We start from the raw sequence: 101,386 nt of genomic DNA on the forward strand, positions 1-101,386 counted from the left end.
AACAGCTTTCCCTGAGAGCTGGTAGCTGATCCAACCCTGAATATCAGGTTGGATGGCGCTCTGAGCAACCTGATCTAGTTGCAGATGTGCCAGCTCATTGCAGTGGGTTTGGACAAGATGACATTTAAAGGTCTCTTAAAACCCAAACTATTCTGATTCTATGATTTTACCAGTAGCTCATAATGTACTCATCAATTTTATATAGAACATCACTACTTTATACTAGATCATGTATGTACAAATATACATGTATATAGTTGGTTATTGCACTCTTCCCTCTATTATAAACCATAAATATATTCTCCAAATATGTAACTATTTTAAATCTTTTTGAAAAAGAAATGAGTATTTTTCTCATTTTCTGAGAAAATGAGAAAAATACTGCACTATATACTCATTTATCATGTCAGACTCTGGAATAGAGAACATGACTAATCAAAAGCTTTAATCACAGTGTTTGAAACCCATATTTTTATTTACATTAAAAGGAAAAACAAGGATGATCTAGTTATCTGCATCTTCTAAAATTAGATCTTCTTAAATAAGCACATACAGTTTAATCACATCCAAGAATTTTAAATGAGCCAGCAAAGAGTGTTATAGACTGTTAATATTCATTCTCAGACAGTTTTCAAACACTGGAGAAGTTCCAGAGCAATGAAAGAAAGGAAAGGTTCTGCCAATATTGAAAAGAGATATATAGGTATTATAGCCCTTTCAACTTAATATTGATCCGAAGTATATGGCAGAATAACTAAGAGGAGATTCCACTAAGAAAAAAATAAGGAAAAACAATTTAATTAATGCAAATCAATAGGAATGTATGGAGAAGTAGACATATTTTCAGGACAACTCAATATCCTTTGGTGTGAGAATACAAATTGAATAGATAAATATGTTATAGAAATGTATTTACATTCTGTAAAATATCCAACTTAAGAAAACTTTGAGAAACCACAATTAAAAAATAAAAAATAAATAATTGTTTTAATAGAAAATCATTATGGTGCATATTAAATAAAAAATAATGCTGATAGACTTCAAAAGTGGTCACAAAGGGTATTTTGATCTTGACTTCTTGTTGGTTAATTTATTTTAATTAGCCTCCAAGAAAACAATAAAATCATTGCTGATAAAATTCTCACAGAGACAAATAATTAAAAGAACAGACTGGCATGATCGATACTTTCATGAACAGCAAAAGTGACTGCAACCCAATCTTGTTCCCACCACTCTGAACAAAAGCTTTAAGAGCTCACACTTATAACAGGGGTCCTCAACTACAAGTACAGTGAGAAGATCCTGTGCTTTGAGGCCTTCACCCACCTCTATATCAAAAAGGGCCAATGAATTCTGGATGTAAGAGTGAGAATATTGAGTTTGGAGAGGGCAATGTTTCAGTCTTCTATTGCCTCTGACATTAATACAAGTACCTAGTAGTAGGATCAATGATTCACAAAGGATGTTAAAATATTGGAAAGACATAGCAATGAAAGAATTAATTCACTGGAGTGAAAATATTTTTAAATTCAATTCTAAATAAAAGAAATCCAGGAGCTGCTTGATTTCTATTTATACAGGTTCCTGGAATTGTTGGAGAGCCCTTCAGGAGGATAATAAGGAGCTTAGTAATCTAGTAGACATGGCTGCATAAGGATTAAAAACTGATATTTTTAGTATTTTGTATGGCATTTTAATATTATGCAGGGCATATTTTACTGTTCTGTTTCTTTTGCATGGCAAAATGTAGTATTAATATTTGATTTCAGGATGTGTTAAAGTAATCTCTATGACACTGAAGACTTGGGCTCTTAATGGGTACATCTTTGGTTGGAGACTTGTAATGCCTGCCAAAACTGCCCTCTGCCCTCTGTTAGGTAACTCAGTGTGACAGATTCCAATGTAATTGTTGTCACAGTGAAGTGGCCACCCAGTTCCCCTCTTACTTTACGGCTGCATTTGTGTCTTTTTCTGCAGCAGACCTTTAAACACCTCTCTTTAGGTGCATTGAAAGACTTCTGTGGATTCAGAGATAATTTTCTTTCTGAGTAGCTAAATTGTCCCTATTTCCTGGGTTATTTTTTAAAACCAACAATAATTTACTTGGAAATCTATTCAGCAAGTTCTTTGATTTTTTTCTAGTTTTTCAGAAACAAAAACTGACAGCTATCTTTCATCGTTAACCTATCATTTACAGAAGCTTTGATATTAAGTTTCTCATGCTGAACATATTTTATAGTGATTAGAATGCTTTAGTGCAAAGAAAATTAAAAAAACATTTAAGACACTTGATTTCCTCACTTTTCCCCATCTAAGTGAACTGGGCAGGCCTTATCATCCCAAAACTGTGAGCCAAAGACAATCATTTCAGTTGAGCAGAAATGATCTAACAGTATAAACTCAAATGGCTCCTGAATGTCAAACTTCATTCTCAATAAAGCTTCCCAGATAAATATTGGAAATGTCTTGCTGCCAACATGATCTGAATATGAGAGTGAAAAATCCGTGGTTCATAACTGGGACTAGCTGGCATTGATTTCTGTAGAAGTCTGATCTTTACTATGACTGGTACAGCAGAAGAGCTGGGTGCTTATGGGGCTTGCAATGAAGTGGGGGTCCTGTGCTGAGACACCCAATTAAACTCAGTCTTAAATCCTTCTGAGAGCTTGTTGGAGGGCTCATTCCAGTAATTCACCTATCTGTTGAATTAGGTTGTTGAAAGCCATTGACCAAAACCACAGTGGTATATTTTCTGCTGGATAAATATCCACAACGATAAAAACAGGCCTGAAAGTACTTGAGATGTTTGCCAGTTACATTCCAGTCTCTGTATACTGATAATTATTTGTGTTCCATGAAAAATGTCATTAAAATCATCAAATTTTCACAAATTCATTTTTCAGACTTGCTAGAAAGAATAATAAAATTATTTTGCTAGAATTTTAAAAGAACATGCATAAAGTAAGGGTGTTTTTTTTTTTTTTTTCCCCTTTCCAGATACTGAAAAGAAAATATCACAAGGGCTGTCTGGCTATAAATATGCCATTGCATAAGCACATTATTATGATACAGTCACAGTATTTTGTTTGCAATTCCCAAGAGGCAAATTGCACAGGGATAGGCTGCTAAAACTTCAGCAACAGTAGCTGAGAAGACAAGAAGCACAAATGTCAAAACAGGAAAAATATACCAGACACAGTTTGATTTTTCAGAGTCAAATTCTTACTCATTTACATTATGAAAATGTGTAACACCATAAATATTCCCAAATCAATCAAGTAATTCCAAATTTATATCACTGTAAATGACAGCACAATTCGACCTCCAGAAATTCTGTATTTTACTGAAGGGAAAGGATTAAGTATTTATTATAAGCTGTCTTCTGATGTTTATAATAAGACACAGTTTGTCATTGCTGCAAGATGAAACTCATATTTTTCAAAGTTCAGCTTATGGCCCTGTAAGGGAATGGGATTTTTAGAATGTTCTTTCTAGAATATGCAAAATCTGAACAATTCTCTTATAACTATCTGCTGCCTTTACAAGAACATTACCTTGAGGCAGTAAGGAAAACTGAACTTTATTAAAAATTTCATCAAAAAGATGAATAGTAGCCTTGGAAAAAAAAAAAGAAGGGCTTAAGACATATGGCACTGCATTATGCTTTAGAACCTACAATGATATAAATCTGTAAAGGGTTTTGACTTCATAAGTGCTGTACACTTCAATGCAAAGTCAAATGCTGCTGAATGTCTTTGGAAGTACGATCATATTTTTTTCTTCAAAGAGCATTTTATGAAACAGATCTAAGCTTATACTCTTGTTACTGCATCTACTTTTTTGAAACATGTGTGAAGTGGGGGAACATGGAGGAAAACAAAAACACAGGTTGAAATACTGACCACTGAAAGACCTGAGATACCTGAATTGAATAGCTCAAAAGAGATTTGAAATGGAATCTGTTACCTAATCCTTACTCTGAGAAGCTGCCGTTAATAATAGTTAAAAATAATTCCATTACTTAATCCCCAACTGTGAAATGAATGGGTATTTCTAGTTGAGTTATTAAGGGGTGTAACTGAACCTCACAAGGAACTTCTATGCCTAAAAGCATTCTTGTTTGTGTCAAACTAGTTCTTTGCCCAAAGGGCTTTTGCTGAGGAACAGGGATGTCCTACGTAAAAGAACAAATTTCAGCCACTGTTTTTGCCATATTCCTGGTAAGTGAATAATTCTCTTTCTCCGGAGCTGTTGATTTTGACACAAATATCCTTCATGATTTCATTAAAAAATCCTCTACGTAAATGTTATTTGAAACATTAGCCTTTCTACTGTAAACAGTGTAGAAAGTTGCTCCTCGCAAAAAACTCTTCCCTTCTTAGACGACATCTTTCCATTCTTCATCAGCATGTAGATTTGACTGAGAAATTGTAATGCTAATTTCGTTCTTCATAATTATGACTATTAGGTTTTAAATAATTCATTTTTCCTCCCTGCTGGATTACATACTTCAAAAAGTAAGCCTTGCTAAAATTACATGCTCTTGGATCTGGTAGCTTACAGAACTTGCTCATAATGCATATGAGACTATGGTCCACTTTCTTGAGAACCATTTCTAAAGTATTCTGTAAAATACACTGCTGTGATTCAGACCCTTGAGGGAGCAATAGGCATAATTGGTTCCAGTTTCAGCTTCTCACTTGCATAATTTAACTGACTCCTTTGTCCCTCAAGTAAAATGAAGGTGCTCTTCAAGCTGGGCTGGGGTTTAGCTCAGCACTGGAAGCAACTGCTAGAAAACTAATGCAGTAGGATACAAATGAAAATGGTGAAAAGGGACAGTGGCAGCTCACAAATAGCACAAAATGAGGATTGTAAGGTAGATCCACATATTAGATTTTGATATACAATCCTGTGGTATAGCAGCACTGAACTCGATAGCCATCCCTAAGGTACTTGTGAAGGATATGTCCCAGGTTACACTCAAAATCATGCTTGTCTGCCTTTTTTCAGAGATCCCCTAAATGTATTCCTTCAGCAGCTACAACAGCATGCTTCCATACGAGATTTTACGTGTCTCAATGCTGCCAGGAATGCCTCACATTAGTGATTCACAGGCTCTCCATAAGAAGTTTGTGAAAGACCAAGTGAAGAGGAGCGTGAGGACTGCAAATCACTCAGACACGTCAAGTGTCACACATTGCACTTGCTGCCAAATCACACTGGTAGGAGAGCCAGCCATCGTCTGTCCTCTCTCACATCCCAGCTGATGGGCATCATTGGTCACTCTTTCTGTCACAGTTCCCAAAGTTTGGCTTCTCATACACTGGATCATAAAAAAATAAGAGCAAGTCATACTACCATTACTTTGGACACTGCTGTTGTGGAACAATAGAAACACAGCCCAGTGTAACACATACATCATAATTAGGTTTTGCAAGCATGTAATATAATTGTGTTCCCTAAAGAATGGAGCCTAGGTCCTTCTTGAAATAAAGCTGCAGATACATTCCTGTCTGTCTGTGAGAGATGAGAGGGTCTCCTTTATTACGTGTACTCCACATTTAATTGTTAACTCTTCATGGAAGTCACAGCACTGAGGATGCAAAATATACATAAAGACATCTATTAACAATGCTAATTTGTATTAAATATGATCATTAAAATTAACTGGTCATTTGTGATATGTTCTCACAAAATGTTTGTCACTGCTCAAAATTTGCCTCTCATTTACTATTTCATGCTTGGGTCAGAGCATGATGATACTGATTATTTTGGGTTACTTCAATTACCTCATTCTGGATCTGCAGATCTTACACCCTCACATATTTTCAGTTCAAAGAGGGCAGCTTCTGTTTCTGCACACAGCCATTAAATAGGTTGTCATTTGCATCTCTTCTAAAGCTTATTTCCAGTGAAAGTCTGGGAACATTCATTATAAAAATGCAGACTGCGTTTCTTTTAAATCAATTAAAAGGCAAACATCATTATAGATTGTCTCGGATAAACAGAATTTACACATCAGCTGGCTTCACAAAAGGCTCCTAATTTTTGTATTACTTTTGAAATTAACTCCTTGCATGCTCAAAGAATACAGAGACCCATTTATCTTCAAAAAGCGCTTCCCTTTGATCTGAGTTTCTGTCATTCCTACCTTCATGGATAAAAAAGATGATAGATCTTAGTATGAAACTCACAAGTGCTTTGGAAATCTAGCACTCAAAATGAAAAATGCAGAGAAATAATTCTGTGGCATTCAGGAGTGGAGCAGTGCTCATAACAAGGGTTCATCATTTGCCCAGTGTGGGGAATCCTATCTGAACACCTCTGGAAGTGTCAGCTTCTCTCCAGCAAAGCTCTCCCCAGGCCAGCTGGCTGCTGACCTTGTAGAATGTACTAGCTCAGCAGAGCTGGGGCTCATCTGCTCTAATTCCCTCTCTCTGGAGCTTTTCTTTCCCACCAGAGGGCATACACTGCGAGCACACAACTGCCTTCAGAGGAATTTAAAATATATATTGTGTACTAGATAAATGAACTGACTGGAATGCCAAGTTTTTGGACTCAATTCCATTCAGTGGGGCTGTTAATTCATCCTGTGGCTCACTGGGTAAATTATTCCATTTGCTACAAAAGCAGTTGGTTTAGCATACTTTTGTTTGACTTTGCAGAGTGCTGGATGCGCAGCGCTTTTGAATAAGGCCATTCATTTATTTAGCTACCGAGCTAACTGGTACTACTGTGCTGGTATTCACCCACATCTCTGGATACCATGGAAATAGTTGTTCCCTGGGTTCTAGGCATGCCTAAAATTTTAATGGAAATAGGAATCATTAAAGCTATTTCAAAAAATGTGTCTACAGCGGTAATTTAAGTGAATTGTGTGTGACTAGGTGTGGGTACGAGGACGGCTGTGAGGAGGGGAGGCAGCAGCACAGCAGGCTGTGAGGTGATAGGTGTCCTGGAGATAACTGAGGTCTGTAAAACGGGTGGAATATGGCAATGGCACGTTTTGAAATTTTCCCGTATTGCAGCAATACAAGCAGAGGGGAGGAAGAGGAAGGAGAGACAAAGAAACTACGTTTCCCGGCGTGCCCCCGCGGCCTCGGGGCGGTGCGGGAGGAGGGAAGGGCAGGGAGCCGCTGTGGGAGACGTAACATGGGCGCCTGAGGCCGGGGCGGAGGTCGGGGTGGGCTGAGCGCGGGGCCGGGCGGGGTTGCGGGGCGAGGCCGGTGCGAGGTGCTGGGCGGGCTGTCCCGGCCCCGCCGGAGGGGAGGGCGCGGGGGCGGGGGCCGGGGCCGAGGCCGGGAACGGGGCTGGGGCTGGGGCTGGGTACGGCCCGGCTCCTCCCGGCACCGCTCCCGTGCAGGCGGCTGCGGCTGGGGCGCCGAGCTGAGCCGAGCCTGCCCCGCCGGACGTGGCCCGGCAGCCGAGCAGGAGGCGGTGAGGGGCCGGGGCCATGGCCGAGACCGGCTCTCTGCACGCCACCAGGTTCGAGGCGGCCGTGAAGGTGATCCAGAGCCTGCCCAAAAATGGTGAGTGCGGCAGGGGGGTCCGGCGGCAGCGGCGCCATCGGTGCCGGGCGGGCACCGGCAGCGGGCAGGGCCCGGCGGGCGAGGCCGCGGCGGGGCCGGGGCTGCAGAACCGCTGGAGAGCTCGGCACTGGTGCTGCTCCCCGCCTCCCGGGGGGAACGCCGGCTCCGGGGCCTTCTGAGCCCTGCCGGGAGCTCCTCAGTCGGGAGCCTGGAGCGGGGGATCTGTCAGCTCCCCGCGGTTTCAGCCTCCCTGAAATCCTCAAGCTGCTTTAACAAAGCTGTTACTGTGAGTTCCTCTCTGCTGAAAGAGTTAACAAAATGGAAAAGTAAAAAAAACCCCAGGACTTATCTTTTTTATAAGAGTTATGATAATTTTTAAAACATTTGTTTATTACATGCATCATTAATTCTGGTGTAAAGTAAAATCTGATGGTTTTGAGGTTCTGAGGTAAACGTCACTGTAAATTCTAATTATTAGAATCCAGCCTTAAGCTACTTGATTTAATGGATTGGTTATGAATCTTCTATGCTAGCTGTTAGAGTTTTATATTTACATTTTTTACCTGTACAAAAGTGTGTTCCACGAAGGAAGATGAGAAAATCAAATCGGGAGGTAGGGTGAAACTGTTACTGAAAGTAACAAATCACATATCTAAGGTAAACAAAAACACTGCAGAAGGCTGTGTTTTGGGTTAATTGTGTTTGTTTGGATTGGTGTTTGGGGTTTTTTTTTGAGTTCTGGAAACTTGCAGTAAGTTAACATTTGTTAACAGTAAGGTGAATTGCAAGATACTTCTACTGAAAGCTAAACCTGTCCCTTTAAACTGAGTGAAAGGACATCGGCTTGATGTTACTTATTACCTTTTTTTTTATTCTAATTGTGGAGTTTGACCTTAGCAGTAGGAAAGGTTATAGTCCTTTAAACTGCATCTGAAACTTGTTGTTTGTACAGTAAATATTTTCAGTGGTGCTGGTTCTTGGTAGATGAGGTGAAGATGTTCTCTGTTGGCTAATATTGTACTGCTGTGAATCAGGCTGTAACAGGCTGCAGGCTATTTTCTCACAGAACCATTAAGCTTGTCAAATACTCCCTAATATTCTTGATGACAATTTAATTGTATTTTAAAATGTTTTCACTAGGTTCATTCCAGCCAACGAATGAAATGATGCTCAAGTTCTATAGCTTTTATAAGCAAGCAACCCAAGGACCCTGTAACATTCCTCGGCCTGGATTTTGGGATCCAATTGGTAGATACAAATGGTAACTTTTCATGAGTTGTTGTTTTGGGGAATTTTTTTTATGTTTGGAGTGGAGATGTTTAGAGGAGTAGAAGGCAGAAAGAAAGAGTTTAGAGAGTTTCTTTCTTCTTTAAATAAAAAGAACATTTACAACCTTTGATGCTTGAATTAATTTTCTGTTATATTCTGACATTCTAACTCAGATAATTGATCACTTCTCAGAGTTGCAGGTGGAAACATTCCCTTGGATTATGCAGGTGGGCAGGTTTTTCTTGGGCCACCACCATCATGGTACCTCTGCAGTGTTTATCCCATGTTGTAAAATGAAGTCTTAGGTGCTCTGAAGAATGAGTGATATGGAGGAGTGTCTGGAGCTCTTCCTTCTCGAGTTTTCCTGTGTGATGTGAGCCTGGAGTAAATAAGTGCTCACTGGCAACCACTAATACAGCTTTGAGCTCTTGGTGGGGAGGTTGGGTTTATGTCTTTCTGGTTTGTCTGCTCAGTGGCAGGTCTTCCCACTATCTGTGTTTGCCTTGGCCTGGGAAGACTTCTGATTCACCAAATTGCCAAGTTCTGTTTGAAAAGCCAATGTGACTGCTTTGCTTATAGTATTTTAATGATGATTTGTCCTGAAGAATAAATATTATTGCTGTCTTTGTGGTCATGGTGGTCTTGGGAATCTTGATGCAGGGGATAGACTGCATCACGCTGGGGGCTTTCATCCACCTGGCTGGTTGTAGCTGGAATGTGAGCCACCAACCTTGGTGGTTTTCTGTGAGTGGGACAAATACCCTGGAATGTCAAATAATCTGCAAGAGGAATTGTTTTATTGCAGTCTGTGTTCTGACAGATGCCTTGTGCAATACTGATAAATTTGGTTAGAGTTTGCTGTCTTCCAGAGTTGTAGAGGGAGAGATTTTATTTAGGTCATAAGTAGCTGCTGTGGTAACTATTTGCCTACTAGGCTGTTGTGTCTTTCCCTGGTTGCTAAACTCAGAAATGACAGATTTTTTTGTAGCTTGTTCTACCTCAGTGACAGCTGTTTGTAAGTGCTGGCTGAAGTGTCTGGGCCTGTTTGTTTTATACAGCAGAGGATCTTAAACTCAACTTAGTCAAAAGGGTAATGTGTGTGTCTTTTATCTGAGCTTATTTACAGCTTACTGGGTACATAATCGTAGGTAGTCAAGTGAGGAATTCTTCAGTCCTAGTCTGTTCAGTTTGTTGCTGCTTCTTCCACTGTGTGATTATCCTAGCAAATTATATATTTGTACTTAAAAAATGATGTGAATCATTCTTGAATTTTACTCGTATCAGAGAAACTTTGGACATTACATAACTGACCTACTTAAGGCCAAGTTGAAAAAAATCCAGTATGCCCTGAAGATACTGAAGGTGTATGTGTCTTTCTTTCCTAGGGATGCTTGGAGTGCCTTGGGAAACATGTCCAAAGAAGAAGCCATGATAGCCTATGTTGATGAAATGAAGAAGGTATGTTTACTAATGAAGGAATTTTCTAGAAAAAATGTTCCAGAAATAGAGGAATGTGAGGAGGCTCTTGCTGACTACTGCTGCCAAGCTCCAAATGAGTTATCCCGTGTGTGAACTGTTACATTTCAGTACTGGTCTGTTTGGCCTGCAGGGAAAAGAAGATTACAAAGTTCCTTCAAAACACAGAATTTGTGTTCTTTTCAGAGAAACATGAGAGCTCTAGCTGATACAAAGCTTAAATGACAGAGCTAAAGAAAGTCCAGTGTTGAAATCATGGTAAAGGGGGCATTAAGGAAAAAAACCTGTACTGCACACTGCCTCAGTTCTTAGAGCTGAGAGAGGTAAATGATCTTTATCCTGGAAGAGAGACTAAAACAACTATCCAGAAGGACTTCAGGAGAAAAGATCTTACTCTCATGATTGGAGACCTGAATATAATCCAAGATGTGAACTTAATAATTTTCTGTTTTTCAGGAAGAATTCAACAACCTGAATTTTCTGTACTTGCTATGAAAATATTCCATGAATATTATAGTTACAGTGAAACTATTAACATTGAGTAGTGTGCTCTGTTTTCAAATAGATGTGTGTAAGCAGTCAGTTACCATATTAAGCAGGAATTGCAGCATTAACTAAAGTAAACAGAGCTAAGTTTCATGTAATTTCTTAACTAACCCTCTTCACTGAAACTTTTAGAGATTACTTTTCCAGTTTAAAGATTATTTGCTATCAATCTGAACAAAAGTATAATTGTAATCTATTATTATAATGAGGTTTGAGTCAAAGGGAAAAAGTTCTACTCCAAATACACTTGCTTTTTTCCAAGGCCACTATCTTGACATCAAACCCTGAATCTGTTTAATGGGTGATACAACAAAAATTTTTATTAGGCAAGGAGCTGGAGTCTGATTTACTGTTCTTTTTCCTGTCTGTAGTTCTGGTAATTTAGTTCCTGCTGCTATTACTGTATCTGCTCTAAACTGGAAAATAAGCAGCTGCAGAAAACACAGAAGGCCAAATACTGTTTGTTTGATTACAAATCCCACTACATTTTAATAATTCCTTTGAATGTGTGCCACAAGGTTTTAGTGCTTCATTTCAAATTCTGAATTCAGTATGTGTCAGTATTTCAGTAGATTGCCTTACGGGTTTTTTTCAGTGCAGTAACTAGTTTGGTCAGGACACTAAAACCAAGTGAAACTGCAATGTTTGTTCTAAAAAACTCTAGTAAGCCTCCTGTAAGGAAGTCTACTTCCTTCACCCTAATGAACCACAAATATTCCTCTTCTCTGCGGATTATGTGTAGGGATTGGAGAGCAGATGACTTCCTGCCTTGCTTAGCTTTGAAACTGGGGAATCTGTTTACCCTGTTTTGGTGCTGTTTCAGCTCTCACATTTGGAATACTAGCTTCAGCTTTTCCATCCCAATTGACTCTACTTGCAATGTCAATGGAAGTGCATTTCAGATAGATCCACTGCGTTGTTCTATCAGCACATACTTCACTAATCCTCATGGACTCACTGTGGTCTGCTGTTGCTGTGTGGGTATCCATGTCTGAGGAGCAAAAACCCACTTGTATGCTGATATCCCAGGACTGTGTTTAAGGGTGTATAAGCCTGCCATATTCCCCCAGCCCTGGGGTATTCCCTGGCATTTGCACATTATGTTTGGGCTATACACACATCAGATGACCTTGTCACAAAATTCCAAATTTGTTTTAGGTTTTTTTTCACTCCTTAGTGTGATAACCTTGAAAATCACAGTTGAGGAATGTGTCTGGGTGAGGTTTTGATATGCTGGTGAGAGATGACCAAATGTATTCTTTTTAGTTAAAATAAACAAAATGCACCTGAGCTCAGTTTAGTTAGTTTGTTTCAGGTAGTGTTTCTGAAATTTATTTTGCAATGTTGTTTAAACTAATTTGTTTACATTTCAGATATATTGTTTTGTTATGTATTACAAATAAGTGATATCTTAGCATGAAGTGTTAACACTGTGTGGTGTTTCTAATTTAAAACATGACTCTATATGAATTGTGTGGTACCCAAGGAAAACAGTAAATCAAGATACCTAATAACTTATTTTTCATTTTGAGATTGCTTATTAAGCCTAGCTATAATAAGCAAGCAGTTACTTTTGCTGGTAAAAGTATTTTCTCTTTTTGTGCTCACCTGAAAGCTAGCAGTTAGAAAAAATTCTAAGAATTGCTATAAGTAGCACAGACTATATTGAGGTCCATTTAGAATACATGGAGAGCAGTAATGTGCAGACATCACAGGAATGCATGTATGGAACAGTTTACAAAGCTGACTATAGAAAAAAATACATAACAAATGCAAGCCTTATTCTAGAAAAGCCTTCTTGTTTCTTTCGACATTATTGAAGTGAAAAACTCGGCAGTCACAAAACTGTTCAATCTGTGTTTCATATCCAGCTCTGTGTGTCTGAGTATTTCTCCCTAACAAAGAGAGAATGAATTAGGTACACTGAGCAGATCAGAGAAGTGGCAGTGAAACTGCAGGTCGATAGAATTGTTGTCTCTTGGTATCCTTGACTGGTTTGCAAGTGTTGACTCTAGGTGCTAGCCAGCCTGGAGCTCCTGCTCTGTGCAATAACACTGCAGCTTTTGCTCCTACTGCACACTGGTGTGCTTGGTGCCTTTGAGCAGCATGTTCTGTGGCAGCATGTACCTTCATCTGTTGCCTTCTTGATACCCTTCTGGAGGAAGAGGTGCACTGTAGCTGTTAGTTTGCTTCAGCCTGTGTTTTTACCTCTAGCTATTGCCACTTTTAAAATATGGTAACTGAAAATGTGAAGGATGAAAGAGGAACAAAGCTGTTGGCAAAAAGCTTGTTTGAAAGGACTTAAACTAGAACGGGACAATAATACCAGATGCTTTAAAAATAGTATCCAACTATTGAATTTCTTCTGTTTAATTTATTTTAGATTTGAGATTTTGCATTCCTGTCATATGTTCAAAGGTAGTGTTTTTGTAACTTAAAATGAAGAAATGCTCTAAATGACTTCAAGAGCAGAACTTGGTTCTAGTTTGTTCTTCTTCTAAGTGGGTCTTTGTCCTGTCTCAGTTTTGCAGTATTGTGTCCATTTTTTTGTTTGGGCTTAGAAAGGACCTAGTAGAGCACTTCTGATCTGCTCATTACGTTCCATTGAAGGTGACAGGGTTTGAAAAGGTATCCTCTAGGACAAAAAAAGAATTTTGTTTTATTTTTTCTGTGGAAAGACTTGTCTATAAAACAATTATACTGGCTAACAGCAGGCTGTCAAACTTTGAGATGGTTTAGTTCAAAATTGTAGAAATAATGGATTCCAAAGTCTACTAATAAATACTGTGTCAAGGCTTAGTTTTAGTGTTGGCATATGCATCAGCTCTCTCATTTCATCTTCACCTGAAAAAAATTAATATAAGATTCTTATTCAATTACTTAGTTTTATGTTTTTTCTTGTAATTAAAAAAATGTAAAAAAAAAATCAGAACAAAAAGTTTAATGACTTAATGAAATGAGTTCTACAATAACCAGCAGTTTCTAAAATCAGTTGAAATGAATGAATGAATCATTGAAATGCTGTTTCATAAGATGCTTCATGTCTTGTACTTGTGCAGATTCTTGAGAGTATGCCAATGACGGACAAAGTTGAAGAGTTACTACAAGTAATAGGCCCATTCTATGAAATAGTAGAAGATAAAAAGAACAGAGGATCTGACCTAACATCAGGTTCGGACAAATAACTTTCTTTGTACTTCTAATAATCATAACTCAATGATTTTGGGGGCTTGTTTTCTGTAAATGATTTAAAAGCTAAATGTTGCATCTCTTTGTTCATTCTCTTTACCATATGGCAGTTCGAATGGATAAAGTCTCTAAGTATTTGGAAGGTAGGAATAATAAATTATGTGTAAAACCATCATTTCCATTGTTTTGGTGCTGTAGGAACTTCCTGCTTACACTTGGGACTTCTGGGCTTGCCACCTCATTAGGCTGGGTTTTGTTTTATTTTACTTTTGAGGTCATTATGTCCAGGAAGCTGCACATAGTCCTTGTTGACAGGCTTTTTGAGCTGCTGAAGGATGCCTGAAGAAAGGAGAGTATTTAAAACAAAACAACTCTCCCAACTAAATCTAGTTTGTGCCTTTCCATTAAGAAAATGAACAACTAATGTGTATTGATACGTTCTGATGTACATGTGGATTGTCAAAATGAATACAGTTCTGGTAATCCAGCTCTGTCATCTAATCTAATTTTTTTTTTAATTGACAATCAAACATCATGCTTTTTAAATCATGCCTTCTCAAGTTTTCTGAGGCTCAATTTCATGAAGGGAATATTTAAACATTTTAAATTACTGACAGGTGGCAAACCTAGTGGTCTCACAGCTGCATCAAAATCAGTGTTGATTTTTATTTAGCAATACCATTGTGAGAATGTTTTGATCATACCAATTATTATGTTACAGGTAATGTGTTCATAAGGCTGTTGTATAAGTCTTACAGTTGTTTAAATCTGGCTTAAAATGACATTTAAAAACTGAAATGCAGCAGGGCAAAACTTGAAACTGTTTTTCAAAACTAAATCCATTGCACGTGTAAATTGGTTAATGTCTTTAAGAAGCATGAGTCAGCTGGTTAAATTGCCTTTTGTGTGTGGCTTTTTTCCCCCTACCTTAAAGGAATGTGGTTTTATTATCAAGCCTCAGAGAAACAGAAATATTTTTTCATTGTTGTGGGGGACAAGTAGTGGTAGAAGTTTTTACATGGCAATTTTGAAAGTGGGTGTGACTTTTTTCTCAACTGAAGTTGTGTATACCTCATGTGTGGGATGCAATAGGTTTGCCTGACAGCTGGATTGATGGGTGGGTAAGAGTATCAGTAGATTCAGGTCAGTGATCTATGTAATAAGGATTTACTTGGACTTGTGTCTGTGGCACAGTGCCAGAAGCCACACTTCTTTAAAAAATGACACAGAGAACCATGGAAGTCGAACTGCTCCTGTTTCCATAACAAATCTAGCATACTTGTTTTTTAAAGAGGCAGTTTAAGGGTAAGGCAGTGTAAGTTAAACAGAACAGCAGATTTCAGCTTTACCTTGTTCTGTCATTATTGCAATAATTCTGGTGATATGTCATCATTCATACTGCTTACAGGTGCAACATCTGATTATGCCACAATAAATTAGGACAGATTTTCACAAAGTCTGTATGTTACAACTTTACCATTGCATTTAAGGTGTTGAAGCCCTTTCTTTGGTGCTCTTACCACTTCCCTGATTAAAAGTGAAGCTGGAAATAATTATTGTTGTTTACAGTACAGATACCAAAATATTCCATAGAAGTATAGAAGCATGATTACCTTCAGTCTTTCAGATACACGCCAATGAATAGAACCTATGGGCCCAAGTCTGTCTGACGTCATGTAAACACTGGTGACAATACTGTTAAAAATTGACATATGGTTATGTTTTGATTTTGTGAGTTTATCCAGTCTTGTTTCTTTCCTCATCCCCAAACCCCTACAGTTTGTAAATTCTGCTGTGGAAGGTATGTTTTTCAGGGGCTGGCAGTTGGTATGTTCTGAAAACTGAGACCCTTCTCTTGACTACCTTGCTTCATATTGTACCCCCATCTTCTGGTCCATTCTGTTTTGAATTTGCCTTTTATTCTTCCATAAACTTTAATCTGTATGCAGATCATTATCTGATTGTTTAGGAATTGTATGCCACTGCCTCAAAATCAACAGTTTCTTGAATTAGTGAAAGAGAATTGTCTGTAAGCTCAGCATACATCAGTTACGGCTTGTCTAATGTCTCTAGCAGATTGGCCTCAACAGAAATGTATAGCCTTTTATAATTGCATTTCTAGTCTTTGTGATTTCTTTGAAAATGTTAAATACAAACCATTGAAATACTGCCTTTCTGAATCAATAGAGCCTGTGGGTCCTTAATAAAGAGCACAGAAGTCTGACATGCCACCATTGAAGTAAATGACTTGTAACATCTACTAGAAAATGAGGACGAACTTACTGGATCCATGGTTTACAAATATCCTGACTTGAATGTGTTGGTAAAGAAAGAAAAATAGAGAATTCACTCCAATAGGCTGAGCAAATCTAAGAGTTATTTTGAATGCATGTAACTTGGGTAGTGTTTGGAAAGGTCACCCTGCAGCTGTGTGAGAAGCTTGACTTCTCTGGAAAGCTGTGTCAGTAGTGTCTTTCTGACAGGTATGAAGTGCTTCTTCATAGACTAAGTCATTGATAAATTATTTTTGGGTACATGATAGACTGGATATCAAAGAAGAAAGTAGGCTTTTAGCTGACATAGCACTGCAGAAGGGAAGATGTAACTCTTGCAGAATTATGGAAAGACTTGTTTGTAGCTGCTGGAATAGTAGAGTGACACATAAGGTGGATGGGTGCTTTAGAAGAGTAGCAATTTAACTTCTTTGCACTTGCTAGTAAATGCACAAGAAATCTGATAGAAATCTAAGTCAATGTTAAAAAGGCAAAGAAGCTTCAAAACACTACTGCTCAGTAAATGTGATTTTTTTTTTAGAATGGGCATTCAAGTTTTCTTGTTTTGTAATAGCTGAAGAAGCCAAAGGTGGGCTAGGATTGGCACCTAGTGATCTGATACGGGGTGGAAAATACTGAGAGTTTCAGAACCAATTCATCCTTCAGAATGTTTCCCAGAGAATGTTTGTGGATATTTTCTTTTTTCAGAATGAGAGTAAATCCAAAAGTGGGGCGAGGAAATCCCTATCTGACAGGCACCCACACTAAGTTAAGGTGTCTGAACAACTAAGCAAAGTATCTGGAAATTGTTTACAAGGTGTTCAGTAGAATTTTTCTGTATAATCTTTCTGCTTTGTGAAAAGGCATTTAATCTGTTCTAAAATTCTACCAAATAAAGATGACCCTTTGCCTGCATGCTGACTAGTAGTGGTGTTAGTAAACCTTTGTGAAAACCAAATGTTGCCTCCAGTAACAAGAAGTTAGGTACTGCAGAGGCTGTAGGAAGTTTCATCATTATTATACTTGTATACCTTGGCTTCCTGAGAACTGTTTCTCTCCTGAAAGCTTTTCTCCCAGCTGTGTTGCAGTTGCACTGGGTGATGTCTGCTGAAGCAAGGTGTGTGTCATATGCTGATGGCAGCACAGGCTGTGAAGGAGGAACCCGTGCAGAGCCCTGCTTGTGTGAATGGCAGAGGCTGGCCCAGCTCACAGGCAGACACAGCTGTTTAACAATTTGCTTGGTGTCTTTTTGCATTTGATATGGGAGCTAGGTTTAAAAGGCAATACTCACTGAGGTCTGTGTGCTTTTAGAGCAAGCAAATACATGTAAACATTTGTATTTCAAAGACAGTAGTTAGTACAGGATCAGCTTTGAAAAAAGTGAGTCTGTTCCTAATTACTATTTTTCAGGTAGAAATACTTTTCTTACTCATAAAATACAATATATTTTCCAACTGTGTTTCTTTAGATTGCATATGAGTAGTTTGTCTGTTCAAATAGTTTTATATTCTCAAAGACCTCCTCAGGTTGTTTTCAGTGTCTTTGCTTCCTAGTGGGGTATTTGGTGGCTCTTTCTGTGTGTGTGAGCCTTTGCTCTGAAACACCCTCATAAGCTCACTTTTTCATGGCTCTTTGACTTCAAAGATACTTGCTTAACAGATTTCCTTCCTTTTCCTTCCACCTTTCTTCACCAAGATTTTTACAGAACTCTGTCAGTGAATCTTCTTAGTCATTCATAAAAAGAGGGAAAAGAGCTAAAATCTGTGTTGCTCTGAACTGCAGTCCTTTATTAGGTTCTGTTAATGGCTGCACCACAATGAGGAGTTGCATTGTGGCAGGAGGAGCTGCTGGGTGTGTGGGGGAGTGAGGTTTTTATAACCCTATCCTTCAAACTTTTCTCCCCTTCTAGTTTCCAATTATAAATTAACAGGTATAATCAAGGTTACAAAATGATGCTGAGAAAGGCTACTGTGAAACTTACTATACAAATACTTTTTGTTAAAATCTCAGTATCTTAGCCTTCAGAAGTGTCCAGAACATTCTCTACAGCACTTGCTGCAGGATGGGATTATTATAGAAGATTAAGGGCTGGGCCAGCAAGTGCCAGTCAGTGGAGAATCTCAGTGAGATGTGGAATCAGTAACTCAACAAGCCATGGCTTGTCCTATTGCAATCTATACCTGCTTTGCACTTTATGCACCAAATCTCAGCCTCCTTTGTGAACTCGGCTTCAAGCTGATGGCTTTATGTCAGTGCTGTCTAACAGTGCTGGAAATCAGGGCACAGCATCAGTGTAGCTCTAAGCCTGAGTATTTCAACAGCTCCCCTCTCATACAGAGTGATCAGAAAACATATTGCCACAGGGTGAGCAGCAAAGTATCCAAATGGTAAAATGTAAGATTAAAAATTGTTTCTTTGTAAATGGAGGGAGCTATGAGACATTCTCTTCCATGGAAAGAAAAGCCTGTCTGTGTTGTGATTCATGCTGGGTTGAGTCAACAGTAACAGTTTTAGTGCATAATCGGTTGTTGAACTTGGATTTTTTCCTTCCAGCCAGACAAGATTTCCCTACAAAATGGAAAGTAAATGTCAAAAGCTCTTCAGGTTTCATAATTTAGAAGATATACCCACTTGCCAGATAATTCTGGTGTCTTATATTTTAGCTGCCCTGTTCTAGTTAACATCTTGTGATGAAAGAATTGGAATCTGTATTTCTCAGAGCTCTGTTCTACAAAGACATGCTACAAAGGAGCAGTGGATGGAGGTGTGGGAGGCTGGGGAAGGTCAGATATAGGTAGTCCTGTCTTGATTGCTGTCAGAAAAGTATCCAGTGGATACAGAGTGGTGTTCCATGTTTGTGTAGCAAAAATAATTAATTATAGCCTTTAAGATGCATAGAAAAGCCATTTGTTTTACATCTGAGGCTGTGTTTGATACAGCCTTTGTAAAAAGCAGTTCAGATGGTAGGCTTGGTGCAGATGGCAGGAGAATATGACCTTAATGTTATTTCATTTTTGTTTTTTTCTGGTACAGGGCAAAACAATTTTTGATTGCTACAATGTGTGACTCAGCTACATGGCCTTGTGTTGTTTTCCAGCATAATTCAGTTTTCTTTATAGGGTTCTGAGTTCACTGTTCTCATGTTTTGTATTTTCTGGGACAAAACTCAAGAGTGTAATAATGTTCCTTCCTAGCTGCCGTGCAAAGTGAAAGTTCCAAAAGATGACTTTATCTCTTCTGCACAGAAAAGAGCTTAGCAAATTTTGCTCCTCCCAGAGGGAAGCAGTACCAGGCTTGGGGACATCCTGGATCCTGGAATGATGTTACTGTGCTTTCAAGTTACAACATCTAAGAAGCAGCTGTTCTTCATGCTCGTTCTCGCAGTTGGCTGAGGTGCTGACAGAAAGCTGGCCCAGCCTGGATCCTTGTCCTGCTGCACACGTGCTGTGTAACCCAGCTGTGTGTGCTGGGGGCCCTGCACATCCAGGGCCTTTGTGGGGAACCTGCCAGGGCTGGCACTGCCTGTGGAGCAGCTGCTCTTCTGTCTGGGCTTCTCTCTGCCACGAAATCCCAGGCACGTTGTCTCTACTGCAGAAGGCTGAGGAGCATCAGGGAGGAGGGAAATGTATCCAAGTCAACTCCAAAACTTGGTGTCCTTATTTATATGGCACATATTCTGAAAATCCTTGGGAAAAGGTACTGAAAAGTGTAAAGGTCTGGGCTGACTAGTCAGTAATCCTAAATACTGTACTCACAAGTTAATATGAATGTCTGAGAAGTTGCTGTTTTCTGTGTTTGTTCTTATCCACAGACTATTGTTTTAATGTTTATTAGTGGTAAATAAAGATGTGAGTATTGTTGATTAATTTTGTTTTATTAAATACAGAGTCATCTCTTGGAGTGTAACAGCTTGAAAAGCACATAAGCAGAGAGAGGAATGCTGACAAAACAAGGCTGTAGTCTTTTGGAGTATATTAAAAGAAAAATAAAAATGAGGAGAGGCTGTTATATTAGAGTTTAGGAAGACTAAACCACAAAAAAAAAAAAAGGCAAATTATACAGAAGAAGATGTGGCTGTCCCAGTATGTGTAGGGTGTACATTTGTCAGAGAACTTGCCCCTAATGCACTTAAATTTAAGAGAAATAAAACTGTGGTAGTTAAAGTAGTGATTATTAGGTTTTTCAGTCTGTATTTCTGATAGACTCTTCTAAAATCTCTTTATTTGTGATGGCTGCTTGTTTGAGTCGTGTAGAACAGATGTTACAGAGCAGGCTGGGCCCTTGCAAATTTTCTTTGTAGTGTCCTATATTAAAAAGAATGCAAGGAAATGAGGGAATAGAAACTCTTCTTCTAACTGAAGAGCTTATTGCTCCCAGATGCTTGCATGTACCCCTCATGTCTCATGCAATCACCACTCCTTGCAGTATTTGGTGCATCAGTTTCAAAATGAGGTGGGGATTTGTGTAACCAAGTGTATTGGAAACAGCAGAACATGGTTGCACAAACTTGGAACTGAAGTAGGGAGCCTACTTGGATCAGTAACAAGCATGAAACATCAAGGGGTGATGGCTAAAAATAATTACAGTTACCTGATGTTGAAAACAACTTTGTACAGTGTGTAGGCTCCTTGAGACTTAACATAAACACAGGTGTGCAGGGAGATTCTACACAAGGTAATACAAGTGTAGGTCTTGGAAATAATCTTCTAGTGGTTAAGATTTTGCTGCTATTGAGCAGATAATAAAGTTGTGGTATTTCATGAAAATACATAATTTTTATTAAACAGTGAGCGTGTACACAGCTAGCTGAATGTTTTATCATGTCTTTCATGTGCTGTTGCAGACTGGCTCCTGATCACTGGTATCCTCAAAGCATCTGAGGGGCTGTGGAACTTGTGTGGGGATGATAGTGTGGTGCACTGGGCTAACCATCAGTACTGCTCCAGCAGTGCATGTTAATTTTGTGTAAGAATTACATGCCTGTTCATAAAACAAAAATACAAAGCATTTGGGGAAAACCTGCTAGGCAAGGTTCTCTTTGTCAAATGACCTTCAAGCTGGGGCAGATCTGCAGAGGCATTTAAGTTCTGAACTCCCATCTGGGTAACAAAAAAGCCTCAGAATATGTGATGAGTTAAAAATCACATACTTTTGAGAAACTTAGCCCCATTATACAGGCCATTGAGGAGAATTGTAGTGATGCCTTTAAAGAAATATACTTAGAATGGCTTGTAGGAAATCCATTAATAGAGCTGATACTAGAAAATAAATATGTGGTGAAAGCTTGTAGAGGAGCTGCATGTTTGTTCTTGACATCCTTTCCATCTTGCTTTTTTTTTTTTTTTTCTATTTAGCATTAAAAATCCTAAACCCACACCCCAGCCCTTTACAGAATAGAATTCCTTCTATGGCTAAAAAGCAGTAAAGCTTTGATTTAAAAAATTGTCACAAATTTCACAATTTGATGTTGTGTGTAGTGAGATGAAAATAATAAACCAAGAGGAATTCTACAGTATCTAAAGTAGGGCAACAGAAAAACCTTCTAACATTTTGTATGCAGTTGAAGTGAGTAGATGAAGTAAAGGGTTGAGGATGGATGGGATTAGCACGAACCAAGTAAGGTTTTAAAAGCTTGCTTGACTTCTGTCATTCACATTGAGAATATACATTGCTCAGGGAACAGCCATTAACCTACTGGCAGGGGATGTAGAAGTCACTGCTAGTTGGCTCTGCTTAGTCTTTAAACCTGTCACCCCCAGGACTAAATTGATATTGACCATCATGTCTGGTTCCTTAGCAGACACTCAGAGCAAGAAGAATGGCAGCCAGCCATGGGTATCCCATGTAGTAAAAACAACTGGGGATGGACTCTATTTCAAGTTGTTACCGTTATACAGCTCCTACTATTTAGCATTAAAAATCCTAAACCCACACCCCTGCCCTCTACAGAATAGAATTCCTTCTATGGCTAAAAAGCAGTAAAGCTTTGATTTAAAAAATTGTCACAAATTTCACAATTTGATGTTGTGTGTAGTGAGATGAAAATAATAAACCAAGAGGAATTCTACAGTATCTAAAGTAGGGCAACAGAAAAACCTTCTAACATTTTGTATGCAGTTGAAGTGAGTAGATGAAGTAAAGGGTTGAGGATGGATGGGATTAGCACGAACCAAGTAAGGTTTTAAAAGCTTGCTTGACTTCTGTCATTCACATTGAGAATATACATTGCTCAGGGAACAGCCATTAACCTACTGGCAGGGGATGTAGAAGTCACTGCTAGTTGGCTCTGCTTAGTCTTTAAACCTGTCACCCCCAGGACTAAATTGATATTGACCATCATGTCTGGTTCCTTAGCAGACACTCAGAGCAAGAAGAATGGCAGCCAGCCATGGGTATCCCATGTAGTAAAAACAACTGGGGATGGACCTGGTGAGGATAGCAGTGTAAAGGTTCTGAGGAAAAGCACACAATTAGGCCTGGCATTTGAGGTGGCCAAACTCTGTACAGGGTTGTGTTCTTGGAGTCTGCATCAAAGCAGTGCCTCTTCATGGTCTTTGGGAGCACTGTTGATAAGAATGACTTAGTGGAAGAAATATGATTCTGGTGGATTTCAGTTATTCAGGTGTCCTGTGATGTGATACCATAAATCTGTAACTGTTGATACACTCTCTCAGTTCCTCCTCTTAATTTAAATGTATGTAATAGATCACTTAGAAATTTCCCCAAATGAATAATCTCTTTACTGCAACTAAGGAGAACAGAAAGAACATGCTTGAATGTTGAAAAACATTCCTTTCAAAAAGAAAATAAGTAAATCTTAGGAAAAGCCTTATGGTGTAGCTGGGGTTTTTTGCAGTATCTTTGGTAGGGTGAGGAGCTTTACAGTTTTAATTCCCCTTCACAGCTCCATGTTCCTCCTGGTCTTGTCTTTCCTGTTTACTCCCACGGCTGGGTAGGACACATGGATGATTGTGTCCCCACCCCCATGTTGTTAAAGGGAAGGGGTGACGTGTGCCTTACGGTGCCAAGGGGGCTGTGTCTGTGCCTAATGCTCATGCTGTGAGGACATAACTGCTGCCTTATCCTTCTTATGCTGCTGCTTCTCAGAAAAACATCTTGAGAACTGGATTCGCAATTCATGAAACACATCTGTGAAAAAAAATGGAATATGTTGGGATTTCTCTTTTGTGAAGCAAATTTCTGTGCAAATAAGTGGTGACCTATGAGAAGAAAATGAGCAGATGCTTATATTCTTGTGGTGTACAAGATAGACAATTGCTTTTCCAATTCTCATTTTACAATGAAGTAAAAGTTTTTAAATAAAAAAATTTTAATCTTCAGATAAAGAGATGGATTAAATCAATCCAAAGCAGTGATGCAGGGTGCCCACAGAAACATTACCTTGCAATAAAACTAAGGTGAACTTAATATTTAACATATTCATTGTTACTATACAATAAGTTACTTTGCCCTTTTTTCTTTTTTTTAAAGTGCTGTGGATAAGCTGGAAACTAGAGAAATGTGGGAAGGCTCTTCATTGGAAGGTTAAAGTAGAAAAAAGCCTTAGCTTTAAATTACCATGCAGCAGAGAAAGTAGTGAAGCTGGTTTGGCAACTCCAGTGTAATTGGATATTATTTTGCACCTTAATGTTAATCCTAAATGTGAGAATAAATCTTTCAAGGTTCTGACAAGGGAACGTGGAAATTACACAAGTGAAATGCTGTGGTGACAAAACAGTCAGATTTCAGCCTTGGAGCCAACATGTAATCTGTGCAAGTGTCTCACAGAAACTGTCCCCTCTTTGTACCTTTGTGCTCTATCCTAACACAGGAGGCTTAAATGATCATCAGGATGTATTTGACCATAACTTTTTTTACAGAAGATGGTACAATTGTTCTTTATATACTTCATCTTTTTAATGAATCTTTACCTTTTAGTTTTTTGTACAGTTACAGTAAATTGTGATCCTTGGAGTGATCAAAGATGTGGAAAAAAAAAAGGATTTGGTAGTTACTTTGTATATTTCAATATTTCTTTCTTTAAATATTAATGAAAAAAATGCTCAGTGTATATATTAATTTCATCAACTTTTTCACTGAAATCAGGGAATTTATTTCCATGTGTCATTTGTTAGGTAAAGATCTGTATAAATGTGAATCATCATATTTTGCATCTGCCTAAATTACAGCAGAAGTTGTGTGGAATATTGTATTTACCTTATTCAGAATTCTGTTGTTCACATAATTGAATACAATGTTTCAAGATTTGCCTCTGAACTGTGAGCAGATTTGAAGCATTTCAGCCCAAAAGGGAAATTCTGTTAAAACAGTGATTGCTGGGTGTAAAAGAACATGGCCACATCAGTCCCAGCTGCAGCTGTAACCTAAATACAGTAATAGGCTTGGTCTGAGCTCTTTCTGAAAGTGGCTGCAGTCTCTTCCCTGGAGGCTGCCCAGAGTCATTGACACTATCTGCACCAGCAGTCAAGCATTCAGTGGTGGGCCACAAAAGAGAAACATTAAACTGATTAATAAAGAGCTTACAGAAATAAGTTGCCATTATTTGATACATCTTCTAATATGGACCTACTTCTGTAGAACTGTGACTGATAGTTTTGGGGGTGGTAGTGGTGGTGTATGTTTGTTTCCTTTAAAATACATCTTTTTTTTCCTTTGCTTTTTTTCTTAGACCTTAGTAATGTAATGAATTCCACTCCAAATATAAAAGCTGTAAATGGAAAAGCTGAAAGCAGCGATAGTGGGGCAGAATCAGAAGAAGAAGGGCTTCGTGAAGAGGAGGAAAAAGAAGTGCAGGTAAATGGAAAAGGTAAGTTTTCTGGACCAGTGTGTGTCCCAGAGTTGTTCTTAGCCACCTAAGTGGCAGAAAATACCAAAGTATCGTGAATGCTTTTTCAAGGGAATTAAATGGAAATACATGTGAATGCATAAGTGAAAGATGTCTGTGTTTCAACCTAGGCTGTAAGAATTAAAACTAGTACAAATTTGATAGCTACGCTGTATGATTTTTGACTTGCCTAGTAAGTTCTGTCAAAAGGTTGTCTAAATTTCTATCCCCTGCATTGTTTGGGTTTTGTTGCCAGCTTTTTTTTGTAAGAACTATGAATGACTACATGGCCTGTAAGAGTAGAATTGAAAATTAACTTTTTTTTCTGCAGAGACAATAAAAAAGAACTTTCAGTGAGATTAATTTAGAGGCATTTGGATGCTGAAATAACAGCATCTAGTGAAACCCAAATGAAATATCATATTTAGAATTCAATACAGATGTCCTCCAAGGACATCGGATTATTATTTAGTTTAGAAGAGACACCTACTTCAGATTTACTTCCCTATGTTTTAAGTATCTGCTCTTTGTGCTTTTTATAAAAGAACAGAACAATCCACACAAATGGGATATAGGGGCATTTACATGTTTTGTTCTGCAGATACATTATAGATACAGTCTATTAGTAAGCAGGCTCCTTGAAGAAATATGGTTGGAGATAATTAGGTGTAGAGCTTTCTCTTTGCAAAGTTTTCTTTTGTTTTACAGATTATAAGAATGTGAAACCCGAATCAGCGGCTGCTAAGGATTTGGAAGGTATTGTTAGTAATGGCTGCTACAAGGACAGCTTTATCCCAGATATGCAGAATGGCATCCAGACCAAATCTGCCTTGAATGGCTTGAACCCAGAGGAAGAAACAAATAAAACGGAGCCAAGCCTGGAAATAGCTCAGAACGCTGCTCACCAAGGTATTGTCCTTCCAAGAGCATGTTTTCACTTGCACATTTTTCATGAGAAATATTCTTTTTATGAAAGCTTAATCCTGGGATTCAGAGAATAGCAATGGTGTCTTTCAGTTGCAGAAATATGAAGACAGAATACTAAAACAAATTAATTAGCTCCAGTTAAAAATAAGGCTTTCTTTTAGTACCTGCTACAGAAAGAGAGGTGAATTCAGAGAAAGAGGCCTAAACCCACAAAAATAGAAGTGTTTTCTTGTAATATCATTATGCTACCTATGCAAATACTATTTGCCTTTGAAAGTGAATTTGTAGTACAACAAAAATCACTTACATCTGGTTTATCATTCTGGAAAGCTAAACATTTTATAAATGTCAGTTTGTTCAAACTAGCTAAGTAACTTTAGGCAAAACTGCTTTCTACTGAGCTTAAGAAGGAGAGGGTAATGAAAAAAGTGAAATTAAAATTTATAAAGCAGAAATGCCAATATGAAGTATAGTTTTCCCACTAGTAAACGTTTTCTATAATTCCTAAATTCATATAACATCTTTACTCAGAATCCAAGTTTAGAATGACAGTTGTAGATGGAAGGGTCGTGAAGTGATGCTCACACATTTTAACTCGTTGCTCTAGTCTTTGCCAGGGTTGGCTCACTGGCTCACATTTACAAACCATGTGTGCTATCCCTCTTTCCCTGCAGGTGCAAGTGAAGAGAATACTGAAGAGATCTCAGCAGCTCAGCACTTAACCAGTGATTCAGACAGTGAAGTTTATTGTGACTCTATGGAGCAGCTTGGACTAGAAGAGGTAGGGGTTCAGTATTCCTGCATGTATTTTCAAGCTGGTATGCTACTTGTTTTTCAATAGGTTCCTCTCAATCAAGTGAACATGGACATGCAGAGGTGAATGATGTGGCTCATGCATGTCCTGTTTGAACTAGAGGGGTTTGTTCTTTCACTGACAGCATTTTACAACTTGGTTACTGCTAATCTAAAAACCTTGAAGCCTTCAGAGAATTTATGTGAGGAGAAGGCTTCAAAAACAACAGTACAAAGAAACAATTGTCAAAAAAGGAAAAACGGTATAAAGAAACTAAGGTCTTTGTCTACCAATTAATGTAGGGTCTTATAACATGTAGGGACCAGAATTCAGCTATTTTTAACAAATGGGAAGTATCTTTGTAATAACTAACTTTTTGCTTGCCTTTTTCTGGTCTGATGACTTCTGCATTTGTTTCTTAGAATAAATAAAGTATAAGTGTTAATAGGTGGCCCGTAGGCTAGTGCCTACAAGTGCCTAAAGAAGTGGGGGATTATAAGGATTTCTGTGTTCTCTTGTATTCTCTATTTATAATGTACACCTCTGACTTGCCTATAAAAGGTGAGCATAAACTGTGCTGCCATATTTTTGACTGGATTTGTGTTCCTGCTGATTACTACTCATAACTGTAATCTTTGTTGGCTTTCTGGCCTAGACCTCCTTCAGAGCCCCAGGTTAAGTGTGGGCTTTGTAGGTTGCACTCAGAAACCTCATTTCCTGATTCTGGAGAGAAATGTGTGAATGGTGCCTGGGATCAGGAAGGCCAGAAGCACTCAAATATTGCATCATTCTCATGTCTGGCTCTTTCCTGAGGATGTAGGGAATTCATTTTAACAAATCAAAATTCTGCCCAGTAATAAAGCATGTTGGGAAATGTAATTTGATAGAAGTGCTGCAAGCTGTTTTATCTAGCTGATTTCCCAACCTTGTGTATCGTTCAAGCTTGTTTGAAATTCTTTAATTGAAGTGGGTGGATAATTTGTTAGAGTTTCCCAACCTGCATGAGGAAAGTTCCAGTTTTGTACAAAATAACAAATGTTCAGGTATGTGTAATGAAATACACAGTAGAACTACAGGTCAATAAGTTCAAACCAGAAGAGGTTCACTTAAAGAATTAAATGCAGCTGTTTCTTGGAAAAGATGTGGCCAGCCCTCTGCCCTTCAGTTCTGATGATCCAGAACTGCTATTTTACAAATGTGGGCAGCACTTTCCATTTCACTGCCCCTCCTTTTGGTTGTTTTGACTTCTCCATGAAGTTCTTTTTCAGCTGTCTGAGGTCCCCAGTCTGCTTCAGTGTGTCCTTGTGCAAGGGCCTGTCCTTGCCCTGTGCCAAGGGCTGCTTGAACCACCCACCAAGACAGCCCCAGGGCAGAAACTGAACAGCCCCTGTGTCATGCTTTTTTACTGTCTTCCTGCAGTACCTCCAGATTTGAGTGAGAAACTGATAGAATACTCAGCCTTTCCTTTGTTTGGTGTGAGGTGCAGGTGCAGCCAAGCTGTTTGGAGCAGGCTGATGATAATCTGTGTGCTGTCTTTGGTGTGAGTGCAAAAACTGCCTGCCCAGGGCTGCTGCCAGCAGGGGCCTTCTGACCATGCCTCCCAAATTCAAGGGAAGAGCCTGTTTCACTGTCTAGGAAGTAAAGCCAGGGGAAAATTGACAGGGGAAAATTGAATGGTTTTAGACATTAAAGTTCTATTTTAGTAATTATTGAGTATTAGTGTATGTTGGAAATGTCTAAAGAAATTCCTGTGGTATCACTGTTGTGAGATTTTCCTGAAATGCCTTCTCAATATGGAAATAACATTTAGACAATAGTAAGTATATTCTACAGGAAAACAACTGCTCCCCTTAAAAGAAGTCTTAATTCTGGGCAAAGTATTTTCTTAAAGTAAAGATGATATTTTTTCCTTTTTAATGTTTAACTGTCATATTTTACAGAATTTAATTACTTGCTAATGTTAATTTGTAGCCCTTGGAGATCATCACATCAGCTAAAGGATCTTTAAAGCATTCATCCCATTTCTTGGATGTAGATCCCAGTCCTCTGTTAGAAAATACGGATTTTCCAAGGCGTACTTGCATGACTTATGGGAATCTCCAACCTGGAAACACTGAAGAGGGAGTAGCTGAAGAACAAGGTGAAGTCAAATGTGGAGGAGAAGATGGCAAAGCCAGTAATGGGGGTCCTCACAAGGAGAAAAAAGGTGGAGAAAAAGCTGATTTCTACAGTGTCAGAAGAGGGAGAGGTACTGTGACCCTGCATTTGTGTTCCCCACTCTCCTCACTGCCATAAATTGCTGATGTCTGAGAAGCACCAGTCAGCACTGTCCAGTGGGACAGTCATGTCTATAGTGCTTCTGCTCTCCACAATAAAAACAGATAACAAAATGCCTGCTACAGTGGGTTACTTATACTCCACTGCTGCTTCTGGCACTTGGGTTTTTGGAAATGTAATCCTCAAAACCACTCTGTGCCTGAGAGGAGTTTCTTTAGAAGTTACATACTTATTGTTAAGATACATATATATTTATATCTCTGTGGTGGTTTATTTGAAACCATGGAATGCCATAGACAGTGACAGTGAATGCCAATCAGTGACATATTGTTTTGTATGTAATTGGAATGTTAGCCACACCTTTGAGTGATTCTGATACTATCCATTATGATTCTTAAAACTTAATGGTTCTTAATCACATAATAGCCCAGATGTTCAGTTTATGTTGGACCTCTGCACTTTTTAATTCCGTAATACTTCTAACAGTGTCACCTACAAGCAGCACCATATTCCACTGGTATGATCTGTAAAGTCAAGGATAAAATCAGTTTTTCTTGTAAAACAAAAAAAAAAAGGCAGGAAGTATTTTATTTATATATAGCATGCTTTTTTGTATAGCACCTATAAGTAATCAGATGGAAAAATTAAAAAGAAAATCCAAATTGTGTTGAAAATTTATGTTGAAATCCAAATTTATGTTGAAAATTATTATAAAGAACATACTGTAGTTACTATCTCCTCTTTTTCTCTCTCTTGTTGTTTTATTGAAGTTTGCTACTTACAGGCAGAAATATGACAGGCTAGTTAGTGGTAGTTGTATCTAGTTGAAGGGGTATTGTTGATTTCAAGTAATTATCTTTTCACTGTATTCCAGTGATCTTTGTTTTCCAGTTGGAGACTTTGCCAAACTTAAAACACATACTAAGACAGATCTTACTTTTTACTAAGGCAGAATTTGCTGCTGAACTTGACTGGATGTGTGTTAATAGCTTTTTGTAAACGTTCTTGCAGTTCTAGGAGTTTGAATGATACTGTCACACTAGGGCTATAGGAAACATCTCAGATGACATTTCAGTGACCTCGCAGTGCTGCTGAACTGTCCGAATATAGCCTGTGAGGAGGAGTACCACACTCCTGGGTGAAAACTGAGGGAGAAAACGGAACTATTAAACATTTTCAGTGGAGCTGTAGCCCATTCTGTGTTTTGTTTCTGCTTTTCCTCCCTCCCAGCAGGGCACAGACTTCAGCCTTTAGGAGACGGGTCCCAGGGTGGCCAGATGGGCAGCGGAGGGGACGGCGAGCGCTGGGGCTCCGACAGAGGCCCCCAGGGAAGCCTCAACGAGCAGATTGCAGTGGTGCTGATGCGGCTGCAGGAGGACATGCAGAACGTCCTGCAGAGGCTGCACATGCTGGAGGCTGTCGCAGCATCACAGGTACTGTTCTTTGGAGTTATTTGATCACCTTTTATTAAATGTCCTTGGATATTTTTGTGCTTTTTCACATTAAATTTTTTAACACTATTTTCTTAAACTGTAAAGACATTTCAGTCACATTCTGTAGTTGAGTCCAACTTTGAATTTCCTATTGGTACCTACTCTTAGCAGCCCAATTCGTAATTCTGGTACATGTAAGCAAAACCATGCATTTTTAACCTGGAAATTAACCATATGTTATTTCACTGATTCCTGATCAGACTGATCTTAGCCATAGTTACTGTTACACATTTCACAGGCTCTATGGACACTCCACAGTTAATGTTATTAGTGCATGATCCCAGAGAATTCAAAGCATTTTCAAAGTGAGAAATAATCTTTCAGATGGTAAATGTTCACAGGCAGAACTTCAGATTCCGTTTTTCAGAATGCAGAAGACTTGATTCTTTATAGCTTTATTTCCTTGTGAAGTAATCCAGCTTTGTTGGAATTGTACATCATGTCCTCATCCAGCCAACAGAACTCTTAAGCAAGTGTAGACATTATTGATACAGTGTTTCTTTTTTCTTTCTGTTTCAATAGAACATGTTGTGAATATAATTGAACCAGCAACCTGAAAATGTTTGGTTTTGTTTGACTTGCTGATATATTTTGATCTGCATCAGAATGAGCAAGCTGTACAAGCAATACCCTATGGGATGCACATACTCCAAATCTAAGGCAGGCACAGAAAAGGATTTATTAAAACCATAATTTTGCTGCATCAGAGATACTCAAGAATCTAATGTTTGGTTAAATACAGATTGGTTTTCTATCGTTGCCTGAGCAATATAAGTAGTAAAAGATCCTTCCCCAGCAGTTCATGCTGTGCTTGCTGTCCTTACCTAAGGAGAAACAGAAGCTTCTGTTTCATGTTTACATAAGTTAAGAAAGACCCAGAAAACCAGCTGCTTTGCTTTTGTGGAAGCACCACAGTAGTGTATGGGAATAGTCTTGAAAAGATTCTGATACTTCCATTATCAGGATTGCCTGGAAGACATTGAACAGTCTTTCCCTTATGGTGTTAGACATGCCTGTAGCTGTAGCCCAGGCAAACTCAAACAGTGGTTCTGACCTTAGTATAGACTGGTGTTGAGACGTGCAAGCAGGCAAATTAAGCTGCTGCAATTTCTGCTCTGGGCTGGAACTGGGACTAGACCAGAGCTGAGAAAGTTGCAATGACAAGTTGAGCAGGGGAGCCTTCAAAAACTGTAAAGAGGTCCAGTAAATTACACTGATTCCTTTTCTAAGACACAGAGAAGTGATAAAATTACTATAAAGAGTAGTGGAAACATGAGATGCAAGTTAACAGCTGTGTGGGATCACATGGGGGTGGTTCTGTGCATTAAACTGTGATATATACAGATTGCAAAGCCATCACAAGATGAAAAACCTCATATTCTTGTTTCATGAAGAAGAAAAATTTTAATTGCAGTTTCCTTATTTTATCCTTAAAAGCCTTTGTTTGTATTTAAAGGCAAAATCTGCAACACTACAGTCAAATTACCAGCCCGCCTCCTCTGTCAAGGTAAAATACTGTTTTTATGATGTGTAAAAAGTGTGAACTGTGAAAAAAGATTAATATGAATATTTTATCTGTAGCTCTTGGTATGTGCTTTTTGTATTGTCTCTTCCTTGACTAGAAGATAAAAAATAATCTGTCTGAGGAAATTACTTCATAGATTAATCTTTTCTTACAGTCTTACTATTATTTTCTTTGGTACTGTAGCATTTGAAGTGATGGGAAGTATACAGGTAGTATTCAATATGTGCACACATATTGCTCACTGGATTTTTTTTTCTGTTTTCCTTAGAAACCATCATGGTGGCCCTTTGAAATTTCTCCTGGTATTCTAGCTTTTGCTATTGTTTGGCCATTTATTGCCCAGTGGTTGGTACATGTGTATCACCAAAGAAAGCGAAGGTAAGGATGTGCATTCAATAGAATACATACACTGTGTGTCACCTGTTTAAACCAATAGGTAATGTTATCATGTTATTTGGACAGGACAGAAAATTCTTTGCCTTCAAAGTTTGTCAGTATGAGAAATTACTGGTTAATTTGACTTTATATGTAGTATCCTTTATATGTGGCAATTTATGTTAAATCAGTGAAATGTGATGGAGGATAAATAATTTTGAGCATACACAAGTGTGTGAGGCTGGATAGCTTGGAAGTGTCTCCATAACATTCTTTGATCCTCCCACTCCTCATATTTTCTTGAGCCATTTTCACTGCTTCTAGACTTCCTAGTCCTTTTGTGCCATGAGAATTTTTTTCCTATCACATCCTTTGTAGAGTGCTATCTATCAACTATATTTAACATCTTCTAGTACCGTACTATGATATTTTTGTAACATCTACCTTGACTTCCTGCAGGGAAGGGTAGTTGTACTCTGATCTTGCCTTTTCTCACCTCTCTAAGCACCAGAAGATCAAGTGAGTGTTCTCTAGTTACTGTCTGCTCACTTCAGCCTCACACCTGGTTCTGTTAGCTTAGTATGCTCCTGGCTCTTACATCTTTTTCCTCTGTCAGACTGCAGAGCATTTGCATGTTTGTGGATCTTAGGAGAATTAGCTGAATTTGTTCTAGCTTTTTAATATTTGCTAGTTTTCATGGTATAGTTTTCTCTCCTGTGGTAAACCACAGAAACACAGAGTGGCTGAGGTTGAAGGAAGGCTCTGCAGGTCATCTGGTCCAACATTCTTGCTCAGCCAGGAGCACATAGAATCTGGTTGCCCAGGACTGTGTACAGACAGCTTTTGATTGTCTCCAGGGAGGGAAACTCCACCACCTCCCTGGGCAACCCGTGCCAGTGCTTCCTCAGAAATGCTCCAGACCTTTAATCATTTTCATGGCCCTTTGTTGGACTCTCTCCAGTTTGTCCATGTCTCTCATGTAGACAAAAGCAGACAGAGCACTCCCGGTGTGGCCTCTCCAGTGCTGAATACTGGAAGGGAAGCCTGTACCACCCCTGGCCTTTGTTGCAAGGGCACGTTGCTGGCTCATGTTCAGCATGGTGTCCACCAGGATGCCCAGATCCTTTTCTGCCAAGCTGCCTCCCAGCTGGCACATACTGATACCTGGAGTCGTTTCTCCAAGCAGTGCTGGACTAAGCACTTCCCCCTGTTGTATTTCATAAGGTTCCTGTCAGCCCATTTTTCTAGCCAGCTGCAGTCCCTCTGGATGGCAGCACCACCCTCTGGCATATCAGCCACTCCCAGTTTTGTGTAATTTGCAGCTTTGCTGAGGGTGCACTCTGCACTCTGCCTGTCATCCAGGCCATTGCTAAAGGTGTTAAACAGGACTGGCCCCAGTATCAACCCCTGGCATTCACCACTAATTACTGGCCTCCAAGTACACTCCTGTCACTGATCATTGCTCTTTGGGCCCAGCCCATGGCTTTGTAAACAATACAGCACCACAAAGGCTGCAAATCTGCCAGGGAGCTCCCCTGCCTCAGAGCTGTCAGCAGCAGCATCGGTGTTGCTGCACTGTCTGATGAAACCAGAGATTGCAGTACTGAGGCTTTCAGGCAGTTGTGCACATTTTGCTCATTCTTTGCTCTAGCGAATGGAAACTTCCCCTTGTCAGCAAGGAAGAAGTTGGGGTGTTTTAAATCAAAACTATTTGTTTTAAATATTTTACTTGAAGCTTGTATGAACTTCAGTGTTCTGCTAATTGCTCTTGCATGGCTGTGTTTTCTCCCTCTCTCTGAACAGTGTGCTGTTCTTGAAAATCTTTTTTTATCATCTATTCTGACCTCTGTAGCACCCTCAATCCAGCAACAGATTCAGACAGAAATCAGTTTTTAGAAAAGCACCTTTCCAGCAATTTTTCTAGTAATTGTCCTAGTAATTCAGTGCTTTGATGAATAAACACATGGTACATTGCTTTTTGTTTGGATTTGACCAGCTTCAATTTGAATCCATTGGATTTTCTTGTATCTTTATGCAGTTGACAAAGAGCCTGTAACGTGTTTTTCATGGTTACATTTTGCTGTCACCAGGTCATGTCATAAACTCTTGCTTAAACAAAACAAGTGGAGCAACTGGAATCTCATTTTTAAATTGTTTTCCAGTCTTAGAACAATTCTTGTGGTTCATTGCCAAATGCTTCAGTTTCTCAGCACTCTTTTTGAGTTGTGGACACCAGGATTTGTACCAGTGGTAACACCAGTGTTGGTGTCAAACACAGAGCTAGCATAGCCCCATGTTCTGTTTACTCCTTCATGCATTGTTTTGAGATGAACTTCAATAACAGAAACAACTCAAGAATTTTGTGTGTTCTTGAGCTTTTCTCTGTTTCTGAAGTCTATTCACAGGCAGAATTTAAGGACCATGTGCTTCTGCAGCACCTTTCTATCTGGAGTTCTATCTCCTTTAACAATGTGTAGGAAGCTGATCAAGTACACTCAGTGAGAAAACAGAATTACAAAATGAGTCCTTTTCTCCTGTCCCATGGCCAGTTTCAGCTTGTGCTCTTAGGCAAGGTGTGTGAGCTCTTAGGCAATAACTGTTCACAGTGCCTGCACTGACCCTGTCAGTGTACTTTTAGTTTTAAATTATGTGAACTGCCCCTGCAGCAGAAACCATGAGTCTCTGCTACCATGCAAAGTTCTCTTGTGCTGCAGCTGTGGAGCTTTGACTTCTGAACTCTTCTGCAGTGTAGTAAATTCCATGTAACTGGTGGAGGGACAGCTTTCTGTAACCAAGAGCTTTGTGTTTAGCTTTGGTCCAGCACCTCTTAACCTGTCCCCTGGTCCTTTATGGGGAACTTAATGCTGAAAATCTGGAGTACTCATACTGGAGCCTTCACCAAAAAGGCTTGAAAACCTGAATCCTAAGGGCCCTAAACACATATAGAAATATATTTTCATAATAGTAAAAGTTGTCTAGGTTCAGCTCATTATTTTAGAACCCTCTGATTTTAAGTTTTATGGAGTCATGGGGAAAACAGCTCTTAAATGTTGCTCTGCTGAGCCAGCATGCCACTGACCCAGGGTCAGAGATTTTTCTGTGGAATTCCATCTGCAGCTCCAAATTATTAGTGAATTTTTACTCCTTGGTGTAAGAGGGCAAATTTTGGGGTGTCTTGAAGCCTGTAGTGTTTTATTGGAATGGAAACCTTTTACATGTAACCTTAATTGATTTGTTTGTTTAGACAAATGAAAAATCATCTCATATGTTAAGGTACATTAAACTAATCTATTTGTTTCCTCTTCTAGAAAACTGAACTGAGAATTCATGACTATATTTAAGGACTTCTAGGAGAAGATGGCCCTGGAAAGCAAAGGAAGTCTGAATTCTCATAGAATCTCAGAATTTGGGACGATCTTCCTTATGTTACAGTAACATTTTGTACTACCTTTGAGCTAAATGTTTAAGGACTAATATTATTGAAACTTGAATGATTCACAGCTCCTAGGTAACAAATAAATTGAATAATTCCATCCTCAACACCATATGAACAATAATTATTTTGGAATGTGCTTGTGGATGGGCCTTCAGTAATTACTGGCATTACTGATGTCAGTTGATGAAGAGAATAACTTCTCTGTGAAAGAATACATGAAAAATACGTAAAACTGTCACTTTAACATTGAAATAATTTTACAATCTCAAGATCCCTGCCTGTTTTTCCACAGCATTACATATTACCAGGTGAAAGCTCTAAAAAAGCATAAATTCAGTACATTGTAAGCTGTTGGAAAAATACAATATAGTGCTGAGGAATTCAACTTGTTGTTTTTGCTGCTAAACTAGTGTGGGGCAATTTCCATATAAATTGGTCAGAAATGAAGTTGAATCCTTCACTTATCCTGTAAAATTGTAAAGAAGATTTGGGTATTTGTATATATCCTGAAAGTTAGAGCCATTAATAACAGGGGGACTGTCAAATAGGAGTTTGGAAACAGCATGTGGTACAAGGGATCCATGTAAAAAGGCTGCACCTTATCTTTTTAACTTTCATAACTGTATTCTTGTTGACAACAGCTTATTTTAACTGAAATGCATAGTTTAGGCACAAGGTGCTTTAAAATGAGATGAAATCTAGCTCAGTAGGTCTAGCTTTAAGCTTTTAAAGAGCTCAGTGCACTGTAAGTTTTCTGTTGGAAGTTAAAGTAAGATTTAATGTATTGTGGATTTTCCCAAAGTCACATCATGAAACATACCAGTTCTGGTATGTCTTTCTTATCCTTCTACTTCCTCTCAGAAAAAAAAAAACCCTTTTCAGCTAATTTTGGAGCTGATATTTTTCTTTTCCCCACAGAACATTAATTAACTCATATACAGATAGAGGTATAACCTTGTGAAGTTTGCTTGACAAAAGCATACTTTACACTTAATTTTTAAATAAATTAATATATAAGCTGTCAAAATCTCTGGAAAATGCAAATGCACTAAAATTAGATTTGACAGAAAACTTACAGTTAATCCATGGTTAAGCTCTGAATCTTCAAAAATGTCACCATTATTGATGTGCTTTCATTTCCCACCAGGACTACATCCTACAAATAATTTCTAAAGAAAGTTTTTTTGATCCTTCCTGAAAATATTTTATAGTTTGGAAAGCATTTTTCATATAAGCTATACTGTATAAAAATGTAATCACAGAATTTAATGTTGGTTTTACCAGAGAAATTTTAATCTTGTTTTTTAGTTATGTGAAATTTTTTTTAGTTATTTTCCCCCCTCTTCTGATTTTCTTGTAAAGCTGAATTAAAAAATAAAATAGCTGTAACCTCTTTGAAGACTACTGTGACAAGCAGATGTTTCATGTGCCAGAGATGAGTTTTGGCATGAGATGTACTGAAAACTCAGGTTTGAACAAAGCTTATCCTGGAAGTTCTGCTGGGACCTGAAGCTATTGTGCCTGAGCTTCAAATCCCTAAAGTGACTGATTTCTTATGATAAGGGATAGAAATCATACAGGAGGGACAATTGAGCTTGAAGGTCACATGAAACCCCAGCCTCCTGAAGCAGCATGTCTTCTGCAAGGACAAACCCCCCTGGAGTGCCTCCCACAGCTCGTGTCACCTGTAGGGGTTGATCTCTTAGAGATGGGACAGGCATTCCCAAAGGTACTTAATTATTAACCTCGCCCTGAAATAAATGTAGGCTTGTAATATCCTTGTTATTTATTCATATTTCAATAAATCAATCCCTTAATATTTTGTATTTTATCTTGAACTTAATATTTACTAAATGCTGTACACCAGATGCTGTGTATACAAGAGCCTGCTGGCTGTATCATGAAGAATCAGTCAAAACCTGAAAGTGGTAATACGAAATAATGTCACTTGAGTAAAAATTCACTTGTAACTCAAACTCACCATAAATTGAACAGATTCCTAGTTGGCAGGTATTTAATTCAGCTTAAATCTAAGGAAAACTGGTTGTTTTGGTTTTTTTATCATTTGCCCAGGTACAAAGAGACACAGCAGGTGGCTGGAGCTCGGAGCTGGCACACATAGCTTCAGCCTGTGCTGTCTGCAGGAGGGCTGGGAGCCTAATCAGTTCTGCATACTGCAAAGGGCCAGACCCAGCCCCAAACTGCACTTGTGAAGAAAACATCAGCCTGGTTTCCTGCAGCAAATCAGGCTTCACCTGAAAGGCAGATGTTTGCTCTGCAGTTTGCCCCGTATCAAACCAGATTAGACACTCCATCCCCTCAGAGCTGCTCAGCTGAGAGCATGGAAGCAGAGCTGGGTCCAAGTATGAGCGTGGTGCAGCATCCTCAGGGCTCTGCTGCTTCTGCTCTGGTGCTGTGGCAGCACAGCAGGTGCTGAGATGGAGCCACCATCCCTTCTTGACTCACGTGAGTTATGCAGAGGAGACTCACAGCCTGCAGGAGTCACAGGCTCGCTCAGGACTTTGCTCTCCTGCCATTCCAGTGCACAATGCAGCTGGTACTAAGGCTTCCAGGCAGGGGCTAGCAGGTTATGAGCCAAATGAAGGGCATACAGACCTGTACTGAAAGTAATAGCTATTTCCTTGCTTAAAAATCACTGCCTTTGCTGAGGTAGTGGGAAGCACTCAGGGTTTCTTTGTGTAAAAATCCCTTTGCCACACTCCCAGCAGAGGCAAAAGTAACACAAAAGAAAAACAAGATGGAGAAGCATAACTGCACTATTTTATTTTATATATTTACACAAAAGTAAAGTGAATTTTTGAAGCATGAATTTTGAAGTAAGTGCAAAGTGAACTTTTAGAGAATGAAGTAGAGAGGAAAAGAATGCATTTTATTGCCAGAGTTAACATGTGGCAAACCCAGTCATGCTTAAACTGGAATCTCTGAGCTCAACAACACATGGCAGCACTTCAGCACCTTGGCCCCCAGACACTGCCCCATGTGTAGGTGAGCCCAACAACACTGGTCTTCCAGCAGTTTTCAGGTGGACTGTGCTAATGGCTGATAAACAGTCTCCCAAGATAACCTGGAAGCTACAGAGTTCATGTGTAGGTTATGCACATAAAGTTTAGGCCTTCAGGGAGCACCATGTAACAGCTGGAGGACTTGCCAAATGGTATTGCACAGCTTCTAAGGATCAGGAACTTTTGCCAGCCTGCACTGTTGTTTGCAGATCTTCACTAACAAGAAACACTTGATCTATTCCTGCTACTACATTATACCTTTTAAACTTCTACCTGCAGTATTACAAGTCAAGCAACAAGTGGGACAAAACCAGTGGGACTAAGTTGACAAGGAATTCCATGCTGAACAATAAAGCTAGCATTCATCTTTTTACAAAAGATAAAAAGGTCCCACCAAACAAAACGCCCCACAACAAATAAAACCACATCACAAATCTCAACATTCAACATCTGACCTTCAAATTCATGTTTGCTATAACCAGGATAAATGCAAGATAATGAATAGAACAGGATATTGCAATATTTTCAGGGCTAATTGTGTGAAATTTAAATTTCATACAGCAGTGTAGTGATAACTTTATATATTAAACATTCAGATTTGTCAATTGGCCAATTTACTGTTCTACAGATTCTATGTTTTTGTATTAATCAATGGTTTTGTGTTAATTCTGTGTTTTTGCATTAATCAACTAGTAGAAACGCCACAATTTTCTTTTAGCATTAGATTTTTACAGAAGCTTACATTAACCTTGTAGATGTTTAAGAACTATTTCAAGGGGTTAAAGAAGATTATACCAGTGCAACAAATTTCTTCCACCTTGATGGGAGTGTGTTATACTGCCAAATGGGAGCAGATGTAACCATTTGTAAAGTACTGAAGACAAAGAGCTGTTCTGGTGTTCAGTTTCTTATTTCTTTGACATGTAATCATAGTTAATTCTTTTAAGATTTGCTTTCTTAAATTAGATTACTAGAAATGGAAGAATAAATTGCATAAAATACCAGTGATTAAGGTACCTTCCTACCCCAGTTTATGTATTCTAACTGTACACAGGAAAACCACTAAAGAACTTCTCATCACCTTCAGAGAATGTTGTCTATGAATACTGCTTCAGTAGTGCATTTGTTTGCACCTTTTCCATCATGTAATAATTGCAGTGTGACTGAACAATTTAGAAGTTCTCTGAAACTAAGCAAATTGAGTGAGATTCACTGCATGTTTTACAAGTTGCCAAGATTCTGTTTCACAAAATTGAGTTACCACCACCAAGAGCTGGGATTGGTCATTCTGAGGTGTTAGAAATCAGCTCTCTTTAGGTTTCTAGGAAACTTCCTTTTTCTTCACCATTCCCATTTCTTTCCCAGCAAACTGAAGGGACAGCAGGGAGCTGGCACTATTTGATCAGAATTCCATCAATAAAGCTTGTCTTGCAGGAAGCAGGGTAATGAAGGGACAACTCACTACTGCTACAAAAAGAGTCAGTTCATGAAACCAAAAGGCACTTGGCAAAAATCACTGGCAAAATGCTTGGCTTCTGGCACATGGCCCTTGGCTGGTAACACCATCTAGCACAAATGATCTTTATCTAATATGTATTAAGCTGAAAAAATTAAAATCTTCTTTAAGTTAGAGACACATATGCAAGAAAAATACTGAAGAGTATTTAAACAGAATTATCTACAAATAAACCTCTAAAACCTAGCAGACACAAGATTTGTATTGCATTTAAAGATAAATTTAAATATACTTCCCCCTAATTTAGGTTTATACAGAATATACACTTCTATCTTATATTCTAGTCAAAATCCAAACTCTGGCTGTGAGTTTACAGAACAGTCTGTTAGCCTACAATATATTGTAGTCTTTAATATTTGGCAGCTTCAGTATGAATACTACTTGTTAGAAAACAAAAAATCACCTGTCACTTGTCATCTGACACAAGGGAGCACACACACACACTGGGCATTTTCTGTGTAAAACCAGTAACTGCTAAAATGTATGTTCAGCCAGCTTCCTACAGCCCAAGGGGTTACAACACAACAATTTAAGCAGAGCATTTGTTCCACAGACTTGCCCCAAGTCTCCTCTCCCTGCCCCATTTCTCTAGGACAGGATAATAACCACAGGAACTCCTGCCAGTCTCACGTGCCACCTGCAGCCAAATTAACTTGGAATATCATTGTATCTTCCCATCCCTTCCTGGGAATAGGACAAACAGAAGACAAGACTTTGCAATGCTGCATTAAGCTTTCAATTTTCCACCTTGCACAGAAATGACCAGTTTTTCACAGTGGATATATATTCACACTGCTCAGACAGGACTGCTCCCAAAGCAGCTTGCCACCACACTGAGCTGCCAATAGGTAAATTATTAATTAGATACAGTTACAATTCCTTTATATACTTTCCCTATTATGTTTAGCTGGGAAATAATGCTACAGTTCCTAACTGGAATATTTAATTACTATTAAAGAGCCCCATTATTGCCAAGAATTATTAGGTCCAAGAAACACAATGCTCTGGCCTCTTGGTAAGGTGCAGTGAGATAACAAGTAGCACAAAGGCACTTGATACCAGTTTCATACAGTAGTTTCACTTTAGAATAAAGAAGGCTATAATAAAAATAGACTGGTAACTTGAAACACACTAAATTCAGCAAGGAAACTTAGTCAAGACCAAACTAGGGTTACAAGACAACCTGTAAATGTGCAAAACCATGGAGAATGTTCACTTGTCTTGATGCTATAAGCTAAATCCAGACACAGTCAGGTGCTGAGCATTGTTTCTAGCATCAAAGTAAGAGGTGTCAGTCTCATCATCTGGCTGAGGTATAAATGGCATGGTTTGGTTCTGGAGATTATCCCAGTCCACCCCATGAAAGAGGGGGTGATGCTTCAGTTCTGAAACAGAAGTTCACATAAGCATTAGAAACTTCCTTCTGTCCAAGCCCCATAGTCACTTTGTTCCCTCATCTATAACTGTCAGTAGATTTGCTCTATATTCCTTTTTCTAGAAGTTCATAAAAGTGCAAATTGCAATTGGGCTTTGATTACCCCCAACTTTAGTAGGATCAAACTCTTGGCAGGACAAGTAGCTGCCACCCCCATCCAGGGAAGCTGTTCCATACAGTTCCACTGAGCCAAAAGCAGCTTGAAAGCTGCTCTTACCCAGAAAGACTGAATTTAGAGAAGCACAGCACTACAACAACGTAACTGGGATTTCCCAGTACAAAAGGCTTCATGCTATAGTGATAAAAGGAAGAACACAAATTTGGGAGAGGGGAGAGAAGATGACAGTTATGGAAACCTAGGTACAAGAAAAACTTTATGGCTGTCCTGAAAACTACTCATCTAACTTCACTTCAGTGGACTGTAAATTGGACAAAGAGGCCAGATACAGTTGTAAATCTTGACAAAGAATAAATTTCAAAGAAGCTCAGATAGGAAGAAACCATTATGTCATCTATTTTAAAATTCTGCCCTTGACAGGAAATAAATCCAGAAATAAAGACAATAACTTGAAGGCAAAACACCTTCAAATTGCTTTTGGGAACTATCAAAACCACAGCATTCTCTGTTGACATAATAATCTTCATTCATAATCTCATGCCTTCTCTATTTTAATTTGGCTTGATTTCAGCTTCTAGCATTTACTCTGCATGTGAAAGCATTTCTGTAGTAAATTCCTTCTCTAGTGATTTCCTGAACAGTTCTCATAAGATTACTTTCTGTGTTTCCAAAATATCTCACTCTAAATTTCTTTCCATTATCAACCTTTTTTTAAACAAAAGCATAGTCACTGTTAACAACAGCCAGTGTTTAAGCCCTTCCACAAGGGAAAAAAAGGGTAGATTTTGTACAGTATATATTGTCCAGCTTTGTATTCTCCTATGCATTCAGCAAAGACAGGCTGATTCCTAAGAAAAAACTGCTCTCTCTAAATTAACTGTTTGTTGTAGGAGGCTTCTCTCCCAAACTATCAACTTTTAATCAAGGTTCCCAATGTCATTTAGGTTAAAAATTCCAAATACCTATTAGATAAGAGAGAACTTTGGTATATCAGATGTCCAATAATAAAAATGCATAGCAGAACAGCAGTAAAGTAAAACAGAAGTTCAATTAAAAAAATTAATAACCAACAAAACAATCCAGCCCCAGAACTACCTTGTTCAAAAGGGAAAAACCTCACAAGAAATACAGAAAATACCACAACTTGTTAAGTGCTGTGGTGCAATACAGGGAACCTAGTGAGGCATTGAAGTTTATCAGCCTAAATTTCAGGAGGAGGAGATCACCACTTAAAAATCTGCAATTAGTTGTAAAGAACATTTTTAATACTAACCCTTCAGTCCAGCTCTCTTAGTAGTGTCAATTGTTAGAAGAAGATCTATTGCATTCTGGGCATTATCAGACAGCTTTTCTTCACCCTCAGGCCAGGGAATATCTACAAAGATAAGAGTTGAGTTGGTAATTCAAACTATAAAACAAATATTGGAAATACGTACTTACCCTAATTACTGAAACAGATTACCTCTTTTCAAAATATTTTGGAAGACCTGTGTTGGTGTTTCATCGTTAAAAGGTGGAATTCCAGTTAGAAACTCAAACAGACAAACTCCAAGGGCCCACCAGTCTACAGCAGAACCTGGTAAAATAAACCCACATAATTACACTTACAAAAATGTTATTTGCAAAGAGTTAAAGATTAGCAAAAGCTGAAGAGTGTTTAAATTCTGCAAGTTGCTTGAAAATTATGAAGAGACAAGTTGTTTAATATTCATGCAGATTAAAAATATATTAGAAGGTTTTCTAAAGCCACTCTGCTCCTTAATTCATTATAGGTAACACTGGGGTTTACTGACAAAGACAAGGGGGCTCTTAGTAACAATCTAATTATCAACTCCCATCACAGAGAATCCAGGAGCTAACTTCTCCAAGAGATTGTTTTGTGATAAGAAATAGATGCCTCATGACTAGAGCTGAGTGGTCCATGTTGCCACCTGTGCCCTTCTCTCAGTTCTTTACAAAGTCTCCAAAGCTTCAGACTATTGAACTTCATTTCTGTCTAGATTATGATGAAAATCATGAAGACATCTTGCAAAAACGAGCCAGCACACATGAAGCTGGCATTACCTTCTATTACACTGAACTGGCTGGGGCAATATGTAGTTACTAGCTATCGCTGCTTTGTTATTAAATAGTTCTGGTTTCCCACATTCCAGGGTTTTTTGCCAATCTCTCATATTAATATACATTGAAACCAGCAGGCAAAGCAATCCCAGACACCACTGCATGCATCCTAAGCTTCCTGCATCTTCAAGCCATGCCCACTCCACCGTATAAAGAACAGATGCCACAACTGCTGTTAAAAAAAATTTAAAAAACCTTTGAAAGATAATTAATCTTGGCTTTTTTGGCATAGAAAAAGAAGCCTAAGACACCTCCAAGCAAATGAATGTTTTGAGCCATTTCACAAAGACTGCTGTGAAGTTCAGAAATGCTGAAAACCAGGGTGTTTAACCAGTAATGGAGTACACTTTAGCAGCTCCTAACAGCGGTCAGAGCGCCCACCCAGCGAAGCGCATCAAAGCGGTGAGTTCACATCCACTGTGGTTAAGGGTACCTGCATGTTCAGTAAAACACTCCCAGCTCCAGTCAAAGTCTAATAAGATCACAACCTGAACAAGGTATAACCAGGTTTCAGCAGTAATTCTTCCCACACAAAGTCTAACTAAAGTGACATTAACTTTTACCATATTCCTGCTGAACAGGACCCAAGGACAGCATGAAGCTGTGCTGGGCAGGTTAAGATGGAATATTAAGAAAAGCTTTTCCACCCAGAAGGTGGCTGGGCACTGGAACAGGCTCCCCAGGGAATGGTCACAGCACCAAGCCTGGCAGAGTTCAAGAAGCATTTGCACAGTGCTCTTAGGGACATGCTGTGACTCTTGGGGCTGTCCTGGGCAGGGACACAAATTGGACTCAGTGATCCTTGTGGGTCCCTTCCAACATGGGATGTTCTTTGATTTGAAGCAAGAAGCAGTAACACCAGATCTTCAGCACCTGAACCTTCTTCACCCATAGGCAAAGTAAATCAGAATGACTGCAATAAAGTGAAAGGGAGCAATGAGAAAAAGTGTCTCTGGCTTTACCTCCTGTTAAACAATTTCAGAATGCTGACTTTCCTTCTGAAGTACATGTTTACATGTGTGATTTCTGATAGCTTAGTCACACTGATATGATGTTTCCTTACTGTGCAAGCATCACACATTTTTATGTGGAGGCATATTGGACATGTCTTTCTATACAGAAACATTGTTCACACAAACAATGTTCTCAGAAACTGTGATCTGGTTATACTTTGACTGTTCAGTTATGCTGAGCACTTCAGCTCTGCACAGAATACAGAAAACTCACCAGAGATCAGAGTCCCTGCATATGAAAAGACAATGAAGTAAAATATTACAATTATTGCCCCCAAAAAACCCCATAACAAATACAAACATTGAATATCAAGTATGATTCTCCAAAGGCATAGGAATTAAGGTTTTTTCCCCTAAGGTAGTATTCCACAATAAGATTTAACATTGCCATATTTCCTAAGTTAGAAACAAAAATAAAATAGTTATGTAACATGATTAATTTAGGATTAAAACTACATTTACAAACAGCTCAACATGTGAAATATTTAGTCAGGGAAATTTTGGAGTTCCAAAAACCCTGGCTTCACTGAAGGTAATGGGAGACTTGTAATTTCCTGACACAAACCCCAGACTCTGCAAGTTTTCACTGAAGTCCTGAAAACCCAGTAACCACAGAGAAATCACCCTGTGACCAAGTTTCACATTGTCGAACTAGCACTGATTACATTTCCAAAATATTACCCAGTTTTAACATCTGCCAGATATCCAGGAATCCTAAATGGAAGTGCAAAACAACAACCACTTATGTTTAGTATTTTCAGTTTTTACTGTTAAATTGTAAAATCTCTTAATAGAGTTTTAGTTAATTTATATGAGCAGAATTTTATTGCTCCACAGGATAGTAATCACTATTTCTCAATTAGGGTCTCTCACATAATGTTTCCAAGACTTGCAGCTCTACAAAATAGTAGTATACTTTTGGGATGGAAATAAAATGCAATTATACATAAACAACTGTATTAGAGATAGATACATTGCATTTAATTTTTGTTAATCCTTCTTGCATGTTAGCAGAAAACTATTTCAGACTTTTTGTTAATCTCAGTGGACCTCAGAATGAGACAAAAATTTATGTCCTTCAAAGTTGCGCTATTTTAGTATAGTATTTTGAAAACAAACAAACCAACCCAAAAAACCAACCTCCAAAAATTTGATAGTTATTACTGCATCCTTATACAGAAGAGCCTGTCAGATGTCTGGAGTGTTTCATGAGGTCACTCAACTCAGTAACTGATTTTAGGGCAACTTCATAAAATTGTCTGACTTCACGTAACACTTAATTATCAATAAACACAGAAGACATTCTAAAAATAACTGGAAGCTTAAGCCTTTCACTCTAAAATTTCACTAAATTCCCCCTTTCCCATCCCAAAGAATCTTTAAGGGCAGTTAGGATGACCAAGTTGTAACTCTTAAGCAACATACAAGTCTCAGGCTGCCAAAGCAGCTTCCAATGCTGATTGGCAGGAAGCCTGCTGGTGGACAACCAAAACCTCTGGTTATGAGAAAGCAGTAAAGGAATGGAAGGAGCAGCTGAAGAAAGCACAGCCACTCATGATGGCAAAAGCTTAGCACTAGCTTTTTTTTAAGAATTCCCAATCTTATTGCTTGAAGGGTTTACAGTTCTACAGACATTTAGAAATGTCAAGGTACCACCTTTCAAGTACTGGCAGATGGCTGGTCTGCCTTACCATGAGGCTGTGTCAGAAGCAGCTCAGGTGCCAGGTAGTCTGGGGTCCCCAGGATGCGTTCGCCTTCCGCGGGGGCAGCTCCTCTGCGAACGCTCTTTGGAGTCCGGTACGGAGTGCCAGCATCCCCTCGGTACGGGGTCTGAAAAGATGGGACAGGGACTGCAGGTGTCAAACAAAAGCAGCTCAGAAACTCCCCATCTCCAGGTTTAGTCACAGATGTAATAATTGATACTTAAGTTCAAGCCAAGAACAAGTCACAAAACATTCCCTGAAAAGCATGTGTGAAATGTGCTTCCATTGCTTTATCCCATTAGTCTTGAAGCATAAAGATGCCTACTCCTTGAGAAACTTTTCCTTAAGTTTTTCTTCCAGTGTCACAGCCAGCAGCTATCACTGTTCACATCAATCTTTGTAATAGGCTTGTAACTGGCACTTGACAGAATACATTACACCACCACTTTTAACAAGATTAAAAAAAAAAAAAAAAGCAGAAGGTACAATGGCAGTTACCAGCAGCTGAACTGCATTCACTGTCTTGGGAAGAGTGCAGAAAACAAAAAAAAAAATCAGAAAAAAAAATAAATCAAAGACTTCCCTTTACATTAGGAAACCTATAACTGCTCACAGAAAATACGACACTGCACTAGGAGCAGAATGAGACAAAACAGCACAGGCTTTTTTCAATCAGTTCACTCTAACAGCAAAGATTTCTCAGAGATGGACAATCAGTGCATGTTGAGCCAAAGGCAAACCAGTGAACATAAAGCTACTGCTAAATTCTTACAGATACTGTAATTTTGGCCACACAAGTGCAGCAAGTGAAACCCTGTCAACAGAGATCATTTTGACAGACTACCTCAAACTACTTGAGTTTTCCCGAAATTTACCACTGAAATAATTTCAGGTCCCTAATGTCCAATGCATATAAAAAGTTTCTATCTATGTCCTTACCTACCTGATAGACCTGATATGATCTTCCTTTCTGTAATGGAGTGAGAGCTGTTGGGTAAGAGCCACTGCAAGCAGGTGAAAGATCCATTATATCTAAGGAAGCCATGCTGCATGGTTCAGATATATTGGATAGATTGATCGGACTATTATAACTCCGAAAAACAACAGCATTTTTTTTTAAGAGACTCAGAGCTTCCTTCATCTTTTCTGAAGGAGAAGATACTGTGTCAAGGTAAGTTTCTTCCATGTGTTTCTGATCATTATCCTTTTTCTGATGTAATGTCCTTGCAGAAGGCACTGTATGTGCCTTCTCGCCATACTGTGAGGCATCTTGGGACTCTGGTGATGTTATTTGCACACCTTCAGGTTTTGGTTCCTCAAAGGAGAGGTCTTTAACACTTCTGTCCAAATCTAAAAGCTGTTTTTCTAGCTGGCTTTCTGTAACAGACACTTCAGGAAGTAAGTCAGAATCTGCACTGAAGACATCTAAAGGTTTTTCATCGTCAGTGACTAAAAAACTTGAGTTCATGTACTCCTTTTCATCATCCTTTCCACAGTCTGCATCCAGATCACACATAAGATTTTTAGCTACAGTTGGAGTAAGCGATCTTTCTACTGTTTCCTGGTTACAAATAAAACTCTTTACTTCTTCCTTGCTTTCACAGGTGTCACATAGGCATCCATCATTACAAAGCATTAAGGACTGAATTTCTGTTGTCAAACCTGTCCCTTTGTTTCCTGGAAATTCTGAGATCTGACAGCCACGTTTATATTCTGCATTGCTTTTTTTAAAATAGTTAAGTTCCTGACAAGGACTAGTGTCAACTGATTCAAAGCTTCTTTTTACACCTGGCTTTTCAAACATTACTTCCTCTTTGACAGGCTCATTCTGCCTTGAAAGTGACTGTTGTAGTCTGGAAGACTCTGCTGTTTCATAAATCATCTCTCTTTTATTTACAAAGACTTTTTCTTTCCAAATCTTATTTTCAGAAATACACTTTCTTACTACGCCTTTCACATCCAGAGTGCTCACAGGAGTATCTGTTATATCCAAACATTCATTTCCCAACTTCTGCCTACTGCCAGACTCACTGCTGGCAATGGGAGAAATGGCAGACTCAAGTTCTTTCTTCTTTAAAACTTCCACACCTTTGCTATTTGGCAACATAGCATTTGAAGGGAGAGCTGACCCACTGTTACTGGTTTTGCATGTTGTAGAACAAGGTTCATCTTCACTTTGCTGCAAAAAAAGCACATTAAGTTTTGAGTATCAAGAAAATATGATTACAGCATTATAGAAATGTTTAATTTTAAATACTTCATTACAGCCTCCATAATGAAATGCAGATTTGCAAGCCTTACTCATTCTAACTACTACTAGTGAAAAACCAAACTTCAAAATATAAAAAAACCAAAACCACATAAGGCATAACTTGGCAATTTGACTTCTTTTAAGAACATAAAATAAGCTTACTATAATACAATAGAAAATGACATTTTTAAATTCCAAAGGATGAAAAAATAGAGCAATTGATGCTGTATTTGTGATTTTATTTTAAGAAGTTAAGCTACAGAAGTTTTCAGTTTCCAAAAAAGCCCAAAGGAAAGAACCCCATTATAATACCCCCTGTGGTATATTACACTTCAGAGATGACAAAAGGAAAATCTGATACTCCTAATGTTTTGATAACACAATACTAAAACCAAGGCCTAAGAAACAGATAGATACAGAATAATAAATTGTTTTAAATGTAAGTTGTTCTGTATGCTCTAAATAGGAATCATGACAAGGATCTACATAGCACAGCAACATTTTCTTTTAGGTTTGTGTAGAATACATTTAAATAGGATAAAATATTATCAGCTATAATTATTAGTGTTAGATTAGTTGATACAAAACCCTTCAGTAATAAAAGCCCTAAACTTTTCAGTTTAACAGTTAGTAGAAGCTTGAAGTGATTTTATTGTTTTCCCACGTTCTGTCTTTTAAAGAAATTCTTTTGCTCACAATGCTGAGCAAGTAAAGGTATAGGGACAAGGTCAGCTTCTAAAAAGCCACTGCTCCCAGCAGTGCCACCCTGTGCAGGATAGGGCTAAACCAGTAATGGTCAGTGAAGCCTTCTCTTTCACTCCTTTGCTGCAGGCTCAATAGCATTTTCTTCTCCTGTTCTATTGCAAAGGACTAACATTTGTTTGAAGGAAAAGGTTATATCAGTTTGACCCAAAATCCTACTCAACAAATTCCAACCCCTGCTCCTTCTACTGTAGGAAAGTTTCTCAATACTTGAAATAACTGAGGCAAGTAAGTAAATAGAAGACATTTGCATACACGAGTACAAACTAATTTTAAGATGGAACTTAAAATTAGAGTGGGAAACTTAAAAAAAGAGTGGGAAGATGGAACAGTCCTGACCTCTACACCTTTCCCGCACCTGGGGCTGCTCCAGTTTTCTGATTCCACACTGGACAGGTGTGTGTGAGACTGACTGCTGACACTGGAGGCACCAAACCTGTTTCTTGACTGAAGCAGAGTAGGAGTTAAACTCCTCGCTGGCATCACAGGTGTTAATTGAGAATTATCCAGATCTTAAGAGAAAAAAAAATTCAAATGTTGATACAAACAGGCAACATATACTGACTGACTTCGTACTATGTTAAGCTTTCACATCAAAGGAATCTAAGGAAAGCTATGTTGACAACAATTTCTCTGGTCATCTTTCCTGCATAGTCAATGTATACATTTTTGAATTAGGAACTTGCCAAGAACGTAAAAACAGTACAAACATTAGCAGCATAGTAGCCTTCTTTCTCATTTTGGCTTAGAAATGAGTGTCATCTTTCTTGCATAGTCAATTTACACATTTTTTGAATTAGGAACTTGCCAAGAAAGTAAAAGCAGTACAAACATTAGCAGCATAGTAGCCTTCTTTCTCATTTTGGGTTAGAAATGAGAAAGCAGCATGAGAAGACAATTTAAATGAAAGCATACATTGCTACATTTAACAATTTCCACTGAAAGTATGTCAAGAACTGACACTATCTCCATGAAATGTTAAAGGGCAATTTTGAATTCTGGGGTCATGATTTGAAAAAATCCAGTCAAACAAAACCACTTTAGAAGATGACAGAAATAGTGCAGGTGAAAACATGCCATATGTAAAGCACTGCAGAAATGGTGAAGAGCAAGGCACCAATAGAATCCCACCTTTTATGAAGTGGGTCCAAACTACTCACACAAAATTAAAAGACTACAACCTTACAGCCAGAGTATTCCTCAGCACAAGGCCTGGTATACTCACGTGTTTTGAACAGTTTAGTTGAAAGAGGGGTATTTTCCTTTTGGGCCACAGATACAGGAGAAACCGCTCCATGCGGACTGTCAGATGTTGGACTCGATTTGTGCCCTGGCGCTTTCATTCCTACAGGAGGAGTGTACTAACAAGCAGAAAGAAGCACAGTTAAAAGTTAATGGAGTCTGAACAAATTCTCAATCCAGAACTGAGAGTGTAACGTCACCCATTCTTTATGATGTTTGCATTGGAGCTTGGCCATGCCTATTAAAAGTCAACAATTCAGAAGCCCAAGATAATCACATCAGAATTCCAAAGTACTCTAAACATATCACAAGTCATTCTAGCAGCTGGCAAAAGAGATACAAGAATAGCCTTCTCATGCCAACTATTGAATTTAAGATATTAAATAAAGTAAAATTAAATACTTCAAAGAAGTGAACATTTACTTACAAAGCCCAGAGAACTGATAAGAGACAACAATTGTCCTGGAGTACGTGAGTAGTCCTGTTTTGGCTTTGCCATTGATGGGGTAGTAAGGATATCTATCATATTTATCTCTACAGAAGGAAAAAACCCAAAATCAAATAGATCAGGTTTCCATTTTGATATTTAACAAAGGCAAAGTTGCAGACATTTACTTAAGTTTAATGAAGGCAAAGAAAAAATTTAGTTACATACTCAACAAATATACAAATGAAGTCCAACTGAAGACTCACCTGTACATTCTTAACACAAGGTGTTTTTTCTTATACATCCATACATTTATACATATAGAAGTTGTAGAAGCCAAATTTCTTGTCCAACACACTACATGAAAAGCACTACATTTTCTAATTTGATATCAGCTTTGGTTTTTAGGCAGCAGTTCCAGCTTATGGCTTGTGGAATAGCATACCAAATTTGATTCCAAACCTGCCATCACTCCCAAAGACATCTCAAAAAAGCTACACAAGAATTCTTCCTAGGTGAAAATTCAACCGTAGACACCCTTTTTTTTTTGCTCACTAGCAGTAAGTAGCTTGAAAGCTTTTATACAATGTTCAACTAGACACAGTAACCTGTCCCATTAGAACATCAGTTAAAGCAGTAAAAAATGCAGAATACCTAGGATTTTCCTTCATATTCTTAAAATCATGAATCAAACTCCATTAGCCGACTGTGAATTTCAACATTCCTTTAACTATATAAAAAGGATGTACTCTCCAGCAGCTGTCTCAAAAAACCTGAACTGGTGCTGTGCAGCGTAAGTTTGGATGATCTGGCTAAGGAGGTACAAACCAGCTCAGAAATTGGCTATTCACCTTAAGATCTGCAGCCTGTGCCAGACAGTCATGACTATTCAGCTGTACTTTCTGCTTGAAAAGAGAACATTCACATGCCAAAGCACTGAGCTGATCTTCCCCTTATCCTTCAAACTAATATCAGAATGACCCAGTTAATTTATTTGAAATTAATTTATACAGGACTGAGAGACATGAACTGAAGGCCAGAAGTAGTCAGAGAAACAGGAACAAGCTAGAATAATTCATTCACCCATTGAAATCTCCTAGTGGACTTCAGAAAAATTTGAAATCCATATCACTAAAAAGAAAGGGCTCTAGATCGTATTTCATACACCCTTGTCCCGAAAAATAAATATTTTACCTTCTGAAGTGCAATGCTAAGAGCAGACCCCTTATTAGCACATAGCTAATCAGTACTCACCTACTAGAAATCAGGTATTACTGTAACATTTGCACTTATTTAATTGAAAGGTGCCCTTTACAGGAATGGGAAGTATTCAAGAATATGCAAATTTGATGCAGAAATACATATTAATATAAACAAAAGGACTCTTACCTCTGTTCAGAGTAACTCTGGAAAGCCCAAAGTCTGTCAACTTGATATGTCCCTGATTAGAAATGAGCATATTCAGAAATGTGATGCAGAAATACATTTTAATACAATCAAAAGGAGAGAAACAACTCTTACCTCTGTTCAGAGTAACTCTGGAAAGCCCAAAGTCTGTCAACTTGATATGTCCCTGATTAGAAATGAGCATATTGTCTGGCTTCAAATCCCTGAAAATATTAATACAGCTGAAGTCAGCAAAAATAGCACTGAGCAACACGAAGAAAGTTCACTGGCCAGAAACACTCAATACAAAACATTGGTTAGAGATGTTTAATAGTAACATCTCTTAGCCAGCAGAAGATTCCAGTTTGAGGGACACATCAAATGAATCAAATATATTTAGCATTAAACATGGCACATCAAACATCTCAGGCTTTGTAAAAATCATGCATGCATGTCAACAGCTGCATATTTTGTGCTTCTGCAGGCTCCTTCAACACAAGTGTCCTTCACAAGCAGCACCATCATAATATTCACCAATGTGCAGCTCCTACAGGTGACAAGCAAACCTCCAGCAGGAGTTTTCATGTGTGCTCTCTGTAGCATTGCTGAATGCAAAAGGAACTCACTATAGGGGAGCATCAGTGTCCCTTTGTCCCACAGGCAGGCCCATGTGTGCAGCACCCAGAGGGTTCCTGAACCATCTCAGCTGCTAATCCAGCACTGGACTGGGAAAGAGCTGGCAGGGGAAAGCAGTGTGGGCCTGTGTGCTCAGCACACACAGATTTGATTTTAGCCATTGTTTCACAGCATTGCTGCAGTGCACACGTGCAAAAAGAGCTGCCAGGAGCTCTAGAAAATAAAGGGCCTGTGGAAGCTGCCACAATGAAACGGTGATGGTTATGTGCTAGAGTGAAAACACAGAAAACCCAAACTACCAAATACTTATTTGTAAGAAAAAAAAATCACCTGTGGATTATTCCATGCCTATGAAGGTAGTCAAGAGCCAACGCTGCTTCAGAAATATACTTAACAGCCATTTCTTCATCAAAATATCCATAAATATGGAGAAGAGATTTGACATCTCCACCAATAAGGTACTCCATCACCTGTCATTCAAGCATTTTAAATTTAAAACACATTTCAAAATTACAAGTAAAATATAAAATAACTTTCACTGCTAGAAAAATATGGTTTCAAAGAGCAGAAGCAGATAGAAGTATCTTTGTTCAAACCTCATTTCCCACACAATACTTTTCACTTGGATAATTAAAGTGTAATGTAACAGCAGACATGAAGCTTTCTGTAGACCATTTGCTTATTTTATTTGCCTAGATTACTTTTAGAAGCTAATTAAAAAGCTGACTACAGCTTTTGAGAGTTAACTACAGAAAAATTTCTATATTACAAATGTTATATATTTCTATATTGAATGTTATGTATTTTAACCTATATTTATATTCATATATTAATCTATATTTAGCTTAATATTGTATATTTTCCTAGTATAGAAAATGAAGTGCAAAGCATTCCTGTGAAACTCAAGGCCTGAAGCCAAAGACCACCTGTTCTATACAAATCAAAGTACCTCAATACTTCATCTTGCAATAATTTATACACAATATTAAATTAAGACCTGAACTTTGTGAAGTAAGTACAAACTATCAAAAGTGCAGTGAGTGTTACTGTGCATTTAAGACATGTGAAAAAGAGTGAAAAAAAAATACACACAACCAGTAGACAACTATGCAGACACATTATGATGGCCCAAGTCATACTCAAAATAAAATAGAACTCAGCAGCGTTCTGAAACTCACTCTTTGATGTCAAGAAGGCATTTATGGGGTTTTGGTCAGGAAATCTCACCAGTACTTACATTCCAATACAGAATATTCTTCCATATATGTATATATACATACACACACACATCCAGACATTATTCTAGCATCTCCTTTACAAATCCTTCACCCTGAAGTCCTCTACTCCATGCAGCAGTTCAGAGATCCAGAAAAAGAAGCCTTTGTTTACACTCAAAATGCACTGCAGGATTTTACATAGCAACCTTGTCTCAGAATTTCATCAAGCTGTTCCCTGTGTGTGCTTACAGCAACCCACACAAATTGGGTCAGACCCTTTGCAGACAGTCTGAATCCTTATGTGGAAGCAGGATATAAACTCATAAACAAGTCCTGCTGTGCTCCACAGTGCTCTGTGTGGACCAGCATTTAGTTTTGCCACTCAGTTATCATCTTGTCATGTAGGCCAACAACTGCAACCAAATCTGAGCACTGGCAATAAGTAGATTTCCTTTAAGTGAGCCGTGGAGTATCTTCCAGTCACTTGGCTTCTGCTTGACTAGAATGATTTCTTGTTTTCCCTAAGATTTCTACATATTTCTAAGACAGAGCAGTTAGAATTTCTAAGTTTCTCCTGTAACAGAGGGGAACATGAACAGAAAGAACCCACAGACACCAGAGGAAGAGAAATACTTTACTTGTTCAACCATGCTGAGAAAGATGTAAAAGTGACTAAGGAATACCATTAAAAAAATGGTTTGAGATATCACAACAGTTTATGCTCAATTTTCAAGACTACCATAAAATGCCACAGCCATTTTTTTACTCACTAAATAGATGTTGTTTGCTGACTGAAGTGAGTAGTATAAGTGCACAATGAAAGGACTTTTACTGAGAGCCAATGCATCCCTCTCTGCCTGCACCTGGTGAACCATATTTTTGTTGATCATGTCTGCTTTTTTCATCACCTGAAAAACAAAACAGAGCACACAAATTATTTAACCTCAAAATGCTCATAATAAAACTGCATAGAGATATACAGCTCTGCAGAGCAATGCCTATTTTGTATGACTGTTTTTATGTTTCCTATTCCTTGTGTACTATGTCGGTTGTTATAATCCTTTTAATCACAAAGTCAAGTTTGCACAAATAATTGGCAAGCTTCTTATTAACAACAAGCCTAGATTTTAGACCTTTGTGCAACGACACAGAAAACGCAACAGGTTTTTGTTGAGTTTTCTTAAAATACTTACTCAGCAGGAACGTTTTTTATAATTTATCCTCTCAGAGGCAGTGCTTTACCCCCGCAGCAGCTGAGGGGGCTCAGCCACGGCAGCGGTGTACAAGCGAGAAGCCAACAGCGCCCGGCAAGGTTTTTGCCGTTATTCCCCCTTATTTAAAACCCTTATAAAAGAGAGCCCGGGGCTCGAAGCGGGACCACGCTCTCCCGCACAGGGCTGCCCGGCAGCAGCGCTGCGAGCCCGGCGGCGCCTCACCTTCACGGCATAGAGCCGGCCCGCCTTGCGGCCCAGGTACACCTTCCCGAAGGCGCCGCGGCTGATGGGCTTCACGATGGTGAACTCCTCGATGGAGGGGGGCCGGGGCACCTCGAGGCGCGTCGAGCCGGCGGCTGCGGCGGCGCTGGGGCCGGCGCTGGGGCTGGCGCTGGCAGCATCGCCCCGCTCGGGCCCGGGCCGCTCAGGTGCCATGGCGCGCCCGGCCCCGGGCCCGCCGCGATTCAAAGCGGCCCCGCCCGCGCCGTCACCAACGGCAACGGCAGCTCTCGCGAGAACCATGGCCGGCCGGCGGGGGGCGCGGTGCTGCCCTGTGCCGCCCTCAGAACATGCCCTGCAAAACGCCGCCCGCCTGGGCTGGCTGATCGCTGCTCGGGTGGCACCTAGGTTTTCCTGCTTGGCTCTGGGTTGTAGCTTGCTGTGAGCAGGTACTGCCCTCCCATTCTCGTGGGAGACTTGAAGGTGTCCTTTGCAGGGACAGGAGTTGGACTCGATGGTCCTGATGGGTCCCTTCCAGCTCAAGGACATTCTGTTTTTCTGTGATTTTCTCACACTTTCATACTTAATAGCTCAGCTCAAGGATATTCTGTTTTTCTGTGATTTTCTCACACTTTCATACTTAATAGCTTCAAGGCCTGTGTCCAGAATGGCCCAGCCAGGAGGGCTTGTCTGCCAGAGAGCAGTTCTCTGGCCAGGTCTGCCCCGGCCATCTCACTCGTGCCGCTCACAGCTCGCTGTCTGTGCATTTTCGGGGCCAGCCATGGCAAACCGCTCCCTGGGCGGGTCTGTGCTGATCGGGCGGTAGATTAGTGCAGTCAGTTGCTTCCCACCAATTCTCGATTACTTAATCTGCTATTTATCTTAGGCAGGGTTGTTCCGCAATGTGTTTCCATATTTTGGGTGTCTCCATGGCTACATTCTGCCCCCCCCCATGTGACAGCAGGGGCAGGGATGGCATTTGCAGTGTACTCTGACCCAGCTGCCACCCTCCTGTTCCCAGAGCACAGGCCTTCTGCTCTGTGTACACTGCACAGCCCTCAGTGTTTACCAGTTTTACTGCTCTCAGCTGTGTTCTAGGTCACTTTTTTAACCCTTGCCTTACTGATTTTATGTTGGTCTCACATGTAACTTGGCTGTTCATGCTTTGTTCACACTGATCATAATTGTTGCGGTCTGTGCATCAGCAAAGAGCTATTGCTGCACAACAGCGAGTCTCCTTTCACACAGCACATTAGTTATTAGGCCCTTGTTTTGCTCCAAGATAGATCACTTACAATCTGACCCTGCTCAGAGAGACCTTGCTTGTGACTTGTGAAGGTGACCTGCTATCCCACAGATCCCAGCAATACCTGCAATTCAATAAGCAAATGCAGAAAACATGTTTTAAATTAGCTTTTTGTAATGCTATTAAATACAATTTATCCTTGTTTGTGCTTGTCATTTAACTCTGCAATGTTAGTTGTGTCTCATGGGCTGCAATGCCAGAGGAAAAATCCAGCTGAGAGAAAGGAGGGGGGTGCTTCTTGTGCTGGCACCCAGGGCAGACATCAGGGTATGCCAGCAAGGATAGCGCATCAGGAGCGTGTATTCCACCACAGCCTGAGCTCACTGCAGACAGGGCAACACCTCTCTCTTCCCTCGAGGCAGCATGAGCCATTGCATAGCTAAGTGGAAAGCTTCTTCATGGAGTGGATCTAGGTAAATGTTCATCACCTTTTAGATTTTTTTTTGCTGTTATCAGGTGAGGTTTCTGCCAAATCAGCAAGTTGAGCTCCATGACTTTGATCAGGAGATTGCTAGTGGAAAACAGAAGAGATGTACACAAAGGCAGGGGGAGGCAGCAGTGGGGCTGTGCTCATCCAGAGCAGTCGGCGTGGGGCAGCACTTTCTGTAAAGAGCAGTGGTCAGGTGAAAGAAAGAAAACACTAATCAACTGCTGCAAAAATCAGCTTTATGGAAGGCTAAATAAATGACATCTATTGCCCTTCCCTTATCCACTGATAGCAGTTACTCCATCTAGAAGACCACTAGCTTGGTCAGAGAGGATTTTCCCTTGGTGGGACTGTGCTGGCTGTCTCGAATCACCTCCCTGTCCTCCACTGCTTTAGAAACATCATACGCTTGGCTAATGTTTTAAGGAAAAGGAAAGACACTCCCAAGACAAAAGGACTGTCTGGACAAGAGCCACCAGGATTGAAGTCAGGACTGAGCTGTAACTGGGGAAGGGTAATTCTGGCAGTGGGAGACCCTGACCACCTATTCAAAACGGACCCCAGACTCAAACGGAAGGAAGAACTGCACCTACACACTGATTAGCATGAGAAGGGAGATCCATGGCTAACAGATACGGGTTAAAGTCTAATTAACAAAAGACTTATGTAATTTGTAACCAATGAATGTTGATGTCGTTCTTAAAATGTATAGTGTCAAGTGTTATGATTGGCAAGCCAGCCTTTCGGGTCGCCACCTATGCCCCTATGCGCAAACTAGAATAAAAATTAGAAATGTCTCGCCTGGGTGTGTGAATTGGCGCTGCTCGCCGGTTAACGACCCGCGTTCCGGACGGCGCCCGGGGGCGATGACACCGAGCGGGGGCAGGACCCTCTGGCCGAGAGCGGGCGCCCCGCGCGGCGCTGCCCGGGCCCGGCCGCGCCCGCTCCCCGCTCCGCCTCGAGGGGAAGCTCTTTGTGCCGCCGCCGCTTCCGGGGCGGCTCGGCCCGGTCGGCGCGGCCGCGGGGCGGACATTTCCCGGAGCGGAGCCGCGGCGCCTCTTCAGCCGCCGGCGGCCACAGCGGGCGGGCTCCTGCGGCTGGGCTGCGAGGCGGAAGAGGCGCCTGCGGCCGCCGCCGGCCCCGCCGGCAGGATGTTTTCCTTCTCCACCGTGCAGCCCCAGGTGAGGGGCTGGCGGGGCGCTCCGGCCCGGTGCCGTGCGCGGTTCGCCGGGCCCGCTCTCCGGCGGGGCTCGCTCCCTGGAAGGCCCGGGGTGGCGGGCAGCGGCGGGACGAGCCGCGGTCCTGCCTGCCGCGTTCCCGGGCTTTGGGCGGCAGCGGGAGAGGAGCGGGTGGGGGTACGGCGGTGTGCGGTCCGCATCGAGGGAAAATATTCGTAAATGGGGCAGAGAGGAAGGTACAGTAAAAGCTTGTAAAGAGTAAAAACATTCTGAAACGACGAAATAACCTTAGATGGCACTTTTTAGTGTCTGTTTTTGTAGCAGAAGCAAAGGGTGGTGCCGTGTGTCACTACAGTTAAACTGTGCTGTTGATTTTAACGGGTTCTTGTGAAAGCCAAGAGGAAATGACTTAGAAGAGTTAGTGGAGGGCAAACCGGCGGTAGTTTGTTACACAGAACAGTCCGAACGCAATCGGGAAGGCACCTTTAATTAGGCAGTGAGTCTGACGGGACTGGTGACTTTTATGGACTTTGATCTGAACCAGTGGTTTCAGTTTTATTTTTAAGTGTTGTATTAGTGTGTGATAGACTATTGCCCCAATAGGATTTGGTTGTTCTTTCCACACGTGGAGAATGTGTTTAAAGCTTTCACTAGAGTAGTGAAATGGAAGAGTTTGTATGGTTCTAGGGAGCTGTCATTTCACCAGAGTGGGAAATGCAGACAGAAAGTTCCCTTAGTGGTTGGGATGTTGGCTTTGACCTCTTGAGGTTTTATGGTTTTACCACAAACCGAGTCTAACTACAATTTTGTACAATTAATTACGAAGCAGTTTTCATGTCACAGCGTTGTCTCTTTTGATCTTCTGTCTGGTCAACACAAAGATGGTGGTGGTTCTTGTAGGAGGACGTTCATAGGCATAGCCCATTGTACTTCAATCAGAAATTGCAGTCAGGGATCATTGCAGTAGCCAGGGCTGTGTCCCAGCTCCTTCCTAGTGACGTGCACAGAGTTTGAGGAGGTTTGGAGCTGCTGGGGTTGTTTGTCCCATATGTTCACAACAGATGTAGTCGTGTCAGGAGGAGGAGCCCTGGTGCACCTGGACTTCTGTACTGATTGAGGTGGAGTTGGCCGAATGCTGCTGAACTGCAGATTTGACTGTACGTGGTGCACCTGGACTTCTGTACTGATTATGAGGTGGAGTTGGCCGAATGCTGCTGAACTGCAGATTTGACTGTGTGCTTTATGTAGTTTCATTTTGATTCTTAAGCTGAAGTGTGATCCCAAGGAAGAAAATGTAAAGGCAACATTTGGAAATGGCTAATAATAATGCAAGAAAAAGTACAGATAATTCAAGTTATAAGAGTATTGCTTTAGAGATGAAAAGACAAGTTTCTAATCTGTCATACGTGCTTAAACTTTCTCTTTTTTTCTCTTTAAAAAGAGGCATCAGCTAATATTGTGGTGTTGAAGATCATGTGGTTTATAATTAAGTCCTCATTTAAAAGGCAGTGTACAAGATATGCTGTTATAAGTTAGAGTTTGGAACAGAAGTATAGTTGAATAGTTTAAACAAGCTGAAGTCCTTATCTAATTTTTTCCAGGCTACTGTTCCTCTGAGTCACCTTATCAATGCCTTTCATTCACCAAAAAGCTCCAAAACTTCTGCCAGCAAAGCATCCATACAGCCTGTCCAGAGGGACACCTCCCCAGAGCATGATCCTCAGAAGAGTGAGGTACAAAAAACCTTTTGAAAAAGTGATGGTTTAACTGATATTAAATCTGAATAATATCAGTTTAATTGAATGTAGTATTTGACTGGTCTAAAAATAATGTAATATGACTATAAAAACCAGGGTGTTAACATGTAGAATGTATCCTTTTGGCAGAACTGCAGTCAGTCAGTAAGGATCCTACAAAAATACAGTATTTCATTAAAAGAAAGAGCTGGTACTTTTCTCAGTAGTACTTTCCAAATGAGTAAGGGATTTGTTTTTATTTCCAGTTTAATGGTTCTTTCTGTAAAGTAACAAGTTTTCTGTTAATAAACCCTTTATTACATTTTTATTCTGAGTTCCAGCAAAGTTTTTGTCATTATTGCTTGTGAGAAAATGGGGACTGTAACTTAAGATGTGTTGAAGGTTTTTGAGAAATTAAGTGCCATGGTTCCATGTTCAGTTTTTTCTGTTAAAATATCTTTAATTATCGTTGGGTGTTTCTTGCTTCTGACCATGAAAATTAAAACAGTGCCAAGTAGTATTAGATATTGCCACTTCTCTTTCAACTCATTTCTTATGAGTTTTGTAAGCACTTTTTTGGGAGGAAAACCATGGAATTTCTCAGTAACTGCAGAACTGTGGAAATCAGCATGGGTTGTACTGCTCACCACTGTGTTGTGATTCCATTGTTGGGTTTTTTTTTTGCTTGGTTTGTTTTTTCAGTCTGTATTTGCTTCTGGGGCTACTGGGAATTTTTTTCCCTAGCATAATCTAACATAATTTTTAAACATTTATTTCTATTTTTCAGTCTGTATTTAAAAATTTAAGAGATCTGGGATTGTCTGATTTGAAAGCTAACCAGTTCAGAGAGTTGGTGAACAGGCTACTTCCTGGCTACTGTACAGAAAGCAAAGTCTCCTCGCAGTGGCACACGTCATATGTCTCTGCTCAGTCCTTCTTTGAAAATAAGCATGGTATGTTTGAGTGAAGTGTTTGTGAGAGTTAAATTATAAAGGTGAATACAGTTATTCTTCAGTTTAATCTCTTGTGCTGTAGATAATTTGTAGTTCAGTGTATTTAATAAAGAGTATTAATGTCTTTTTGTTTTATATAGCTTGTTTCTTATAGAACAAGCTATTCTTTCTGTAAGAAACAAGCTATATACAGAGAACTGAGACAAGCTATATACTGAGAAATTTAGAAAATTCAGCTGATTGTTTCTTTGGATTTCAAGTTGGTTGCAGTTAAACTTTTCTCAACTCAGCTCTATCTCTTAATGATGAGTCTGAGCTGTGAATATTTCCACCAGTTTGTTTCATCAAGACATTAGATTTTGCTGTTCTACTTACGTCACAGACATCTCCAGTTTACATTTTTATCAATTTTTTTGCTTGAAGGAATGTGACACAAGCATACTAATTAGAAGGGAAGTCAAGGTAGCAAGCTGTTAACATTCCACATAGAGTATTTCATTGCTGAAATAACCAAGAGTAGTTCCTTGCAGGTGAAGGTGCTTTGTTGGAATTAGTCTAAAATGAAAGAAGACCATTGCAGATGCTTAAGAATCTATTATAAAAAGAAGTATATAGCTGGCATTAGAGATACTGTCTATATAGTACTGCATTAGAAAGAGGGAATGTAAGGAATAATATTGCAGGGCTGCTATTAGAGAAAAGATTTTAAATTGCATTGTGTTGTGAGATACAAAAAAAAAAAAAAAGCTCAGTGACAATTTCCTGAAAGCAAACAAATACTTGGAAATGCTTCAAAGCTTTGATAGATGTTCTGGTAATTTGTTTAATTAAAGATGCCTGGAGTACTATAGTAAAATAGAATTAATATTTTAAAAACTAAAAAAAACAAACTGTGCAAGAAGTAATGTTGAGTTGCCATTTGAGACAGGGTGTATTTACAATTTGTTGTATCTTTTTGCAGGTTTTGTGGATGTTTTCAGTGCTTTACGCTCATCTTGTTTGTACGGACAACATCCTCATCCCCTCCAGAATTTCTGTTCAGATGTTCGTTGTTGGCCAGGTATAAGGCATTGAGCTACACTGGTTTTAATCTCTGTATAATTTGTCTATTCTGGAAAAGTATTTTTGCATTTTTTCTAGAGGTGTCACTCAGGAAATACCAGTAAGCTTCCAGGAGAGACTTATGTTGGTATTAACATTTTAAATCATGAAGTTATTTTTTGCACTTGAGGACTGTATTTCCAGAATTTAGTAATATCCATGTTGTTCCAGGATGTCAGTGTTTGTGGATCATAATCTCAAAAGACCACAGATGAACTGACTATTTTTGAATCAATAAATATGTTGAATTCAGTACTCATCCAGTGGAATTTTTTGAGGGAGTTGGTGACTGATGGCATTAGTGAAAACATAATGAACAGTTCAGGAAGTTCAGGTATTTCCTAAATTCAGTTCTTCTGTTGCTACCTGTAGGTATATCTATGTTTGTATCCTGAGAAATGCTGACAAAATGGAGATAGCGCAGTAATGAGTCACAAAGAAGGGTGCAGATTTTTAAGCATTTAATACAGGGGGGAAGCTGAATGATCTGAGATTTTAGTTAGCAGAATAAAAGGCAAGGAGTGAGCCAATTGCTACAGGAGCCATATCAGTTACCCTTCTCACAAGCACCTCAAAGAAGAGGCAACAATCCCTAGTAAAAGCAAATAAAATAAGACCTGTTTGAAAATGTTCACAATGCAAATGGCTGAAAGTTCTGAAACAGATTGTCTGGAGAAGTTTGGTTATCTTAATCCTTGGAGATTTTCAAAACTGAGCTGGACAAGGTCCAGCACTACTTGATCCAATGTTAGACCTTTTCTGAGCAGGGCTCAAGGGTCAGCTGCAGAAGTTCTTTTTGTCTGGTGCTGTTCTAGAACAACAAAAAGCTTAGTGAAACCCGTCTAATTGACTGGTGTTGGTGTTTATTTTAAAATATAGTAGTAAAAGAAGAAAAATGTTGTTCACTTGTGGTAAAATGTCCCTCACAAGGTTTCTGATGTGCTAGGAGAGAGGTCAGGGTGTCATTAGGTCTCTGTGATTAAATGGTCTCATTTCTTTTGTCACTAATGAAGTTAACAGTACACTCAAGCCATACCAGTTCTCCTCAGGGCGTCTTACCAGCAGAGCTCACAAAGCATTATTCTCATCTTTCTGCATTTGCTTCTGAATGCTTCATCTTTGTTAGCCTGCCTGGATTTAATTGTCTGAATGTCTCCTCTTCCCTGAGTTGGCCAATTAGCTATAATTTACAGCATGAACCTAGATTATTTTAACATGAAAATTTATGTGAAACAGTTAGAAGTTTGCTTGCAAGGTCAGATGACAAGTAGGGTTCGTGATCACATAACTATCCATTTGCAGTACTGTGGATGTGTTGGGAAGATGAAATTCTTTCATATAATAGTTTCAGAAATTTCTTAAGACTTTTTTTTAGTGGTAGTAATGACTAAGTTTTAATTAGTGTTTATTCTTACTACATAAAGTTTACATCCAGACACGGAACTTTAAGACTCTGAGATCAAGAGCAAGACGTCTGCAGTCAACATCAGATCAATTCACAGAAACAAAAAGTTCACTTTCTTCAATTTTGAAGGTAAATACAATTAACATTAAGTTGTTTTGGGCTTACTCAAACCATCTCTTTCTCTTGACTAAACCTTCAAAATTTACCAGTGGTATTTTCTTTCCCTAGCATGAAAATATTTCTTAATTCTAAAACTTGAACTAATGGCAGTGTATTGTTTTTTCTTATTAATGCATATATTTGTTCCATATATCACCAATAATGAGGTTATTTGAATTTTTAGGAGAGCAGTTTCAGCATATAACTATGGTTTTAACTCTAGAAATTAATTTCTTTATTTTCTGTTTCTAAAACAGAATATAAACTAAAAATAGCTTCAAGTCAAAGGAGTTATTTCTTTAAGCAGAAATATAGCTAGTTTAACATACAGGATGTGTTTTTTCAAGTCAGCAGATAAATATCCAAAGCAGTATAACAAAACCAAGTTCACCTGGGTACTCTTTGCTTCTAATTGCTTGTTGTACAGAAGTCAGGCTAACTAAGGGTTTTCATTTAACTGTGTGTGTTATCTTTGAACTCTTACCTTCTTCTAGGCATATGTGGTTTGTTTCACTTGTGGACTAGGTGTACTGTGATGAAGATAAAACCAGAGCTAGCTCCCTGCAGTGCTGCTCTGAAATTTGACAGGGCACATGAGATGTATTTGCTTAAGCTCCATCAAAATGATACTTGCAAAGATATTTTGCAATTGGAAATAAAGCAAGAAGCTTAAGCTAATAAATCCCACTGAATGCAGTGAACAAAGCTGGCTGTGTACAGATCTGTCTTAGGCTATGTTTTCAGTTTGGAACTGGGATTCAGGAGGGCTCCAAAACTCATTTGCTCAGCAAAAATGGGACTGCCCGTGCTCAAACCATGGAGATTCTACACTCGAGCTGCTGGTCTGTACCCTCCAACTAACCCAGTAGCACATGAATTATATGCTGCTGTTTTTTCCTATCACCCGTATTAGCCAGGTGGTAAGTTAACTGTTTATGAAAACTTGGTGTATACTAACAGTGCTTTGGAAAACATTGCAGGGTTTTATCCTGAGAAAGCGACGAATTGATGTTGAAAACTTGGACACATTAATGAAAACAAAAAACATCCCAGAGGCACACCAGGATGCTTTTAAAACTGGTTTTGCAGAAGGCTTTTTGAAAGCACAGGTATTCCTGCAAAAAACACTTGGTAAGTTGTTTTAATTCACATATCTTGTCTTTGAAATTAGAAAGTAGTTTATTTTAGCCCATGTTAAATATGTTTTTATTTTCTTTTACAGATTCCTTAAGAAGATCACGTTTGCTTTCTTTCTTTCTCTTCGTTCTTTGTTTTTATCTTGCTATATATTCATCATTTTTACCTGGGAAAGGTTCCTTTTCTGATGCTGGTTAGTTAACTTTTTTTTTCCACACTGTTTCACTTGTGTTGTTTCTTCCAGGTTTAGTATAAATTAAATGTTTTGACATTGTGCTTGGTTTTATTAGTACACTGAGAAGTTATGCTAAGAGTTATTTACTGCTTCTGGCTACAGCCTTTCAGATGACAGTATGACACAATGTTTATGAAAGCAAAAATGTTCTGTGTCAGTATAATAACTTTATTTCTTTTGGTGAAGCAGTTACATGGAACCAGAGAAGTCAGACTGGTCACCAGTTATGTATTTGACTTTCAATTTATATTATGTGTTATCTAGATCAGCTGTAGGCAAGATGGTTTGAATTTTCAATCTGTAATCACAGCCTAGTGTACAGCAACTAGGAACTTGCGTTGCTGAATTGCCATCTTGAGAAATCTGTTGGAAATAGTGGAACAATCAAAAGGCTGAGTTAACGTAACTGGAGACGTTCAACTTGATGCTAAGTTATCACCTGGGTCTCAAGAAAGTTAGGATATGTATAGAAGCATTGAGGGAGAAGTTCTGGCTTGTGTACATGCTTCTGGATGAAGAGCTTTCTGTACTACACATGACTAAAAAGCATATCACTGAATTAATTGCAAATATTTTAAATATTTTTTTTGAAACATAAATCTTATTTCCTGCTGGACAGCTGTAAATGAGCAGGTGCCCTGTCAAAAGGGCAGGTGTAAGGTCAGTATCTTAGTGGCATGTGTTGAGGTGCAGCACTCAGTCTTGCAGTGAAATGACTTTGTGTGTAAATTTGTTGTTCGTCATCTGCTGTTTGCTCTTAGTACGCTTTCGAACATCAAGTATCTTTGATGCAGCAGTTGATCCAATCCAGCTGAAAAATGTCACCTTTGAACACGTTAAAGGGGTAAGATCAAAAGTAAAATGTGTGCAAGTTCTTGTTTTAAGTAATCATTGTGAGTCTGATGTTTAACTAATCATTATGAATGTCTTAGTCTGTTCAAGAAATTTCTTGGTATGAAGTGAAGCTTTATGTGCATTGACCACTCCAAGGTGAAGGAAGGTTTTAACCACTCTTTTTTTATTTTGTTTTTGTGGCATTTAATACCTTATAAAAGGTGCACTCTACTTGTTGAATAACATTTTTAAAGCCTATAACAGCAAATGATAGGCCATAAATATCAATATTAGTCTACATTTTGCAGAAGCTAATTGACATATGAAGATGATAATGTTATTTGATCCTTTGTCTCTTAGTACCATCTCTTTCAGGCAGTATTATTGGGACAGGAGATATGGAGATTCCCAGAAAGAAGTGGGCATGTCACTGCTGATGGGATACCTCTGTTTTTTCTGTTCAATTGTTCTTTGACTATTAGTGGCAAAATGAGGACCTCCCTCTTTCCTTCCCCTTGGACGAATAGATAGAATTAATCTCTTTTGATTAAAAAGACTTGTATTTTGATTTGGAATTTTTGATTTTGTTTATTTCTTTGATGACACCTGGTCTTGAACTGTTTGATTGTTCCTTCAGTGTTACTGAATTTAATGTTTACTTAGTCCTCCAAACAGCTTTAGGATAGGTTGAATTAAATATTAGTATCCACACAAACTCTGTGGTACACTTTAATATTTTTCTGTTTGTATTTTTGATCAATATACAATTAGGGACTTAATCTCTAATAGAAAACTTATGTACAAAACCATGCAGTGTTTTATAAATGCTTAGTTATATTTGTGGCTTGTTTTTCATGTATAGGTTGAAGAAGCTAAGCAGGAATTGCAAGAAGTTGTGGAATTTCTGAAAAACCCCCACAAATTTACTGTATTAGGAGGTAAACTTCCAAAAGGTAAGAATAATTGCTCAGCAGAAGTTAAAAACCTATGTGAGCCATGTTCTGTACTGTATTTTACAGCCTGGTTTCTTACTGTTTCTTAATGTATTGTGCAGATTAAAATACTGGAGTTAGATAAAATTTAGTGTGCCTTCTTCAGTTATTGAACTAATAAACAGTAGTGTTTTGTCCTGTAAAGCAGGAAGGTTTATTAACTGAACTCTTAAAATACCTTTATTTCTTCCTTATGGCTTTTAGCACCTTTAGTACTTCCTAACTTCTTTAGATTGTTCAGAAAGAAATGTTTTCATGTGAAAGGATGATTGAGATCACAGTGGAAATCCACATAAATCTGAAATGTGTAGACCTGAGAAATCTGTTTCTTATTAGTGCTCTACACTGTTTAAAGACAGTTACTTGGAAGGATTTAATTAAAAAAAAAAAAAAGGATTCCACAGAAACAGCCAGGAAAGTGTCAGTTTGAAGCAAACACTCTTAGGGATTCTACTGCTAAACTCAACAGTAAATCTGCAGAATATTTCAGGCTTCTGTTTTGATGGTCTTACAAGTCTCTGTTGTTTTTTAAATATGGATCAAATTATATCTAGATCAGTTCCAGGAAGCTCCTTCAGACTGGCTGTAATGAGCAGTACCTGAAACGGGATCTTAACAGCTTTAGGGAGTCAAGTGTACATTATTTCTCCTAATGCATGGAAGAAACTACTCCTACAAGAAGACTGTGTGGATGTGGTGGTTTTGTTGGGTTTTCTGTTTGTCTTTAGGCATTCTGTTAGTTGGGCCGCCTGGCACTGGCAAGACGCTCCTGGCGCGGGCCGTGGCGGGCGAGGCCGACGTTCCGTTCTATTACGCCTCGGGCTCGGAGTTTGACGAGATGTTCGTCGGCGTGGGCGCCAGCCGCATCCGGAGCCTCTTCAGTGAGTTAAAGGTTCCTGGGTTTGACATCTGTGTGCTTGTAAGAGGAAGTACCCAGTGTTGTTTACATTAGTTACAATTCGGGTTGCTGGGAAGTAGTAGTGTATGTGACAAAGAAAGCTTTAATTGTGTAGGTAAATGTCACAATTCTGTGAGGATCAGTTAATTATAGAATCTTCCTACCCATCACATGAAATTATAGCTAAACTTATAACTGATTTTACAGTGGTTCCAGAGAGAAGTGGTAATTCAGTTAGAAACTTAATACTCTATAGACTAAATTGAATATTTGAAATTGTAACTTACTTAGTCATATATAAATTGTAGTAAACTTTAATTGCAGATGTAAGATAAAAAAATTGTAATAACCGTCTCAATTACTGCCCTCATATTTAGATTTTTTTTTTACTCTGAATTAAAGGTTTATGGCATCATGGCATGGTAATAAGCTGAGATTTCCTTTCTCAGATCCATCAACAGGCTCAGAATAACGGGCAGAATGACAAAACTTTCAAAACTAATGTTTAGATTTATAGCTTTCACAGAAGAGACTTCCTGTTTTAAGTGTGAAAATATTTTTGGGGAGGAGAAAATCCAGTTTACCTCTTAAATGAAAGATTGATAGGGTCAAATATATACAAGGTATGAAGTAGTTTGCATTTGTAGAAAAAATGTGAATTTATATGAATGGGGTGCAAAATGTAGTACACGTAGTATCTTAAAAATGCATTTCCTTCTGGTGACTACAGAAGTGCCTGACTGGTGTATTAATGTTACACATATGTCTGGGGAGGTGACATCAATTGCATCCTGCTATGCATGTAACAGTTGATGGTCTTCATGTTTATTACAGCATTTTTATTTTATGTTTTAATACCTGTAAATTTTAGTGTGAACCTTTCGTTGTAAATTAACAGGCAAGTTCTATTAAAGTAAGACAGTGTTGAGACCCATCACATTTTATATTGTTTTTATTAAATAGGCAAATATTCTCTACCCAAGCCTATAAAATAAACTCTTGTAAGAAGTTCATACAAAATATGACAATTTCATAGTTTATTTTACTAGTGATTTCTTGTTAGCCTCATAAGAAAAAGCTGATGAGGAAATATATTTTTGAAATGGCAAGATAAAGAGAATCAAGATTCTATTTCCTTTTCTTTAGGCTAAAAGTAAGACAGTTTTTGTGATGTCTAAGAGAACATTTTATAATCCAAGAATAACAGAAACAGTAGATCTGCCTGATAGACTGTCTGTTCCTTTGTGTGGTTCAAGGTTCCTTCTGCTGTTTTCCTTTTGTCAGGGGAAGCAAAAGCAAATGCTCCTTGTGTTATTTTCATTGATGAATTGGACTCTGTTGGTGGGAAGAGAATTGAATCTCCAATGCACCCCTATTCAAGACAGACCATTAATCAACTCCTTGCTGAAATGGATGGGTAAGTATATGAATTCTGAGGGCACAGAAGGTGTGCCCTCAGAATACTGACTGGTATTTTGGATATGTGGGTGAACTTCTTCTTGACAGCTTTGAAGTTTTGTGTAATTTTTTGTAATGCTTTAAAGGATATATATTTAATATGCTTTTATGGCTATTTTCTAGTATTGCTAACAGTAGCATTAATGGACTTATTGTAAAGAGTATAGAAGCTTTTGAGCTGTATTTGCACTCAGAATTATTTATTTTAAATAATTTCTCAGTTTTTTTAGCCTAGTTATATATCTAAACGAAGAAGATCAACACAGAGATTAGAACATGTTTTAAACCAGTTGCTGAGTTAAACATGGTCATTCTTGGATCACGTGTTGTAATGTGAAAGCATGTTTTTGACTGGCCAGGGAAGTCAGTAACAGTAGTTATTGACAAAGTTGTAAATTCTGTGTCCAGAAGAAAAATAATTCACACCTTGTTTTCCACCCAGCTTTAAACCAAATGAAGGTGTTGTTATTATTGGTGCCACAAACTTCCCTGAAGCATTAGACAAGTGAGTATAATTCATTGCTTGTTTTAGACCATGTAGTAAAAAACCGTTGCAACAAAACCAAAGTTGCTTGTGATAATCTTCAAGTATTACAGTGTCATAGCTGGAGTTTTCCCTCTTAAAAAGGGTGTGTGTTGACTGGGTTTTGGCATTTAATAGGTTGCAGAGTTAAATATGGAGAAATAATTAATATGTTTCTAAACATTTGAAATTTCAGGAAGTTTTTCAGCTAAATTGATAAGCTGCATTCCTTGTTCACAATGCAAAATTTTCAAATGCAAAAATGCCTTTAAAATTAGTTGTCAGTAAATACCTTTCGTGTCTTTTTACAAGCAGCTAAGAAAAACATATTCTTTGTATACATGTGGATATCTTTAGAAACAGCAATGGATTTTTGTTCCTTGATATACATTAGTCAGTTTACTGCAGTATTTTTGAGTCCATGTACTAAATTGTCATTTCCCTTAGTGCTCTAATACGCCCTGGTCGCTTTGATATGCAAGTTACTGTTCCCAAGCCTGATGTAAGAGGTCGCACGGAAATTCTGAAGTGGTACCTCAATAAAATCAAGTATGACCCATGTAAGTAAATATTTTACTGTAGTATCTTTATATGTAACAGTTTTTATACTGGATCAGCCCCCTCATATTAGTCCTTTATTCATTTGGCAGTTGAGGCTTTACAGCATCAATAAAGAACACAAAAATTGTCTCATATGTCATGTTTTTCTCTAGTCCCTAAGAGTTCATAGTGTCTTGAGAATTAGGCTTAATTTCTTTTAAAACTGTTTGGTTTGTTTGTTGTTTTTATTTGTTTTGTTTGATGCATAATTTTTAATAGAATATGATTCTTGCTTAAAATTTCAGGACTCTAATGTGGACTCTAATAAACAAAATGTTTTGCTTTGGTTTTTTTTTCTTCCCCTACAGCTGTTGATCCAGAAATAATTGCACGAGGCACAGTAGGATTTTCTGGAGCAGAGCTTGAAAATCTTGTAAATCAAGCTGCCTTAAAGGCAGCTGTTGATGGAAAAGATATGGTAACCATGAAAGAACTAGAATTCTCCAAGGACAAAATTCTAATGGGTAGGATTTTATATGAAAGACATTAATGTATGTTACAACACACAGAACTTTTCTTGTGTGATAAGGACTTTTACAGGGGAATAGAGAAGTTTTTATGGTGTTTTTCAGATTGTTGCACTGTGGCTTTTTTTGGTTGTTGTTGGTTTCTTTTTTTGTTTTGTTTTTTTTTTTTTTATAGGGGGGGGGGGGGGTTATTTCTTTATTTGTTTGGGTTTTTTTTAACAAATAAAGTTTCCTATTAAGTTATTTCTGAATAGAACCTTTTGAGACCAGAGAGTAGTATGTAAAATATAGTGTGGAATACATTCTTTAAAATTTCGTGCAGTTTTTAAAATTAAAAACACTGCATGTTATACTTCAGCCTGGAGGGAGACACAGGCTTGATTTCTTATTCTTCCCCTACCGATGACCAGAAATCTGGAGCATCTATTGAACTTCTCATGTGGTAGCACAAATCTTAAACATCTTAGACATAACCACTATAAATCTGGTCTATTCATGCTTGAGAGAAGAAATGGAGTTTCTCAGATACATAGACTGCATTTTAAATCTACTACTTGCAAGCAGCTTGTCTGTAGAATATGTTCAGGTCCATTTTTTAGACATTAAAATTTGACTCATAAACATTTTGTACTTAAGGGTTAGTTCCCTTTGGTCACATGCTGTCCCTTGGCTGCTTTGTGCCCTGTTTGAGTTTATGTAATGTGTGGTCTGTGGTGTCCAGCTGTACAAAAAGGTTAATTTAATGTTCCTCTGTTTAAGGACCTGAGCGTAGAAGTGTAGAAATTGATGAGAAGAACAAAACCATCACAGCTTACCATGAGTCTGGACATGCTATCATTGCCTATTACACCAAGGATGCCATGCCGATCAACAAGGCCACAATCATGACACGAGGAACAACACTGGGACATGTGAGTGTTTCTTCATCCATTTTTTAGTATTTTAAAGTTTTATTTAGTTTATTAATGCTTCTTTATTTAGCTTTATTTTTGCGTTGGTTTGGTGGTGTAGATGAATTTGTGATAATGCTGCGTGCTGTGATTATCTGTGGAAATGCTCAGTTATGAGCAGTATCTTGGAAAACCCAAGGTCTTTTCTGTGTGATAAAAAGCTTTCTTTCCTAATTTTTTAATAAATGATTGTGCACTGGTATAACAGTTCACGTGTACAAGGAAAGAGAAATATAAGTAAGTTTGATTCTGCTGCAGTTGAAATAGCACCCAACAGCAACATTTTGAAGAACATCTGAAGGACTGGTTGGTAGAAGCTCAACTGTACTTTTAACACAGACATCCCTTATCAGGTTCTTTGTCCAGTTTGGCTTTTTTAAGCTTCATTGGTTACCTGTTTTGTTTTTTGCATAGATATTCATAAGTTTTTCTGTTTTGCCTGTATCTACCAAGCATTTGAACAGAAAAATATTTCTATTATGTCTCTTCCTGTTGAACTTTTTCAAGTTAATATGTTCACTTAATGAAAACCATTGGTCTGAATCCTCTGGGCAAGTTGATTTGTTCTGTTTCTTGTGGCAGTAGGTGTAAGTTGCTCACATTGATGGGGTGCTCAGGGTCTGAGGAGGCTGTTTCAGTAATTCAGCTGAGCACTTCCAAGCAGTCCTGATAAATGCATATACTAGAGGCAGGCCAGAGCATGCAAAGTCATACATAAAATCTTTATCTGCTCCAGATATGAACAAGAATATTTTTGAGAATACTTCAAAATTTGTTAGCTGACCACAGTCCTGTATCTTACAGGTATCTTTGCTCCCAGAAAATGACAGATGGAGTGAAACTAGAGCCCAGTTGCTCGCACAGATGGATGTCTGTATGGGAGGAAGAGTAGCAGAAGAGCTCATATTTGGAAGTGATCACATCACAACAGGTCATCTAATTGCTAGTTAAAAGAGTTTTTGATCAAGGGTGTGGACTGGCATGTTTAATGTGGTTTCAGTAATGTAACTTAGATCTGTTTGCTCTCTAGGTGCTTCCAGTGATTTTGACAATGCTACCAAAATTGCAAAACTGATGGTGACTCGATTTGGAATGAGTGAGAAGGTAATATCATCAATCTTTTAATATTTATATGGAGCAAAACCAAGTTCTGTTCTCTAGCTAAAGCCTGTTTGTCTGTTAGTAATCTCTGAGAGTAGGGTAAGTAGTCATCACAAAAAGAGTAAGCCTTATGATCTGGTCTGCTATAGAGAGCTCAACTAGAAAACCTGTATATTGACAGTTTAAAAAATTACCTTGCAGGATTTTCACTTCAAAATTGCCTTGAAAATCACAAATATCTTCAGGAAACAGTTATAATAAAGCCAGACATTTTGGAATTAAGGATAATTCTGAGTCTGGGAGGGCAAAGGGGGTAACAACAGTGAGTTTTCTGGACATTCTTTAGAAGCTTCTTTAGTCATGTTGATTGGCCATCAAGTATTAGTAGTCTAGGCATTTTGTTTTGGTTTTTAAGTAAGAAAGCACCTAATTAGGATCTGTACTGTAACCTATTGAAACAGAATTCTGCAGTAACTACATAGTTGATGAATAGGCTTCTTGTTTTGCTTCTGCTCAGAGCGCTTCAGTCATTTGACTTATGACTTACGACATTTGACTTATGCTTTTGTTTGCATGCAGAAGCAATATGTGCTGAAACTCGTAGAGAGTTTTATGTGTATGACTGAAACAGTAGCAGGATAAAGATATTTTTGTTGTTGTTTAGCTTGGTGTTATGACCTACACTGATACAGGGAAAGTCAGCCCAGAAACCCAGTCTGCAATTGAGCAGGAAGTGAGGACGCTTCTACGGGTAAGAGCCTCTCCCCTCCACTCATACTTCTGAGATGAATTGAACACCTGCTTGATTGGTTACTTCATTTAAGTAATTATACTGGTGAAAATACACCAGTGGATAGAATTGTCTAGTATTTAACGTAGCTGCAACTTTGAATCTCTGCATATCAAAATTTGTTGGTGATTGTCATGCACAAGTAGCGTAAATCAAGTTGGTGGTGTTGGGCTCTTTAATATACTCTTTAACACTTCTCTTTGGTCATGATTTATATTATTCCTATTCAATTCACAGGAAAAGTATGGCTACAAATTGTTTTAGAACAGATGTGGATGTTTTATGTTACTTTCAAATTTCATAACTCCCAAGATAAGTAATTTTGTATAAAATCACAGGAATGGCTGTATCAGATCAGAGCATTACCTCAAGTATCCTGTTCCTTCACAGTGATCAGTGTCAGATGCTTGGGAAAATTTGTAACATTTGATAAACACTGAATTTCCTGATCACTGTTCTGGTAATCTGACTTAGTTTGGTACAGGCAGGAGAATTACTTGTATTGTAATATTTAAATGAGTAACACTTTTGCTGTAGTTGCTTTTGAACTGACTTGGCCTTGTAAGAGCTGCCAGGGTAGAACTAAAAGTTGAAGCTGGTAATGCTGGCAGTGCACATCTACTTGCAGCAGCTGGTGGCTTAGTGTAGCTGGTAGGTTTCACCTTTCTAAAACTACATAGGGTTTTGAGTTTTTATAAATATTTTAAAATGCTTGTCTTTTGAGGAAAAAATCAGTGAATGCTGTAGCTTTGCTCATAGTGCAAAAAATTGTTAAAAAAACCGGAAATTTTCAAATTTAGTAAGTCTTTTTGTAAGTCTTATGTAACAATACTAAGGTTTGTCTCAGGACTTTGTTTTTAGCCCTACTTGTGCAAAATGCACAGGTGGCATAAAGTGTTTGGTTGCTTTTCATTAATTATGCCAGCTGTATTTTTGTGAATCTGGAGCCATGCTAGCTTTGAAATGTAAGGCACAACTTTAAATGTTTGTGTCAAGCTGTATTTACCTGGAAATAATTTTTAAAATGGAATCTTGCTGTTGTTTTTGTTGTAAAGTCTTAAAATCTCCTTCTACATGTTCTCCAAATTAGGACTCCTATGAGCGAGCAAAGAACATCCTGAAGACTCATGCAAAAGAACACAAGAATTTAGCAGAAGCTTTATTGAAATATGAGACTTTGGATGCCAAAGAAATCCAAATTGTTCTAGAGGGGAAAAAACTAGAAGTAAGATGATGACTTCTGGGATATGTAACTGATAATTTGAAGAATGTACATCTAGCAATGCAGTAGTCTTATGCAGCATAGCCTTTTTTTCTCTTCCTGATGTGTGTATGGCATTAGTGTCACTTTAATATTAGTCTGTCTCTTGTGAGCTTTTGTTACTCATCTATTTGTTGTGTCTCATCAGAATAAGACACAAAATAAAGCAAGTTCCTCATCCTCTGCTCCTTATACTCTTCGCACAAGAAGTTATTCAGAAGGATAAATCTCAGGGTTGAATTCAGCATTTTGATTCAATCAATGTGTTGAAGCTGAGCAGAAAAACATGCAGATCCACTGGTTGTGTGTTGGCACAGCTTCCTGGGCTGTGCTGCTACATGTGTGTTTGAAGTGATACCTCACAATATGTGCTCTGGGGTGTTTTGGAGAGTGACAGACTGAGATGTAAAGCAATAGTATGTCATGTAGCTATTGCTCATACTCTGTTTGAGGTTAGAGACCACTGTTAAAGACTTCTTATTTAGAAATGTAACAAAACATCTCAAAGAATTAACAGGCTACATTGTGGGAGCACCATGCTAGACAAAAATGTTAGTGGTCATGTTTCCAGTACTCTTGGGGTTAAAATGCACACATGGGTGGCTGGGAGAGAATTACAACAACAGGCTAAATGTGTCTTAGCCTCTTTGGACCATGTTTGGGTAGAACCATAGCAGGGATAAGAGAAATACCTGTGACCTCTGATGTGCTGCTGACAAGTTTCTTAAAATTTTTGTTATTGCAGTAGGCAGATGACTGTGCTTTGACAGTGCTTTTACACTGCTGGAGAGTCAACAGAACTAGTTTCTATTAATACTATGTATGGCGTTTGATAATCCAACAGATAATCTCTTCAAAGGGGACAACATCACTCACTGAAAAGTAATTCAGAAAATGTTTGAAGCATGTGTTGTTGCAAATAACATTCCTAGTTCTGTTCTTGGTAGAAGTAGGGAAATAATACCTTTTCTTTCAACCCTTACAGAAACCTTGGGAAATTCTAAGAAAATACAAAAAAGGTTTTGAAAACAAGACTAGTTCCAATCAAGTGGAAGTGATGGCTAGCAACTATATGCCAGTATTCCTCCTGATCTCATGGAACTGGATTTTAGGAATAACACATATTGATCATAATCCTTCTGCACAATGAGCTGTAGTGTTGTGGGATTACAAGCTTCTATTGCACAGAGGGCATGTATCAGCATATTAATATTGAAGGTTACCATAATTGGACATGAAAATAGTTGGGCTGGTGCCAAGAAATGTGAATGGAAACTGATAGCTACACCTAAAACTAGAAGTAACATAGTACTTTAGAATTTTCTGAGTGTAATGCTTGATTATAACCTAGTTTTTTTAGTAAGAGCACATGCTTTTGGGTTTTTTCCCCTTTTAAAACAAGATCAACTTTCTTTTTTGCCTCTTTGTCAACTTACTATAGTGGCATCCCACTCAGTGTGGGAGAACTTCCAAATATTATAAAACGGTATAGGAAATGTCTAGGCTGACTAGTTACAGTTGTACATGTATTTTGGAAATATACCAATAGAAACAGAAGTATACTGCATATTTGACATCTGTTTTTGGAGTAATAAAGGTTAATTTTAATTATGCATATTGGTTTTCTTCTTATTCACTGTTAATCGCTATGAAATGTAATACGAAGTTCCCTAGTATGTAAATTGAGGTGTATAAAACATTTAAAATTGTAAATAAATTTAAGAATTATGGCAAAATTGCACTCTGTTTAAGTGAGATTTCTAGGGAATGTTTTCCCTAGAAATTCACACCTTTTTTCAATTGCTGCTTTAGTAGTAGGACTTTGAAGTGATCTTTTCCAGCTAAATAATGTGAATTTGCGTTTAAGAGAAACAAAAAAACTTTTTCTTGTTTGAAGTAACTAAAATCTATATTGAATGATCTTGTTTAGCAGGGTAAGTTCTTGAAGTCCAACTTTTCTTATTCAAAAGCTTCTTGCTATATGCATAGGATAGTATCAAAAAGGAAAAAAAAAGATGTATCATTGGATCATGAAAGATTATTACAAGTTCAGCCATAAAGTGTAAAGGGTATCTTTGCTTTCTGGCCAACTTAGCAGCACAAGTATTACTGAAGAGTTTGCTGTCATTCCTAGTTGGTTTTGTGCATGTAACATGTGTAACATATTCCAAGAAACTTGTCTGGTAACGCGTTGGATTTGATCGCTGGTGCTCTTGGGAGCACCTAGGACCTGGAATTTTTCCTTTCATATTGAGATAGGCAGAGATAGGAGAGCACGGGGTTGGGTTTATGTGGCATGGTTTTTGTAGTGAGGAGGCCACATGGGTGGCACCTGGGAGAAGATGCCAGAAGCTTCCCTGTGTCCAGTGGAGCATTACCAGACGGCTCTAGGAAGACCTGCTCCTGTCCAAAGCTGAGCCCATCAGCCCTGGTGGTAAAGCCTTTGGGACAACAAACTCAAAGAAGTGGAAGAAACTCTGCCCAAGAGCAACTGCAGCCAGAGGGAGAGGAGTGAGTGTGGGAGAAACAGCTCTGCAGACACCAAGGTCAGTGAAGGAGAGGTAGCAGGGTTTGAGTGAGATTCTTCTCGGCCTGAGGAGGGAGGAGTGGCAGAGGCAACCTGTGATGCACTGACCGCAACCCCAGTTCCTGTCCCGCCCCCACCCTGCTCTTACCGCTTGAGGGGGAGGAGGTAGAGAAAAGTGGAAGTGAAGGTGAAAACAGGAAAGAAGAGGGGTAGGGGAAGAGGTGGTGTTAAAGTTTGGTTTTATTTGTGATTTGATAGGGAACTAAACTAATTTTACCGACTCAAAACTGTTTTGCCCATGATGGTAAGTGGTGAGTGATCTCTTCCTGCCTTCATCTCAACCCACAGGCCTTTTCCTGTGTTTTCTCTTTCCTGTCCAGCTAAGGATAGAGTGGCTTTGGTGGGCTCCTGCTGTCCAGCCAGGGTCAACATAACACAACTATGAAAGCAGCTTCCAGAAATCAGTCAGAGAGGTGTTCCTTTAAGGACGAACAGCCTCCTGCTGTTGAAAACAGGGCAGAGCTAAGTGCTTAGATACACTGTTTGCTTTTTAAATACCTCTAAAGTGGTCACAAGCAGGGTGGCACATAAAAATACGAAATTAAAACTTGGACATAATTCTGAATTTTCTGTATTCCTGAGGCTGGCATGCCAGAATTCTCCCAGCAAGCTTAACACAAAGAAAATGCAAAGTTACAGTGAAAGTTGTGGCTGCTCCTTCTGACTGCTTCTTACTCTGATGACCTGAGTCAGCTGAAATGTCAGAAGAGTTTTCTAAATCTTAATCCTTTAAACTGGCTGTGAAGACAGAGCAATCAAGCCATCCCTAACTTTCTGGTCTATTGATCTGCTTGGCAACTTTGGCTAGAAGTAAGGAGGCCTATTTTTGCTTCTAAAAGATAGCCAAACAAAACAATGAGAGGTAAGAGTACATGTTTTAAATAGGCTGCTCTCTACTTCCCTCAGAAGTAAATTTCCCTTTTTCCAAATCCATTACTCACACATGTTTATTAAGAGGCCTTCCTCTGGCATTGGTCAACATGAGAGCATCATCTGCTCCTTCCACAGCATCATCAGTGCATAAATGGCTGCAACATTTGCCATTAGAGCACTAGTATGGACCGTGAAACATTTAATGGGAGAAGTGGGGACTCTAGCGCATTTGTTTTTTCATGAATCTAGGTTTGTGTTTAGTGCCCTGCTGGAAACTTAATGCTGCTAGCTGTAATTCTGAGATTCAGCATGGAGTTTTGACTTTGAGTTCAGGACCAGATTTCTTCTAAGATTAATAGTAGTTTTCAGTCTTTCACTACTTTTTCAAAAAGTGTTGTGGAGGTAACAGAAGGATCCTGCTCTGTATACTGAGTCTCATTAAATGGGCCAGAAGTTACAGGAAACAGAGGCAGACTCTGTCCCACTTGCTTAGTCAGAAGAAACCCTCCACAGCAGCAGATTTGGACTGAATGGTTTAATAAGTTCTACACCAATTTTTCCAGAATTACATCAGTTACCATCATTCACTTTATTTCCAATGGGTCATTCATGATATTGACAACAAATTATGAATTCACTTTTACCTTTTGTCCCTACAACTTAGAAGGCTACTTCTCTTACATTCTTAGCTCTTATTCAGTGAAAGCTCCTCAGGATGAACAAAATGGAATTTATGGGTTTACAGTTTTAGGACTGAGCTGCTTAAACTTGAGTTGCCTTTTCACAACTTAAATCGAGCTGTGATTCTCTCTAGAGAATTCTTGCCCTGTCATACCATGGCATGGCATCTCCCAGCGTGGTTACTCAGGAGGTCCATGCAAGTTCAATAACATACAGCACATCCTTTGCAAACTGCAGGCAACAGAAGCTACACACAAACTTTTTAAGGGTACCAGATGTTCAACCTTAGCTAGAAAACAGGACACCCAAAAAGGTTTTGAATAGAAAATGGGAGTCAGCTTGGGGTGAGTCTTCCCCAAGGTTAAAGGGCAGGTTAAGTTCTCTGTGGCCAGCAGTTAAAGCTCTGACTACTAACAGGCGAAACAACTAAGGCTGTACCCAGACTTGCAGGAATCTTTGAAGCTACTGCTCATCCACCTGAACCTTAACAAAGTACTGAACTCTTGTTCAAGTTGTCATCTACCATCTAAGCAGCTGGGAGATACACATACATAGACAATAAAAGGCAAAGAAATACATTTTGCCTATAAAATGTCACAGAAATTCTGCAGCTTCAAGAATGCCTTCACTTGACAAGAGCAGAAACTGGCTGATGGAGGTAAAGAAAAGCAGAGGTCACTGCTCATTGAGCCATGGCTTAGAGACATTTTACCTTAGGCAAGAGATGACTGCAAAGCTTATTGTTAAGAAATATGTCACGGAGAAGAGCGGGATCACACTCTTGGTATTTCCTTCAAACTCCTGTTGTCTGGACAGTGAGGTAAAATAAGTCACCTGCCGTTAAAACAACAAGAAACCATAAAGCACTTTTCCTTTTCTTGTTCTTTCTACACAAGGAAAAGGCAAGGTCAAACATGACGTTGGCAGAGGAACAGTGCCCTGGCACTCGCAACCCGCTCGTCTTCGTCCGCCACCGTCCCTTTCCCTTTCCGCAACGGGGCTGCCCGGACATTTCGGGCTCGGCGGCTCCGCACGGCCGTAGCCGGCCCCTGCGTTACCTGAACGGAGCCGAGGCGCAGCTCCGCCACTTTGGAAGTGATGCTCTGCAGGAAGCTCTCCAGCCACTGCCGGCTGTCCTGCGCCTCGGGGCCGTCCTCCCGCAGGTAATACACCAGCTTCAGGGCCCTCGCCCTGAGCACCCGCCCGCCGTCCGTCTCCACGCCGCCCAGCGCGGCGCCCAGGAAGACGCTGCCGTTGACGGGGAAGCGGAGGCTCCCCGGGGCGGGCGGTCCCGCATCGCCCCGCCGCGACAGCAGCGGGTTGGGGCTGGCACAGACGCCGGCGGTGCGGGCGCAGAGCCGCTCGTACTCGGCGTCGTGCACGGCGGCGTTCAGCCGCAGCACCTCTGCCCACGCCGCCGGCTCCAGGACCGAGGTCCCGTTCGTCGCCACAGCGATGAGGGCGGCGTAGGCGCCCTCGGTGGGCAGCCGCGGGGCGGAGAAGCGCTCCGAGTCGTCGGTGGGGAAGTGCCGCCGCACGAAGTCGCGCTCGGCCTTGGCGGGCCCCCACGTCGGCGTGAACTGCCCCTCGATGTCGTTCGCCTGCCGCCGCGGTAGGAAGAGGAAGCCGGCGCCCAGCCCGCCCGACAGCAGCAGCGGCACCAGCACGAAGGGCCAGGGGCAGGCGGCCACGGCGCTCGCCAGCCCTTCGAAGAGCCGGCGCAGCGGCCGCTCCACGCAGTTGGTGTTGCGGCAGGAGCAGCGCTCCGCGGGGTCCCGCGGCCCCGCCATGGGCGAGGCGGGCACGGGCTGCCGGCAGCAGCTGCTCGCCGCGGGCGCGTCCCACGCCGGGGCCCGACGGTGCGGTGTGTGCCGGTGCCGGAGCAGAGGAGAGAGCAGAGAAAGAGGGAGGGGAATTCAGAGCCACCCTCTGCCCGGCAGAACCTCGGACCGCGTTTTTCAGCGGGCGGAACCGCCCCCGCCGTGACTCAGCGGGGCTTCCGCCGCCTGCCTGGACTGACAGTGGGAGCCGGGCGGGCAGCCCAGGCTCCCCCCGCCGCGCACCGCCCCAGGTTCGTGTCCTCCCTGCCCTCCTTGTCCCCACCCTGCCCTCCGTGTCCCCCCCTGCCCTCCGTTTCCCCCTGCCCTCCGTGTCCCCCCTGGCTCTGGCTCCGCGGGTTCCAGCCCGTTTGCAGCGCCTGCCGCGCTGAGCCGCTGCCCAGCCCAGCTTTGGCTCCGTGATGACCCCGTCGCTTCCCGGCACGGCCCCGTGCTTTCCTTTCAGCCTCTAGACGTCATCGGCTTTTTTAGTGTTTTCCCCGAAGCTGCTACTTCACTACTATGCATTATTTTTCCATCTAAGAGCAAAACACAGACAAGTGGTGATGTGTATTTCTCAGTGTACTGGTTTGGAAAACGGGAAAGTGACAGCAGAAGAAATAAAAGACTTTGAAACAAGGGTTAGCCATTCCAATTGGCAAGTCACAAGAATATCCTAGTGATATGCCAGAGCTTTATGCAGTAGCAATGATAGAAAGAATCTTTCCAAGTCCAAAAACTGTCCTGCAGCCTGGTGTTCTTGACACTGGTGACAGTGATTTGAGTGGTTTCCGGCTGAGAAGAACATTTAAGCTCAGATGTGACAGTGCTAGAGAGGTGTCCAGATAATATGTCACAGACAGGCACTTCTCCTTGCCTTTGAGAGGAGCAACTCTGTCCTCTCCTGCCAGTACTTGCAGAAAAGTTATAGGTATTTCTTCTCTCCCATCTAGGGAAGAGAGGCTTGGCACCTGTGAGTATAAAAGAGCCAGCCAGGCTCAGAGCAAGGTTGTATATCTCCTGCTACACTCAGCACCTAGGGCAGGTTGGATCCTGGTGATTCCTTTTGGCAGTAGCTACCCAGTCAGAGTACCCACTGGGCACAGGCCAGTGCCTTTAGGTAAACTCTGAGGCTGGGAATCTGCCTTACAGCATGGAAAGACAGTTCCACCAACTCTCAGTTCAGAGTGGTGTTCAGGCAGGTAGTGCATGCCAGTCTTCTCCAGAATCTGAATGCTTGTCCTTGTTCCCTGGCCTATTCATTCACTTTATATTAGGTTCTAATAAGAAAAAAAAATGCTCCTTGGGGCAGGGCCAGGAACTGGTCATAGGACTTCCAGTAAATCAAAGTTTCTGGTATTTTTTGGATGAAGGCACAATCTCTCTTTGTTGTTATGTTGCATGTGCTGGAAGTTTCAAAATGACATTCCAGTGAATCACCGTTTGGCTTCCCTTCCTTCCTTCCTTCCTTCCTTCCTTCCTTCCTTCCTTCCTTCCTTCCTTCCTTCCTTCCTTCCTTCCTTCCTCTTGTATAGTACCTCAAGGACTAACTCTCCAATTTCCATGCCAAGTGTACAATAAAACTTTGATTTTTTGCAGACCATCTAACTTTTGTCATTTCTTTCAACCGTGAGCATTTATGAATCTTGGCTGCTCCCTTCACCTTAAGGGTGTGCCATCCCTTTTTTGGCATCATGGGCAGGACGCCATACCCATGAATTCCAGACAGGTAGTGATGGGAAGAATATAAGGTGTGCCCAACTCCCCCAGGCACAGTACGTGCAAATTTGAATAGCCCTGACGCAGGGCTTAAATGGATAAATGTGGTGTTTAAGTAAAAGGTATGGAAGGGGAAAAGTAAAGCAGTTTTATCTGCTGGTTTTTGCCCAAAAGGAGAGGTATGCTAACAAATAGGCAGGGGGAGAAATGGCTGGATCTCAGCGGGGTTTGGTGAAAGGACTGCAGGATCAGTTGAATGAGAGAAGAAATAGCCTTCGGTAGCAAGAGTTGCCAGCTGCCGAGTGCGATAGTGAAAGGGAGAGCAGGCTGCTCGCTGCTGGGCGCAGTCAGCAAAAGGAAGAGGGGCTGCCGGCCGACGCGCTGCTCCGAGCGCTCCAAGGGGCTGCAGGCACAGGGGCTGCTCGCGGCTCAGCTGGGAAAGGGACAGTGAGCACAGAGGGAGGCAGTGCTTGCGGAGCGAGATCGGGAAAAACAAAAGAGGAGGCACTGAGAAGCGGATGTCAGCTTCTCATTCTGCAATTGAAATTCACATGAAAACATTCTGTGTTTTGATGTTCCGTGCCTTTAACGGCTGCAGAGCTAAATTTTACAAAACTGATAAGGCAAATTCAGAGAGCATCCTACTTGTGAAGGGCAACTGTAATCGCAGGAGCCATCCACCAAAAAGCTGAAACTGTAGTATGCAAGCAAACTTGCTACAGTAGTATGGCAAGCACTTAATGAATTGAAAGTTGAGATTCTACCTGAGGAATGTCAAAGCCAAACTGTCTCTGACAGACCAAAGCGATCTTTACTATTCAACTCAGCTGCATTTAAAGAGACAGAACAGAGATATCCTGAGTGGGAAAAAGGACTTTTCTGGACTAACCCCTCCAGGACTCATATTGTTTTCTCTTCCCAGGAATTATACTGGTAATGGTGCCATGCATCTGCACTGAAGATCAAGCTAACCATCGAAGCTTATCCTTGCAGGCTCAACTCAGCTGCATTTAAAGAACCTGATATCCTGAGATATCCTGAGTGGGAAAAAAGACTTTCTGTCTGGACTAACCCCTCCAGGACTCATATTGTTTTCTCTTCCCAGGAATGATACTGGTAATGATGCCATGCATCTGCACTGAAGATCAAGCTAACCATCGAAGCTTATCCTTGCAGGAGCAGTCATTGCCCGCATGAACTAAATTTGGTTCACACATAAACAAACTCGACCCACAAGGTGGAGGCCCTCTGTGAGGAGCCAATTCAGTTTTGTTATGTCTCGCCAATGGTTGTCAGGAGCACGTGGGGGAGGCAGCTAGGAGAAGATGGAGCAAAGCCTTATCTCTAGGGAGACTTTGCCTGGCCAAGATGTCATGCCTCATATGGGACAGGCAGTCATCAGGGGAACACCGAAGATGCTGTACCCCAGAGACACTCTCCAGTCAGATGGCACAAGGTCTGTGCCAATGGACTGCAGTGGGACATTGGACTGCACCAATGGCCTCCTGTCACCACACGGTCTTTGGGAGGGGCCAGGGCCATAAAAATAACTGCATCACAAGCTTTGGGGGCTCTTTGGAGGCTGTGTCCTTTGGCTTTTGATGCTCTTTGGGGGCTCTTGCTCACCCTCGTGTCTGTCCTGCCTCCCTGTGTCCCTGACCGACGTTCTGCCTGCTTCTTCTCCGAGTCCCTGCCTGAGCCCCCCGCACCTCGTGTCTGGCCATGGCCGCAGGGCTGTCCCCAGGCAGGCAGCGGGCACTGCCCCTGCCTCGGGGATGTCGAGGGCGCTCCCCGACCTCCGGTGGTAATGTGTCCAACCCTGCCTGCCTCTGAGCCTGCCCACCTGTGATCCTCATAGCAATCCTGTCCAGGATCTGCACCTCCTGCCTGAGCGCCCCGCACCTCGTGTCTGGCCATGGCCGCAGGGCTGTCCCCAGGCAGGCAGCGGGCACTGCCCCTGCCTCGGGGATGTCGAGGGCGCTCCCCGACCTCCGGTGGTAATGCCCCCTTTTCCCCTGTGTGTCTCCTTGTTGAGGCGATCCTCCCACGTGTGACGACACGAGGCTTGACTCCATTTTTCTCAGAAGGCTGATTTATTATGTTATATATTATATTAAAATACTACATTAAAACTATACTAAAAGAATGGAGAGAGAAGAAGGATCAGAAGGCTACAAAGAACAAGAAAGAATAATAATAGAATGCATAACAAAAATCCTGTGACTGCTCACAGCCTTGGCACAGGTGGCTGTGATGGGTCACCAATTGAAAACAATCCACATGGACCAATGGAAGATGCACCTGTTGCATTCCACAGCAGCAGATAGTTATTGTTTACATTTCTTTCCTGAGGCTCTCAGCTCCTCAGGACGGGAAAAATCCTAGCAGAGGATTTTTCATAAAATATCATGGCTACATCTCCTCTCTCTCTCTCTCTCCCTCCCATCCTTCTTTCTTTCTCCTGCTCTGTCTTCTCTAGCCCTCTTTAGTAGGGTAACTCCTTTTTATTTTTCCCTTTTGTTACCAACAAACGGTTCTCAGATACAATGTTTGCCTCGTTTGGCTTAATATCATTCCTGACCATCTATTTTTAAAAGAACACCTTGTAGTTTCCCACATTGGAACACAAAACTGTCACTTCTTTATTTGTGCTAATCAGTATGGCAACTCTAGTATGTTCTGCACCACAAATGCTTCTCAGTTGTGGGTGCAATTTACTGTGGCAGAAATTATAAAGGAGATCAAAGCAATTTGCCCACTGAAATTCAAAAGGTAACTTGACATAATGCAAGTAGATTTAAAAGGGAATTCCACTACTGGTGTTACCTATTTAATTTCATTTATAACCCAACGAGCAGTAAAGGCACAATTTTTGTTTTAACAATGCATAATGCTATGGTATATACTATATACCCAATCATTGTGTCAGAATTAAATCACAGCAGAGCTGAAGCCTACCCCCTGGAAAACAGAGTATGGGAGGGAATACTCTGAGGGAATGGATGTGCCTGCATGAGAACCTATTGTGACTTTGTGCTTGTAAACAACCTTATGATAGATTCAAGTAATCACTGTTATATTTGTGTAACTTTGTTGAAATTATAAGATGTGATTTTATTATTCATCTCCTGTTGTACCTTATCTATTGTTATGATTTAATTATGCACTTATTGTTATGATTTAATTATGCACCTATTGTTATGATTTAATTATATATAAGTGCTAGAGCCTACCCCTATTGGTATCAATCTTGCCTTGATGAGAAAACTCCTATTGAAGCAAGCACAAGAGAAAAGACAAAGGACTTTGATTCCTGTTCATCATCATGTGGAAGAAATCCACTCAGTGATGGTGCAAGTGTGGAAAGATGGGGACCTCCATTGGTGGGACATTTTACTTGGATGGTCAAACAAGCTGATAGATACTTGACATGCCTAAGAAGAGAGTTGACAGGGATAGCTGGTGCCCCACATTTAAGTGGGTTGTTTTTGCCTCTTTCAAGGTCTGTGGGGACACAGCCCTATAATCAAATAAGTGGCCTTATCTCTAGGTGGTGTCAGACTATGCCTGACACCGTCCACCTGAAGTCCACATAAACCAGTCAAGAACAGCTATAAGAAAAAACCTGAAAAGCAAAAAAAAACCAAGCAGATTGTTCACCATTCAGGTAGATGAGTTGCATCCCTGTTGCACAGCATAACAGCTATAAGAAAAATCCTGAAAAGCAAAAAAACAAGCAGATTGTTCACCATTCAGGTAGATGAGTTGCATCCCTGTTGCACAGCACTCAAGGTCAGATCATTTCTCTGGAGAGCAGGAGACCCAGGCTCAACCCCACTCTGAAACTGCAGTGCCAGAACCTTCTCTCTGCCACAGCAGGGTCCACTGTCTGTCTCTGGGACATTTTTACCCTGCCAGAAGCAAGAAGCAAGAAGGATAATTCAGCCCAGGTGTCTTTGAGGAACAGCCCAGGCAGGCTTGCAAATGCAGACATGACTTTGGTTGTGGCCTAAGTGTCACAATGGCTCCAGGGCTGAGCCAGCTGCTAGCTGAGAGACAGCAGGTTAGGGAGAGCAAATGCAGTTTTTTGCACGTGTGACCTTCTGTACAGCGTTTGAAATTAAAAAGCAACATGTACCTAGTTGGTGAAACTCCCTGCTTCACAGCCATTTTTTGTTTAAAAATTCTTCTTCAGTTTGCCCCTTCAGCCTCCATTTCCCTCTGCTGGAGCAGGGCTTGTCTCCTGCTCTGCCCATGGCTGCCTGTTGTCTCTGCTCACAAACTCTGTGGTGATATTTATTTATTTTGAAAGGTAAAGCTGTAACCCCAGTAATGCTAACAAACATTTTCTTCTTGGTCTCTGTTTTTTTCTGTCTTTCAAATATTTACTGAGCCTGGAAGTGATTCCAACAGTTTTGTAGAATCATGGAATAACTTGGGTTGGAAGGATCCTTTGGCACTCATCTGCCATGTGCCCTGTGCAGAGAAGGCCAGGTCACTCAGGGCTTTGCCCAGATGACTTTGGAGTTACCTCCAAGGGTACATATTCCAGAGCCTCTGGGCAACCTGCCTCAGCATTTGATACTTCATCACGCCTTTTCCCCTCATAAACGCCAAGGTTTTGGTAGAGGGCCTGCAGGGGTGGCCTCTGTGAGGCGAGACCAGGCCTGCCCTCAGCTGGTCACAGTCAGTGGCAGCCGGATCCGACAGACCCAACCTCAGCATGGCTGGGCCCGTCCTCAGGGGAGTCTGTGGCACCTCTGGAAAGGTGTCTTAAAGTGACGGTGGCAAACACTGAGAAGAAGGAGAAACAACGCCAGGGTGGGAGGAAAAGGAGGAAAGAAATCCGCAGTGGAGCAGGAGGAGGGAAGCGAGAAGAGCACACCTGGGTAGGGGCTGTATCCAAGGTTTTGCCAGAGCAGGAGCTGAAAGGTGCAGCCTGGAAAAGCTGCTGCCAGTGAAGGAACCAGTCCCATGTGCACTGGTCCCAGTGCCCTGCGCTGGCCACTGCCTCAGCAAAGGAGCTGAGCATGGCCTAGGGTGAGGGCACTGAGGAGGAAAAGGTCTGAGGGGGGAGGAAGAAGTATGAAGGAAAGCAGGACTTTTCCTCAGGGCTGTTTGGGTTTTTTCAGTCTCCCTTGATACCAGAATTTGTAATTAATAGGTTGTTAATTGGCAAATAAATTAGATTCATGGAAATTCCCTGAAGGGGGAAACAGTTTTTGTCGGTGACAGTATCTAACAGAAATTTCTCTGATACGATTTGTGACAGTTGTCCTCTTTCTTTCCCAGGATACCTCTGAGAGCAGCCTGGCTGTGTCTTCCCTGTACCTTCCCATCACATGTCTGAAGACAGCAAGAGGATGCTCCCTACCCATGGTCATCTCCAGACAAGATCTAGGTCCTGTGCCTGGTACGTTGGATGCTCCTGGACCCAACCATCATGGTGCCTCTTCACTGGTCTCACTCCAGTGAGCTGTTTTTACAACTTTTCTAGACTATCTCTATAGTAAGACTCAAACCAAGAACTTTTTACAGTGAGGATGCTCAGGTACTGGAACAGGTTACCCAGAGAAATTGTGGAGGATCCACCACTGAAGATGTTCAAAACTGGACTGGACAATGTCCTGAGCAACCTGCTCTAGCTGACCCTTCAGAAGGCAGGGTGGACTAGATCTCTAGACAGCTCTCCAACTGGAATGACTGGAATTCCTCTTGTGCTGGGGAGCCCTGACCTGAGCACTGCAGTGATGATGAGGTCTTGTGCTAAGTGGAAGAAGATAATTATTTCCTTTAAAGTGCTGGCTATGGTCTTGCTCATGCAGCCCCCAATGTGGTTGGCTGTCACCTCCACAAGGTTGTGTTGTTGACTCACATTCATGCATTGCTAACTCGTGCTTAGTTGTCTGGGTGTTGAATGTAGTCTTAAAATAAATCTGTGACGTGTAAATTCTTATGAAATAAGGAGGAAGGGAAATCACCAAACTTAGCACTTTCTACTTTCCCAGCTCCATGGGTATTTATTTCCAAGCATACATTAATGAAAATCCCTATGTACTCTGTGTTTCATAGGTAGAAAATATCTTTATCATTTCTGTACTTTCAATAAATCTCTTTAGCCCAAAGTAATTTCCTTATACAACTCCAAAGATCTTTTGCAATCATGTTATTTGAAATAAAATGATATAGCATTAGATATAAGTTTTCCCAACTTCTTGGTAAACCTTGTCAGGAATTCTAGCTTGTATGTTCTATTGTTTGGAACATTTAGTTTACACAGGAGAAATGACAATTTTTCTGTGTTTTATTTCAAGTTATGTTAATACTGTTCTTCAGCTAATTTTCATTTCTTAGCTGTATGCTTTCATAAAAAAATAGGAAATTAAAATATCATAATTAATTGTAAAGCAAAATAAATTTCCCCAAATCATTCCAGTTGGAGAGCTGTCTAGAGATCTAGTCCACCCTGCCTTCTGAAGGGTCAGCTAGAGCAGGTTGCTCAGGACATTGTCCAGTCCAGTTTTGAACATCTTCAGTGGTGGATCCTCCACAATTTCTCTGGGTAACCTGTTCCAGTACCTGAGCATCCTCACTGTAAAAAGTTCTTGGTTTCATTCTTACTATAGAGATAGCCTAGAAAAGTTGTAAAATCATCTGTGAACACCAGTACAGCTCTCAAGAAGCTAGGGACTGAATTTGTCTTGTTTGTCTATTTTCACAAAGTCTTTGAGCTCAGTCATAGACTGTGGTGAAGTGCAACACAACCAAGTCTCAGGAAGCATTGTGTATTTTACTTTCAAAATGCAGAGCTGTGTTCTTACATCAGGAATGGACGGTTGTAGTTCCAAGTTCGCAGTCAGAGCATAGATGGCTTATTTCTGACCCTCTCTTTGGAATGCCAGGACAGAGGAGCATTTCCAAATGCATCCAGTCTGCCCTTGGAAAGTGCTTTGCAAATTGTGTGAGACACACTGGACATGGGAGTAAAACAAAGTGACATCAAGAAGTCTTCTTTCCCATTTCTTCCACCATGATGCAGCATAATTATGCTAGTGCCATTTCTAAAGGAAATTTGATGGACTTGATCTTTACAGTGCCCTCCACAGCACCTGGCAGAGAAATTATATCCTATGCTATCATATTCTTTCCATGCATGTGGGAAATGCAGTGCCTCAAAGCCCTGTGTGCAAAGGCAGCAGTTTCATTGTCAAACTGGGGGCTGCCAGTGGGAGATGTGTGCCCTCTGTGCCTTCACCAGCCAGCGTGAAAGAAAGGATCACATTTTCCTTGGCCTTCAGGAAAATGCCCACAAAGGAATGACAGGGGTGGCTGGGTGATGGGGGCAGCAGAATGGGAGATGAATTCCTTGTTTCCTCTAGGGTGGATCTAGAATATGAGATTCCAAAGAAACCCCAGAAATTATTCTGGCACCAGGACCCAGAACTAACAGATGTTTCTTCATGTTGAGGATCTGCTTTTGCTTTCCTTTGGGAGCACACAGTGACAGTGTGAAATTGGCACATGCCGAGTGCTGGCAGGATGAGTGGCTCCTCTGCTGCACGATGAGATTGCATTCATTTGATTTTTCATTTTTGTTTTTGGGAAGAGTGAAGGTGCCTATTTGTTTTAACTTTCGGGGTGATGTTGTGGATAGAAACTGTCTGTTTCAATTGAACATTATCTTGAACAGAATTTCAGCTTATCAGTGTAGGATACCAGAAAGGCAAGGTATGCTCCCATATTTTATTACTTTAATTCTGAGGAATATTTCTTTCCCAGATGACTTTAAAAAAAGTTCCTGTTTTCACAGTGATTTCGTAATCATGAGGTTTCCCAAGAAGACTGCATAAAACCCTGGAAGGCAATGATGTAAAATGAACATCATTTTCCCAAAGAACCTAATCAGCTTTTGTACTTGTACATCCTTATAAGGGTCCATAACATTTCACTTTCCTTAATGTACATAAATTATTTCCCAACTTGCTTCCATGAGAACTGCAAATGTTTTGCCTCTTTGATGAGTTGTTATTATTTGGGTATGTTATCTTTGTAGTCTGCTTTTTATTGCATATATGTTTATAAGTTTCCTCATAAAATGGTCAGTCATTCAGGAACTGTAAGTGCACATTATTATGGAGAAAAACAGAGTAAAACTACAGTGCCTCTCTTTTACTCCTGCTTTGATCAGACAATGTCTGCTTGAAATTTTTTGGTGGTAACTTTTATTTTAAACACTACCTTATACGTTTGTCTATTTATATATCAGAGAACACTGATACTGAACATGAACTGAACTCTGATTTATTAGAGTGCAGAAACACAACAAAGATATTGCAGGGGCTAATGTGAGCATTTATTCTGTTCTTTGTGGAGGGGATGACCTTTCAAATCCTTCCCCATTTCATTTACTGGAAGGAAATTTTATGCTTCCCTGACAACAAAATTTTTTTTCCAAACGCACAACTAATGTAACCACTGCACTTCTGCTCCACAGTGTTTCTGTTCCAGCAGAATATTAGAAAGGTGTCTCCTTGTTAGGTTAATCCAGTCTCTTCTATCTATTTATTATGGGTGTGCATGTCAGTGTAATATCTTCTTCTATTGCTGGTGCAAACATGGAAGTCTGCTTGTCTGGCTCTATCTATGCCTGCATTTTTTTATCAACATGTGGTTTTAAACTTAATTTTATGAGCCAGAATATTTGCAGGGTTGTCAGTACCTGCTTTACATACAATATAGCAAAACTCTCTAGAGAATTTCAGCTTCCTGAATTCCTGTCAGCTTGGGAGTGTGTTTCTTAGAATGTTGACATGTCACATGGAGACTTCATATCCTTAGGGAAAAAACCGCCTTTTTGATCCCTGAGTATTGACAGCCACATTAAATATTACTTTTCATAAATGAACGAGAGTGCATCCTGATCCCACCAGGTGTTCCCCTGGTACCTTCATCTTTCTTCACTCCTTTCTTTTTCCTCACTGGTCAGCTACTGGAATATAGTCCAGGGAAATCACTCTTGTTCATGCTCTCAGATTACTAATTGTAAAACACAAATGTAATGCTGGCTGCGTTCCTTTCCCTTTACTTTTCTCAGATAGGAATTATCCTCTAATTGAAAGAGTCTTTTTCCTTCCTTTCCCAGCCATTCCTCATGTTCATTATATCCACTTGGAGTGGGAGTGCAGTGGTCCAGCAGCCAGCTTTCTTCAGTGCTCCATTGCCTTAATTGACCAGATGTCGTGGTTTAACCCCAGCCAGCAACCAAGCACCACACAGTTGTTTGCTCCCTCTGAACTTCAGCTCAGGTTCAGACCAATGTTCCAGCCTGTCCAGTGCAGCAGCACAAAACCAGCAGGAGCACCCTGGCCACCTGCCAGCCCAAGCTGGGAAGCACCACACAGTTGTTTGCTCTCTCTGAACTTCAGCTCAGGTTCAGACCAATGTTCCAGCCTGTCCAGTGCAACAGCACAAAACCAGCAGGAGCACCCTGGCCACCTGCCAGCCCAAGCTGGCAAACATCACCATGGCTGCTATCAAGATGTTCCCAGGCACAATTCAATAAGGTGAGAAGTAGCAGAGCACTACAGCAAGCAGCAAAAGCGAAAAACAGTCACTAACTAGCACTTAGGAAAGAGAATTAGAAGGGTAAAAGGTGGAAAACTCATGGGCTGTGATAAAAACAGTTTAATAGGGAAAGCAAAAGCTGTGAGCGAAAAACAGTCACTAACTAGCACTAGGCTCTAACATGCAGTCAGGAAAGCGAGCCCCATGGCAAGCATAGGTACCCACTCATTACCAGCTAAACAGCACTAACAGATATAAATTCAGTCTAGCACGTCCCAATCAGATCTGTCATAATCTCAAACCCTTCAAGCACCATGTTGGGCACCAAACAAGGATGCTCGTGGTTTAACCCCACTCAGCAGCCAAGCCCCAGGCAGATGCTCCCTCCCTCCCTCCCTCCCTCCCTCCCTCCCCTTCAGGATTAGGAAAGAGAATTAGAAGGGTAAAAGGTGGAAAACTCATGGGCTGTGATAAAAACAGTTTAATAGGGAAAGCAAAAGCTGTGCAAACAAACAGAGCAAACGAGGGAATTAATTCACTGCTTCCCATTGGCAGGTAGGTATGTTCAGACATCTCCAGGGGAGCAGGGCTCCACCATGTGCAATGTGCAGTTACTTGGGAAGACAAAGGCCATCACTCCAAATGTGTTGTGTGTCTCTCCTTCCTTGTTTTTCTCCCCAGTTTGATATACTGAGCATGATGCTATATGGTATGGAAACTCCCTTTGGTCAGTTTGGATCATCTATCCCAGCTGTGTACCTCCCATACACCCCCAATTTCCTCACCAGAGCAGTGGTACAAAAAGTGGAAGAGTACTTGGATCTGTGTAAGCCCTGTTCAGCAACAAGAAAAACATCTCTGTATTATCAACTCTGCCCAGTCCAGATCCAAAACACAACCCCACCTCACCCACTGTGAAGATGGTCAACCACCTCTGCCCAAATCAACACACAAGATCACCATAAACTGTTAAAGGCTCTTACTTAGACACTCATCTCCTATGTAAGTAGATCCTTACACAGTCACCATCTAGAGTGGGTGGGCAGTTCTAGGTAAAGAGGCTTCAATTTATGTGTGTCAAATTAATACACAGATCTGCAGTTCACATGCCTGTCTGCCATTTCCATGAGGTCTGTTTAGAAGAATAATGTATTCTTAAGAACTTTTCTATCAGTAAAGCAAAAGAACAGCTCTTCAGTTTCTTCTGGTTCATTCTAAAGCTACAGGGTTACCAAAACAAATTTTTAGGAAGAGTCAGATTTCCACAACCAGAGACTAGTGCTGAATGGTTCAACATCCAATTGGAGATTAGTGATCAGTGGTGTCATCAGGCTTCCAAATTGGGATCAGTAGTATTTAATACCTTTATCAATGGCATAGACAGTGGGGTTGAGTGCACCCTCAGCAAATTTGTAAATTACACCAAGCTCAGTGGTATGGTTGACAGCCCCGAGGGACAGGATGCCACCCAGTGGGAGCTGGACAAGATCAATAAATAATCCCATGGGAATCTCATGTGAGTCAACAAGGCCAAGTACAAGGTTCTCTACCTGGGTTGGGACAATCTCTGATACCAATATAAGATGGGGGATGAAGGGAATGAGAGAAGCCCTGCTGAAACAGCTTGGGTGGATGAGCAGCTGGACTTAGCCAGCAATGCACTCTCAGTCCAGAAGACAACTGCATCCTGGGCTGCATCAAAAGATGTGTGGCCAGAACATCGAGAAAGGTGATTCTGCTCCTCAGCTTTCCTCCTGTAGGACACCATTGTGACACTGTGGTCCCCACCTTGCCTTTTTCTGCTTAACCAATGGCCACCAGTGGTGGTTGTGATAGCTGTGTCTGACTTACAGATATCAATCCAATAGCTAAGGACCCTAAATCTTGTTCGACAACTAAGGGGAGTTAGTTTTGCCAACAGCTCAGGGCTAGTTGACCATGCAACAACCCAAAATACATCTGGTATGTAAATATGACTGTAAGTCAATCTTTTATTCCATGAATAGTGGACAGCCTGGGCCCATTGAGCTGTCCCTCATGGGAGTGAATCGCATGCCAGGATCTCTCCTTGAGCAGGAACACCTCTCAGGCCTACTCCTTATTGCTGAGAGACCTCTCACTGCAACAGATTCTTGGTAAGTGATTAATAGCATGCTAAACTTTGAAATCATAGCTGAGTGATATAAAGGATTGATTGTGCACAGGTTATCCTTGAGGCATAAACCACCGAAACCGAGTCTGGGACTGTCTCCATCCATCCAAATTCCCCTCAGAAAGCAGTTAAGAAAGCAGTGTGTCTTTTTTTTAACCTCATCACTCAACAGGAGGGTGTCCCTGACAGTTTTGTCTGACTCTGACCTCTATGCAGTAAAAATCAAGTGTACCTTGAATTGAATCTTGTTAAACCACTGTCACATTTACTATCAGACTTTGTTAAGTTGCTTGTTTATATCAATAAACATATTGCTACTTCTCTCTTACAGGTGAAGTGAGAAGTAAGTATCACTTAATCTGTGATACTGTTCTGGAATACTGCATTCATCTTGGGAGTCCTCAGCACAGGAGAGACATGGAGGGGGTGCAGAGGAAGGCCACAAAAAAGGTCAAAGCAATGAAACAGCTCTGAGAGAGCTGGGGTTGTTCAGCCTGGAGAAGTCCTCTTAATACTTAAAGGAGGCTTAAAAAAAAGACTGGGACAGACTTTTTAACAGGGTTTGTAGTAATAGGACAAGGTCTCATTGTTTTGAAATAAAAGAGGGTAGATTCAGAGTAGATATAAGGAAGACATTTTTTACAATGAGAGTGGCGAAACACAAGAACAGGTTGCCCAGAGGGGTGTTAGATGCCCCATCCCTGGAAAACATGCAAGATCAGTCTGGACAGGGCTCTCAGCAACCTGGTCAAATTGAAGAGATGTCGTTGCAGGGGGCTTTGACTAGATGACCTTTAAATGTTCCTTCCAACCCAATCTATTATATTTCAAATTACTTTGGGGTCTCTTGCTTAATGGGAATTGCTTGAGTTAAAAAAATTCAATAAACAGAAGACCAAGAAACCAACCTTTTCTTCCTTATTGGGAGGACTGTTAGTTGATGTGGAACAGAACCTCTTGCAGAGGATGTGGAACAGAACCTCTTGCAGACCAAATGAGCAATTATTTTTGGCACAGCAGAACACTGCTGTTCCTCTCCCAAAGATTCCTTGAACAAATATACTTACCTGTCTTCCTTCCTCTGTTTTGTGATTGTTCTCACAGAGAGCTCTTGCCATGCAAGATAAACAAGAGAACATAATCCAGGGAGTGCCCTGCTCGGGAATAAGCAGGGTAATTATCTGCTAAAGGATAATTGGGTCAAGTGTGCATCATATGCTTTATGCTTTCATTTGGAGCATAATACTTGTCTCTGGAATCTTCTTTTTAGTTCATCTCTTGTTTTGGTATGCGTGGCTTTTCTTTTTTGTTTGTTTGTTTGGTTGGTTTTTATTGTTTTTTTTTTAAAGTTTGTTTGTTTTGGTTTGCTTTTTTTTTTTTGTCATTTGAGAAAATATATGGAAGATGAAGATTAGTTCATGGGTCTTTTTAGGCTAATTTTCTATGGACATAGGTTGTTATCAACCTTGTTGTCAAGACATGTCATCTCACTTGACACTTTGAAGCTTTTCTACAGCCTTCAGAAGAAACCATCTGTGGATTTATAAGGAAGACTGTAGCCAGAAAGGATAAACTCATTTGGTGGGTAAGACTTTAAGACTTCGACGGTGGACATTCGCTTAGGTGCTAGGCTTACAGACTTTATAGTGAATCCAGAAGCCAAAGGTAGGTGGCTGTAATCCCCCAGTGGGATGAGGAAATAGGAGACTCAGGAGGTGGAACAACGAGAAGTGCAGAGCTTAAGGAGTGGGAAGAAGCTCTACTGCCAGTAAAAAAGGAAATGACCACTCTGGGTGACATTGGTCATCCCATGTTTTACAGGCTGCAGATGGGTAATTTTGTGTACCTGGAGTTAAAAAGAAGCAAATAGCAACCAGGTAAATAGGTGCCAACATCTTCAATAGCCTCTTATTGCCTGCAGCCACTGTCCAGGAAGGGTTGCTGTGGGTTGAGCCTTTAGCTGAGTGGCTGCATGAGGATGTTAAAGAGGGTGCCAAGAGGGCAAGCACAACTGAGTTTGGCTCTGCAACCTAGCAGATAGGGTGCTCATTTGGGAGGTGAAAATGACTGATTCTGCTTTTGAATCAGGACTAAGGGTTTTATCTGAGACAGCTACTGCCTCCACTATCAAAAATAATTCAGTGTAGATGGTTCAAAGTCTTCCTGGTGATTCTCTAGTGATTAAGTGTGTAGATGACAGAGAACCTCATTATGGTGAATTTATTAGCTCTGGCTAAAGGCTGAAAATGTGTTACAATTTTCAGTGCCCACAAAGCTAAATGAAATGAATGTCATCAGTGCTATGTTTTGAAATAATCTACAGGTGTTGGTTGTGCTCTGGGCTAGTTGAGACCAGATTGAATTCACAGGAGTGCCTAGTGTGTCTCTGGAATCTCATAGGCTTGAACAGGATGCTTAGTTTTCCAGTGCACAGAACTATTGGGTGCGAACAGGATGGCAACAACAGGAGCTCAGGGTTCTTCTAAGTTGAAGATAGAGGTATCTTATCAGTTCACATTCTGGTCTTCTGGGTGAGCAAGTTTAGGGGTCTTTTTTGCTGGTTTGGTTTTATTTTTAACTAAATTTGTCTGTTAAGTCCCAAACACTCATTGAAACCCTGAGGTAGTTATTGAAATCTTTATTTGGATATAGTCCATATTTCCTTCCTGTTGACAGTGGTAGATGAACAAGTTTTGTAAGATGTTTTTAATCAGAGAACAAAAATAATCTTTGTTGGAGTGCATCATGGAGTGCAGAAAATAAAAGGTACCATTGCATGCTGGCATCTATACCACAGTTTCACTTATTTAGTAATTTTTTTCTGCTTTGATTATTAATGTGGTTTGGAGCCTCACTTTGACTTTCCAGTTTTCACAGAACTCTGTTGACAAGTTTTAAATTCGTGCTTGAACAGGGGAGTTGAATTATGTGATCTCTGTAGGTCCCTTCCAACACCATTCCATGATTCTCTGAAAACTTGCATTTCCCACAACTTTTGTTGGCATGCCAATTAGTCATGCCTGCAGGGAAGCAAGCACACAGGTGGACAGAAGAGTCACCAATAGTCTTTCTTCTGAGCTGTTGCTCACCTGTTTTTCCCTGTGTTGGTGATTGTGCTGTAAAAAATTATTAATAAATACTGGAACTGAACTCTGAACTGCAAATGTCTGAGGTGGATCTAAGTTTACTTTGCTAGGAGCCCACAACACATATTACAATTTAGGAATACTTCTGTTAGTGATAAACTGTTTCTTAGTCTGCCCACTTCTTAGTCCCAGAGGTATCTCTACAGGGCAGTGCTTATCTGCATGACCCGGTGTATGTTGACCGCTTTTCTTCACTGTGAGTATGAATGTGTTAAATTTCTATATCTGACATCCTGCAAGGATTATTTAATTCCTTTGACTTTACTCATCTAACATTAGCCATTTGCACTCCGTGACCTGGTATATGTTTGGGAGGTGTGCTTGTCTTGTGTGTCAATGTACGTGAAGTTTATTAAAATAGTTAAATATATTATTGCTGCATACAAGAGTGACAAAGTAACCTGTACATTTGGCCAGCTAGAGGCTCCCTTCACTAATACCTGTGTGTATTTAAACAGATTTCTATGGTTGTTTCACCACTTGCATAAGACCCTTGGAATTGCCAGAAGATGCAATTTCTGTGAAAACTTGTTTGCTGTCTGTAATCCTGTAACAGCCTGCCAATCTGCAAAGGCTGATACATGTTCTCAGGCTGAGGACTGCTATCAAGTTTATAGGGATCAGGAAGAAAACCAGCTTTTCTTAAAGGAACAGTTTTGAGTTGATGGAGCTGTTATTTGAGGCCTCAGGCTGCAAGTTATCAGCTGTCAAATAGAGAGCTTCTGCCTTACTTATAAATGTTTTGGTTGCAGGCTAGATTAAAATATACACCATTTGTTTTTCCATTACAATTCTTAATTGTTCAATAATTTAATACTGGAGAAAAGTAGAAATTATCTGCTCTTGACTATTAAGGAAAGTCAGTGTGGCATGCAGGGGTGGCAGTGGTGAGGTGCATGGCTGAGCTTAGATCAAAGGGTCCAGGGGGTTCCTGGTGTCAGGGACACCCAAGGCAGGGCAGGGAGCTCCTGCCTGCAGCCAGCAGAGGCTGTCTCTGTCCTAAGAGAGGCTTCTGCAGTTCAGGCCTTGCCAGGATCAACTGTGGGAGATTGAAACAGCCCAGGGGAGCAATGTGACCAGGATGGGCAGATGTGGATCGAGGGGGCAAACAGGGCTTGAGAGGGTGCAGCGTTTGCACAAGAAGGGCACATGAGAAGGGCTGTGCATCCTGCCTGTGGACCCACAGCCCAGGGAAGTGCTCTAAGTCTGCCATGATGGTGGGCACATGCCTCAGATACAAACCCAGTGATTCTACAGAGAAAGTCTCTGAGATGTTTGTGGCTTCCTTGAAGATGGGACTGGTAAGGAAGGAGACTTCAGTAGAAGCAGTAGATTACAATGAGTGACCACACTCTTCTGGAGAAAAGGTAAATGTCTGCAAAAGATGTGCACAGGGTGTTGCATCAGCTAGCTGAGTTGCAGGAAACAGTTAAAAGGCTGTCCAGTACTAGAGAGGCTGAGATGGACATAGATAAGTCGTTTCAGAACCATACACCCGCAGCAGACCACACAGACAATGTGACATCTTTGACCCTCATGACGCCCAAAAGCCTGACTCTGCTTCATTCCCCACCCTCCAGCATTGCAACCAAAACCAGATATGAAGATTTAACTGCTGTAGACACCCATGAACAAGGTCTGTGAGGAGAAACTATACCAGCAGCAGGCAGTGGGTACCACAGAAGGAAATGACAAATGCTTGTAGTGGGTGATGCACTGTTAAGGGGTATTGAGGCACCCATCTGCTGGCCTGAGAACAGGATATTCTTTGGTGACAGTGGACTGTTCGGGAGGGATGGAATCCACCTCTCTGGAAGTGGGTGATCTTCAGAAGCAGGCTGGACAACTTAGTGAGCTTGGCTTTAAACAGGAGGACTCTGGGGGTGAGGTCCAAAGTGGCAACATTTACACCATTGCAACCAACTGTGGAGTAAGTCCAGCCAACAGAGCAGTGACAAATTTTCCTTATTTGCCTGGCCAGAAGGCAGCCACCTGTCACATCAAGTGTGTGTTGATCAATGCATGGTCTGAGGAACAAACAGGAGGAACTGGAACTTTATGCATCACTCAGAAAGTTATGATATCATAGGAATAACTGAACCATGGTGGGACAGCTCACATGACTGAAGAATTATGATGGATGGCAATAGATTGTTTCATAAAAACAGGCAGGGATGAAGAGGAAAATGAGTCATGCTGTATAATAAGGAAAACCAGAATATGTAGAGGTCAACTACAGCAATTGAGATTCTAGTTGGACAGAAGATGAACATTTTTCACAAGAGGAACAACAAGTCATTGGATTAATCTCACCAGGGAAGTGGAATTCTCCAATTTTGACACTTTTAAGATTCAGCTGGAGAAGGTTGGCCATCTGCTTTTTCTAAAAAAGATTGTAGCAGGTGATCCTTGATCCCTTACGACCTGGTATTCTATGATACTATGAAAATAGTTTGTATTTACTATAAATGCTACACATGGCTCAAAGCTAGTTCTACCTTTTTCTTTTTTTCTTTTCTTTTCTTTTCTTTTTTTTTTTTGGTGGGGAGGAGGGGGGGTACCTATTTCTGACCAGTTATGTTTCATCTTTTATAAAAAAAATAACATCTTAAACATCTAAATGTAAGCCCTGATACCAAGTGCAGTTACTCAATAGTGGAGGTTTCAGGGGAACTTTTTGAGATAGCTGAATGCAATGTCAAGTATCAGAAATAGAGAAAGTGGGGATTTGACAGGATGTGGTATTTCCTTCTGAGAAGCTGCAATTCTGAAAAGGAAACTGGAAGTCCTGTTAGATAATAATCTTATTTCACATCTCAGATTAAGTGTATAGAAAAAAGAATTAATGTCATCCCTGCATACACAAAAAGGAATATTGAATAGGTATAGGGAAATTATTGTTCTACTGCATTTGCCAGTGAAAGTGGTTTTATATAACTTTAACTCCCTAAATTGATCTGATTTTCCCACTGCAGGTTTTCCTCTGTTGTCTTTGGAGAAGAAAGCTAGATGGTTACTGTAGACTATGTGCATAACATTTGCATAGCTCAGGTTAAAGGAGGGGAACCCTATTCATGTCCCAGCAATGTTCAGAGTT

The 101,386-nt window shown here is 40.2% G+C and overlaps 4 protein-coding genes and 1 long non-coding RNA gene across 10 annotated transcripts; 3 read left to right on the top strand and 2 right to left on the bottom strand.

Annotated features, from left to right (window-relative positions):
• Window positions 1-7,172: 7,172 nt before the first annotated feature.
• Window positions 7,173-37,775, top strand: ACBD5 (acyl-CoA binding domain containing 5). 4 transcript variants are annotated; one of them, XM_039705518.1, is made up of 13 exons: window positions 7,173-7,532; window positions 8,673-8,793; window positions 10,187-10,259; window positions 13,883-13,994; window positions 14,123-14,155; window positions 24,975-25,112; window positions 25,839-26,039; window positions 26,732-26,838; window positions 28,822-29,098; window positions 30,358-30,560; window positions 32,077-32,127; window positions 32,414-32,523; window positions 35,829-37,775. In XM_039705518.1, the coding sequence occupies exons 1-13, from the start codon at window positions 7,457-7,459 to the stop codon at window positions 35,839-35,841; spliced, it is 1,515 nt and encodes a 504-aa protein (XP_039561452.1). In that variant the 5' UTR covers window positions 7,173-7,456; the 3' UTR covers window positions 35,842-37,775. The 4 variants fall into 4 exon arrangements, with proteins under 4 accessions (XP_039561452.1, XP_039561458.1, XP_039561467.1 ...); XM_039705524.1 differs by having other exon boundaries at window positions 7,174-7,532; window positions 30,361-30,560; XM_039705533.1 differs by lacking the exon at window positions 14,123-14,155 and having other exon boundaries at window positions 7,174-7,532.
• A 155-nt stretch (window positions 37,776-37,930) lies between these two features.
• Window positions 37,931-56,800, bottom strand: MASTL (microtubule associated serine/threonine kinase like). 2 transcript variants are annotated; one of them, XM_039705500.1, is made up of 13 exons: window positions 56,243-56,800; window positions 55,577-55,714; window positions 53,920-54,059; window positions 53,089-53,177; window positions 51,568-51,674; window positions 51,124-51,259; window positions 50,238-50,410; window positions 47,829-49,064; window positions 46,874-47,012; window positions 45,397-45,411; window positions 43,511-43,624; window positions 43,322-43,423; window positions 37,931-41,880 (listed from the first exon to the last, which is right to left on the bottom strand). In XM_039705500.1, exons 1-13 carry the CDS (start codon window positions 56,786-56,788, stop codon window positions 41,723-41,725), a joined length of 3,093 nt encoding a protein of 1,030 aa, XP_039561434.1. In that variant the 5' UTR covers window positions 56,789-56,800; the 3' UTR covers window positions 37,931-41,722. The 2 variants fall into 2 exon arrangements, with proteins under 2 accessions (XP_039561434.1, XP_039561440.1); XM_039705506.1 differs by lacking the exon at window positions 45,397-45,411.
• A 2,141-nt stretch (window positions 56,801-58,941) lies between these two features.
• YME1L1 (YME1 like 1 ATPase) lies at window positions 58,942-77,365 on the top strand. Its single transcript, XM_039708066.1, has 19 exons — window positions 58,942-59,153; window positions 60,752-60,883; window positions 61,674-61,839; window positions 62,801-62,899; window positions 64,365-64,474; window positions 65,485-65,635; window positions 65,727-65,834; window positions 66,638-66,720; window positions 67,573-67,663; window positions 68,431-68,583; window positions 69,885-70,017; window positions 70,501-70,563; window positions 71,029-71,141; window positions 71,490-71,645; window positions 72,408-72,559; window positions 73,403-73,529; window positions 73,629-73,702; window positions 74,364-74,450; window positions 75,580-77,365. Exons 1-19 carry the CDS (start codon window positions 59,124-59,126, stop codon window positions 75,721-75,723), a joined length of 2,172 nt encoding a protein of 723 aa, XP_039564000.1. The 5' UTR covers window positions 58,942-59,123; the 3' UTR covers window positions 75,724-77,365.
• A 2,903-nt stretch (window positions 77,366-80,268) lies between these two features.
• On the bottom strand, window positions 80,269-82,013 carry LOC120503826 (patched domain-containing protein 3-like). Its single transcript, XM_039712838.1, has 2 exons — window positions 80,950-82,013; window positions 80,269-80,725 (listed from the first exon to the last, which is right to left on the bottom strand). Exons 1-2 carry the CDS (start codon window positions 81,679-81,681, stop codon window positions 80,600-80,602), a joined length of 858 nt encoding a protein of 285 aa, XP_039568772.1. The 5' UTR covers window positions 81,682-82,013; the 3' UTR covers window positions 80,269-80,599.
• A 10,815-nt stretch (window positions 82,014-92,828) lies between these two features.
• On the top strand, window positions 92,829-96,482 carry LOC120503833. 2 transcript variants are annotated; one of them, XR_005627854.1, is made up of 3 exons: window positions 92,829-92,990; window positions 93,673-95,126; window positions 95,475-96,482. It is a non-coding gene; the product is annotated as an uncharacterized LOC120503833 (long non-coding RNA). The 2 variants fall into 2 exon arrangements; XR_005627856.1 differs by having other exon boundaries at window positions 93,673-93,993; window positions 94,998-96,482.
• Window positions 96,483-101,386: the final 4,904 nt, after the last annotated feature.

The sequence above is a fragment of the Passer montanus genome, unplaced genomic scaffold (assembly GCF_014805655.1).
Source record: "Passer montanus isolate IOZ18808 unplaced genomic scaffold, ASM1480565v1 scaffold10, whole genome shotgun sequence".
NCBI lineage: Eukaryota > Metazoa > Chordata > Aves > Passeriformes > Passeridae > Passer > Passer montanus.

Bases quoted from the DNA above. Each gene is read 5' to 3' on its own strand.
- LOC120503826 (XM_039712838.1), bottom strand. From the start codon at position 81,681: ATGGCGGGGCCGCGGGACCCCGCGGAGCGCTGCTCCTGCCGCAACACC. The intron at 80,726-80,949 runs GTAACGCAGGGG...TTTTAACGGCAG, and splicing joins TGCGCCTCGGCTCCGTTCAG to GTGACTTATTTTACCTCACT.
- MASTL (XM_039705500.1), bottom strand. From the start codon at position 56,788: ATGTCCTTGAGCTGGAAGGGACCCATCAGGACCATCGAGTCCAACTCC. The intron at 53,178-53,919 runs GTGATTTTTTTT...TAATATTTTCAG, and splicing joins AGGCATGGAATAATCCACAG to GGATTTGAAGCCAGACAATA. The intron at 47,013-47,828 runs GTAGGTAAGGAC...CCATCTTTTCAG, and splicing joins GATCATATCAGGTCTATCAG to ACCCCGTACCGAGGGGATGC.
- ACBD5 (XM_039705518.1), top strand. From the start codon at position 7,457: ATGGCCGAGACCGGCTCTCTGCACGCCACCAGGTTCGAGGCGGCCGTG. The intron at 8,794-10,186 runs GTAACTTTTCAT...TTTCTTTCCTAG, and splicing joins CCAATTGGTAGATACAAATG to GGATGCTTGGAGTGCCTTGG. The intron at 14,156-24,974 runs GTAGGAATAATA...TTTTTTTCTTAG, and splicing joins AGTCTCTAAGTATTTGGAAG to ACCTTAGTAATGTAATGAAT.
- YME1L1 (XM_039708066.1), top strand. From the start codon at position 59,124: ATGTTTTCCTTCTCCACCGTGCAGCCCCAG. The intron at 71,142-71,489 runs GTAAGTAAATAT...CTTCCCCTACAG, and splicing joins TAAAATCAAGTATGACCCAT to CTGTTGATCCAGAAATAATT. The intron at 72,560-73,402 runs GTGAGTGTTTCT...TGTATCTTACAG, and splicing joins GAGGAACAACACTGGGACAT to GTATCTTTGCTCCCAGAAAA.